Source organism: Microtus oregoni, unplaced genomic scaffold, assembly GCF_018167655.1.
Source record: "Microtus oregoni isolate MIOR12 unplaced genomic scaffold, Mior012 000004F_ref0000308, whole genome shotgun sequence".
NCBI classification, from domain to species: Eukaryota; Metazoa; Chordata; class Mammalia; order Rodentia; family Cricetidae; genus Microtus; species Microtus oregoni.
The window spans coordinates 63,133,235-63,277,413 of NW_024543063.1; the positions used below are offsets into that span (position 1 = coordinate 63,133,235).

The following is a 144,179-nucleotide window of genomic DNA, read 5'->3' on the forward strand; positions in this document are numbered from 1 at the left end:
CTGAATTGTCCGGCCCCTCCCCAGGTTCCAGGTACTGGGTATCTGGAAGTAATCTGTGCCTTTGTGTAGACAGCAAGTGCCTCAGGTAGGAAAAAGGCCTTGAGTTGGTCTGGGGTTGGCTTCTGGGGACAAGTGTCTGGACAAGTTTGCCTACTGAAGTCTCTCCGTTCTCCTGTGTCTATGGTTGAAAGATCCTTCTCGTCCAATCACCATCAATTGTTCAAAACCACAAAGAACATTTGACTAAATTGTCACTGGTTCTGGGGGAGGCAGGAACCAACCAATCAACCAACCAGAAAAAAACAAAGACAACATAGTAATGGTTTGTTTCTTTTTAAATAAACTAAATTATTGCTTTTGCTGTGTTGTTTTATTGGCTTTTTGTTGTTGCTGTTGTTCTAGAGGGAAAAACCAAGGCCAAACATAAGCTATGCAAGAGCTCTAGCACTGAGCTACATCTTAAGTATGTTTTTCAAAACAAAGTCAAAAGATAGCAATGCCGTTGCTATGCACACTTTTATCCCTAGGACACCATCAGGAGGATGCTATGATTGACATGAGGCCATAAACTTCCCTGTTGTCTTGCAGCGGGTGCCTTATTTCTTTCACCAACATGCTCTCTCTCCTATTCACTAACCACCTACAGACACACGGGGGGCCCCCGAAGAACCCCACTTGGGGGTTGCAGACAAGACAGAAACTCGGGACCAGGTTTGAAGGCACGCATTGCTTGCTGCCCTCTGCTGGACTTGCTAAGGCTCCAGGAAGAACAGCCTGGTTGGAAAAGGATGAACAGATTTTGTGGTCTGCTTTGATGAATGCGTCCAGAATTTTGTTTTCAGAAATATCGAGCAGAGAAACACTAGTTAACATAGGGCATCAAAACGCCGGTGGAGGTGAGGAATAACCCTGTCAACCTGGGAACCTTTAAGATCTTTGGCCGTCTCTGCTTCTCACTCTGAGAGCTAAGCCCCAAATGGTTTCTCCATCCACCTTTCTACCTGGGGAGAGGGGTCTGCCAAAGCTGGCTCTCACAGTAACCAGGCACCTTGTAAACAAAGTGGTGGTCACACCGAGTTCGACGTTGCCAAGTCAACCTGGGCCCAGGGCTCCAAGGCCAAGTGCAGGAATCAGGAAAAGGGGTTTAAAAATGTGAATGCCTATCTCATCAGTGCCAGATCTCCTCTTAAGTGGAGGGTGAAGTCTGTATCCATGTCAGTGCCACGTGGACCACTCCAGCTGGGGCCACTAGATCTCAGTAAGTAAGGTTTGTGGCTTTGTGGCAATGGTGTAGACGGGCTCATCAGAGCCAATGGCAGCACAGCTAGGAGAGAAACTTTACCCATACAAATAGAGGTACTGAGCCCTCCAGCCTGGTCCTTTGCCTAGGTTATGGTCACTTATTCCAAGTTCTGTGGAGTTTTTGGGTCCCTACTACAGCACAGGAGGGGGTGTCTCTCCTTATCTCCCTCCTATCTCAATACACATACTCCTTGAGGCAGGGCCAAAACACAGGCTCTCAGAATTTTCAGGATGGCCTGTGGGCCAGATACACCACTTCTAGGGGTGGGAGCTTGTTAAAAACCACTGTCCCTGTACCTTAACCCTAATTCACCTATCCCCGCTAATCCAGAGGATTGGGCCTGGGAGTCTATATTTAACATGCTTCTTCAGTCCTGGGATTCAAATATTTCTCTCAAAAGACCGTCAGAAGTTATCTAGGGGACGTTGCAAGACTCTAGAGTATCACCTCGGCTGTATAGGATACTATCTGGGATCCTGAGCTCTTAATGGTCAGGCTACATCCCATACTTCTAAAATCAGCATCGTCACAGATGGGACCAAGAGACTGGCCTCTGTAACTTCCTCCAGGTGGTTCTGAATGCAGCTTCCATCCACTGACGGGCTGGCCTGTTCTCAAGTCACACCAGGAGGGGCTTGGGCCTCAATGAGTTAATTCTTAGCTGCCAGGTTGATGGGCTCCATGTAGCAGGATTGCTTGGAAGGCTGGGAGAAAGCAAAGGGCCGACTGCGTCAGCTTGAAGCTGGGTGTTTAAGTTAAACCCTGTCACTCCCTGGGACCACATACTGGGCACTGGGATCCCTCCAAAAGAAAATATATTGGGAAAAACGGGGGTTGGCTTCAAGATTCTGCTGCCTCAGAGCAGATCAGAGCCCCAAATGAAGGGGAAATCTGGGGTGAGGCGGGGGGAGTTTAATGATGGGAAGGGTGGCCTGTGCCTGCATCTAGTATCAGTAAGGCAGGTAACTGATGCATCTCCACCGTCTCTACAGACACAGCCCTGCTGCCGCACTGGGAATGGTAGGAAACCAAGGCCAACACCAGGAAATTGGTTGCTAGAGTGAACCTGGGTAAAGGGCAAGGTTGCTTTGGAGAATTTGGAGTGTGCAATCCCCGAGGGTGTGGCTGGCAGCCCGCACCTTCACACAGAGCTGAGGCTGCTGGGTGGCATCTATAGCCCAGGTCAGGGGACACAGGAGCTGCTCGTTAGAATGACTTTTGACAGGTAGCTCCTCTCTTCTCCTCTCTGGCTTTTGATCCTCAGGCCCAGCAGCAACCTGAGAAATCTGAGATGTGAATGCAGGGCAAAGGAGAAGGTCAAACAGGTCCTGGCTATGCCCTTTGCCAAAATGCCTAATTGGCATGGCCGGATGTGCGGTGTTCCCGAGAAGGGGAGGTGAGAGCACAGTGGCTATCCACCCTCCCACCAAGCAGCTAGTGCAGTCTGCTCGAAGCTTCAAGGCCATGATGCCTTGAATCAATCAAACAAACAAACAAACCGAGATACTTCTCTAGGCTCCAGGGATGCTGGGTGCTCAGAGCTCAGGGGCCAGAGAAGCAGCAGCTGCGCCCGGGAACTGGGTCACATCTACACAAAGGATCCAACTTCATCTCCTCTACCTTCCTCCCTCTCTCCTTTCTCCTTCTGGCTCCTCCTAATTATTTGCTATAACCACCTTTAAGGGGTCACCTACAATAGCTTCAAAACGGACACCACACTTGCTATTGAAACCAGCAGCTCTGTATTGACACCTTCTGCCACTTTCTGTCTCAAGAGTAGACAGCGAGACAAGTTACGTACAAGGACCCTCTGTGCAGTATGTCATGGCGAAGGATGAGAGACAACCCACAGGCCTGTCGGGAGGTGACAGTGCCCCTGAGCAAGAGAGGGCTGAGCAGCTGTTAGGGGGAGAGAGTTCAGTGACACGGGAGGAGGTCCCCAAGCACACTGGGCTGCAGAGAAAAGAGCCTAAGAATGAACGCTATGATGGTCCTTGGATAAAAATAAAAGAACAAGGTGGGGAGGGGACTGAACATAACTGCTGGGTTTTCTCTCATAAAAATAGATCAGAAAGAAATAGTGCAAAATGTCAGTATTTGAAACTTCTGGGTGGGGAGTTCAAGGTTACCGTTACACAACTGCTTCAAACTTTTTTTTTAAATTAACAAAATTTAAATTTGATATATTCTATAGAATGCATTTATTCTAGTAATGAAGACAGCCAGCATCTGGATTGTGCTCACGAGGGAGCAGCATTTCACTTACAATGCGTGCTGAGGAAAGGGAGTCGGGCCTTGAGTCCCTGCAGCCTGGCCAGTCTCTGTCCCAGTCACCATACTGCACCCACGGTCCTACAGGGCATCTGGACCTGGATGCTGGCATGGAGCCTGGTGAGTTCCCTTTTACTCTAAGCTTCTATGGGCTTTTACATGTGAACACGGTACTATTTTTCTAAGATGACTTTTAAGTTAGTAGGAAGGGGGGCCCTCCCTCCCTAGGCTGAGGATCCATGTTCTAAAGCCAGCAGCTCCCACTCCCTAGGCAGAGTTGCTCATGGTAACTTTGGACCTGGAGTCCACTGGGTTTTTATTTTTTCCTTGTTTTGTTTTCTGGCTGTTTCTCCCTCCTCCCTGCCCCAGCTGTTATCAGTGCTGACCCTGCCTCCTGTGGCAAGTGGTCACATACCAGGTGGGGCATGGTGATTGGTCCAGGGGTGACTACCTGATCTAAACCCAGCCTTTCACAACTCCTCATCAGGCTTTTGTTTCCTAGAAATTCTTTTCTCCTGGTCCTGGACCCAGAATGTCAGTAGCTCAGGCCTGCTGACACGGAGTAACTCAGGAACAAAAACCCTGGTTCATTCATATTGGAGCCTGTCATCTCAAAGCCAGCTCCCACAATGCCTTGCCCATTTGGTTTGGCTACAGTCACTTCCTGTGAGTTGGATTCTAATCAAACAGAAACTCACAACTACATGTGAGCAAAAGCCAGGGCTCACACCCTTCACGGTGTTAGGGATGCTGACGACTAGGACACAACGCTGCCACCTACCATGTGACTTCCGCAGATTCTCGACCTCTCTGAGCCTCAGATGCAGGCCCTGGACTTCTATTTCCTGTTTCCTCAGAGTGATGTCTTGAGGATTGCATCAACCAGTCCCAAGCAGACCAGCAACCAGGAAAATGAACACCATAAAAACAACTAATGCTGACTACCCCCAGAAGTCCATGCTTACCAACCATGCTAAACTCGGGAGACGAAGGGGCAGGGCAGACAGCTGCGATCATTTCCTTCTGAGGTCAGACTCTCTCGGGGACCATACCCAGATTCCTCCCTGCTCCCAAGACGGTCACCAGATGCCACTACAGAAGGATGTGGAAGAGGCAGGGGAGAGAGTCAGGACTTCCACCCCTGGGGGTTCCACACATTCCCTTACATTCCCTGAACGAAGGTCACAGCTTCCAGGTGCCTTTCAACCCTCACCTTTCAGGTGTAGGGGTAGCTTAGTGCCATTCTGGGTTCCACTGCCCCTCAGCCTTTGCTCTAGTGTTGACAGTGGTCCTTTCCTGGTTTCTCTAGCTCTTGGCTGATAAAATCCTGCTCTGTGAAGGACGCTGCCCCTACGGTCTCATCTGATATCCCTATTCTACTCTAAGCTTCTACACCCAAGCAGGATTCTCCAAAACTGCAGACTTCAAACCCAAAGAAATGACCTCTTATAAGAGGGAGGCGGTTGCCTGCGTCTGATGGACGAGCGACCTTACACGAAGCACACAGGGCACATCTGGGTTGCAGGAGCTTCCACAGAGCAGCGCAGTGATTTCTGCACACCAGCAAAGATACCTGAGAGTGTATTTATAGAAAGATACAGAGACACGGACAGGCAGCATCTACCTATAGTTACAAAGGTTGCCAGAGAGCCACAAAGTGTATCTGCTGATGGCAAACTCAGGTTTCATACCCTCCGACATACAATGGTGCCATCTTGGGAAACCATGCTTCTTTATGTGGCTGCTTCTCTCTGTAGCAGTTTCCAAAAGGAGAAGGCTGGCTCCAAGGACAATCCTTAAATACAGGTGCATCCTTTAAAAGCAAAGGGGGGCGCACGAGGGGAGAGGGGCACTTCCACATTGTGCATGGCAGATAAAAAAAAGGATGGGGCTGGCGTGGGCCAAGGTGAGGCAGCAACTCCAGAAAGCACAGCTAAGGGTCTGGGCTGAGGTGTGGAAACACGAGGGCAGGGAGGGCACTGCGATGCAGTCCACCAAAAGCCCCTGGAGCACGTGACAGTCGGTTAAGGGTGAAGTCAGACCGGAATAACACTGAGAGGTAGCAGCTGTTGTCCTCCGGAGCTCTTGAGGGTCTCTGAAGCTTGGCCAGGCAAGGGTGCGCTCCCAGAAGAGCAGAAGTGGGGCAGCTGGGCCGAGGGCTCCTGTGGTTTGGGAAGATCTGCGTGGACCCTGCAGCTGGGGTAGCCCAAGGACCCTTCCAAACCCAGAGTCACTTCTTGGGTGAGCTATATAATCCCCACAACATATAAATAAAAGTTTAGTTCTGTGTTTCCATATATCTTCTACATGAAGGCTAGCTAAATATTAGTGGAGTAACAATAATTATTAATAACAATAATTGTCATAATAACAATAATTAATAGAATAATAATGCCTCGAGGCGTGGGGGTGGGTCCTTCATGTGGTGGCCTGCTGGGGCTTAGGGCTGGTAGAAGTGGTGGTAGTGGTGGTGATGTTCGTGATGGTGGTGGTGCTCATGTCTCTGGACGGCCTGCCCAGCCTGGCTCTCATACACCACCACAGCAGGTAGCTCCCTGACCTGCTCCCGACCCATGACCGTGGTGCCTCCTGCAGCCAGTGGGGCCTGCAGGCCCCGGCAGCTGGCCTGGTTCTCCTTGGGTCGATGCTTGTGCTTCTTGTGCCCCAGGGGTGCCAGGGTGGGGAGGAGGGCTGGGCTGGTGGCCAAGTGGGCAGAGGGGGACACAGTGTGGGTGGTGGGCACAAGTGGGGGCTTGCTTCTTGCACCTCTGGCCCCGTGGCCCATTCCCATGTTCTTGCCCTGGGCCTTGGGGGACCTCACAAAGTGCTTGCTCCCATCCTGAGTACCCCGAAGCCGTTGCTGGAGCTCTGATGCCTTGGCAAATGGGGTATCAAGGAGGTGAAAAGAGCCGGGGTCCACACCTTGAGGCCTCCGGTGTGGGATGTGGGCAGCTTCTGGCTCGTGGGAGCGAGAGCGAGTGGGGTTGGAGATTCGAGGGGGCAGCTCTGACTTCTGGGCCACCGAAGGGGAGCCTAGGAACCAATCCAACAGATACTTCATGAGTGCCCACTGTGTGCACTGAGCTGCCCCGGGGTCCCCAGGTGCCACCACCTCTCTGTCTGAGCTATCGACACTCCTCCACAGGACAGGGAACCCTCCCATCTGCTGAGGAGAGGCCAGATGATTACGGATGGGACAAATGCATTCTATGTGTATAAAGGGAAGTGCATAGGGAACGGAGAAAGCACTCCACACAGAGGGAACAGGGGTGAAACAAGGTCCAGGGGCACAGAGGCTGGCAGTGCAGCACTGTCGTGGACCAAGTGGGTACCAGAGCTGTGGCTGATGCGGGGCCAGAGCGGGGATGGCCTACGTGGGACTACTGCTTTGGCTGGATTTGAAGCCCCCTCATTCTCCTAGGTTTAGCCCAACTTTGTCCAAGTACTACTTTCATTTTGGAAACATCTTTAATGCAACTGTCTCTGAGAAGAGCCTCTGATATGTCCAGTAAAAAGTTCCACATCTCCCCAGTCCTCAGGGAACAAAGGCCGCTACCCAGCACTGTGTTTTCGGTGGACACCCCGCCCAGCGGTCCCTTACCAGGCCCAAACTGAGACGCGTAGTTCTCTATCCCCGCCAGGTCTAGGTAGTGGTTTCTCCTCTCAATGTTCTCATCCACGCAATGGTGGTAGCAGCCCGGCTGCTCCAGGTGGCTGTCACCCTGGAACCTGTGACAAAAAGTATGTTGATTGGGAAGGCACAGGTCCAACACACAGCTCATTCCGCCCTGTGACTTGGGAGAAGGGGTCCGAGACAGAAACCCCCTGGTCTATGCCTTCGTTTCCCTGATGCCCACCACCTGTCCCATCTGTACCCCAGTCCCACCCATCTCAAGCCAGCCTTCCACTCAGTCCACTGCCCATCCAACAGCATCCTAGAATGTTCTGTCTGTTCCAAGTTCACATCAAGGACCGGTCCTTCTCCAACTACATCCTTTAGTGCCAGATGTGAACGATCCTCACACTTGCCTGAACAGCCTGCCTTCCCTCTGTTCATGCAGACACGACAAAAGGACAGATAGCTGCAGATCTATAAGCCCTTACCTACGATTCTGAAAGAAGCCTGCAAATGAAGGTTTTCTGAGCCCACTGAAGAGCCAGGCCATCCTAAGGGATGGGAGGTTTTTGTCTCACTGTTGTGAAGGAATGTGTACATAGTACCTGGTAGAAACACCAGTTGTGCTAGGCCCGAGGTGCTGTCCTAACCCCATCTAGAGTACATAACATGTCAGGAACAGCCAATATATGCTAATCCAAATCACATGCAGAAAATCTGAAGGATTTTTATATGGAATACAGTGAAGGACTATAGCTAGGGGTTTGTTTGTTGTTGTTGTTAGTTTTCCTGTGTTTCGTTTTTAAATTAGAGTCTTATTTGTAAATCTGTGCTTCTGAAATAGATCCAGGGCCCCTGCAAAAGACACAAAATAGAGCCTGCTGCTCAAAGTCCTTCAGATGTATGTATCCAGATGGTGCTCAATATATGTTCATGGGCCTGAGGTTGCCGCTTCTGCCTGTGCAAGTCGTACCTGAGAGGGGCTCGCTGCTTCTTCTCCCAGCCACGAAGTTCCTCAGCAGGCTTGGTGTCTGCTCGGGGCCTCGTGCTCTGCAGGTCTGAATCCCAGAAGCCCAAGAAATACTAGTCAGTACCTACTCCTTCTCTGCCTGGGACTGCCTGGCACCATGCCCTCAAACAAACAAACAAAACAACAACAACAAATACCCATCATGCTTCACCATAGCTTTGTGGTGAACTTTGGGTGGGCTTGCCCAGTGAAGATCAAGCTAGGTGCCTGTCCCACTGACCTCTCCAGATTCATAAGCTGCCCTCCAAGGCCTGGACTGCCATCTTCTGTACAACATGTCCCTGTAGCTTCTTGCTACAGTCTCATCTCTATGCCTTTGCTTACACAGGGCCTTCCATCTGCAACCCTCCCACCCCAGTCCGGGGCCTTCTCCTTCAAGGGCCCACCGAAGCCTTAACTACACTAAGCAACTGTCCAGGGAAGCTGGGACTCCTCCCACCCTCTCCTCCCACCCTTCCAGGCTGACTTGGGTCCTTCCTGTCTTTCCCAAAGTGGGTACCCACTCTGTCACCTCTCACCAGTATGGTTGAAAAGGACACTCCTCTTGCTCTGGCTCCCATCAGGGGCCACAGTGAGCTTCACCCGCAGTGTCTTGCTTGATGTGGGGGAATGGTTCACAGAGGAGTCAACCACCTCATAGATGGTGTGCAGCAAGCTGGTGATGTCCTGTTTGAGAGGAAGCAGACACCCCATGTACTTCAGCCGCAATGTACAGCCACCAGCAACCTGAGAGTTGGTGGCCGCCCCTATGCTGAAGGCCCCCAGCTCCTTCCCACAGAGCTGGAGGCAGAATGGTGGATTCAGGGAGAGAATAAGAAGTAAGAGAGCAAATGGAAGGGAGTTCAGAGCTCAGAGTGACTGTGAGCCACTGCGGTCCTCAGCAGGATGTGAAACCTCTCAGAGTAGCCTCATCCGGGAGGAGGAGAGTTTAAAAACCAGATCTCAACCCTCCTAGGTGACAGGCACCTAGTGATGCTACACACCCCTGTTCTTAGAGGGAAAACCAGAAATGTGATTCTGTCCATACACTGGACTGGATTATGGCCCCACCATTCCTCTGCCGAAGTCATCCCCATAAACATTGTGGCTGGATCAGTGAGTGATGGAGGTGATGGAAGAGAGGTGTGTGGGAACAGATGCTGCTGTTCTGTGGCTCTTGCAGCTCACTTGTCCTCTGCCTGGAAGAAGGCAGCTGTCCACAGACTAGGAAAGGAGTGTTCACCAGAACCATGGGGGCTGCTGCCTCAGCCCTAACCTCCAGCCTCCAGGATGGAGGAAGATCAGTTTCTGTTGCTGAAGCATGAGGTAAGTGTCCCTGGAGACAAACTGATCGGTGAGAAACCTAACCAAATATTTCTGGCCTGAATGGGGATCCCAGCGGTGTTCTATGAGGAGGATCTCAGAGACTTCTGACTGGAGTCCGGAAGAGTACCCCTTACTGGGACTTCTGTGCTCCGGTTATCTGTGGTCAGCTGTCTGGGGAACAGCCGCTTGCTTTAAAAACACTCTCCACCAGACACACTCAGCTACTGCCCAGCAATTCTTCATGACCCCGAGAGACTTGGCCTTCTCCTCTCTCCTCCCTTAGGCCGAGGCAGAGACGAATGACCTTAGCGATGCTGTAGCCAGGCATGAACGGTCTATCATGGCATAGGCATCCCCATGAAACATGGTGGACATGCCGCTAGGCTGACTCTGAGGCCACTCAGAGAAGCCAGAAATCCAGAATCTTCTGAGAAATATCCCAAATCGTCAACATCGACAACTAACTTAATTCTTAACAAAAGCTTCCGAAAGACCAGACCAGAATATGTTTAGGACAAACTGTGTGTGTGTGTGTGGGGGGGGGATCAGTTTGAGACTCAGATTCCAGCTGCTCCCTCCTGGCATGCTCAGCTGTCTCAGCTCCTCTGGTGAGGTCACACAGAACCCCGAACCCCTCTTCCTGTCCTTCCCATGGCTCCCTGCACAGCTCTGCTACATGCTCTAGAGCTACACCATCTTCCAAAGCCATGATGGAGGTCCTGTTTGGTGCCTTCAGCACCGAGCTGAAGAAGCTGCTTTGCTACCATCTTAAAAGCCAAGGTATGGCACACAGGAACAGGCTGCTACTATACTATATAAAGACAATACAGTAAATGTGCAGTCTCAGGGTGGCATATGGGGAGCTGGCGGAGTTTTTAGGGGATAAGACCTTGTAGAGAGCCTTCAGGCCATTGAAGACATGCTCCTAAAGGGGACCTGGTCCTTTCTTTTCTCTCTCTCTCTCTCCTCTTCCTTTCAACTGAAGTGAGCAGTTTTGTTTTTCCATGCACACCTGCCAGAATATGCTGCCTTGCCACAGGCTCAAAACAACAGAACCAACCATTGTGCACTGGAGTAAGCCTGTTGCCTTTTAAAGCTGAGTAGCTCAGTATTTGGTACAGTGGCAGAAAGCTGCTGACACAGGTGATTGAGAGCCCAAAGGTTCCCATGTTCAGCCCACACCCAGGCTCCAGGCAGCAGATGCAGCGAGGCAGGAGCCTGTTTTCCGGGACACACCAAAATCCATATGCTCACACTAGGAAGAAGAGTGGGAGAGCTTTGTGCAGCAGGTGTAAAGGGGAGCTTTGCGGCTAGAGACGGAAGAGGCGCCAGGCAGGGTTCTCGACCCAAAGTCAGCATTCTAGCTCCTCAGAAGACACAGCCCAGAGGCTTGCTTCAGGCTATGCTGGGCCACCTGCCTTTCTTGTGGCTTCTTCCTCTCATCACCAAGGACATGAGTAAGAAAGGAGAAAGGAGCATCTGCCCCTGTAGCTTCTTGCAAGGACTCTGAAGGAGGGTCTATGCACAGGAGGTGCCTCACGTGTATACAACAGGGAGAAAGGAAGACGGCAGTCACCAAGAGATGGCCACCTTCACTGTGGTGTGTATGACAAAGACGTCACAGATGGCCTAGCCATCTAGGCTGTCTGAGAAGCCAGTGAGACTTGACTCTGGGCTGGGTATGGAAATTTTGAATGGGAGAAATTCCTGAGAGGGAGGGATCCAGGCTAGAACTGGGAGCATTCAGTGCCATGGAGAGAGTGTAGAGTAAGAGAAGAACAGCTATGATATGAGTAAGGCCTGGACTATGCATACTAAGCCCCCAGAACTGAATTACAGGTGAATGAGTCAATGCATTCCTGTTGCTGTTAGCTGCAACAGGATGAGCTAGAATCCTGCATGCATAGTTAAACATTAGTTAGCCTCCTCCTCCCACCTGGTTCTCAGGCCTCCAAGGTACAGTTTGGGATAGAGGCGGGCTTTGTAAAGCCACATACCCCTCAGAGAGCTTAAAGGTGACTTCCTGCAGATGCTGTGGAGAAGCTAATACTTGTCCCAACCTGACTGGGATAAGGAGATATGGAGGCCAAGCTTTCATTACTCTGGAGACACTGCAGGCCCACACAAAGCCCACCCACCTGGTCTTACATCTCTACACAGGTGTCAAGCACCATCTCTAACAGACCCCTCCTCAAAGTGCAGGCAGGCCTGGGAGGAAGAGGGAAGGATGCTGAGCCTGAGCCCACCTTGGCTTTCCTGGCCCCTGGAATGAAATCTGGGTTGCTTGCAGGGCCTAAGACCCACTACTCTGCAAAGGGGCCAAGGGCCAATCTCCTTCAGTTCTTAATCAGAGATCAGCTAGGCAGGCACACTCCCAGGCCAGCGTGCTGCAAGGCTGAGCCAGCTTAGCACTGGGATGTCCCTCCAAGAAGCTGCTCCCTCCTGTCCCATTGGTGTTTTCTGCTTCATCGGGTTGTCAGAGCAACACATGGAGAACTGAGACTGTGTCTCCCCTGCTGAGTGCTTAGCCTGGTACACAGCTGTTGCAGAGACAGAGGCATGGAGAAGGTGAGAAGAACTTGGGAGGAGTTGTAGGAGGCTCTGAACGGTGGCAGGACTAAGACCAGTCACAGCTGCTGCTTGCTCTTGCCCTGTGTGGCCTTTGAGGCCCACTGAAGCAATCAAGGGTAGCTGCTAGAGCTTGGGGATGGCAAGAGGAAGGAAGTAGGGAAAGATTGTTGGAACCTGGGATTCCTCTCTGGGAAAGCCTTGAACTGTGCCGCTGTCTCCCACCTCTCCCCAGTGGGGTACCCCCAACCCTGGACTGTGAGGTGCTCAGCTGTACTCGTTCTGGCCCTTATCCTCACAGACACCCTTCAGGATACTCCCAGCAGCCTTCCCTAGCCCTACCCCCACCAGGCAGGAGGAGGGGGCAGCAGACTCAGGCTGAGTCCAGCTCCTATGACTGAGGGCTGCCAAGTGGCAGCAAGCACACTTACCTCACGGGTGACTTTGCCATTGTTGTCGAAGTCATACAGAGTGAAAGTCCATTCCTGTCGGCTGTCCTCCTCCACAGAAACATCACACTGAAGCTCCTACAGAAAGACAGTGGCTTGTTTACTTATCAACTACATAATCACCTTACCTTGGGACCAGTGGTTAAGGCCTTGGCACCTGGCTATTCCCTGACATTGGGAAAGGCAGAAGAACAATGGCTAAGACATGACAGGCAGGGAAAGAGGCCAGAGCCTAAGCAGGGCATACAGGTCTCAGGGCACCAACAACCTCTAATGTACAAAGACAAAGGAAACACGAGGACTCTGACAGGAGACTGTAGCCTTACAAGGCTCTAAACTTCAACCAAAGGTGAGAGAAGTTTCTGGAAGGAAATAGTGACCAATGACTAGGAAGCCAGGCAAGATCCCAGGACGGGCAACTGAACTGGGCAGCAGCAGGCTGGACGTGAAGAGGTGAAACTCTAGTCTGCCCAGACTCCTCCTGGCACGGCCCCAACAGTTGTACCATCCTGGACAGGTTGCTATGTTTCTGAGGCTTCATTTTCCTTTCATATAAAATACAGAAAATGATTGTATCTGTCCTCTGATCTGTAAGTTTGTCAGAACACTAAGTCCCTTCCCATGTGGCCCTCCATCGGCTCAGAGTTCCCAGGTCCCCTGCCGCTATGGGGACAGTTGTCATACTTCCACCTCAACTATCCTGCTTCTCTGCCAAGAGCAGCTCTACAGGGCCAGGCTTCAAAGACCCAGAGGTGACCTGATCAATAGGATGGCAGACTCCGTGCCCCAGCTCAGACAGCACGGAGACAGGCCTCACCACAGGGGAAATGCCTGCTAACTGGAGTGTGCGTGGCCTCACCACCACCAGGGGAAATGCCTGCTAACTGGAGTGTGCGTGGCCTCACCACCATCAGGGGAAATGCCTGCTAACTGGAGTGTGCGTGGCCTCACCACCATCAGGGGAAATGCTGCTCTCTGGAGTGTGCGTGGCCTCACCACCACAGGGGAAATGCCTGCTAACTGGAGTGTGCATGGCCTCACCACCATCAGGGGAAATGCCTGCTAACTGGAGTGTGCGTGGCCTCACCACCACAGGGGAAATGCCTGCTAACTGGAGTGTGCGTGGCCTCACCACCACAGGGGAAATGCCTGCTAACTGGAGTGTGCGTGGCCTCACCACCACCAGGGGAAATGCCTGCTAACTGGAGTGTGCGTGGCCTCACCACCACAGGGGAAATGCCTGCTAACTGGAGTGTGCGTGGCCTCACCACCACCAGGGGAAATGCCTGCTAACTGGAGTGTGCGTGGCCTCACCACCATCAGGGGAAATGCTGCTCTCTGGAGTGTGCGTGGCCTCACAACCACAGGGGAAATGCCTGCTAACTGGAGTGTGCGTGGCCTCACCACCACCAGGGGAAATGCCTGCTAACTGGAGTGTGCGTGGCCTCACCACCATCAGGGGAAATGCTGCTCTCTGGAGTGTGCGTGGCCTCACCACCACAGGGGAAATGCCTGCTAACTGGAGTGTGCGTGGCCTCACCACCATCAGGGGAAATGCTGCTCTCTGGAGTGTGCGTGGCCTTACCACAGGGGAAATGCCTGCTAACTGGAGTGTGCGTGGCCTCACCACCATCAGGGGAAATGCCTGCTAACTGGAGTGTGCGTGGCAGGCAAGGTGTTCTACTTGCAGCCGCTGCTGCCTGAAGCTGGCTTCCCTCTCTGGTTCTCAAGTAGGTCATGCTGAGTCCAAAGCAGGCCTTCCCTCATCTACGACATGCTAATTGGACACCTGCCAAGTGCCCATTCTACTCCTGAGGAAGTACTTGATGTGATACAACACATAGCACACATACACACCTGCACATATGTGCCACACTGGTTCGCTAGCTATGCCCCTTGTCATAGTGACTAGCATGTCACCTTGACCACACTGCTTGATCAGCAAGGGCAGGAACCAGAAACCATACCCATTTCACCGTTGGTCTCCTGGTGAGCAACAGGGCTCCATGAGCCCTAGGGTAAAGAAGGAGGCCCCAGTATTCTGAGCAAGGAACACTCTGTGGGGTGGAAGCACCGAAAGCTTCCAGAACCGTGCAGATCCTCACTAACCCCACAGTCCAGGGAGCCTGAAACGTAAAGGGTCTTGGCCTGAACTCACAGCTTCATGCCAACAGTAGAGCTGTGCCCTGTGGTCTCAGGAAGGGAAGGACAGGGAAGCAGTGAGGCATTGATGTGAGGGATGCCAGCAACCTCCACCGATTGCAGCCTCAATGTGAGCTCTCGCTCTGTGCTTGGTGCCTGGAACTCAGCTGCCCATTCTGCTGCACTGCTGGGGCCAGAGAAGGGCAGGAGGATGGGCAATATCGTGTGTGTGTGTGAGGGGGGTATCCTTTGTGTTGTCCATGTGGATTAGAAACAGAAGTCCAGATAGAATTAGGGCCCTGCCCAGAACCTCCAGTCTTAGATTCCTTCATACCACAGGAGGCCCCCATATGTCTCAAGTTAACTCTGGGGGTGAAATGGAAGGCTTGAAGAATCTGAGGATCCTGTAAGAGGGCAACAGGCCCAAGGACCAGAGCCCTGTCTCCCCATGTACATACCCACCTTGTCGTAGGGTCCTATTATTGTGTATTTGCCACCACCCACGTGGGGGAGGCCATCACTGAGATACTATGGCCCAGAGGCAGCAGCAGGGATCTCCCACAGAAGCAACTATCCACATAAGAGTTAAGAGGTCATTCCTTCTAGATGGGCCTCGGTTTACCCCTTCTAGAGCACCGCCATGACTCACAACCCTCCAAAGCAAACTTACTTCAAACTTCAGCTGCTTCTTGGAGCCGGGAACAGGGTCATTCACTTTCTCCATTCTCTTCTCATCTCCACTGCCCAGGCTGTCGGTCTTCTCGGGCGGCAGGGCCACTGTGGGGAGGCAGAGGGAAAGGGGAGGAAAATCAAGATCAGGGTGGCTATGCCCTGTCCTCAGGCCCCTCCTGCCCTGCCTCTTGGCTGTGTTCCACGTCCTTTGATTCTTTGGCCCTGATGATGCCACAGGCTGCCCCAGAGAACGCCTCTGTGGTGTAGCCACACCAGTTACTCAGGTTTCCCTGTAGCCTCTCAGACTCCTACTCCGTCCCAACTTTACAGCCCGGATAAGCAGCCCGCAGACTGAGTACCTGGTAGAGACAACTGGCCACTTAGCAGGGCTGGACCTGGAAAGGTGCTTAGGGAACTGGATAAGGTGTGGGACCTTAGCCTTCTGTATTCACTGCTTCCTATACTGACACTGTGGGATCCTCAAAGATGCTATAGTGGGCAGGGCAGAGAGATGGGAACTGAGTTAACACAGTTTGAAGAAAGGTATATGTATATGTGGTGAAGGACACCATGTACCACACAATGGCCTCTTCGGGGATTGCACTCACTCTGACCCTTGCCCTTGGCCTCTGCTCACCTGGGAACCTTCTGTCTGCAAAAGGGCATGGTCTTCTGTGCGTCTGACTCTCAGGAGCAGAGAGAGAATGTGAAATTTGTGGCCCACTGGCACTACCACCACCCTAGACCCAGAACCCAGACTACAGGTTTCACCATGTAACAGAATGCCTCTGACCCTTTCCATGTGACACAGGGGGCTTCAGTTTACTTTTCTAGAAGATGCTCCCATCTTTTCCCTCCCCAAAGTTCCCCAATGTCCTGATACAGTAACTCTGCTGTACTACTTTGAAGGGAACAAACTGAGTACGGCTCCTGACCTAAGAAGGCTAGGTTGCCGGAGGGCAGCCAAGATGGCTCAGCTTGACCAATAGTTCCAGTTGAACCTTTTGGGGATGCCATGATCATGGCAAAATGAGGTACAGGTCAGGAAATTGGGGCTCTGCCCATACCCCGCTCAATTCGCATATCCCAGTGTTGCAATGAGCACCTAAGCACAACAGCGAGAAGGAGGTGCAGTGGGGAGGGGCACACAACCCTTGCTTTGCTCCTACTTTCCAAGTCAGGGCTCTCTTCCTGGTATCTATTTGCAGCAGTCCACACGGCACCACGGAACCGGCATCAACACATGGGTGATGGACTCTCATAGTAACCGGGCCCCACCACCTTCAGCACTGGCCATTCATCGACTCTCTCTTCACTGGGACCTTGTGAGGCGGTTACTGTTATTAACTCCATTTACCAGATAGGAAAACCACGGCATAAGAATACTCCAGGCTCTCAGACACCACAGCCAACTACAAACTGGCCTGCAGCAGTGGTTGTGTCCCCTGGGAACCTCTCTTTTCTCTCTCCCTGCCTTGGCGCAGCCACTATCCACAGGGGCCTCCAGCCGTTAGTGTCCCGAGAGCCAACAACCCTCTAATGCCATCACAACTGCTGACTGTGGAGATGCTCTGTTACCGCAGAGTAAAGCCAAAGGAACACAAAACTAGAATGGCCACCTCCTCAAAGGCTCCAGGGGCCCAGCATGCTTCCTGTATGCCAGGCAGGCCACTGGCCCACTACTTTGGATTCCATCCTTAATAGTCCCATCCTGATCTTATTGGTCAGATATTCTCCTCCAGAGGGCCCTGAATCCAGGAAGACCAGGCTGGAGACTCACCAGGGACTCGGAGACAGTCAAGTACCAGCTACTCAGTCTATCCAGTGCCCACTGGACCACAGATGCTATCCTGAGTCCAGGCAGGGCATGCAGTATGGCCATGCCATTCAGGCTCCGGGACAGGTGGCCCTCTTGCTACCCCTTGAAGAAGGGAGCTCTGCTGAGCCTTAGCTTCAGGTGCTACCAAAGTCTCCAGCAGACACCGCTGGGCTGTGCAGGAGCACCTCAGGTGAGTGGCATTTGGTGCTCCTCCTTTTCCAACCCTGGCAGCTTTAAGAAAGTCTGTACAGTGGGGGAAGGGTGGTGTCTCCTCACCCTTCCTGGTGAGCCAGGGATGCTGGTCCTCAGCAGACAGCATCCTCAAGCCAGTTCCAGGAGAGAACTATGAGGACACTGTTGGTCAGACACCACGGTAGGTGCTCGGTAAGTGCTGACTGTGCCTAGTCCCAGCTGGTAGCTCAGGTCCAAACTGTCTCCTTTGCCCCAACCTGCCCCTTTGCAGGAACTATAGAGACATCACAGCCTGCAGAACCCTGCTCCTCCCCCTCCCAGAGAGAGAAGAGGAAGCAGAAAGCAAAACAAAGCCGAGTTCCATCTTCAAAGCCACTGCCTGGCTCTGCAGAGGTCCCGCTGATGCGAGCTGGCCAGGCTTATCGAAACCCGACTTCAAGTTCAAAGGGAAGTTATCAGACAAGCACCTCCAGGTTCAATGTCGCCTTTCATGTTCCACTTGATAAGCCCAAAGACAAGGAACCGCTGTTCCATTCTCTCTGGAGTGCCCTTGCTGCCATGCTAGAAAGCATGTCTTCCTTTGGGACCTCCCTGCCCCTTCCTTTTTCCCCACCTGGAGTGGAAAGCACCCCCTTTTATCCTCATGTGTCCTCCCTAGAGACCAGAGAGGCAGGCATAGGCTGTCCTCTCTTCCCCAGCAGGTCCCTCATGCTGTCCTAGCCCAACAAGCCTCCAGGGTAGCCCCAGGTGGTCATGTCAGTGAGTGTGCAGAGCCTCCCATCCTGGGCAGGGCAGAAATGAACAGCAGGCCCTGGAGACATGCTGCCCCAGGGTTGTGAGGCCAGTAAGACTCCTCGACACTCTGTGCCCTACCAAAGAAGACCTCTCACCTCTATTGTCCCCTGATCAAGTGCCAGAAGAGGAGGCAGAGAACCCACAGAAAACCATGCAGGCCCAGGGTCAGAGGGAGGGGCTAGGATTTCGACAACTGGCATGGGATTCGCAGATGACCCCTCTGAAACCAAACCAAGGCAAAGGGTATTGTGCCCAGGTAGCTAATCAGAGCATCTCTACTTGGCTACGGCCATTGCCACAAGGGCCAGGCAGCAGCAAACTCTGCTAACAGCAGGCCACCCAAGTCACATACACTGGGACGATACTAAGCTGCCAAAAAGGACTCTAGTGCCCAAGACCTCTCTCTGCCTCTTGATCCAGACACATCTCTTAGAGGCACTCTGGGCATATTCCGACTGCCAGGGAGAGTCACAGCAGGGCACACTGTCAATGCGGCAGGAGAAAGGTGGGCAAAAACAGCATGTTTGGGTGATATGGAGCAGGGTGCCAACTGTGTCTTGTGAGCCACTGGGCCTGAGCCTGGCTTTCTAGGCAAAGCTTAATGAGATAGACCACACTCACTAGTCTCTGGCTGCTTCTCTGCACACACGAGAGCTGAGTCACATCCTAAGAGTTCTCATGCTCCACACAGCTTAAGATAGGAGCTGTCTGGTCCTCTCTGAACCTTTGGGTATTACTGCTTTAGGTGAAGGCGGTTCTCCATATCTTCCAGAGCATATGCTTGTTAAATAGGACACAGCCTGGAGTAACCTGTGACTTACTGTTTGGCCAACTGGAAACCCTGTGTGGTACCCAACCTGCTCAATCATTCACTGTGGCCACAGAAGAGAAAAAAAAATGACATTTCTACTTTCTTAAAATTGCTTCTTAGCCCAGAAGGACATGGGGGCTGTTTGTAGGGCTCCTTCTCTTTGGAAGCTGCTTTCTGTCCTTCTCACATGGAGGCCATGGCCACCAGAGCTGGCTGGCTGATTCTGCAGATGATGGTTCGTTCTCTCTCCGCATCAGCTCCAGCCTGGCCGCACTCCACCCCCAGCAACTGCCAGATTAAATGCATTACTTGACCATCTTCACCCGGCTCCCTTTGAAGTTCCCTTCTCAAGCTTCAAAATACCTTTTGGAGGGAGATCAGACAGCATTAAACAGAATTACTAATTAATTAAGCAAAGTTAAATTTTAAACACTGTTTGTTGTGTTAGCCAAAAGCCTGAACAGAACAGACTTCTTTCCTCCACTGAGATCAAAGACAGCCTCTTTCCCTCTCCCCTCCCCCAGTTTAAAAGAGGGAAGGAGGAGGAAGAAGAGAAAGGGAAGAGACTTAGGAACCAGGGAAAGGTGGCAGCTGTAATTAGGGCCTTCCCCAGGGCCAACAGGAGGCACCCTTGGGATCACATGCTGGGAGAGTTCCCCATCACTTTCTGGGGACTGTTTACCCTGGCAAACAGCAGTGACCCAGAGAGCAGCCTGGCACAGCCCACCCAGCCTGAGCGCTGACAGCTGGCGCCACCCAAACAGCAGGGGGAGAAGAGGGCTAGGAAACCAAGTGGGCCCTCCTTGTGCAGTAGCTCCCTCCTAAGCTGCAAGGGGGCATGCTTACCTAGGGCTCCTGCCCTGTGGCTGGGGCTACAGGGGTCATGTGGGGTTGCTGGGAGACACTTTGAGAAGCAGGCTGTGTATTGCTCCATTCCAGAAGTGTCGTGCACATGACACCAGAGACGTGCACAGCGTACTACTTCTGACATTTCTTAAGCAAAAGGCAGGCAGGTGTGGAAGGAGGAGCACTGAGTGCTGTCTCTTAATTGGTACAAATGCATTGGAGCCGACAGGGCGTGGTCTGCTTCCATTCAATCTGGCAATTCATTCTATAGAGTCCCATATGGGGCCCTCTGACAACCTCACAGCAGGCTCTGTATCTGCACAGACAGAACACTAACTTCCTGGAGGCTGGTCCTGGTAGCTGCTGCCTCTGTATTGCCCACAGGAGCTGGTGCATCTATGCACCTTTGCAGAGGAGGGAGTTTTCATAGGCATGAGCCCAGCTGTGCCGTGCCCTATACACAGGCACAGGTAAGGACAGACAGGTGCTGTCCATCCTGGCTTGAGCAACATGGAGGCTTGGTGTGGAAAGAGATGGTTGAAAAATGGGCACAAATCCAAACTCAGGTGACAGTGCTAGTTTATTTCAACACGGTCTACAAAAGCCCAGTTAACAGCAAGCTTGGATAAAAGTGACAAATTGGAAAGCAGGTTATGAGCAAGGCAGTGCGGAGATGACCATCAAGAGTGTGGCACGCGTCTCTCCACCTGGACAGAGAACACATTTTCAGGCAGACACAACAGAAGACTGAGCACAAGCTGGAGCTTCCGTGCTGAAGTTTGGACACACGCTCTGCCATGCTCCTGACCCCCTGCGATTGTCTGCACAAAGATATCTGTGATAAATATTCTGCTCTAAGGGTGGCTTTGCCAGGATGTTTCTGGGCCTCCAAACCTCCAGCAGCAGCTGTCAGGGGGAATGCACATGGATTTTAATATTAGCCTATGCCAAAAATAATTAGGAGGGTAAATCTGCGGTCGTGAGGAGAAAGATCGTGTGTGCATTCCAGGCCAAATGGTTTCTTGGATGACTGGCACAGGCCTCATGAGGGAAAGGGCTCTAGAGATGCACAGATGTGCCAGCCTGGCACTGCTGGTCAGGTTGGCGGGTACACATGTTGTCTCATTAAGTCCTTACTAACACAATGTAGGAGTGTCCCCATTTGCATTTCACAACACTGGGAGTGAAGCTTAAAAAGCAGAACTGAAAGCTGGGCAAGGCGGCAATGCTTGTCTCAGGAGGCTATGGCAGGATTCTGAGTTTGAGCTCTCCCACCCCCACCCTGCCAGGCTACTGGAGCAGGACCCTGTACAGAAAAGAGATAGAGAAGAGAAGAGAAGAGAAGAGAAGAGAAGAGAAGAGAAGAGAAGAGAAGAGAAGAGAAGAGAGCGCTCTTGATGGCCTCTCCCTACCCCCACCACGGAACTAGAGCTAAATCTCACACACCTGGAGCTTCCCTGGGTTAGGAAAATGAGAATAGAGTTTCTACACAGGATTCTGTGACTCAGAAGCCATGACTTACTTGAGAAAGCACTGCACATTCCACAATCATAGGATAGAGAGCTTACAGATGGAGTTTTGTGTCATTGCTCAAATTTGGATAGGAGGAGAGTTGGGCCAAGTGGTCCTCTCTCTCTGAGGACCGTTTAGAAACTGAGGGAAAGAAACTGGGGGTGTCCCTAACTTACCCTTTCATGAATAGATGTTCCTGATGCTCCCCTAAAACCCATCTCAGACTTGGAGGGACAGAGAAGGGGGGTGGTGGTGGTGGTGGTGGTGGTGGTGGTGGTGGGTGTGTGTGTGTGTGTGTGTGTGTGTGTGTGTGTGTGTGTTTCCTCATGCCGGTGGTGCTGTCTGCATTCCCAAGTCCAGATTTTAGGTTTTTAGCGTTCAGATTTTTATGCAATCCTATCCTGGGAATTTTTGATTTTAAAAGCTTCAAGTTCAAGTTTGGTTGAGCTTCCCAAAGAGCCTAGGGTTCTGGATTGAGGAGCTTCACTGCGAACCTTTACTTTTCAGGGAACCACTACCACCTCCCAGCAGCAGTGATCTGCCCAGCAGAGCCCCAAGCGCTCCCTGGCTTCCCTCCAAACGTGCACACTCCCCTCCTACATGCCACCGCTGGGCCCATATGCCAGCACTGATTCCACTTTAGAGATACTTGTGACCGAGGGGGAAAAGGCAATGGGGAAAGCAGGCAACTGTCTGCAAGTACTGTCGGGTCTTCACGTTCTGAGGCCTGAACAGAACTGAGGGGCCATCACGGTACAGGCAGGACGAGAGTGGTCAGAGGCTGCTATCGTCCATTCGTGCTGCCCGTCACCCCTTCCCCCATGGGTAAGTCCATGGAGATTAGCTTTCAAACCCGGTCCCTGAAGATACAGCTAAACCTCCCTGGCACAGCAGAGGCAGACTCTCCACTTCCATGCCACACTTTCACAGAGAGCAGATGGGAAGACACCAGGTCAGGTCACTCCGTGGAAACAGCTTAGAGATGCTGGGGCTGGAGAGTGACTGCTGAGCCTACGGGGAAACTCAAGCGGGAAGAGGAGCCAGGGTGGCTGCCTGCTGCTCCCCAGAGGCCTCCTCAGACATCAGGCACTGTCAGCCAGACTTGTAGATGGACCTGCCCTGGACGGGTGAGTGGAACTGCCTCTTGAGAAGCCCTTACCCGTACTTTCTAGTACACTGTCCCTTAACTCCAGGCCCCAGCAACCAGGTGGCTTGACCACCTCAGCACCTCCACTTGGATGGCCAGTAGGGTTTTCAGTTTGGCATCCCTAACCAAATGCCTTGCACCCAATGTCTCCCCATCACCCAGGCTTCTCTTTATCTTTACCCAGATACCAAGCTCCTGTGGGTTCTGTTTTGGGGGGTCACAGACTTTAGTAGCCTTGACCACCTCACTAGGTGGTAAAGAACCAATGGACTTTCAGGTTCTGCAAGACTAATTTTCTACAGCAGATGCCAAGTGGGCACTGGGTTGGTAGAAAAACTGCTTGGAGCCCAGAGACAGAAGTGAGCCAGCAGGCTGGGATGGGTAGGGGCAGCTTCAGATGAGAAGCAACAGGAAGGTCCTGGGATAGGAGACATATGTAAATCAGGGGGAGCACAAGATGGACAGACCACCGTTGGAAGCATCATGGGCCTGCCTACCAGGCCAGCATTGACCTGCACCTGGGGCACAAGCCTGAGAGGCCATGTGGGTGCTGGAAGTGAATGAGGGGCTGCCCCTCACGTCCCAGGCTGCTGCTGGAGCCCCAGAAGGAGGGTCCCTCTCCTTTCCACACCCTGCCACACAGGCCTGCAGTCAGCTTGGAACCTCTGATGTTTACTTTGTTCTTTCCCAAGTTCAAAAGGAGCTCACAGCCCTGCACACCAAGCCAGCCTTAATCTCCTGCTTCGCTCCCAGCTGGCCAGTTAAGGCAGCTAAGACTCAGGATTAGGGGCAGCTTTACAGAACAACCCAGGAGCCAAAGCCCTCCTCTCCGGGGATGGCCAGAGACTCCTTTTCATCTTCACGCCTCACATGGCCCTTTTTCTCCCTTAAACAGCTCTCTAGCAGCCAAGAGGCAATGAGCTTGGCCAACAGAAAAACAAAGACGACATTCAGGAACCAGTTTTCTCCCCTAGCCAGGAGCACAGAGGGATACCATGGCCCCAGATCCAGCAGGTGTATGGCTGTGTGGCCAGGGCTCAGGGGCCTCTGTCCTTGACAGTGTGCCATGCCCAGTCACATCCCTGCCCTAGGGAGGGCTTGGGCCACTACAACAGGAGTAGCCAGAGAGCCCCAGTGGGCAATGGGTCCAGGATTCTTCCAAGGGTCTCAAAAACCAGACAGGGTCCTTGTTTTCCTGGGCTGCTCAACACTGGCAAGGCGCTCTTCCCATAAGGAGTGACAGGAAGAGGGAAGCCTTCTCTGCTTTTGCCTGCCATAGTCATGGGAAGTCAGCTAAGCCACGTGGGCAGTCCATAGCAACAGGCATTAGCTCCCACTCTTACAGATAGGGACACAGGCATTGCGAAATAAATAAATAAATAAAACCAGCAGGCTAGAGGCTGGGTCCATGCCACTGTCATTAGCTCAACAGCATGGCACTTCTACTGGAGGAAGGAGGGGTCTTGCATAAGGGACCAGAGGAGAGAGGCAAGAGGCCAGAGGCAGGCTGGGTATGACTATGCTAGAGCACCACATAGATGGACTTGGGGAAAGAGCTGTCATGTGCAGAATCCAAACGGACACTCACTCATTATCACTGACACCGCCATAGGCGGGTAGGCCTGCGATGGCCTGCCAGAAGCCTGGTAGCTCCTGAGTACAGGAGCTGGGTACTGGGAAGGTTTTCATATTCACTGCCCACCCCTTCTGGGTTCTGTGGGCCTTTGCCCCACCCTAGTACCACAGACAGCCTACTAAGACCCACATACCTTCTAGCTGGAAGTCGTCCTCGTCCTCCTCACCAAGTGCCTCTCTGGAAGTGTCACCCACGAGCTCCTGGGGAAGGCAAAGCAATGGGTTACCAGACAGTAGGGCCCAGCAGGAACCCACCTGGCTAGACTGGACAGGTAACACTGAGCACAAAGTACCAACCCGACTGGATAGACCTAGTCATGTGATAGCACAAGTGGCTTCTCAGTGTACAGCACCCTGGGGAAAACTGCCCAGGACCCATAGGACCCACCTTTTCTAGAGACCAAGCCCACTCTCCCACTGGAATGTCAGGTAAGGTCAGCATCCCTTGCACGGCCCCCTCCCCGTCTAGCCAGCTTCACAGCCAGAATCAGAAAGCATTCAGTCTAGATTCTTCTTCCAGACAACGTGGGACCCTCTCTGCCCTCTTCTCTGGTAAATCCCGGTTCCCCTCAAGGCCAAATCTAGTGCCAACACATTGGCTAATGCCCTGGGCTTGTATGCCATGACTCCAGCGATCCTCGCTGGGGCTTCCACATCTTGCCCATGGTCCTGTTTTCCCACTAGCCTGGCCTTGGCGCATGCCTGATCTGCCCCTTCCATAAGCTGATGATATCTGGAACCACTGTGGCAGGGGTCCTTCCTAGCAGCCTTTTCGAGCTGCCGTTTGCAGACTGTCATATTGGCAAAGGGAATTTCGCTGTCCTACAGGCTAGGAAAAGTCTGAGATGTGGAGAGACTAAAGCCCCAGATGTCTGACTCACCCCAGCAGGCGAGAGATACAGAAAGATTAAACTGTATCTTGCAAAATGGCTTCTCTATTTATTGGTACTCAGCCAGGAATTTTGAAACCTAAGATTATTTAGATAAAGTTAAACAAGAGCTTTTAATGTGAGACTTCTCAGGGCCTTCACCACAGTTATCAACATAGGAATCTCTGCTCTATATATTGCAGTGTGGGGCACACATCCCAAGGGCCCAGTCTGGAAAATACTCTTCTTGAAGAAAGAGGAGGTCAGAGAGGGGTACACCATATTCCCTCTCCTAATGTCACAATGGTTGGTCTGATGATGCCTCTAAAGTCCAGCAATGACAAACACTGGAAAAGCCCAAACACACCAGCTGCTACCGATGCCTCATTGTGACCACAAAAACCTTTGCCTTGGCAACACCAGCAGAGAATACCAACCACCCAAACTCGGCACTTCAGATGCTTAAAGAACACCCAGGCCCGCCTTGACGCGGCATAGCAAAGAATGCTGTGTACAGTGGGTGCTCACTGGATAGAGCCACAGCAGGGCTTCTAATCTTTTACTTTAGAGACAAACAGCTCTCTGTGTGCATGCAGCCTAGACCTTTCTAGGCACTCCTTCAAGGAGGCTGAAACGTGACTGTTCCTGCTCTTGTGTTCCATTTACTTCAAACCCTGGTGGCTTCCTTCACTTCCCTTCTTGCCAATTATCGTAATCACTGAACATTTCCCAGGCTTGTAACCTGGCTGTTTGTGATAACAGAGTCAGAGTTGACAGGGAGTCTGGAGGCAGTGACAGGCAAGGTACACACACAGGTGGCATCATCAGATGGCGGGGACACCCCAGCAGCCAATTAAAGCCCCACTTTCATGCGACAAAGAATGCTGCCATCTCTTCAGCCCTGAAAGGCTAGCAGGCAGTGCTTGTGACAGGAGCACCAGCAGGCTTGAAGGGGACAAAGGCCTTCAAGCTGGGTCCTCTAGGAGAGAGTGGGCTCAGCACTGACCCCAGTAGCCCTGACAGCACCACAGCAAGGATGCTGGCAATGACAAGTCTTTGAGGTCCTGTGACTTTCTACTGGTGTTACTACCATATCACCCCAACAGTGCAGCCGCGGAAGCTATCTGTTGATACTGCACATCCACCATCAGCACTGCGAATGACGGGTCCTGCACACCCGCAGAGGGTGAGCTCACACCCAGTCTATGCTCTGCAACACACTGCAGTGTTCCCTGGGCCACCCCAGGGTCTCGGCATAAACTGTTCATGGTCTTTCGACCCAGGAAATGCAACATGGGGGAGCTAGCCCTGGGTCATGCCCTGGCTTCTGGGCTCTCCTAGCATTTGGACTCGGGTGGACTTACACTATGGAGAGATAGCGAACACTCACTGGACACTTCCTTCACGACAGGCAGTGCTGCCATGTGGTAGAGAGCCTCCTCTGGCCATCACAACAGTCCTGCTCTGCCCATCTCGCAAGCAGTGAGAGTACTCGGAGTGCTTGTCCGGCATGTCCAGCCTGTGCAAGGCCCTGGGCTCCACTCATAGCAATGCAAAAGGGAAGGGGATGGAAAGGGAAGGAGAAAGGAAGGGAGTGGAACCCTCTCTACTGTAAGTTTGAGGCCAGCCTGGGCTACACCTTATCTCAAACAAACAATGCATAAAACAGGGTCTGGCCATCAGCTCTGGTGGCTCAGAGATTAAGGGTTCTGATCTACCCAGTGGGACTCAGAGCAGCGCAGCTAGCTCCTCCTTCTCTGTGGTTTGGGCTTGGTCCTGGGTCCAGCCTGGCCATAAGCTCATTCCACACGGCCACGGGCCTGAAGCCTCCTCCTGCAGGGGGCAGATAGGTGCTACGGAAGCTGCGCACTCAGACCTCACAGCTGTAGTGAGCCCCATAGGGCCTGCGGCACAGAGGGCACAGAACTGGGCTCGGGCAGTCAGGGGTGGTGCAAACACAGCTGGCTGCACAAGCTAAGTCTAGAAGGTGCAGCTCAGCCTCCCATGTGCCTTGGCTCTCCCTCCACAGATTCGACCCATAGGACAGTTTCAGAGTGACTTTGAGGAGCAAGGGAGGGTTCGCCTCCATGCTGGAAGATCAACCAGCAGTGACTGCTCATTGCTTCCTCTGTCTTCACCAACAACTATCAGTACGTGCTGGAAATGCTGGGACTGACCAGCCTCAGCTGGCCTCCCATGGCAACCACTGTGCGGTATGCTGTTAGTATACCCACTCTATAGATGAGAAAACCAAGGCAGAGCAGTCTTGACACTTGTGAAGGCTACAGCTCTTACACGCCAGAGAGAGGCCGACCCTTACCACTGCACCTCCTTGTAGGAGGCCTGTATCTGGGGCTTAGACAAAGGACTATCTAATTCCTAGGACCCAGGGCCTAGCCCCCATCTCCTCTGGTCCAGGACTGTGGGCCTCAGACTTACTCCAAGTTCTGACTAAGACTAGAGGCCTGGCTTGGTATTTTGTCAGGACACGTGGCCTTTAAAGTCCCAGTTCTGTCCCTCTGTTGCCCCTGGGAGCCCAGCCTCTACCCCTCCCTGGGCCCCAGGAAGAGCAACTTCTCCAGTCACTGGTGTATAGCCCGCCTAGTCCTGAGCTAAGAGGCACAGGCACACTGCCTTATAAGGCCTCCTGGACGGAAAACCACATCAAAGTGGGGCCTTGGGGAGTGTTGGTGCAGGCTAGGGATTTTCCTCTTTGTTGTTGGGGCTTCATGCTCCTGAACTCAGTCTCCCCCACGCAAGGCCCCAGCAGGTCTCTGTCAATCTTTCTGTTCTCTAAGAGGTAACAGATGTGGGTGCCACACATTTTTTAAGCAAACTCTTGGTGCCCACAGAACTCGGTACCATGTGGACTCAGGAATGCACAGGACTGAGACATTCCAGGAAGAAGGGCACAGCCCAGGCCACCCCAGAACCCTCAGATCCAGGCAGCCTGTCCTAGTTAGGAAAGCACAGCAAACTCTTTCTTCCACGAACTCTGCAGACACAGCCCAGCCTCACTAATAGCACACCCCACCTTCTGCTGTCAGAGGCAGGGCAGGGCTAGTCCATGCTCCAGTGCCCAGGTGGGCCCAGCTTGGGCTCAGCCCTCCCCACAGCTGAGTGGCAATAAAAAGTGTCACTGAACTTGACAGCTCCATTTTCCTACTTTGTAAAATGGGAGGGTTTTTTTTTGTTTGTTTGTTTGTTTTTTATGTCAAAGAGGAGGCAAGGAGAAGGGGTCAAAATGTCCAGGTGGCATCTGATACAAAGTTAAGAACCTGGATCTCAGTCTCTCCCATTTTTCTGCCATAGCCTCTTCTCGTGTGTGCTCTCAAATGTCCTCATGGTCCATCCTGATAATCAGTCACCTAGTTCCCAGCAGCTCTGCCCCCTCTGAGCGCCCATTTAAGTTCACTGACATCTAGGGCCAAGAGATTCCCCAATGCCACCAATATATATAGTGCGGGTCTTCACTGTGGGGTGGTGGACTCCTCTGCTTGCCACATGGAGTACAGCCCACAGAGAAGCACGGGAACACATGCAGGAGATACGATGCCACTAGTGTGCACCTACAAAACAGTGACAGTATAAGGGACCGTGTGGCACACAAGAGGCCAGAGAGGGTATGGAACGGATGGATGCCCTGGCCACTCACTGGGAGGGGAAGGAGACACAGAACCTCAGTCAAACACCTAGCCTTGAGAGAATCCTTCGAGCACTCAGAGATGAGACAGTGGTCCCTTGGGCTCCATAGGGGCTGATTCCAAAGGCATCTACATCCAGGGCTCTGAGGGCTTAGATAGAGCAGCACAGTATCTGCGGAGCCCCATACCTCCCTCGAAGTCTCTAAGCCATCTCTGGACGGCTCTCAGTTTCAACAAGTGCAGCTGTGTAAGCAGCTGTCACACGGCTCTGTTTAGAGAGTGACAGCCAAGAAGAGAGTCTGTACTTGTTCAATACAAAGGTTGTTTTTCCCATGTGTATCTTCTCCAGGATGAATGGGTGGGCGTGGAACCCACAGCCACAGAAGGCCAGCTGCACATCCACGTGTCGCCCGGGCAATGAGATCCTGACTTCACAAGACCGCAGATGATGGCCCACTTCACAGAAGAGGGACCTGGAGTTCAGACAGATGGAGAGAAGGTCCAAGAGATCACAGAGAAGAAACAGCAGAGAAGGCTGGGGTCCTCCAGGCCTAGGAGGCTATGACCTCCTGGTTACAGGACTCATGGGGCATCTAGCCGCCAACACCATCAGCAGCTGATTGCTCTTCTGTGGCACGTCCAGGGAACAAGAGATGGGGAACCAAGGCTGCTCACCACCCGGGCCTCTCTCTCTCTGTGTCTAGCACACACCACAAATCTGGACCTCTGCCCTCTCAGCTCCCCAGACTTCTCTAATCTCAACCCATCCTACTCATGAGCACCACAGGCCATAGGTGCTGGGAACTGCCCACCCAGGTCAACAATGAGCAACGCACAGGGGCCAGGATACAAAGTCAGTCGCCATCCAAGGACTGAGGGAACAGACAGGGCTCCCAGAAGCACTGACTCCAGTGACAGAAAGTTGGAGCACTCTCTCCCCAGGGGTAAGAGGAACACAAGCTCACTGGGCCCTAGAACAGTATCAGAACCAAGATCTCAGCAGGCTGCTCCCAAAGCCTGGCAGCTTCTCTCCTCAAGTAGACAAGAATGCAAGGCAGAGAGCCCTCAGCTCCTCTAGCAGTCCGCCAGACTCAGGCCTCCCGCAGTGCCTAGGTCTCTCAGGAGCTGGGAAAGACACCTGCCTCTCTGGCTGTGTCTTGCCTCAGCTCCAGCTCCCAAAGTCTACTACTTTAGCCCAAACGGAGGTCACAGAGAGAGGCCAGTGAACAAAAGGCTGTGAACCATCTCTCTGAAAGCAAACTCCACATGATGGGACCTGGCTGATTGGTCTTGGAATAGTACCTGCTACATTCATTATATATGTGTCCAACCTTTGAACATCTCGACACAGTATTAACAAAAACCCTGCGAAAAACTAGGCATTCTAGGTAAGTTTATCATTTTGTGTTAAGTTGCATTCATAGCTTCCTGGGGTGCCTACATCTTGTGGGCCATGGGCTGGACACATCCGTCAGGTGCTGAACAAATGTGATAAATGTCTTCTGGATAGACTTTAGCACCAGGAACACTGCCCCTACCTCACCTCCAGGCATCACAACCTGGGAGGGTGACCACCACCATCACATTAATCTCTTCTCTTGCAACAGCACTCAGGCTAAACTTGTCCCTTGTTATAGAATCCTTACTCTTATAGACCTAGGACCAAGCCAGAGCCTACTATAACTAGAATCCAAGATTCTGGCCAACCTCAGGAGCCGTGGGAGGCTTGCTTGTGCCACCCTTGCCCGTGCCCCTCCAGTTTCCCCAGCTAGCCCAACTGTGCTGCTCAGAGGAGGAAGGTAGCTCTGAGGCACTGGCAGGTCTGGCCTTCTGCCTAGGCTCACAAGGAACAGCCTCCGTGGCTCCAAAGACATGGAGTAGTGATTAAAATTCCTTGCATTGCTCCTATTTTTATCTGCCTAGGATGTAATCAGAGTGCTCCTTGCGGTGCCCCCAGCTGGCCCCCACAACTAAGCATGCAGCCTGGATGCCTAGTCTGCTGCTAGGGAGATGGACATCAGACATCTGGGAGGACCCCACAGGACACGAACAATCCCCAGAGATGGCTCTGCACACTTCTGGCATCAGCCAGTCATAGCTCAGATCAACAAAGTCTCCTGCCCAGGCTGTCACTCTGCAAGCTGTGGAATCTGTGTGCTTTGGAATCTATATGCCACTATCAGCACAACTTCCTTCAAGACAGTTCCTACCTAAGCCTCTTACTATTCTTCTCCTACCCAATGGAGCACTGAGGTGCTACCGATAGAACCTAGGGCTTCTACATGCTAGGCAAGCACTCTGCCACTGAGCTCCCCAGTCTTCTTTTTATATTTATACCTTTTACTTTAAGACAGAGTCTCAATTGCCAGGCTAGCCTTAAACTTGTGATCCCCCTGCCTTGGCTATTGAATAGCTGCAGTTACAGGTGTGCAGCTGGCTAATATTCAAACGTCTTGAAGTATGTTAAATATCCTCATCCTCTCCCCCTCCTCCTCTCCTCGGCCTTGCAATGAGATCAGTGAAAACATGGATGTGAGTCCTCATTATAGTTGAGGCTTTTGAGGGGCATTTCACATTGAACAGACACAGTCATTAAAATGCCAGATGTCCACTACTCTACCGTCTCCAGTCCCACCCCACAGAAGAATAACAGGCAGGCTGTGAGAGAAGAAGAATGTGAAGAGCACATGGCGCAGTCCCACCCCTATGGCAAGGCTCACTCGAACAGGAGGGGGGGGGGGGGAGAGAAGGGACGGAGCAAGGCAAACAGCAGGGACTCCCAGGCTCTTCCCATAAAATAGCAGTTACACTTAGAATATGATTTCTATGGATGGAGAAAAGAAGGCTGTGGGGAAAATAAGCCCAAACCAACAGGACTGGTAGTGTGTATGTTTTCTTGTGTTGAATCCCAGGGTTTGAAACAGGAGTCCTGGGGCAGGAGAGGCTGTGCAGAACAGCCAGGGCATGGGCATAGCCAAAGTTCAGAGACATTTCTACAGCAGAGCCCTGGAGCTCACTGGGGCATGGGGGTACAAGCACCATAAGACCAAGACCACAGTGATGCTAGGAACTAACACAAACCGAGTGTGACAGCCGTCTAGTGATATGCAGAGTCTGGTACCTCTCTAGCTAAACCCTCCACAGTGCCAGCTCTGAGACCTGATGCTGTCCCAAAATGAACCCTGTGGATACTGAGGTTTGGCCTGCTCATCCGTGTCTCCAACTGCTGTAACGGGCAAATGAGTTGTGCATAAAGCAATGAGCTCATCTGGAGCAAGGACTGTCCCTCTCAGTTCCTGGCTGGAGCCTTCACTGTCGCTCCACTGTCCTCTCCTCTCTGAGGTCTTCAGGGATCAGGCATCTGTGCTGTCCCAAAAGGCACACGGTCAGGCTGTTGCCTTCCCACATCCTAAGTTCCACTGACACTGCCAGGCCACTGCCTGTCACACTGCTCACCTGGCCAGTCACTGGCCTGCTGCTGCATGGCTGACACCTGACGACAGGAGTGGCCAAGGGCTCTTGAGCACTTCTGACCACCCCACAGCTGGAGCAAGTGCAGGCAGATCTCTATGAGTTTGATGCCAGCTTGGTCTACGTAGTGAGTTCCAGGACAGACAGCGCTATATAGAAAAACTTCGTCACAAAAGGAGAGAGAGACAGAGACGGGGGGGGGGGGGATTCTTTTTGCTTCCCCACAAGCCAATGAGCCCAATCCATCTGTGCTGGGCTACCCAGAGCTCTCTGCCCTTGGTAAGGGTCATCTCACACCCTTCCACTAGTGGGGGGCGTATACCTCAGTTTCCCACATTTGGGCAGAATCAAGAGGTTCAGCCTGAGGACTGATCTGAATCCCAGAGCCTACGCAGCCTGACATACAGGTGCACAAGGATCACGCAGAGGTGAACACGAGAGACCGGCTGCCAGGGAGCCCACGTGAGACCCAGTCTGGAGCCCTTCCTGCTATGGGACGAGTGGGCAGCGTAGCAATTGCCCATGTGTCCCAGCAGACAGGAGCACCTGGTGCCTCCATTTCCACGTTCTGTACTGTGAGAACTGTTACTACCCTCATCCCACTCTCTGATCATGCACTGCCTTTACACTAAAATGTTAATTTTTTTAGTTTCATTATTATTAACAAAGATGTGGCTTCTGTCAGACGCACCATAAGCCTATGCATTCCACACCAACCCACAGCTTCTCCAAGCCCATCTTCCCTGGTCTTCCCTGTGCTCAAATACAGCAGTCTCCACTGCTGCCCAGGTCAGACCAGGCAGTGAGCTGAGGCTTCTCCTACAGCTTTTCCTTCCTTCCATCCATCAGCACAGACTGTAGGCTCCACCCTCCAGCCACAGGCTGACACCACACACTCTCCCCTCCGTCACATCCCCAGTGTGTCCCAGCACTGACACCAGGACGACAGAGACCGTTCTCTGCACTTTGCTCCCCACCACTACTTTATCCAGGCACCACCCATGGTACATCATCCACTGATTCCCCATTCGCTGTCCGATGCAGTCATGGTAGACACCCCTCCTTGTTATTCTGGTGTGTGGCACATCGCCTACTTGGGCCTCTCTGCACCTACAGCATCCTCTTTCTGGGCTTGCTCTTTCTCTAGAAAGCCCTTCTCTCCGGTGTTTTACTATTAATTTACTATTAAATTTATTTTAAAATGCAGCCCCTCCCAAGCATGAACCCACTCGCTTCCTTAGTCTTCTCTGGGACTCACCACCATCTGCAATACTACACCAGGCCTGACAGGAGGCATGCACCAGGCACGTGCTGAGCAACCCACGCAGCTCTGTTTACAGGCTGAGAAAACATTCTTTACATTTTCTCCAAGAAGAAAGCAGTGGCCCAAGAGCCCAGAGAACATGAGTGCCTCTGCTAAAATTATCCACATGTTCCCATACATCAAGGTTACAGAGATGGCACCAAAAATGCTTTCTGAGGCTGTGCCAGTTGGCACGCAGGTCACCTGATGTACACCACCAGTGGCAGAGAAAAGGCAAGGCGCTGTGTCAGAAACCTGTATGGCTATTACCTGTGTGGCTAGTGGGGTTTACAGGAATCAACTGGAAGAGTGATGAGCTCAAGGTGACAGGGTCTCCAGCTACCACACAGTGCAGAATGCTTCTGCGCACTGGGCCACCTGGAGGTCCTGAAGACCCCGCCTGCTTAGCAATGTAGGGACTGACTGCTGGTCCATTAGCTATACTAGCGCTTGGATTCCAGAGGTTGGCAGGAGACCAATGGAGCATGTCAACTGAGCTATCACTGGGAGCATGTGAAGAAAGAGGAGGGCGTAGTCACCACCACACACCAGATTTCATTGTCACATTCTAGGCAACCCAAAGACAGAACACCCTGGGTTACAAGAGGTCACTGTTTGCCCTTGTATGGATCTCAGGGTCCCATGCCATTGGTGGCCTAAGTCTGGCAAAGGCTGTGTGGCCAGCAGAGAAGGAAGGAGGCTGCTTAGGTTCAGGGACAGAAGAGATTCGCAACTGTAGCTTCAGCCATCACCTCTTAACCTAGAGAGACCAATAAGCAAGTATGACTCCCTTTACAGGTGAAGGGCTAAGGATCTGCAAGGGGAAGCAAGAAAGAGGTGCACCTGGGAAGGACCACACCCTTCTGTGTAGGCCAGGACCCTGAGGACCAGAGTGACCTAGGGGAGACTGCAACACAGGTCCACACAGCCTCTTGTCACAGGCTGGCATCAGAGCAGGCAGAATGGGAGACCCATTAGGGACACCCCCAGACAGTGGTGTGCCGCGTACATGGGTTTTGTGACCCTCCCACTACCAGTCTATTTGTGGACTTGGATGAGAAACCTGAGGACAGATGGGAAAATAGGCCTCAAAGAGACAACTTTCCAGCAGTAGAGCCACCATCAGAACCCCAAAGACCCAAAGTAGGGGCAAGAGTTCCCCAACTTATCCACAGACATGAGCAGGTTCTGCATGCAGCCAGTTCAGACCCAACCAACAGAAAGATCATGTAAAGTATCCAGGGGTCCCCCGCGTGGAACTTCTCACACCTCTGCAGCAGGGCCTAGATAGAGAGAGCCTTTGGTAGGATGACTGGCCCCCCACCCTAGAGGGCTTGGTACATGGGACTCTCTGAGGCCTCCCAGCATTCATCCCTGCGAGGTTTCCTCAGGAGCCACCCCTGGTACCTGGTCTGAAGGCTTGGAACTGGGTGGCCCGGGAAAGGTGCAGGAGGCTGCTGCCCATGGTGAGTCTGGGCAAATTCTAGAGAGATGTCACAGTCTAGAAATCCTTACAGGACCAAGCCAGAGCCCAGAATCTACCCAGAAATGGCACGTTTGCCTCTTCCTTCCTTCATGTGACTGTCTCGGGACATCCTGAAGAAGCCAGAGACACAATCCTCACCTCAGGTTCTGCTTCTGGAATGCCTGGCCTAAGAGGAGTTCCCACTGAATTATCTATGGAGTTGAGGAGCTCTAACCCCATGTGGTGACTTCCCAGGCAGTGGACAGGCCACTGGAAGGACAGCTGCTGGGACTCATACAAACCAGACAGAATGTGTCCAGGCACAGAAGCCACAGCAAGGCCAGTCTACACAGCAAAGTGCAGGGTCTTAAACCAGGCCTCAGTCTCTGCTGACAGACGGGAAGGAACACTTCCTCCTTCATCTTTAGGGACCTCATTTAAACATGGCCAGCCCTTCCTGAGTACATCATTCCCAGGGCTTCTCTCTCAGATCATCCATCTGCAAGTCTAGGGTGGACTTCAGGCCACTCTTTGGGGGATCCCAGGCTGAAGCATAGCTTTGTCTCTCTTTTTAACTGTACGTATTGTAGCATCTGTGAGTCGGAAGCTCCTGTCCAGCCTCTCCCAGTGTCTGTACCCTGTCCCCAGAGTTACTGACGGTCTTTGGATGGCTATCCTGGGCTGTCCAGATCCCACCTGGTGTGCTGGGCATCTCAGACACAACATGTAACCGCTAGTGTGAAGCTTTCCCATGCAAGATTTGGAACAGATTTAAAACAAGAGTTCTGTGTCTCCATCTGGACACATGTAACAAGGAAATCCTAATCCCCCACCCCCACCCTGTCCACCTGGTGGTCAGGGATGACTTCTTCCCCTGATCATGATGCGGCCTAACCAATGAGAACTGTGCAGTATCCCAAGCCAGACCAAGGAGGCCCAGTGCATTCTCAGGACATCTGCAATAATGAGCTTGGAATTTTCAACTGCTGGAAACACTTGCTTCCTTACAGGAAGATCCTTACTGAGTAAAAAATGAACACAGGAAATCAGGGTTCAGTGAAGCAAGAAAAAACAGGTTCCAACACCATCTGAGCCCCTGGATCAAACCATGCCTGAAGCTAGGTCCCCTTAGACATCTCAATAATGTGAACCGCTAATCTCCCTCTTCCTGCTTAAACCAATTTGAGCTTGTTTTCCATCCTGGTTGCTGAGTTCTGTTTTTCTGTACCCTCCCAATACATTGCCAGGCCCACGATGTACTGCCCCAGAACTCCCAAGTTTTCCCTTCACTGTGGGTGGCGGGAAAGCCTCAGCTTTCCAGGCAGAAGGGCTCAGCTCCCATCCAGCCCCGGCTATCCTCACTTCAGGGCCTGAAGCCTCAGCCTCGGCCTCCACTGCTGTAAACACACACACCCATTACCTCCCATCACTGTCATAAATGCCCAGTATAACCCAGCACAAAGGCAAGATGCTTATTAGGGTTCATGGCTCATAGGTGCATCCAGCTCACTGTCGTGGACGACATTCAGCCAAGGGTAGCCACAAATGTACCTAGTAAAGTCATAAACTTTCTTAAAACATTGTCAATTTTTTATATTTTTTCGGGGAGGGGGGCATACTTGATTGAACAGTTCTTGAGCATGAACTCTGTGAATGACATCATGTAGGCAGGACGTGTCTGGTAGAGAGTCCAGACTGTGGTGAGGGGGCCACATCATTCCGAAGCTACCGATAGGTGCGGTCGGCAACAGTGGGGAACAATACATCAGCCTCGTGAGTTGGGGTGGGGGCTAAGGTCCTGAGGTTCCCTCCTAGATCATAGTTACCAATGACCTTCATGTTCTCACACTCCTGCTAGTGAACTAGGCTGCCCTGGGGATCCAGCCTCCAGCACATGGGTCTTCTTTACTCAGCCCAGCCACGGCAGGAGTCCCTATGATTATACTGCCCTAAGCAGAACACCTTTAACGGTGAAAGGTGCTATGAACAGGAATAGGAACACAAGAGCGACCAGCACGTAGGGTATCTGACCTAGGGATGTGCTGTCCGCCACTTTTGGCCCTTTCCTGGGCTGGCACCGCCACCTCATCTGCCTGTCCTTTTCACTTCCATCACCGCCCTCTGTACAAAAGCTTCCTTTCTCCTCTCACCACCTCCTGATTTATTCCTGCAGACTTCCAGAGAAGCTGTCCTGGAGTCGGGGCATGGTCCCCCTGAAGCCCTCTGTTCTGGAAAGCCCAGTCTCTTTATATACGCCCTCCCTCCCAGTGCCTAAAGCCCTCAAGACTCACAAGCCTGTCACATCATGCACAAACACACACCTAGGCACGCATACACACAGCACGCAGTGGAGACAGCACCCTTTTCTTCCTCCAGAAGACAGAATTTTCTCTATGTGTTCAGGAAACCATCCTCAGTAACTCGCCAGACAGAGGCAAAAATTGGGGACCAGGCTTCACGAGTCAGGGTGGGTATAGCAGGGGAGGGCAGCAGAGACAAGGCACTGGCCCTCCGACAGCTTTCACTAACCTGAAGCCAGGGACAGGCACCAGCTGGCTTCTGCCAGTATCTAGCCCTGGCTCCTACTCAAAACACAGGCCAGCGATGCTGGCGATGCCACCAGCCTCCAGCAGCTCAGTCCCTTGCAGCAGCCAATTCACTGCTCAGAATGCAAACAACACAGGTGCAGAGACCACTGATGGAGACCAGCATCCCAAGCCTAGGTTCCACTCCCAAGTCCTTTGAGCTAGCCTGTTTCCTGGTTTGGTAGAGCTACAGCCTGAGACCAGCTCCTTGCTCCTAGCCGAGTCAGGTGGATGCTCCCCTCTGCACTAGCAGGACCCCTGCAGTCCTCTGCAGACTGAAGAGGAGAGCAGACAAGGCTGAGAATCCTGCTTCCGAAATGCTTGAGGTCAGAGCTCCCCAGGCTAGCCCTGAACTCACAATTCTTCTGTCTCAGACTGAGAGGCTAGTTTTAGATTTCTTTTTGGCAGTGAGGTCACAGCACATGGGGACAGGCTCAAAGGTCGTAGGCATTAATAGCATCTGTCCTAAACTTTGTCATGGATACCAGAAACAGAAAACCCAGATTGCGAGCAGCTGAAAACCTCAAGTGGCTCAGCAGTGCAGTCGCACAGGGCCTTCCTGAGGCTGTGCACTGCTGCCTTGGGAACTGAGTGCTGGTATAGCTAAAGCGGCCCCAGGATCCCAGAAACAACTGGGGAGCTAGGGTCAGCACTGGGACAGGGCACCCAGGAGGTGGGATAACCCCTGATATTAGGGTGCCTTTCCCAGCCCATGCTGGAGTGCTCAGCCTAACCCACTCACAGGAATTTCTCCCCTGCAGACGTTTTCCTTCCCATCCCTGAGAAAGTGTACCACCCTTCAGGACCCTTAGGATCCCATCTGCTCTGAGTCACATGACTCATCCCAGGTCCTGCAGAAGGAAATAGTTCTAGTTAGATTCTGCCACTGTGATAAAAACACTACGGCCAAAAGCAAACTGGAAGGGAAAGGTTTATTTGGCTCACACTTACGGGTCACAATCCTCCACTGAGGTACGCCAGCCAGACACCCGAGGAAGGAGCTGAAAGCAGAGACCACGGGGAAAGGCTGCTCGCAGGCTTACTTTCTGCCTTACACTTAACTAGCATTTGCTAAGCGGCCCAGGACCACTTGCCCAGGAATGGTGCTAGTGACAGTGAGCTCCCCCCTCCAGTTAATTAAAAAATCAAGACAATCCCCCGCAGACAAGCTGAAATAGGTGACTCCTCAGCTGACCCCCTCAGATAACTAGGCTCTGTCAAGTGGCAATTAAGGCGATCCAGGGAAAGTAGTAAGATGTCTCTCCTTATAGAGACTCTCTTTCAGATCTATCAAGACATGCACACTGCAGAACAGCTGTCTATAAATGACTGCTTCCAACGTGGAAAAGGGATAAAAATTACTTTAATATCAATAATTTAGTCCCCTAAGCAATACACGCTAAGCTGTATTAAAATAAGTATAGTGAGCTCTGGGTTCAGCAAGATCCTCTATAAATAAAAAGCAATTTGGGCAAACATCCGATGTCAACTTTGGGCCTCCACATACTCATGCAAACATGTGCATGCACACCCACACACACATCCACCCACATGCATGTGACGTTGCACACATTTGCATGAGCGCGCACACACACAGAGATTATCACACCACTAGCATAGGAGGTGATTCTTCTCCTACCATGGGATTAGAGACATCACCTGGAAAGTAAAACCTCATACCAAAGAAAGGCACACTGTTCTCTCAGTGTGGTCTGAGGCCTAACAGTCTCCAGTCAAGGAACCTGTCAAGCTCCACCTGACTTACCAAGTCAGAATCTCTTTTCGGAACCCTCGTGTGACTCATAAGCACACTCCAATTTGGGAAGCCCTGATCTAGGGGAGAGCTGAGATTCTTACACCTAGCATGTGTCAATCTTAATTTAATGCATGAAAGCACTTTACATGTCTTAGCCTATTTGATGGTCACAGAAAGTGTAGAGTTGGAACTGTAGCTATCGCCATTCATTCATTCACTCATTCACTGTTGTCTGAAACACTGTTTCTTGTAGACCAGGCTGCCTTAAACTAAGGAGCAGAGGCTGGCTTCAAACTCCTGATCCTCCTGCCTCTGCCTCTCCAGTGTTGAGCTTACAAGTGTATGTCACCATGCCCAGCCGCCATCTCTATCTCACAGATGAAGAAGCAAAGACTCCGGGAGGCTAAGTAACTGCCTCCAGAGCACAGAACTGGCAGAAAGATGAAGATGGGGACCCAAGGATCATCTGGACAACCCAATGAACAGAGTGGAAACAGCCAGTAGTCTGCTTCTCCACAGGACAGGATCACTCTCTAAAGAGGGAGAAGATCAATTTTCAATGTCTCTTGAGGCAAAGGAAGATTAGTGGGAGGAGGGACCCAAACTCTCTATCCCTAGCTCTAGGGACCAGGAAAGTCCAACAAGGAAAGAATGGTCAAGTGGTGAGTTCTCTGCCACAGGAGGTATTCAAGCAAAGGCTGTTTAGGATACATGGGAAGCAATTCCTAGCTCATCAAGGAATAAGTTTAATGGGTTAGGCTTTCCTCTCCAGTCCAAAGGCAGGAAAACTCTGTATCACTGAGATGAGGCCAGAGGCAACACAAAGGTGATTAAAAGATGGCTTTGAACTTCGCCAGCTCAAGAGCATCCACGGCCTTAGAAATTTCAGCAGATGGTGGGGGTCTATCTTTAACACTTCAGCCCAAACACCATCCAGATCCCTGAGTTGGGGCCCAGTAAGTCTACAGGCCCAAGGTTCAGGGGTCTACTATTCTTAAACTGAGTGGCCAAGGCTGAGCAGCCCCACTTGCTGGCATCTTCAGCAATTCACTGCAATTCCGGTACTCCAACAGGGATCAGTCTTTGAAGAGGTCGGAAACGGGGACATTCTACACAGCTGTGGGAGGTTTGCATGGAGGTAGCAAGGCTGAGGCAGGGCCAGCCACAGATGAGTCTAGCTCCACAGGGTAGCCTGGCAGCCTCAGCATCTGTCCAGTCGAAGATGACCTGCATCACTGTAGGGATGTGGCGGGAGTGTGTGCCAGTCTGTAGGCACCTCACCTCTGCCAAGCTGGAAGGGACTAAAGGGTGGTTTCGAATAGGGGTGTGCTCCAATAAAGAAGGGTGGTTAAGGTCTGCTGCATAAGCAAGTCTCCATTGATGGCAGCTGCTACCACTGTTGTTCCTCCTCCTGTGAGTACCAGTTCTAAATGAAGGGAAGCAATACTTCCAGCATGAGAGCACACGCTAGACCCTCAGCATGTGGGGCTTACAGGCCAGCCTGGACATGGCAAACCCTGCCTCAAACACAACACACACACACACACACACACACACACAGAGAGAGAGAGAGAGAGAGAGAGAGAGAGAGAGAGAGAGAGAATGCAAAAGAAAACTTCCAGAGTCCCAGACCCCAACATCCTGGCAGGCAGAGCTGCAAAGCCAAACATCTCACATCAAGGCTGGGCTAAACCACAAAGCCCAGTGTCCGGGTCCAGCTGAGCACAGAGCCCAGGGTGTGCACTTGAGGGCAAGGGGCAGGCCTGGCTGTGTAAACGTTTGGCTGCTGGATTCTGGAGGCAGGGAGGCCTCCAGAGAGCCAGCTCCGCAGTCTCAGAAGTCAGGCCAGCTTTCCATTCCCAGCATTCCAGACCCAAGTCCCCGGGCAGGCCTGCTGGCCAGAGCTCTCAGCTCCTTCCAGGCCTGGATATACTTCCAAGGCAGCCTCCTCTCAGGCACAGGCCAGAATTCTTTGGCCAGCTATCCACGCTGACAGACCCCAGCTGCTGGGTACCACTCCTTTCTCCTCCTGCCCTCCACACAACTCCTAAGAAGACAACCTGAGAAGACCAGCCCAACCCAGCCCCTGCCCAATATTCAGTAATAGCACCTAGACTTCAGCGACTCTTATTGGTCCTTAGCGTCACTGGTGGGATCTTACTGGTGACTGGTCTCACCATCTACCCACTGGGACTCTCTCCAAGGCCTGAAAAGGAATCCCATGAAGGGAGACATCTGGACTCATCTATGTCCCGAGGCATTTGGGGCTCAGTACCAGCTCAGCCCTCAGATACTTGGCTATGACACAATGTGTTCAGAAGAGAAGGAACTGATGGTCCTTGCTGTCCAGTCCCAGAGGACTCAACAAAGTCACCTAAGACAGTACAGACCTTTGCTTATCCATGAAGGAAAAAGACACCAAGCAGCCCCAGAAGAGACCATGCATCCATGTGCCTGTGACCTACAATGGCTTCTCCGATGGCTGATGTTTGAATAATTGCTCCCATCTGCCACACGCTCATCTGGCCAGATACTGCTGCATGCCTTACCCCTGCCTTCTTATGAAACCCTTGCAACATCCCGGATTCTATGATTACACCAGTGTGGGTTTTCTGTTTTGTTTTAAATGTTATATTATAAATGTTTTGCCTTGCTTATATATCTGTGTAACATATGCATGCTTGGCATTCATGGAGACCAGAAGAGGGCACTGGATCCCTGGAACTGGAGTTACAGATGGCTGTGAGCCGCCATGCAGGTGCTGGGAATCGAACCCTGGTCCTGTGGGAGATTAACAAGAACCATCTCTCCACCTCAACTGTACCAGTTTTAGAGAGAAGAAAATGGAGAGCCAGATAAACTTTCCACAGCCACATTTGGAAAGTTGCCAAAACAAGATTCTGCCCAGCGCCAAGGCCTGGGGTGACTCCTATGTCAGTGGCCTCACTTGCTCACATTTTGACTCCACTTGCTTTGCAGGGTCCTCACATCTGGGTCTTTGCTTAAACACATGACCTGCCATTGGGACAGGAATAGAAGTAATACAAACTTGATAAAGAACCTGGGACCTTACTGCGATGAGAAATGCTTATGGAACACACAGGAAGAAGAGGGTACTTGCTAGGTCGGTTCTATTCTAACCCAGCTAGCAGGCAGCCAGCCTACCAACTGTCCTCAGAAGGGAAATAAATCCAATCTAGTTCAGCTCAGCTCAGTCCAAGCATGATCAGTTCTGCTCAGATGGGTTCAACCCAGACCTAACCAACCCAGCTCAGTCCAAACCAGATCAACGAGTACAGCCCAGGCTAGATCAGACCAACCCTAATCAATCCAAATCAGTTTAGCCCAATCCGGAGGAGCCCAGCTCAATTTAGACCAATCTACAATTGTTCTTCTAGTTTGGATCAGACCTGTGCCACCCAGACCAGCCCACATCAGCACAACCTAGATTGATGACACTGCCCCAGCCAGTCTGTACACGCGAGGGAGAACAAATGGTGGTAAAGCAGTAAATGCTGGGACAACCTATCACATAACAATTAAGAGCTGCACCAGCTACAGCGACCATTCTCTTCTGACAGAGGAGAAAAGCTCTTTCAGTTGATCTCAGCCAAAAGGCCAAGAAACAATGGAAAAACTTTCCTGAAAGCCACGGGGTAAACAGTCACTATAGAACGCGTATCCCTTACTTGAAATGAGTGGAACCAGCATGTTGGAGACCTTTTTATTCTTAAATATTTTTAACTTGTGTATGTACGTGTGTGTGTGTGTGTGTGTGTGTGTGTGTGTGTGTGTGTGTGCCCAAAGAGGACAGAAGAGGATTCCCTGGAGCTGGAGTCACAAGTGGTTTTCAGCCACTCAGTGTGGGCAACAAGCATTCTTAACTGCTGGGCCATCTCTCCAGCTCAAAGAGACTTAAAAAAAAAAAAAGATTTATGTATTTTGTATACAGTGTTCTGCATGTAAGCCTGCAGGCCAGAAGAGGGCACCAGATCTCACCACAGATGGTAGTGATGGTTGTAAGCACCATATGGTTGCTGGGAATTGAACTCAGGATCTATTGAAGAACAGCCAGGGCTCTTCACCGCTGAGCCATCTCTCCAGCTCAACTTATCATTTTTTTACTCTTTTATTTCTTTATTTTGCAATATCTACATCCACGTAGGTAGATATTTTGGGAAGGGGGTCCACATCTAAACACAAAGCTCATTTGTCTTATACATGCTCTATACATAGTCTAAAGGGATTATAATCCAGTATTCTTAGGGTACCCATGTTTTAAGTATAACTTGCCCACATGGTGTGAAATTTTCCATTGTGCCATTATGTTCGTGCTCAAAAAGTTTCAGGGATAAGGAGAAAGCTTGGTTAATAAATTACTTGCCCCACAAATATGAAAACCAAGTTCAACCCCTAAAGCCCACATTAAAAAGAAAAGCCAGGAATGGTGGTCCACACCTGGAGTCCCAGTTTTGGGGAGCAGGAGACAGAGAGAGGCCCTGGAGCTTACTGCTGGCTTGCTTGGTCAGCTCCAGGTCAATGGAATAACCTGTCTTAAAAATAAATAAACAATAGATAGGTAGACAGACAGACAGGAAATAAATAAATAAACAAATGAACCTGGACAGTACCCAAGGACTAGCACTTGAGGTCAACCTCTGGCCTATTCTCTCTCTCTTCCCTCTACCCAGTCCACAGAAACACACACACAGAGAAAGAGAGAGAGAGAGTTTTAGATTTTGAAGCATTTTTAATTTCAGATCTTCAGATTACAGATGTTAGAGCATCTCCTACTTAACAGATAAGCTCACTGAATCACAGAGACCGTTGCATCCTGCCTATGTGTATACCACAAGAAAAGGCGACCATTAACCCTGGCACACATCTGTTTGCCTGTCACATGTGGCACAGCCCTGCAGTAGAAGCATGGATCACGCTTGTCCTCTCAGTTACTCATGAGGCAATGCCGTAGCACAGGACAGGTGACAGCACACACATCTTCTCCCATGCCCTGCTGACCTAGCGCCACCCTCTCTTTGGATCTGCTGTACGATATCCACTTCAAACTCAGAGGCTTCCCCTGACCCTGTAGCCATCTCTGGGTGTTCCAGGTTACTGGGCTCTGCTGAGGAATTCTGCAGGTTACAGGAGAGCCACTGGGAGCTCAGCTTGACTGGCACCCCACAGTGGTCCACTCTGCTTCTGGCTCACTACAGGGATAGCTAAAAGGTTGAGATAATTGGGCTTTGAAACCCTGCTGCATTCAGCCTTGGAGTCCCTCCACATAGCTCTTCTAGCAAGATGCCTCAACTCCTCACACGGCCACTCAACTTCTCATATGAACTTCAGGATCATGAAAGAGAATGCTGCCAAGTCTCCCCAGGCATCCCTTTTCCACTTTCTGCTACTGGTTAAAGTAGTTCCAGGAGGCCCAGGTTCAAAGTAAGAGAGGACACTCTTCCATGGACAGCAAGCTCATCACCCACAATCTCTGGCCTAGGCATTTAGCCTAGCCTCAGGTCACTGCAGCCTGGGTCCTGAGGCACAGTAGTGGGACACTCTGTCCCCTGATCTTCACCGGGCAGCAAGCTTGCATCAAGTCCAGAGCATATTCAATTTAGAGAGTAACTGGTACATTTCCATCTGACCCAAGATGAAGGGAGTGGCCTCAGCCCCTCAGCATAGCTGCCAGAACCCTCCAGAATGAATGTGTGCACAATGAATAACAGTAAGCCCCCCACCCCGACCACACACAGGTGTCTAAAGACAATGTGCTGCTGTGCTCTTTGCCAAGACCTCAATTTGGAAATGGGCACTTCGAGGTCTGGACTCCTTAAGAACCTAGGGCAAGGCTCTCTCTACCAGAACAAAAATGGCTTGCCTATTGGCTGGGCTCCGGACACAGCTGAGAATGGCCACACTGAGCAGCCTGGAAGAGCTCACCATCAGTTAACTATAATCACAATCAAGGCATAATTAGCAGACGGCTCCAAGTGTGAGATCTGAGACCCATCGGCTCTAATGGGCTAATTAGCTGAGACGTCCTTGGGCAGGCAATGCACTCTGGCCTTCCAGAAACATATCAGGGAGCTATGCACATCAAGGCTAGGATTCGGCCAAATAGTCGGGCAGATATGTTGCATAATCACCAGGCAATCCTGTTGCCGCCGCTACCACGGCCACCCTGGGCATTGGTTCTGCAGCATCTGAGTGCTGGGAAGTGAGAGGCATGCCTCCTACCTTCTGCTCTACCCAGTCCTCTCCAAATTAATGTGGGTGGGATAAGGAGTTCACACCAACACATAATGAATCTGTCTTTCCAGGTCCCAATTCATCCCTGTAGGCTCACAGTCACAAAGAGCCATCACATCATCGTGAAGTAGAAAATGATTCATCGGACTGGAGAGATGGCTTAGTGGTTAAGAGCACTGGTTGCTCTTGAGAGGACCTGGGTTCAAATTCCCAGTACCCAAATGGAGGTTCATATCTGTCACTCCATTTCCAGGGAAGTCAACACCTTCTTCCAACTTCTGTGGGCACATAGTACACATACACACAATCAAATATTCAAACACATAAAATAAAGAAGGCTTTTTAAAAATAGAAAAGACTCAATAGCTCTGTGTAGCCCAATAGTACCCAGAGTCACAAACTCAGAGAGCAAGTGTTTGCTGTTTGCCCCGCTCTCAATCCAATTGCTCTGAGTTGGTGGCAGAGATCCCAGAAGATGAGAACTAGAAACCTCAGTTGCACGATGACAGAAGGCAAAGGGTCAGCAGAGCTGAACCTGGTGCAAAGCTCTCGGTGCATCTGGTACCACAGCAGGTGCACTCCGGAGTACACGGGTGCTTGTTGAGTAACGCAGGGCCCAAGCGAGAGTACTCTGACCCTACAGAACTACTTCAGGGGGGTCTCAGGCCAGATAAGCTTGGAAAATGAGTCGCTTAAATAGGAGCAACACTGAGTTTGAACCAAAGCCCACGTCTGAGATTCACAACACACACACTGGCACAGTACAGGCCCTGAGAAGTCCTGCAGTAGAGACTTGAGTTCATCGTTGTATCTAATCTTTCCCAACTTACTTCCACACAGAATCTGCTTTTCCACAGAGACTAATGGGATCGTGTATTCAAGACAGAGTGTCTAGGGAACAGGGCAGATGAGACAAGTTCCCCTTGAATCCTACAGGAGCCAGGTTATACAAACACACGAGGTGGGAGCTTTTCAGTGTTTGCACAGGAAGCACATGAGAGCATTCTTCAGCTCCATGGAGAAAGACATTCTCATTTCTCTGAAAACAAATAACCAGTGTGAATCATCACAATCACAAAAAAAGAGGAAGGAAAATAAAGGAAGCAGAGAGAGAGAGAGAGAGAAAGAGAGAGGAGAGAGAGAGAGAAATAGCGGAACAGCACACTGCTGGGCACTATGGCCTCTGGGGACACAGGCCTGCCCAGAGGCATAGCTGCCCTCAGCTCCAGTTAAATCTAACCAGTTTAAGGGATTAGGGTGTGTGGTGCAAACTCAGGAGGCTGAGGTAGAAGAGTCACTAATTCAAGGTCAACCTGGGCTACGTGCTGAGACACCTAAGGCTGGGGGATACAGCTCAGTGAGAGAATACTTGGCTAGCACGCACAAGCTCTGGGTTCTGTTCAAGCAAGGTAGCAGGAAGGAGAGGGTAGAGAAACCATTGTTAAGGCCAGAGACACCAGCTTTCCTGTTTTTGCACAGAAGTCCGAAATTCAGACTTCTAAGTTAAACTCCACACTTTAAAATGCGGGTCAGGGCACTGGAGAGGTGACTCTGTGGCTAAGAGCACTTGTCGCTCTTGTGGACGACCAGGCTATGATTCCCAGCACACACATGGTGACTCACAACCATCCATAACTCCAGCTCCTGGGGATCCGATACCCTCTTCTGACCTCTGTGGGTACCAGGCATGCACACAAAACACAGACATACATGTAGGCAAAACACTCACACATAAAGTAAATAAATCTAAACTGTGGAGCAAACAGAACCTTCCCAGGGACAGTAAAACCCAGCAGGTTGCAAGCTCTGCCAAACAGGACACAGTGATGCTCAGTAATGGGTGCTGTCATCAAGTCTGCTGGCCAGGGGACGCCCTGGGAAACAGTGCTGCTGAGCCAGGGCGTGCCTGCCCTCGGCTGCTACAGTGTGCCTATGCACAGCTATCCTCCTTCGATTCCGCAAACACTAGTCTGTCTCTAAGCATGTGACCCCAGTACCACGCTCTCTCCTAGCACGCATGGGAAGGGCAAGTCAGGTGAGTGGTGATACTGATGGCCAGTACATCACAGCAATGGGTCACAGTGTCACTGTCACACCTTTTCAGCAACAAGATTTGTTCCCAACTCAACACACACAAAATTCAGAGAGTCCATTGCTGGCAGCACCACCACACACAGACTGCCTGTAGTCAGGTGGTTGGAGAGCAGGGAAGACCTGGGAGGACTTCTCAGTGGCCAGTGTTCTGAATGGCCAGGGTTTAGAAGACTCTACTCCATCCCATCCCATTGGGAGACAGGGTATCACCATGTTGTTCATGTCAGCCTGAGTCAAACTCTCCATCTTTCTGGCTCAATCTTCCTACTGCTGGGATTATAGGCACGTGCTGTCGTGCCCAGCTGTTTAATCTTAAATATGAGGCCATGGATATAAAGGAATTTCCTAGGGAGTCACAGTGGTATCTACATTTCCAGACATCAACAGGGTTCCTAACAAGATGAGGCATAACCAAAGTAATGGCTCAAACTAACAGCGAGGCTCTGGCTTGCCGTGTCGCGGGCGCTGAAACACCGTGCTAATGGTGTGCCCAGTAAGGGCGTCCAAAGTGTAAGTTTGAGTCCCACAGAAAAGCATCAGCAGGCTTCAGTGGCAATGTCACCCCGTCTGGTAACCGGCAGAATCTCCTACAATGTAGAGCTAGACAGGCACCCGAGGAAGCCACAGAGGAGGTCCAGACATCTTCAAAGGAGAAAGTACCAAGCTGGATCTTGAGAAGAAATAACTGCAGCCCCAAGACCATTGCTCCCTCACGTGAGATGACAGCTCGGATGGGCCATCGTCTCCCAGCAGCTCTTGGATCAAAGTGAGGCTGGGATTAATTCCTACTAAGGGAACCTGGGTAGAAGTGAGACCTGCACCCGGCAGCCAGGAATCCCAGCAGATGGGAGAACACAGGCAGCTAAAAGCAGGCAGAACAAGCCACAAAATAAAAGTCACCGAGGCCAAAAGCTACCTTCCAATCCACACACTTGCTTAGGACTGGTGCATGATAAATTGTATTGGGCCAATGTAATGCCAAAGTTAATTTGTGCTAGTTAGTTCATCTAAACCAGGAGCAAAAGGAAAGAAACACATCACCAGTGAAGAGACAAGTCCTCAGTAGGAGAGACAACTTCAAGGCAAAAAGCAGCAAAAGAAAAATCTGCTGGATAAAATTAGCTCCCACCTCCTCCATGCAGCCTTCCCAAACCCCAGGGCTCAGTTCTGCCTGCCTTGATCAAAAGTGACTTCCAGGAGCAGCAGAGACGGCTCAGTTGTAGAGCCTTTGCTGCAGGAGCATAAGGACCAAAATTCAACCCTAAGCAGCCAAGTAAAAAGTTAGCACTGTGGCACAGGCATGCAACCCTGGTTCTCGTAAAGCAGACAGGTGGATTCCTGGGGCTCACTGGCCAGTAGCCTGGCCCTGCTTCCGGTCTTCTCCAACTCGACCTCCTCCTGCTGATGTCCCACAGCAGGTATGGGCCAGGGCCACTCTGTAGAGCAACTGATTCTGGCCCATAAGCACATGAATGTTTTGTGTGGACAGGTCTCCTTCAGGAAAACCCGTCTCCTCATCTCTAAGCTGCAGAGCCTGAATCTGGGTTACTAGCAGGGGGGCAGTGAGAGTCTGATACATCTCAGAATACGTTTCTTGGCTAAGGAACACACACACACACACACACACACACACTACTTACTGAGTGGTAGAACAGCTTGGCTAAGGAACACACACACACCCCACTTACTGAGTGGTGGAGCAGCTTGGCTAAGGAATACACACACACACACACACACACACACACACACCACTTACTGAGTGGTGGAACAGCTTGGCTAAGGAATACACACACACACACACACACACACACACACCACTTACAGAGTGGTGGAGCAGCTTGGCTAAGGAATACACACACACACACACACACACACACACCCCACTTACTGAGTGGTGGAGCAGCTTGGCTAAGGAATACACACACACACACACACACCCCACTTACTGAGTGGTGGAACAGCTTTGCAGGCCTCTGAATCACAGCCCTCAGAAGTCCTCACAGTACCCAGCTGCATTAAATCAAGCTGTGAGACACGCCGGGTTATGCTTTTCAAGTGCACCCTGAGCCGATCTGATGTTTAAAGGAAAAAGGGAAAAGTTTCCGAGGCCTCCATAAATCCAGAGGAGAGGAAGTTTCAAACTTGGGTGTTCGTAGTCCATGGCTCCCACATGGAAACAGCTTGGTTTCATGTATTTGGTTTTACAGTTCAAACTTTAGGTCTTTTAACTTTTTATTTTTACAGGGCTAAGAAGAAAAGGGAGATGGAGCCATTTGCTCACTGAGTGCCAAAGAAAACCCTAGCGCCTCCCTCCAAGGGCCTCTGCTGAGGAGGCAGAGATGGGGGGGGGGGCTCCTGGCACACCTCTTCAAGTTCCTCCTGTCCAGGGAAGGCCAGGCCTGCGAGGCCAGCTCCTAATTAGCTCTGAGAAGATCAACAGTTCTGGAGAACAGAGACCAGGCTATCACCGAGCTGTGACCAGCAGCAGCAACAGTAGCAGCAGAAACAAAATGGAGCCTCTCTAAAAACAAGACAAGGTCTGCCAGGCCCCGAGGATTCCTAAATGTAGTCTCTCAGGAAAGATGGCTGTGTGTGTCCAGCTAGGGAGGCCCAGGACACTTCTGGCCCAGCCGAGACTTGCAGGTGGCTCACACGGCTTTCCTATCCTCCGCCTTTATCTCCAGGTGCGGTCCACCCAGGCTGGGCAAGTCTACCCATTTGCCAGCTGAGGAAACGATGACCCCCAAGTAGCAGCAGTGAGACAGAAGGGGCACTGGCAGTCCAGGGTTCACACCTGACCAGGGGCTACCACTGACTCCCCGCATGACTGGGAAGGAGACCATCTGCCACAGAGAGCAGAGTGGGAGTAAGAATGCCTACTTCAGAACAGCGTGAAAAAACACGTTTTTGTGTAATAAATGTATACACAAAATAAAGGGTGGGTGACCATAAATGCCTTTCGCTTCTCTGTTCGTGTGGTATGTGGATGCTTTTTGTGGGGATGGTACACATGTGAACACACGCATGTGCAGGCCTGAGTTCCAGTCTCTTCCTCTATTGCTCCCCATTTTATTTTCAGACACACCTCAGCAATTCAGCAAGACTCCTGAGGTCTCTCTAGCCTTTTGTTGTTTTACATGGATGCTGAGGATTCAAATGCAGGTCTTCATGCTGGCTTAGAAAGCACAGTAGTGACCCAGCCATCACCCAGCCACACACACACTTTGTACACATGTGTCTGTGCACTGTGTCTCTGTTTTAAGGCTGTCTCCCAGGACCTCTCCAGACATACAGCACATATACCCATTGTTTGTGTCTGCTCACCCTACCCTGCTGGTGGCAACAGTGCCCTGCTGTTCCTTTGGATGGTCCCCCTTTCCCGCGAACCCCCTCAGAGCAGCAGAGGATAGGAAGGGCCCTGGACCATTGCCTCCACCAGGAGGGGTGTCATAACTTGAATCTGAAGTGTTCCCCTACAGCTCATGTTTCAAACACTTGTTCCTCAGCTGGGAGCACTTTAGAAGAGGCTGTGGAACCTTTAGGAGTGGAGCCTGGATAGAGAAAGTAGGTCACTGGGCCAGGCCTTCGCAGATTACACCATTCTGGTTCCCGACTAGTTCCTCCTCCTTGTCTATGCTGATGTGAGTAGTTTCCTCCACCCCCTCCAGCTACCATGAACTGAACCCCACCATGAATGCCCAGGAGACTGCCGATCTGTAAAGCCCTCAGGATGGCCATGTGGAGCTGTCAAGGAGGGCTTGGGGCAGAGACCAGCAGAGTTCTGGTGTGACCCGACAAAGCTCAGAATAATGCCATGGAGCAGAATCAATCTTTCTGCGCCAACAACACGGTTTATAGGGCAAAGGCACATTGCTGAGCACCTGGGGCTTACATGACCATCTGAGTAACTTTACATTATCAGTGTCCACAGTAAGAGGTCCACTGACAGCCCCATTTCACAAATGGGAAAACTGAGACCTCAAGACAGTAAAGCTGCCTAAGCTTGCACTATTAGTAGGCAGCAAGCTCTGGGTTTAAATACATGCAAGTGTAGAGTCTTCTCTGCTTATTCCGTGTGGGCAGGTCAGCATCTTCCCCACTTCTTCCCCAGTATCCTAGCATGGTTCTAATACATCCAAGCTATCAAAGCATGGTTTTAATTCATCCATGTCAGTGAAGATCCAGGGGCTTTCTTGAGGGTGGACTCATTGGTGCCCGCCAAATGTCTCCATTCTCCTAGATCAACCAACTGACCCTTGACACCCATCTTCTACTCAGCTAGAACACAAAAGATGGGGTGTGGGAAACAATTCCCCATTGAGCTACAGCCAGCCCCAAGAGCATTCCATAGAAATATCAAAAGCTACTTCCATCATATTTCACAGTCAGGAACACAGAGAGGGAATGGCGCTTAAGTAAGACAACAAAGCAACTTCATTCCCTAAGTTCAAAGCCATGCCTGTTACACACCCAGCATTCTCCTGCCCCTTGTGGCAATAATCTGTCAGCACCACAGTGGACAGTCCTTCAGGTGAGCAGTAACTGAGCTGTCCCATGGAGAAGCCACCCGTGGCTAGTGGTGATGATCACACAGAAGCAGAGAAACGGGTGTGGCAAGGATCTAGTGAGGAGGAATTTCTCTCGGGCTTTGGGGGTGCTGCTCTTCCTAAACCCCAGGATGATTAAGAAAAGGCCAGGGCAAGTAAATCAGGAGGCATCTCAAGAAGACAAGAGCGTGTGCAAAGGCGCACAGGTGGAACCAGCATGGCTGGGGCAGAGCTGCGGGGGAGGGGCAGGACAGCAGCAGGCCCTGTTGGATCTCTTCACTCAAGTCAATGGAGAGATCCAAGACACAGGAGGACCTGATGCCTTTCTGTACTGTAAACATGGCCTGGCTGGAACGCAGACAGGCAGAGAGGAGCCCTCCAGGGGACAGAGGTTGGTGGCTGGCACAGTGGTGAGCAGTGCTTTTCCCTGCCCACACTCCCCCACACAAGGATCATTCAGCCCCTGGCCCCCAACAAAACGTCAATGCCGCAGACAATAGCCTATCTGTTTACTGATGGCATGGAGAGCCGTGTTGTACAGTTTAAGAGAGTAAGAGTTTTAAAGTCTAAAGAAGCAACCTCCACTGCCCCTTGCAGTGTCATTTATAGTAGAGAGCAGTCCTGTCCAGTAGAGCACAGGGGATGTAAGTTCAAATCCCTAGAAGCTACATTTTTTAAAGTGAAATTAATGGTGATGTCATTAAAGCCAGTGTATCCAGATATTTGCATTTAAAAAGTATCACTCTATAGAAAAAGTGATTTTAAAAAATGTTACTACAGGAGAGGGGCTAGAGAGAAGGCTCGGTGGTTAAGGACACATAGCATACAACTCTTACTTACAGAGGACATGAGTTCAGTAACCCAGCATCCTCTGAAGCCACTGGGTCTCCAGGAACATCTGCCTTCATATGAATACACACACAATTAAAACAGTAAAAGTCAATCTTTTTATTTATTTTTTTAAATATTTATTTATTTATTATGTATACAATATTCTGTCTGTGTGTCTGCCTGCAGGACAGAAGAGAGCACCAGACCCCATTACAGATGGTTGTGAGCCACCATATGGTTGCTGGGAATTGAACTCAGGACCTCTGGAAGAGCAGGCAATGCTCTTAACCACTGAGCCATCTCTCCAGCCCAAAATCAATCTTTTTAAAATTGTTACCAGGAATTCTCATCTTTCCTTTCTCAAAAAAAAAAAAAAAAAAGCTTTGGGACACCTCTGCACCCCATGCCAGTCATATATCCATGCCTGTCAGCCCCTAGGAGACAGAGGAGGCCTCTGTGGTGAGCAGGGCCCACAGGTTCCAGCCACTCTACTGAAGCTAGGCTGTGTGTCTACCCCAGAACTCTCTATAGACAAATTCTAAGGGACCTTTGCCACCCAAGAGCCTTGGACAGAGTCTCCATCAACCCCAACTGGCATGTCCTGGAGGGACGTGAGGAGCATCCTGGGGGATGCAGGGAATGCAGGGCACCTCTGCAGTGCACAGCATCACTCTGCAGGGAAGAGAGAAACTGAAACGCAGCCAGACCCCATCCCAGGAAGACGCTGGGGAAACTGCTTCCCAGAGAGCGTGTACAGGCTGCTTTTTATCATTATTCCCTAAACACAGTGCAACAACTGCTTCAGGCATTTCCTTTGTCTCGAGTATAACAAACCATCAGAGCTGGCTAAAGAATAGGAGGGTGTGCCTAAGTTACAGGTACATCTTGTCATTTTGCATAAGGGACTTGAGGAGACGCCCAGGGACCAATGCCACAGGAAGGCTGTGTTTACTAAAAGCTACTGATCCCCAGGCCCTGAGGTTCCCTACTTCCCTTTTCTTTTTTTATCCTCACTATTAAGAGATGAGTTCTGATGACTCTTCGTTTTCCTGATGGGGAAACTGAGGGCTGGGAGGGCATGTATCTCACACATATCCCTTTGACTTGGACAACCCACGAACACATGAGCAGAGCATTCAGAAAGCTCCCTGGAGTGGAGAGGGCAGCTGAGGGAACGCTTCCAGAAGGGGGAGAACATGGCATGTCAGTGGCCTAGGAAGGAAGAAGGAAGCAGGTCCCAGGATAAGGCAGGGCACACATGCTCAGAAAACACGGACCAGGCGTGTCCTGTACAGTGCAGGGTTCTTGGAGCCAGACAGAAGCAGGCATGGTGGAGCCAAGACAGATGCCTATGCACAGGCACTGTGAGAAGGGTCCAAATTCAACCACCTCGTCCTGAACAGCACCCACTGCCCACTCCTCAGCCATGATGCCAGTTGAATCCAACTTCCCAAAATATTTACCAGAAGGCTCTGGGCACAGACTCCACTCTGTAAACTTGGATGAGATTCCAGAGCTGAAGACACAGATCACCCGGAAAAGCAGATAAACTCTCGCTCACATTCTAACTAACGAGGAGGAGGTGGGGAGGAGAAAGAAAGAAATCAAGCCTCTCCACCGCCCAACTTGAAAGGCATTATGGTCCAGGGCAAGGAGGGAGCAAAGATGCCGTGTCCTTATCAGGCACAAGGCTGCTCCAGACACAAACAAAACTCTTGGCAGGCACCCTTCTTCCGCATCGGAAGGGGAGCAAGCAGTCTTCATGCACGGGCTCAAAGCCATCCTGAGTACATGGCAGGATGATCTTCCCCCAAATTTCTGACAGAGAAAGCCCCTTCTGGGAACCAGGACACTAACTAGCTTGAGCAACAGAATGAGGACTGTGAGCCTCCACATCTGAAGGGTGGCTAGCCCAGAGTTCAAATCTCCCACTGCTTGGGCCCTGGCAATGAAAAGAGGAGGGGTGAGCTGGCTCAGTAGTGTGGGTAGTTGAAGTCAGCCCCTGCCTTCCAACCACTGCCCTCAGCATCATGGGTGGAATAAAGAAGAAAGCAACACACAAAGATGGCCACACTCAGCCCTGCGGACACACCACAAGGCAGGTACTGCTGCTGTCTTCAGATGACAGATAAGTCAGAGTCCATGGCCAACAAAGGCAGCACCAGCTCTGACCAGGCCTCCAGATCTCAATCTGGGGCCTCCCTGCCGCTACACCCTCCCCAGGTTTCTGGTTCTACCTGCCAGCTCTGCCTATCTCCATCCTTGCCCAACACCCTTGCGTTGCATAGCCCTAAAGCCCCAGAAGGGAGAAGAGAACACGGGTGTATGTTCACCCTCCTTCTCCCTCCACAACCCATGCCATCTCCTGGCACTCACTCCCACTCTAGAAATGCGGCCCATCCAAGAAGCAAGCTCTCCAACATAATATTTTCCTCCCACAGAACGTGAGAATAAAGGGCTCTTTGCTCGTCTCCTGAAATAACTGGCTCTCACCATAAAGCAATCCTCTGCCCAGTACAAATATTTCTGTAAAACTTGGTAACTCTATCTGCGGCTCCTTTTCTGAAAGTCAGAAACCTTGGAGAATGAAATACGGCCAAGGCAGACGTTATGACAAGCTCATGAAGTCATGTCTACCCCAGGCAGTCCTCCTGGGCACGGTGATTAATTTGCTGTTAACCACAGGGACTTTGTGTCTTAATACACCCAAAGCAAAACACCAGTTCACATTTCTGCTGGAACAATACCCGCCACCCTAGTACAGAGGGCAGCCAAGTGGGCAGCAGAACCGTGGCTGGGCTCAGGAGCCTGGAAGGATTCTGGAGAGCAGAGAACCCCTGAGGTGGAAATAATACACAGGCAAGTTGCCCTCTGTGGCCTGGCCTTTGTCATAGAGGCGGCGAACCTTATAAAATAAGTTAGGGGTTCTTAGGTCAGTGTAAAAGCAGTTAACCTAACTCAAGCTAAGACACTAGGTAAGGCATGGAGCACAATGTGGAAGACACACGCTAGAGAAACAGAGCCCAGACAACAGGTTCCTCTCAGTCTCTGAGCCTATATCACACACTAGTCAAGACCCTTGCAAGTGTTGTTTCAGACCCAAGGGATAGAGGTGAGCTTACTGGAAATTTTCCAGTATATGTGGACATAGATATTACCTAACTAAATCCTAGAAACAAAATGGAGGCTGCCCCCACTACCCAAAAGAAACAGTGTAAACCCCAGCCCAAAGTTGCAGGCACCTGAAGCTCTGTATCCCCTTGAACTGGCAGATCCACACACAGGGAGGCAAGAGTTAAATGACATAATGGGGGGGGGGGGGTGTCCAGAGAGGGTAATGAAGGGAATACTCAAAGCATTATTTTATTATTAATATTTTATTTTCTATTTATTTATTTAGATAGGGTCTCACTATGTAGCCTTGGCTAGTCTAGAACTTGCTATGTGGACCAGATTGGCCTCCAACTCATAAATCCACCTTCCTTGGCCTCCCAAGTATGGGAATTAAAGGCATGTGCTACCATGCCTGGCTCAAAAAATTATAAATGCATATATGAAAATGTCATGATTAAAATCACTTCTTGCTCGGGTGTGTTGCTGGCAGTGCCGGGAATCAAATCCAGGACTAGCACATGCCAGGCAAGCCCTCCACCACTAAGATGCATCCTTGGCCTTTTCTATCCCATGGAAACCAAGGTGGAGTTTCTGACCTGAGAACTCTGGCTACACTGGCATTACAGTAAAGATGAAGAGCACATATCCAAGGAGGAGGACACATGGACCTCAGAGTGCTGCTATCAGTACTCAGGGTGGGAGGAACTCCCTGGGAACCCATGCAGAGGCAGGGAGCTGGGAAAGAAGGAGGCTCCTGTGGGCTGTGTAGAGGAAACGGCAAACCACTCAGGCTTTTCTGAAACCCAATGGCCAGCCATATTTCTTCTCAAAGCTCAGCTACTTTACCTGATAGCCCTGACCCCAGCTGCTAGCCATCTCTTTGCTTGATAAGGCTTCTGCCCATCCACCAGTATGTGCAGCCCTTCCCATGGGTGACTTCTCTTATGGACACACCCTAGGGGTTCAGCTGAGACAAAGGGTTGGAGTGACTCAACTCTGTAGGAAAGTAGATGGCCCAGGTCAAAAAAGTAGAATCTAGCCTGGAATTTCCTAGACCTTTCAGTTGAAGATAGAAGGTTGAACTGCTGGGGAAGGAAACCTGCACTGACCAGAGGGAGACAATCTAAAAACGAAGACAACCCAAAGTAGGCAGAGATAGATGCTGCCACCCTTCACTGGGGTGGGCGATCTGAACTCGAGATGAGTCACTTTCCGGGAGTTTGCCTCTTCTTTCTCCTTATTTTTTTATTTATATTTTCTTTAGTTACAGAAATGGTTTAGGCGAACGGTGAGGCCTGTTCACAGCACAAGGGAGAAGCAAGCAAAAGCTCTCTACAAAGACCCAGAGCAGCAGCTGACACTGAAGGGCACAGAGCCTGAGTCCTAGCCCCCTGCACATCTGACCTCCTCTCCCAGCTACAGGGATCCTCCAAGCCCCAGGAGTTCTTGAGTATCCACCACCTGCCACGCAGTGCCCAGCCCCCAGAGAACTGCCCATGGAATCTGAAGTATGAGCTTAGTTTCCCCATGCAAATAATCCTGGCCAATTAACGGTGAGCAATATCACTGTGAGCAAGGCTTTGGGAATCTGAAAGCCCCTGGCTAACCTTCGGTAAATGCCCGCCCAGTTAGGGGGGCTGCTGCTCCAGCCCAGACAGGGGCTTGTCATCCAGCACCCCACAGCAAAATCTGTGCCAGGTGCCCACCCAGTCCACACTTGGAAGAAGCCTCACTTCAGAGCTGCACAAGAAGTAGCATGCAGGAGCTCCAGAGTTAGGTGTTTATACGTAAGGCACAGTGTTCCCTTCTACCCTTCTAGAAAGAAGCCCAGGATCACTGAAAACCATGACGATGGCTGCCATTGGCCAATGAAGCTGGCTTCTTCTGCTACAGCACACCCATGCCTCTCATGTCTGTGATGGTCCACAGAAGAGTGGACCAGGGCTCCCTTTCGATGGTGCATAGAACGTTCCTTCCACCACCTTCTGCTGTGAATATATCTTACAGGGGGGAGAGGGGAAGATGGGGCAGGGAGATGCAAGGTGAAGTTCAGCCAGATGCACCACAGCGTAGGTCTTGCCCCTTAGATCAGAGCTGAGCAATGCAGGCAGCAGCATTAGCTTCTGGGGGCTCTATAACTTTGCATGTCAGTTCTCTCAAATCAAGCACATCTTATTAGAGCTCAGGAGCTGGACAATACTCGCACACAGCACACATAACCTAGAGCATGCTAAGCACAAGGAAAGCCATCAGAATAAATGGCACTGTCGACTCGCCCTTTTAACATTCCCTTCATCCCAGTTCAGAGACCTGGCTGCCCTTCAGAGTAGCCAAGTATCAAAACTGAAGAGGCTGCCACAGGAGCAGGGAGAGGAAGATGGACCCATCAACAGAGACCCATAGGACCACCCACTGGGTCCCCTACGCTCAGCACCGACCTCTCTCCTCATTTGGTCTTGCCCAGGCTAGCTCTGGACTCACGCTTCTCCTGCCTCAGTCTCCCAAGTGCACATATGTGTGCCATAGCAGCTGGACTCTGTGCTTTAGTCAGCACCCAGGATGCTCAGAAGCAAGTGAACCATCCTCACAGAGAGTAACCCCCACTACACCTCACGGACACTGCTCACTGCTCCATGAACACTGACCCCCACTACACCTCACACACGCTGATCCCCCTACATCTCACAGACACTGTTCCACAAACACTGCCCCACTCCACTGCACCTCATGGCCACTGCCCCCACCATCTCATGGACATTACCCACCACACACAAGCTTCTTTAAAAAGTTGCCTATCCGCAGCTTTCCCTCTCACACACTCTTCTATGGTAGACCATAATGCACCCTGACAGAGATCTCATTTCCAGCGTTAAGGTCCCCATGGTCCCTTCCCTTAAATCTGAGGTAGAGCATCAGCTCTAGACCTGAGCTATTACCCTGGCAGGGCACTCTCAGGGAAGTCAAATAATTGCCAATGGATACCTGAGGCTGCTAAGCAACAGGAGGCTGGCTTCCTCGGGCAGACATGTCTTCAAGCTCAGACAGTGACCTCTCAAACACAGGTCCATGGGATCCCTCATTGTCTCCATCTCCAGTGAAAAGGGAGTGGGTCAGCATGAAGGCTCTCACTCAATCCTGAGGAGCTCAGACAAAAAGAACCCATCTAATCAAAGGCTCTGAAGCCAAGAAAGAAACTAGAAGCACAAAGAGGGGTCAAGGAACTCACCCAAGGCCACACAGTTTGTAAGAGCTGAGCTGAGGCTTGAACCTAGGTATCCACGTTTAGAATCTAGAGCAATGACCAAACACCAGTGTTTTTCCAACACTTAGGTCACGATCTACAGTAAGAATTACATTATAACAGGCTTATGTATATATGGGCATAAATATATTTATCTAAACCAATACAAAAAGTAACACAAAACAGCAGTCTTACTATAAGTGGTATGTTTTTTTATTTTTATAATTTTCTATTTCATTTTCTGGCCACCAGTTGATTTCGGGAATGGAGTTGTAACACAGCTTTGAACCCACTGACACTTCTCTAAGACAACTCTACAGTTTACCAGCCTGATTCTGAGTTTTGTTCCAGTCGAGGTCCTACTTTCCTGACAGGTGGGTGGAAGCAAGTCAGCAAAGTGGCCCAGCTCTTTCAGCTTCAGTCTTTCCAGCAGATCAGTGCTGTGACCCTCTAACACAGTTCCTCATGCTGTAGCGACCCCCAACCATAAAGTGATTTCATTGCTGCTTCATAACTGTAATTTTGCTACTGTTATGAATTGTATTGTTAATATCTGATATGCAAGATGTCTGATATACGACCCCCACCTGATATCGTGACCCACCGGTGAAAACAGCGGCACTAGATGAAGAGGGAATGCAACTGTTCAAATATGAGATGCTGTCTCCAGTGGCTCAATTTCTACAGTCGCAGTCCCTAGGAAGTGGCTCTATCTTGGGAAGGCACTGAAACCTTAAGAAAGAAGGGTCTAGCAAGGACTAGGTCCTGAAGGGGAAGGTGTTTGGGGATATCTTGCCTGCTTCCTGTCCAACATGAGCTACTCTGCCCCTCAGTCTCCAGCCCTGAGGACCTGCACCCTATGAAACTGCAAAAGAAATAAACCTTCCTCCCTTGTTAGTCTCCTCTAGCATTCTGTCACAGCGACCAGAAAAGTGACCAAGGCAGAGGACACAGCAGCACCTACCTCATCAGGGTGCACAAACTAAGCAGTGGGGACATGGGTGGCATGGCCCAAGGCCTGACATCCTCGGCTCTGTAGGCAGAAGTTAAGCTGCAACCACCTCCTCTTGGTGGGCACCTGAGCTGACCACGAGGCTATGCATGTAGGCAGCAGCCATGGAACATCAGAAGAGGCATTGCTCAGGACTATCCCAGACACACACAACCACAGATGGTGCAAGAAGCTGGCCCCAGCACCCCCTAGACATGGCAACTGTGCTCCCAGGCAACCCAAGGTTTCCTTTAGTCCTCTTTTCACCCTCGCGACTGTCTAACCCACAGGGAGAAAGAGGGCAAATCAACAAAAATTCAAGGTCAAAAACAGGCCTATAACAAGACACCCTGTGGAGGACAGCTGTGGGACACAGGTATGGACCCTAACCAACACCTCAAATCCACTTGTTGGCGCCCCTATAAGACAGGCCTCTGAATGAGGCATTCTGCCCAACCTTCTGAAGTTAGTCAAAGGAGAGCCCTTCCACAGCCTGCGGGCTGACTAACCCAACTCCACAGTTAAGAGTGGATGCTCACACAGCCTCAGAAAGAGGAGACAGGAGGGATGCAGTGAGAGTCTTCCCCCTGATCTTCCACGTGGCCGGAACAGGCAGATGCTGGAGTCAGGAAGGTCTGGCAGCAGAAGCCTGATTGTCCCACAGAACCAACTGTAGGTTCACACTCCTGACCTAACATCTAGGAGACCAGAATCAGACTCGAGGAGGAGGCTAAGGACTTTGTGTGACACCCCCACCAATCCCCCCCCACGCACCTGGAAAGACGGTTTGCACCAAGCCCTCATCCATCACCTGGCCACCTCCTACTTGTTCCTTGGAGCTCTGTAGCTTCAGTAACACCCCCTAACCTGAAGAATTAGCCCCCGACTTTCCTTTCCTGTTCTGCAACACACTCCAATACCCACGCGCTTGGCATGTATCTGTTTGATCATGAGTGATCATTCTAGAAAGCTTTGAGAGGAGGGGGGTATCTGCTCCACTTTCTACTTGCTGACACGATCTTACTTCCCCCTCAGAGAACTCCACGTGGTGGGAACAGTTATTTAGACAGCCCACAGATGTGAAGACAGAGGAGCTGAGATGAGCCATTGCTGGCCCTCAGCAACAACAGCCAATCTACATCTCCACTGCACTCACTGTCTGCCATCCCGCGGTCCTGCCACAGAAACAAGCCGTGGCTTCCCAGTTAAGAGGGTTACCTGCTCTGTTCTGTTTGTATCCAAACCCAGCTTTTCCTGTCAGGCCAGCATTTTCAGCTTAGGAATGGGTCCCTTGTCCACATGATGAAAGTGTCTTCAGGGTGTAAGCACAAAGACCTCACAAGGGGCTGCAAGCAATGAGCTCAACTCCAAGTTTCATCCAGCCTGTGCAGCATCTTATCCTCTACTCCCTGTACCCACAGGGCCGATTCGGAAGTCATCACAAGCACGGTACACAGGCCAAATCCAGCTACCTGCTCATCCACAGGAAGGGTTCCCAAAAATTTTCTCTAGTTGACTGGCTTTTTAGAAACAAGCTCTCATATGTAACCAAGATGACCTCAAGCTTACAATCCTCTCTGCCTCAGCCTCCTTGGTGCTGGCATCACAAATGTGTGCCACCATGCCCACAATGTTTTAAATTCAGAAGGTTCTGCATAAAAATCCAGATACTAAATTCTCTAAACCACCAGATGACAGCCTCAGGACCGAGTTCCCCAGAGGCTAAGTGTTGGTTGGCCCTAAGTGGCACTGCCCTCTTCAGGCAGGGTGTGTGTTCATTCAATCACCAAGGCCTTCTACCAAGGCCTGCTGTGTGACCTACTCCTGTGATTTCTCCGGCTCCGTGGGTCCCTGAGAGCTTAGTATCAACATTCCACAAAGCCCCCTTCATGCGCCTCCTCCTCCAATCACACTTCTAGTCAGACCCCTGCCCTTAAAGAGACCCGTATACAACGGGATTCTTCCCAACCATGCTAGGGGGCACACAGCACTACTGCCCCAGACCCTATTGTGGAAAATGAGGCCCAGAGATGCTTCCTCTACTGCTACAGCATGTTCACATACTCCCCGCCTTCTCTGTGGCATACTAGGGAAGCCAACCTCTAGGCACCAGTTCCCTAGGGCTCCCCTGCCTGGTGGCCTCTGAATTCAGCCAAGAGAAGGACCTGGAAGGTAGAGAGGAAGTGAAGTAGCTCCTCCCACCCTTCACCACCCCATACTATGACTCTGACCTCAGTTAATTACCATGCCTACAACCTTTACCATTACCTGTGCCTTAGCAGCAGGGGGTGCCAGACCCCATTTGTTTCGACAGCCAACAGGTCTCTCCCGTCCTTGCTTGTAACTCTGGGACCTCAGGAATTCTTACTTAAACTATCTACACCGCACCTGTTCCCACCACATTCACTGGTTGGCCTGGAGGCCTGGCTTAGAACCCGAAGTCTCAAGGACAAAGCGTGCAGGCAGAATCAGAACCCAGACTGTGGGCCTCCACAGCCCCTGCTCACCCTGCATCCTATTCTGTTTCTCCTGGCCCCTTGCCTGCCTGCAGCCTCTTCAAGAGTCTCCTGGACGGCCCCCAGAGAACCAAGTGCTGTACCAATCCCCATGTGGACCTGTGGATCCTCACAGAGCCCGTGAAATGTTCTGTTACTTGATTCCTCTTCACCTTCAAAGTATTTTTACAGCGGGGATTCACATCCTTCCCCCTCCACCGCATACATCACAGACTCCTTTCATCACGCTGATCTCACACAGGCTCCCCCTCTGCACAAAGACCTTATCCATAATACAAGCGAGAAGGTAGCCAGGGCTGGTTATGATGGCTCGTGCTTTAAATCTAGCACACACAGAAGGTGACCAGGGCAGCACTGACCTCCATCAACAGCTCCAACAAACGGTCCACTGCTCTGTGGCTTCCTACCTGACACTTAGCAAGCGTGCAACCACTCTGACATTCCTTCTCTGCTCCTATCCCCAACTCACCTCTGGTGCTTAGCTCACACCCCGATAGTTCCTGTTCTAGACTCAGAGCCTCCAGGCTGCCCCTAACCTTCCTTGAATATCCTCACTGCTCAACATCTACTTTCTAAGCGTGAGCCAATCTAACTTAGAAACACCCGTGCAAAAGACCCAGAACACAGCATCTGCATAGAAAACCCAGCTGCATTTTCAAAAGCTCACAGTACAACATCTGCATAGCAAATACAACTGCATTTAAAAAGAATACAGTTGTGATGGAGGAAGGTCATTGGTTAAATAAAAAGAAACTGCTTGGCCCTCATTGGTTAGAAGATAGGTGGGAGGAGTAAACAGAACAGAACGCTGGGAGGAAGAGGAAGTGAGCTCAGACTCCACAGCTCTCCTCTCGGGAGCAGACGCCTCAGAGAGATGCCATGCTCCGCTCTCCCGGGCAGATGCACGCACGCAATGAAGCAAGCCGCCAGGTTAGACATGCTGAACCTTTCCCGGTAAGACCGGTGGCTCACAGATTATTAGAGATGGGTTGATCGGGATGTGAGAATTAGCCTGTAAGAGCTAGAGCTAAAGGGCCAAGCAGTGTTTAAATGAATACATTTTGTGTGTTGTTATTTCGGAGCATAAGCTAGCCAGGCTGCCAGGGTGCTGGGGATGCAGCCCCGCCACTCCAATTACTACACAGTTGTATCTCTTGGTATTATAGGGAACAGTACAGGGCACTCCTATACTTACCCATGAACACCAAAATTTACAGTGCTCAAGTCCCTTATATAACAAAGGACTATACATATATGGTAGATACATGCATGGTATACTTCTACTCTAGTTCATATTGTTTATAATTCCTAACTGATGGTTTGAAAGAGAATGGCTCCTACGTTTGAATGCTTGGTCCCCAGTTGGTAGGGCTGTTTGGGAAGGATTAGGAGGTGTGGCCTTTTTGGAAGAGATGTGCCACTGGGAGCAGGCTTTGAGATTTCAAATGCCCATGCCATTTTGAGTTAGTTCTCTCTGCCTCCTACTTGTGGATCAAGGTGTGAGCTCTCAGCTGATTCTGCTGACACGCCCTTGCTCTGCCACCATGGATTCTAATCCTCTGAAGTCGTAAGCCCGAATCACAAGTTGCCTTGGTGAGGGTATCCTATCAGAGCAACAGAAAAGTAGCTAACAGACCTAATATAATAAAAGGCTATGCAGTCATCAGGGTGTCGTGTTTAAAAGGATGGTGACAAGAAACGAAGCCTCATCAGCTTGGATGCATTGTTTTCAAATACTTTCCATTTTCAGTTGGCTGACTCCATAGATGCAGAGCCCACATTGATAATATGCTCACTTGATAAACGGACTTACTTCAGAAGTACAAAGAAGTTGAACACTAGGGAGTTTAGTAATATGGATTACTATACAAATAATAATACACCAGTCAGGTGTGGTGGCGTTCACTGTAATCTCAGTAATCAAGAAGCTGAGGCAGGAGGATGGTGATTTCTAGACCAGTCTAACCTACACAGAAAGATCCTGTCACAGAACACCACCAAAAACCCAAATTGTATATCACACCAGTAAGTGATGCATCCCATCAACATTCCAACCTTTGATAAAACTGAACGATCACTCCTACTCAATATTAGAGAACCAGGAGTCAAAGCAAGTTACATCAGCCAAAAGAAACAACACACAACACCTCACTCTTACCCAACAGAACTCAGGAAACATTCTCTGAGGGAAGGCCAATCTGTTCCTCGGTTTCCACAGCAGCCTAAGCAGAAGGAACTGCCAGTGTGGAATGAAGAACCACCCACACGAGCTCCGGGCTTCGTTTGCCTTCTCCCAGGCTGGAAGCCTCATGACAATGACTTATGGCCAGTGCATGGAGCAGTTGATGTGCATCCCACATCCACCGCAAATACACGGACAGTGGGACAGAAGGCACTGGACGCACACTAAATTAGAATGATGTCATCTCACTTCTCAGCAGGAGAAGTCAAAGTTCAAAAGAGGGAAAGGCCTTTCCATTGATGTCATGCTCCAGCAAAGCCCACCCTGCCCTGAGGCCCTCAAATAACCATCAGCCGCACACAGGGTCACGTGCCATAGCCAATATGGCTCAGTAAGCCAGAACAGTGTCGCCCAAACTAATTCCTCAAGGCTACTAAGCAAACATGGCCCTGGCCAGGCCCCTCGGACAGAGTCACACTGGCTGGGCAGGGTTCCTGCATGCCCTGCTGAAGCTGAGGATGACTTCAGCCGAGGGGCCTACAGCTTTCCTCCTGAGCCTTGTGGCTGGTGCCCACATGGATAAACATCCCTCTCGGCTTGCCCAGGCATCTATCAAAGAATTACTTATGTCTCTGGAAGTGCGTGTTTAGAAAAGGCTCCCCACCCACCTGGGCTTGGCAGGGTGCGGCCTGGCTGGACTCTTGGGCTACCCTTTGGAGAGGGCTACCCTTCATGGAGAGGGCATGCCTCTCTTCTACTCCAACCTGAGAGCTTGCCCCTGTCCAGCAGAGAGGCTGAGGCCACAAGGAGGCAGGCAGCATCCCAGGATAAACGGAGCAGAGTGACATCAAAGCCCAGCTTCGAGATCCAACAAGTGAAGCCTTCAGCTCTCTCTGGCCCTTCGTCCAGGGTGTTCTGGGCTCCTGCCTCACTTCCCTCTGACAGGGCAGATATTTCGTTTATGAGGAACTGGATTCTTTCCTTTCTCAGGAAGAGAGGGCTAAGGGAGAAAACAAGGGGAAGAAAACAGGAGGAGAATGTGAGAGCGGGGAGCTGCAGGAGGAATGTAGGAACCAGAAAGAGAGAGCCTGGAGGCAGCTACAGGAAGTGCCTGGGTCCAACAAGCAGCCAGATAGTCTCCCCAAAGTTTGTACAGCGTGTGAGTTTATAGCCCTGAGCACTTGACTCTTCAACATTATAGACCTCCCCAAGGGTTCCATCCCTGAGCCCAGGGTCCCTTTGCCTTTTGGAAAGCCTGGGCATCACTGCACCTCATGGCACCGTGCACTAGCTCTGGGGTTGGCTGTCAGCAGCTTCTTTCCCCAAAGCCCTTGAGTTGACATTCTCTGCCTCTCAGCAACCAATATCATCCATCCCTCAGTTCCCTAACCACACAGCTCAGCTTCTGACTCTTACACGGATCTCCACCTATGACCTGGCTCCAGAGGCCACCAACCCATTTGACCGCAGGGCAATGTCCCATCCTCAAACTACAGATCAACTCCAAGGAAAAAGTAGTAGCCTCATACACCTGTCCCTGGACAGGTGTTCAAGCATGCCACACTCTAACCCATCTTACAGCGACAGCAGTGAAGTCCTGCCCAGGGTGCCGGCCATCCCTTCCGGGACACATCCCGGCAGTCCTCCAGTCCTCCGCCTGCTCGCTCAGAGGCTTTTGCTTCCTTCATTACTCTGACGTTACCCAAGGGCGAAGACCATGCCTCTTCCCACCATTTCCCAATGTGTGATACAATGTATATTAATAATACATTGTCAATAGTGATTAGTCTACTAAGCGCCTATAAGAAAGGCTTGGCTCTACAAGTTCACTAAGAACAGTGGACTAGGAAAGATGGTCTGAGAAGTTGACTGGAGGAAGGAGGCAGCAAGGACAAAACAGTGAGCAAACTTTCTTTCTGTATTCATCCACAGTGAGTGCCTGCTATGTACCTCAAGAAAGAAGTCACATTTTGCAGTGACTTCTTTGTTGCTGACAGTTCAACTTTGACCAAGTGTCCAAGAAGACAGGTGGTCACTGATGGGGGAAGTGAGCTTCCTGGAACAAACAGGGGTGCACGCGCTCACCAGCCCATCTCCTCTCCTCCTCCCACTAAGCAAGGAAGTAGCAGCCCCCGGTTCTACTCCTACCACGTGCAGGCAAGGTTGCCTAGCTTGTGAATGGAGACGGGTTCCCCTGGCTTCTAGGGAACAGACAGCACATATGGCCTGGCTCAAGGAAACCCAGGCTCCTTCTTAAAGACTTTGAAAGGGAGAAAAGGTGCTAGTTAAAGGGCCTCCAAGAATTCCCATCTCACAGATGACACCGCTTGGCAAGACCGGGAGCAACCAGCAGTGATGTCTGGCACCTGGGACAGCTCAGGCTTTCCAGGCTACTCCTTGCTGGCTCTCCCAGGTCCAGGTAGTTCTCAGGGCCGTGAAGTGGGGTCAGGTAAGGAGACCCTCCCTTAGGCCACTCCAAGAAGCCTGTGCATGAAGAAGGCACAATGCTGCCTCCCTGAAACCCTGACCAGCCTCAAAGCAAATCATCTTTTAATTCTTAAACACCAAGTATTTAATTTATGCTGTACCTCAAATGTCAAGTCCACCTCCCAACACATAGCTTTGAAACCACGTAAGGAGGCCTAACACTTTCCATATGGTGAAGACATGGAGCCTTTTAATTGTGCCAACTGGTATCATTCAAGGGTAATTCCCCTGGAATCCAGAATTCAGGCAGCAGCTGGATCAGCCCCCAATCTCATCACCCAACCCCACCAGGGCCCCATGCAGCATGCCTGCACCCTCCTAATCTTCCCTAAATATCAAAATGTGCTAGGTGCCCCCTAATCAAATTACCAAAGTGCCTGGCAGCCGCCTTTGATCTACAGGGGGGCTGGCTTGGCCCCAAGCCCCCAACCTATTTCTGCAAGCAGTTTTGCTGTAAAAGAACAAAAGGATCATAGTGCACGGAGTAAAGGTTGTTTTGAATCTAGTTACACACATGCACACACGCATGTGTGCCCACGCTCACAGTATGGACAGAGGTACCTAGGGAGCTTCATCGTCCAGCCACCGCTCACCTAGGATTTCCACTGGTTGGTCTCTTACTGCCTGCTGTCTCTTGGAGATGAATGTGCTTTAGCCTCTAATTCTGCTCAGTACATGCGTCTCAGGCATGCACTGGCTCCGTCTACTGTTCTTCGTTAACAGTGCCTTTATGTTTCCTGTCATTCACCACCTCTCTCCTTTGAGTTTATAGTCCCTTGTACCTCATCAAACATCCCCAGAGAGGCAAAAGCCCAGACCTTAACCTGGGTCTCACCAAGTGAGCCGAGAGTGGAAGGATGTAGGGGGAAGAGCACAAACATCAGGGCTCCTCCATAATTATCACCCTCTCAGCCTGGGCTTTATGCTTTTCCAAGATTTGTCTACCTCCACTGACATGGAGGAGAACATGACTAGGCCCATTTTACAGATGTGCTTATCAAGATAAAGAGAGTTAAAGTGACTTGCACAAGGTGACGAGCTACAGTGCAGAGCCTGACCTCAGATATTTCGATATGTTGGGGGGTAGGCTGAGCTGGGCACTTGCGTGGCTACCCTCACATCCTAGGGCGATGCATGCAACCCGGATCCTGCCCCAGATATGGGGCAGGTAGGGAGGGCTCTTGCTTCTTCCTCCCCTGCAACTGGTTCATGTGGACATGGTAGCAACTGTCTGTGCCCCTCACTGGGAATCAGGCAATGCTAGGCTTCACATATATTGACTTTAGAAAGGGAGACAACTTAGTCTACCCCAGCTGGCTGCAACTCCAGAGGGTTATGGGGAGATTAAGGTAATAGAAGCAATGTGCTTGGCACATACAGGCACTCAGGCAACAGTAGACTTCACAGCAATAATAATGTTGTCAGTTGGATAAGTCAGTAATGTGTCCCCAGCCACTTTGGTGGCAGGACAAGTAGAGAAGCGGACACAGAGGCCTTCACCAAGATAGGCCTGGTACTGACTATAGGAAGCTGCCAGCCCTGGAAGCCTGCAGACTGCTGGAGTCCACACCCATCAACATCCTGATGATATCATGGAAGGACCTGCCAGCCACCCCTCCCATGCCAGTGGGACTCAGGGAAGAGAGAGAACTGAAATGGACTCACCACTGGCCTGCCCAGCACCCTCACTGTCCCCGCCATTTCAGCACTCATTCTTACCCCCCCCCCAACTACGACCACTTGAACCCAGTATTTTTCCCTGTATTGGCTTTGAACTCACCTCCCTCTTTCAACTCTGATTCATCTTAAGTGATAACATCCATGAAATCATGTGTTTGATGTCCTAGTTATTTTTTCTCTGATTAAAAAAGATAGATACCTATAAAGATTAAAGACATTCCCCCTAAAGACCACCTGAAGTGCTTCACAGGCCACCACCAGCGCGACCCCACACTCTAGCTCGGCCCGCTCCTTTTCTAGGGCTGATGCCTGGCCCCACTACGGTGACCACCACAGGTTGGAACCCAGGCATCCAGATCTGTTATTAAGATCCACTCTCAAGGAAGCAGAGACCTCCCCTCCCCCCCCCCACTCAACATCTTTGATGGCTGGGCCCACCCTCTTAACTATCCAACACATGTCACACTGATGGCTCTATGCCCCACATCTTCAAAAGGACTTTGAACAAATATTAATGACCCCTCCTTTTCAGAGAGGGGGGTGAGCCAGGAAGGCGAGCAAGCACCATCCATCCCATGCTGTCCTCAGCTGGGGGAAGAAACCAGGCAACGAAATTCCGTGACTTCAGCAAAGCCACAGGCTTAAGCAGGGGCCCCCTCCCCCTTCTTCATTTCCCCCAATGGCAACTTTTACTGGCTTGCATTCCTCTTGCTGGGAACACTACTATTTAATTAAAAACGACAGACTTTTGTTTTCCTCTCCTTCTTCCCCCTCCCTCCCATCCTCCCAGCCTGGATGCCAAGGAGACCCACCAAAAACATGCGGGTAACATTTGTTATGGCTTTGAAGATAAAAGTCAATTGAAGCAAGCCCTCGCTGTATTTCAAGTTTCCCCTCTAGCATGGAGTAAAAGCTGCCTGGCAGTTTAGGAAAAAAAAAAAAGAGAGAGAGAGAGAGGAGAGAGAGAAAGAGGAGAGCGACAGAGCCTAAATAAATGTCATTCTGCAAGAATACTTTATGAAAATAAACAGGCTGAAAAAAAAAACACAAAACCTGATTAATGGAAATCCTCTCTGTTGGTCTGTATTGAGCTGCAAATGCATCTGCTCATATGTCTAAATTGGATTGTTTTCATTGGTCCTTAGATAAATAAGTACATCAAAAACTAGGAATGGTGGGGGAAGGAGAAGTTTGTGGTTCTGTTAAAAGGCTCTAAATGCAGTGCCTCCACCCCCTGGGCCCAGTTCTGACCTTTCTACTAGGGTAGCAGCCCCAGTCCCAGTCAGCCAGCAAACTGGAGGGCCAGGAAGAGAAAGCCTGAGCTACAGAGTAGAGAGGGAGCTTATCCCAGAGAGAGAGGGCATTTAACACACCACATACACATGCATGAACACGCACACGCACGCACACACGCTAGCACACGCACATGGTGACAAGCATGCCACCTCCTTGCAATGGTGCTGCCAGGTGCCACCACCCAACCACACACACACACGCCATCTCCCTGCAATGATGCTGCCAGATGCCACCACCCAAACACACACACACACACACACACACACACACACACACGCACAAAGACTCCACCAGCCTCACCCAAAGAACAAGACCAAAGAACTAACCAGACCTGAGGCTCGATCTGTTCCCTCTCCAAGTTTAAAAAAAAAAAAATTAAATGTCACATCAAAAAGTTGATTCATCCTTTGATCCTCGGCTTGCAAGAGTTCCACGCAGACCATCTGAAAGCACTGTGCAGAGTGCTGGAGCTCACAGGACATCTGTGAACACCAGTCCCAGGCCAGACACAGGGGCTGGACTCACTCACTCCCCCATCCCACTTGCTCCCACAGAACAACTCTAGAAAGAGGTGTACCCAGACCACCATACGAAATCCCCCACCCTCCGCCCCTCCTGCCTCTAAGGGCCACACTAAGGGAACAGCCAGGTCTCAGTGCCTCCAAACTCTACACTCGGATGGCAGATGGCACTGATGAATGCCACAGACACAGTTGGAGGTGGCCACAGATCCTGGGCCAGCACAGCTCTGCCCTCTACCCAGACACTCCTGCCTGACTCCAGTCCTAACCCCTCCCTGTGGAAAAGCTGGCCATAAAAGCAAAGCAGAGGAGGCCTCCCCCCACACGCACACACAACAAAGCACAGCTTCCCCACCCACTGGACCTGTATCACCTCCTCCCTGGCACTTCCTCCCCAAGCAACTCTCTGTGCCCAACTGGGTGGGAGATGGGTACCAGATTGATCGACAAGAATCCTCCAAAGTATGGGGTACAAATAGGGCTGGTGGGACACACTGAGAAGGGATTTGGGGAGCTAGACAATGTGCCAACAGGATGCTGAAAGTTGTGGGGGGGAAGCGGTTCGCAGACCCTCTCCAAAACTGAAAGGGTGGACCAAAGTGGGGGCCATACCCGAGTGCCTCGACCAACAGTGCCTGCCAATCTCAGTTGTCGGGGTCCTGAGACGCTGCCTGGACAGCGCTGCCTCCCGATCCACTCCTCGATGCCTTTCCTTGCCCAAGCAGCGCTCACAGCAAAGCTGTCACCTGAGGCGGGAAGAACACGAAGACCTTGAGTCTGGGCCCCCCCGCAGCTGGCAAAAAGTTACCTGAGAATGAAGGGAAGGAGACAGAGAGGCACAACCCGGAGAGTAAAGACTTGGCAGGAGGGTCAAGCGCCGGACGGAGCAGAATCTAAAAGAGGAAGGTAGCCAAGAAAGGGGGCTCGGCGAGATCCTAAGTGCAAGGATTCAGAGGGTGAAAAGGAGTACGCAGTATCCTGAGTGAAGGAGTTAGGGGATCGGAGGAAGGAGCGCGGGAGTCGGGACTGTGGAGAAATGAGCTGAGGGTCAGGAGAGGGGGTGTAGTGGGCGCAGAGGCCAAGTTCTCCAGAGAAGGGGCTGGCGGCCAGAAGGAAGGTGCAAGATATTGGGGGTCTGAAGAGAAGACGCCACCAAAGTGGATGGGGTTAGGGTCAGTAGTGAGAGCACTGGGCTATGGGGAACGAGTAAAGGGACAGAGGGGCCCCAAAGAGCGTTCCCGGGGCGGGGCTGGGGGCTGGGGCAGTCCTGGTAATGAGATCCAGCGGCTGGGCCGGCCGCGCCACCTCCCTCGAGCCCCCCCCCCCCCCCCGCCCCCGGGCCGGTGGCCCGCGCTCCTACCTTCCGGGCTCTCCCTGCGCTTGCACACGGCGGCTGCGGGAACATCGCGCGCGGCGGCGGCGGCGGGAGCCGGAAAGAAAGGAGAGGGAGAGTTAGCACCGGCGGGAGGACGCGGGGCCGCGGCCGGCGAGCGGGCGGGGGACACTGACCCGGCTTCGAGTGAAGTTTCCCCATGCTGGGGCGCGGCGGCGGGGCGTCCTAAGCCATGCGTCCGGCCGCCGACCCCGCGCCAGCCTCGCTCGCCTCCTCCTCACAGTCCCCGCGCCGAGCGCAGCCCCTGGCGGCGCCGGGACACCCTCCTGCCGCCGTCGCCGCGGCCGGACTGACGCCCGGGCGCGCCGAGCCCCCTGCCCGCCGCCGCGGCCCCGCGCCTCCCCAAGCGCCCATTGGCCGGCCGCGGCCCATCAAAGGCGAGGCGGACGCTGCGGGGCGGGTAGAGGCGGGGCCTGCGAGTAGGGGCCTGCCGAGGGGCGGGCCCATAGAGGGCGTGGTCTGTGGGTGGGGCGGGGCCTTGGTGGGGAGGGGCTTTGGATGTGCTGAGCCCCAAGCCCCCTACGCGGACCCAGGGGCGGGAATGGGGACCGGGCGGAGGCTCTGCCTGCTGGGTGGTGGAGCAGCGCTGCCCTCGCTGGTGGTACTGCGACTTCCCTCGTCTCTGCGTTTCCTCGGAGCCGTTAGAGTGAGACTAGATAGCTCGAGTTCACAGTTGGGGAAACTGAGGTCGCGATCGGTGACCTTAGCTGCACGGGCGCACGCCTCTGCTGCTCTCCCACGGTGTCTCTTCCCAGACTTCCCGTGCCTGGCCTTCTACAGAAAGTGGTCCGTATTTCCAGCCGCGTACCCCCCCCCTTTTTTTTTTGACTCCTCTAGGTTTTAAGGTTATTGTTTTTCTTTCATTTGGGAGTCAGGTAGAAATCACCAAGACACTTCGCAGGCCAGTGCGGGTTCAATCCACTCCTGTTAACGACAAGTGTCCAGATGCCCCGAGCTGTCCTCCAGTCGCTAGCAACTCCTCGCCCATGGGCTCGTGAGTGCCCAACTGGAGTCGAGGCGAGCTGCCAAGCTGTGAGGCCGGGAGCGGTGAACCGCCTGGTCTTTGATCTTTCCAAGTTTCCGTTCCCCCCCTCCCCCCTGCAGTTCTCCAGACCCCAAGGGCCTGTTTGTTTTGTCTGGGGAGGTCTCTGCAAAGGGGAGGGCGACTTGAAGGCTTCCATCCTACCTTTGTGGTCCTGAGAATGCTGTCTCTGCTGGCCACACCGGGGCCCTGCGCTAAGGCTCATCCTGGTATCTGGCGTGTGAGCGTGGGAAAGAACCAGTTCTGCTATTAAAGCTAGACTAGGCTGCTGGCCTCAGTTTTATGATCTGTACAATGGATACTTAGTTCTACCCTTTTTTGCTTGTTCCCTGTGCAGCGCTACTCAATAGAAACAGGTGAGCTACGTTTGTCATTTTAGACTTACAAGTAGTCACCTCGTAGAAGGAGCTCTGGGACTCAAACCCAAAATTTTGGTCATGCTTGATGTGCAAGCACTCAGCTATTGGGCTATGTCTTCAGCCCTAGGCACCACAATTTTTGAAAAGTTAAAAGAAACAGGTGTTTCAGCCAGATGGTTCAGCTGGTAAAGGTGCTTGCCACCAAGCCTGGGGATCTGTCCCATCCCCAGAGATCATGTGGTCACAGGAGAGACCCAACTGCTGCAAAATTGTCCTCTGACCTCCACATGAGTGCTGTGGCACTTAAGTGTCCACATACATACTCACATACTAAATAAATCAGTGTGATTTAAAAATTAAAAAAAGAAACAAGTGAAATTAGTTTGACCCACTATAGCCAAAATAGCATCAATACTTAATAAGTTGTCACATTCTTTTTTTTTTCACTGTCTTTAGAGTCTGGTTTGCATTTTACACTTATACACATCTCAAGCTGAAGAGTCACACTGCTGCAAGTGGCTTTGCATGTAGCTCATGCCTACTGTAACTGTGAAATACAACTCTTAGCATCTACCTGTCTCAAGAGAACCCAGAGTGGTGTGACCCTCCAGAATCTTCATTCCTCTACATGCTTTCACACCCTGTTTGGAGGAAATGAAAGCTCCTCTAAGCGCACACCTAAATCTCTTGCAGGATGTGCTCCTTCAAGCATGGCTGGGACCTCATAAAACAGCAAACTAGTACAGTTGATTTTTTTTTGGTTTTTAGCTAGTTTTGAGTCAAGGGCTCACACTGTAGCCCAGGCTGGTCTTGAAATAGCAACAATGTTCTTGCTTTAGCCTCCTGTGCGCTGGGATTGCAGCAGATGTAAGCCACCACACTTGGCCGGCTGTCGGTTGTATGTTGTCATATCTTTAGTGCCTATCGTATTTCTGTGCCCATCACCCTCACAATCACATGTTTTGTTTTTGGGGTTGGGTTTTGTTTGTTTGAGACAGGGTTTCTCTGTAGCTTTGGAAGCCTGTCCTGGGCCTCTCTTTAGACCAGGCTGGCCTCGAACTCACAGAGATCCGCCAGTCTCTGCCTCCCGAGTGCTGAGATTAAAGGTGTGAACCACCACCACCCTGCTCTCACAGTCACTCTTGATGCAGACTTTTGTACTTGTGGAAATGACAGACCCTGTTGGGTAGGCTCAGAGAGGTGGGGTTACTTGCCCAAGGAGTTACCCATCACACAGCTGATTAGTGACCTCATTAAGAACCAACCTCAAACTGCTCCTTCAATGGCACACATTTTTCACTACCCCAGGTTTCCAGCACATTCCAAGCCTGAGATCTGGAAAGAAACAGTAAGTACCAGCTATGTGGTAAACCTTGCTCTAACACTTTAAATATGCATCTGAGTAAAATGGATAGTGCCCCTTTCATGGGCCTGCCCCTGCCCCATGTCCCAGGTGGAGGAAGAGAGACATGAAACAACTGCCATGGTAAATGGCACACGGCAGCATGCATCCAGGAAAGGGTTAATATTGTCCAAGCCAGTCAGAGAGACTGCCAAAGGCCTATTATGCCCAGGACACCCCCAGAACCACCTGGCCCAGATGTCTAGGGAGAGGCATGTGAGCTGTGAGGAAATAGAAGAGCAGACCCAGGAACTAGGAGAGAGCGCCCAGGTCCTAAGTCCTGAGCTGACAGAGAACATCCTGCAGAGCCCTTGCTCCAGACTTGAAGTTCCTGTGGGGTCCCTGCCTGTCTTTCTCACCCACACCCACACCAGTGCCAGGGGCTCCGAAATCAAAGCGAAGCTCTTTCTCACAGAGCTTAGAATGATGGTGACTTCCTTAAACCTGTCATGGCTTTCTTCTTTCATGAGAAAACAGTATCCCCTCTGCCCCTTGGGAATGTCTCTTTGCAGTTCAAAAAGAGATAAAAGCAAGGACTAAAACTCTGTAGTTACCAGCTTGATTCTTAGGGGAAGTAAATCCCAAGTGTCTGGCCAGACACAGGGCCCCGCCAGGCGCCTGGGACTTTGCTGCTGCCGGACCCTCACCACTTCCACCTACGCCCTCCCCTGACCCTGGCATGAGAAGCCAGAAAGTGGACCAGGTGGGGCCAGGACCACTTGTCTAGGATTCTCAGGATGAATTCCCTAGCTGCCACCGGGGCACCACCTGCCTCGAGTGGCTCTTTGCCCTCTGCGGGCTCCCCCACCCCATCACTTGCTGTCTTTTTCTGTTTTAATAATTTATCTAGCCCATTTTCTTGGGCTGTATACTTACAGTGACACATCTCTTTCTTTGAAGATTTCCCTTCCTTTGGGGGAGGAGAGTAGGAGAGGAAGGCCATGAAGAGATAAGAGAAAGAGGTTAGAACCACCGTCTGCATGGGGCTGCAGATCGCATGAGGCTGATTCGAGGAAATCTGTCAGATGAAGGGCAGGATTTTTTTTTTCTTTTCAAAAACCCCATAACCCTGGTTGGCTGTCCATATCCCAAGTTAAGCTATCTGATCTGGCTCCTGTCAAATGCCACTTCCTAGGATAAAAACCCTCCTTGGCCTTCCATACTCAAGGCACAGTCTCTAAACAGCCAGGCACCTACCCCTCTGCATCTAGTTGGTACTCCATTTTTAATAAATAGGCTGTTTTTCCTCCTGTGACTCCCACTGGGCTCTCACCTCTTACCCCTCCTGGTGCAGTCCCTAACACAGTTCCATCTGCGATATGGAGCCTCAGCCCTGGGGTGAGTTATAATCTATAAGAGGTAAAAACATGATCTGGGGCCAGGCGTGCTGGCTCAGGCTTGAAATCCCAGCAATTAGGAGACTAAGGCGTTGTGAGTTGGAGGCCAACCTGGGCTATACAAGGAGACTAGGATCAGGGGAAAGAACTAACTCCCAGCACCCCGGGTTCCTTGCAAGCCCCTGCCTTGTGGCAATTCTATGTTCCCTGCTGGGTCTGGGAGACCTGGTTGTGAGGTGAGGGATGTGGGTGTAACCCAGGAGGAAGGATGGAGGTCTCAAGACTAAGAGCCTGAAACAAGAATGGTAATTGGAGACCAGTAAAGGTGCACATCCGGGTAAGTGAGGAAGTAGCTAGTCTGGTGTGGAGGGCAGATGGCAGCTGTCACTTGCTTGGACCTGGGCTCTAGCCTTCCCACTGCTCTAAAGCCTAGGTGAACTCTCTCCACATCCCTGAGCCAGCGACACAGCTCAGCCATGGGACACCACCACCGCTATAATCCAGGAAGCCAGTTGGCTGACAGAAGGATTGGGAAAGAGGCAGCGAGGAGCTTCACAGCCCCAGCGCTGATTCTGGGAAATGCAACAGGATAAAATGGGCTCCCCAGAACTGTATTTGGACTTTAAAATAAAGAGGCCAGAAGGTAGGCACCCATCTCCTGCAAATGCTGGCTGAATGCAACATTTGTGGCAGGAACTCCTCCTGGTCTAGAACATTGTCCCAAGTTCAGGGCATGGACCCCTGTGTCCCAGGCAGAAGCTCTCCCGTCTTTTCTTTCACAAGAGAGAGAAAGTCTTTGGGTTTTGTTCATTTTCCGTCAAATGCAGCCAACATGGGCTCAACCCCCCACACCTGTTCTCCCTGCCCATGAGCCGGAAGGAAGCACAGGCCAGCTCAACAGTTCTCTTTTGTGTACTTATGCACACGTGGTGGGTGTGATTGGTAGGGGTGTGCATGTGTACTCATGGATGCGGATGGGCAGCGACCAGTGTAGGTGTCTTCCTCCATCACTCTCCACTTTATTGAGAAAGGATCCCTCAGTGAACCTGGTGCTCATCAATTCTCCTAGACTCTTGTGTGGTCTGCAAGCCCCAGGGCTCCACCTGCCTCCTCTTTCTCAGCTTTGGTGTTACAGGAGTGCATACCTTTGCACCTGTTTTGGTGGCTGCAGTGGTGGTGGTGGTGGTGGTGGTGGTGGTGGTTGATGTTTGTTTTGTTGTTGTTTTGTTTGCTTGGTTTTTGCTTTTGCATTTTTGTTTTTGTTTTTTAAGCATAGTTTCTGGAGCGAAAACAGGTCCTCATTCTTACATAGGAAGCACTTTATGAATTGTGCTCTCTCCCCAGTTCCACAGGTTTTTGTTTTTGTTGTTGTTGTTGTTACTTTTTTCCTGCCGGGCTTATGGGGGGGCGGGGCCTTCAATGAGCACTCAAGTTTTGCAGTTCTCTAAGAGAAAGGCCTCATAAACAGAGTCTCCTGAACTTGCCAGACCAAGACCAAGGACCCCTTTGAGAAGTATCAGTGTAAAATAGTATTTCTGGGTCATGCTGGACACCGTAAGTTCTAATTCTCCATCCAGGCTCCACATCCCAAGGTAAACTGAGAGTGTGGGGGTAGGTTACTGGAGACAGCCAGTACAGAAAGGGTTCCTGGGGTCAGGAATCCACGCATATTGAGTCAGTGTTATCTTGGGACATTCTTGATCATGCACACACAGCCTCTGAAAGCCTGGACACTGTCTGAAGCTCTATGTTGGCACATGGGCATCTTAAGGACTCAGCTTGAGGAGGGTAGGGTTTTTTTTTTTTTTTTCCCTTGCTGTGATAAAATACCATGACCAAGGCGACCTACGAAAGGAAGTTTGGGGCTTATCACTCCAGAGGGATGGAAATTCATGACCATCATGGTGGGGAGCATGGCAGCAGGCATGGTGTTGGAGTAGCAGCTGAGGGCTAAAATCTTGATCCACAAGCAGCAGGCAGAGAAAGCATCCTGGAAATGGTGGGAGGCTTTTGAAGCCTCGAGTCCACTCCTAGGGACACACCTCCGCCAACAACACACCTCCTACTCCTTCTCAGACAGTTTCTCCAACTCAGGACCAAGTATTCAAACTTATGAGCCTATGCGGGGGGGGGGGGGGTGAGGGCATTCTTATTCAAACCATAATGAACAATAATAATAATAATAGACTCTCACTGCAGAGATCACCAGCAATTGGCCTGAACCACCAGCTCTCCTTCCTGGCTCAGTTTCTTCCTCCTTCCATTTCACAGTCAGGGGTTTGGATGACCCCTTCCCCCATGTTGACTCCATCTAACTCTTCAGTCCTTGGACATAGCTGATTGGACGCCTCACCCATGAGCCTGACCAATGGAGATCTTTTTACGGTATCTGCATAGAAAGGCCCAGGGACAGCAACAGCAGTCTGGGTACCATGTAGGCTGACAGGGGAGGGGGGGCACAGCATAGAGAGGAAGCAGGGATAGGAACAGAGATGATATTGGGGTTTAGCTATGATGTGGCCCCCTAAAAGATGCTCACATGTCAAAGACATGGTCTCTGGTGGTGCTCTTGAGAAGTGATTAGGTACATAGTTGCACTCATGACTGGAGGGGAAGGAGGGCCTAGTTGGAAAACATAGGATGTGAGGGATGGTTACTGGGGTTGTGCCTCTAAAGGGACCAGCTCTTCCTGTCTGCTTCTGCATGCCCCATGGTAAGCAGCTTCCCCTACCATACCCTCTGGCCCTCATAAGCCCAGAAACTTAGAGTCAAATAATCATGGAAATAAAATCTCAGAAACCATGAGACAAAATAAATCTTTTTTTGTTTTAAGTTGCTTCTGTCCAATATTCTGTCACGGTGACTGAAGGCTGACTAACATAGGTGGAGACATGTGGAGACAGACGCACAGATGGGCCCCCATCTTGCCTGTGTTCTGATCTTAAACCCCTACAAGCCTGTCAGTCATTCTTCGTTAGACTGACGTCAAAAACTGAGGTTTCTTGTATGGGACATGTGCCCCATGTCCTGAGGCCTTATTAAGATCTTGTACTAGTGGGGTCCCTTCCTGCCTCCGTCACACTCCTGGCTGCCAGTCCTGCTTCCACTCACATAGAGGCATGGTCTGAGGCCCCTGTAGATGGTTCACCTTTCTGGAACCTCACATTCATCTGGGATCTTATAACAGACCAAGAGACACATGCGCTTCTCTTTCCCTAATTCCATTGTGCAGTGAGGATAACTGGATGCCTCAGTTCTACAGGAATTGCGTATGTATGGCGTGGTTGGAATTGTCTGTCTTCACGAAGCTCACTGGCTCATGAGGAAGGCATCATGACCAGGTAACTCAGTGAAATATAAAGTAGGGGGAAAAATCAGGTGAGAAAAAAGAAGTCATGCCAGGACATGCCTCATGAGTCTATGTAGACAGGTCAAAGTGGACAAAAAAAAATCAGACCCTTAGGCCAGTGGGATATCTTGGTGAGTAAAACAGTAGTCACACAACCCTGATGATCCCACAGAATAATGATGGATGAATACATATTTATAAAGCTTCCGTGCTCAAAGAGGACAACATCCTCTATCCCATGGCATCCCCTGGTTTCCCCTGAGCCTCCCTATATGCATCTCATTGTCTCCTCTAATTCTGTACCCAACAGAGGACAAGAGATTGAGAAACCAGATTTCAACACATACAAAGGCCCTGAAGTCACAACAGACTGGGAACACTTGGGGATAACTAACAAAGAGGGGGCATAGGCTCTGAAGTCAGGAATACAAAATTGAAGGGGACAGAGGAAGATCACAAGACATTTACGGGCCACAGCAAGGACGTTAGCTTTACTCCAACAAGACAGCAGCCACTTGAGAGGAGTTAGATTGAGGGGTGACAGCAAGAGGTCAGGCCCAAAGGCGATGGTAGCTTAGACCAAAGCAATAGCCATGGAGATAGAAGAAATGGGATGCTAAACATTCTGGGAAGTTAGAGGCCACAAGATCAACTAACGTAAAAGACCTGGGGAGAGAGAAAGAGGAGAAACGTATTAAGGAAGATTCAAAAGTTAGAGACTGAGCAACTGGATGAATGGGGTTGCCAGTGAGTGATGGATGGGATGTGCACAGTGGAGCTGGTAGCAGGCTCAGACTGAGGAAGGGTCTGTTAGGAGCAAACTATTCTGAGAGAACTAGGAGGTGTCTGAGTCCAGGGATCGACAGACAGACAGCTGGGACTACAGAGTTCAGGTGCAAGCCACCTTGCCTTCTGCTAGCAGGTGTCATAAAGCAAGACCCTAGCCTGTAGAGATCCCTGGGGAGTGAGTGGACAGGGACAGAGAAAAGACAGCCAGGAACAGAACCTGGGGCTGCAAGTCACTGCTCACCCTCTCATCCATTCTTCCCATCTCCTAGCCTTGGCACACATGGCAGCTTCTCAGCCCTCCCTCGGTCCTTACGGAGTCCAATCCTGGTGACCCTTCCCAAACCTGCTCTCCACACACACCCCTGGCCTCCTCAGCATCCTTGGCAGACAAGCTCTAAGAAGAGCTGAGCTCTCAAAGCAATGCTTTGTTCTGTCCTCCATAGAAATAGATGAGAACCTGTGTGTGACCTCAGCATTTGGCAAGGGACAGATGGGGAGGAGGGCAGCTCCCTGTGATACCCAGCATCCTACTGCCATGGGGGTCCTGATCCAACCTCATCCCCTCTGCGCCCACCTCACACCATGTCTGGCCTGGCACAGAGTGAGTTTGCCATGGAATGAATGGCAGAAAGGAAAAGCCCACCTGGCCAGAGGGGATGCCAGGCACTCTTGCCCCTCAGCATCTCCAGACTCCTCCACCATCGCTTTGCTTCATCTGACTGTGCCATCCTGGACTGCTGTCACAGCGGCTCAGCAAGGGCAGGAGAGCAGATGGAGGCTGACGCTCCTGCTCCAGAGCACGGTCATCTCTCGCCTGGGAAACCCTAAGGGACCAGAGGCAAGGACTGTCCATCTGCACCTCCCAGCAGCAAGCCGCCCGGCCTCCACCTGGCGCCTTTTTAACATCATCTTCCGAAGACTTCGCCGAGTGACAAGTATCTTTGTGCAGAGCCCCTCCACCCCTCCCTGTCTCCTTGGATCCTAACACTCACTGGCTTCCTTCTGCACAAAGGGTCCATTGAGAGGCAGGCAGTGGGGTGCCGCCTTTGATCTGGGCTTCTAATAACGTGTATGTTTGCGTCCCAAAGCAGGGCAGCAGCCTGGCTGGCTCAGGGAAGCAAGAAAGAGAAAGTCTGGAGATGGTACTCCAGTGTGCACATGGAGGGGGCACTCTGTAGACTGGTGACGGACGCCCATTGCTGAGGCAAAGCCTGCCTGACACAGTTATTAACTGCCCAGCCAGTGAGGCAGCCATCAGCAGGTCTAGCCTGGGTTCACCCTAGGAGAGGAACCAAGTAGACTTGGGGGCAAATAAGAGTCATGCCCAGCATAAGGAGATGGCACTGCCACACTTTACAGGTACAATTTGCAAATTAAAAAACTTTTGGTGACTACATTTCTTTAAAATGTGACCAGATATGGTGATGCCTGTAATTTAGCACTTGGAAGACTAAGTTAGGAGAATCATAAAGTCAAGACCAGCCCGGGCTATAAGGTAAAAAACCCTGTCTTAAAAGAAAAGGAATCAGTGGTGAGAGACAATGATCCCTATGGCCTGCTGCATGGTCCGTGGTCACCAGCTCCTCCCTGAGCTCATCCCAATGGAAAAACATGAGGACCAGGAGGGATGGAGCAGAAAGCCAGAGGAAAGAAACAACTGCCTGCTTACCCATCTCCCAGGAGTCCTTGCTGTCCTCAGAATGACCCTACCAGGCCCTTGGCAGATGGCACCTGGTCCCATGTGCCAGGAAGAGCCGGACACGGAGGGTAATGAATCTGATATGGAGATGGAAGCATGGGAAGCTGCCTTTCCAGGCATGGAGGTCCTGTCCAGTGGTCTGCACGTGGATGGTGATCAAGGAAACCCCAGGAGAGATGAGATGATAGTACCCCTCTGCTTTGTGGATGAGGAAATGGGTGAGGGGTAAATGATGGGATGTCTGAGGAAACTAGCCAAGAGCAGACTTCAACCCCACTGTTAGCTGGCCAAGCCTGTGGTTGGCTGCCACTGTCTACTGTCCTGGGCTGAAAGGCCAGGTACCCTGTGTTCTGGTAGCATATGGGGTGCTCCCAAGGTTCAAATCTTAAAGGCAAGGTACTCAACTGTTGGAGGGCAGTAGGTCACCAACAATGTGCTCTTGGGGGATCTCTCTACTGTGCATCCTTCCTGGCCACCAGGACTGCAGTTCCTCTTCCACACCCTCTGCACCATGGTGTCCTGTTTCACAGCAGATTCGGAGACAACAGAGCCAAGTCATCATAGATCCAAGCCTTTTGAATCATGAGCCAAATGAATCTCCTGCTTTAATTCTTATTTATTTTATTCTCAAGTATGATGTAAGAGCTAATTAGCACAGCCAGGTTTGTGGCATCTAACTCCTGGAATTTATACGATATGTGCTCTACAGAACCAGAGCTGCCAACCCTGTGGCAGAACAGACAGATTACAACAAATTGAGCATTTATCAAGGTAAGCACAAAGCCTGGGCTTAGTCCAGAAAGGAGAGGTGCCCCGGCCATCCCTCTTCCTAACACAGAAAATGTATTCCTCACTTGCCCAGACCTTCCTGCCATGGATGTTAGGTGCAGAGAAGGTGAGAGATAGTAGCGCTTGCCGCTCATTCATTGGCCCTCAGTCTCCTCAGCTGTGAGTGGAACTCTACAGTCATCTTCCCAGACTTACTGCTAGGCTATGAACTGAGCATCCCCGGGACTATTGCACAGAGGGCTGCTGCCCGTGTGCCTGTCCTCACTCCCAAGCTGTGCGGTACACTCACTTTATCTGAAGCATCCCCCACGACCTGCTCAGCAGGCCACAGTAGGAGCTAGCAACCTTACCGTTGGCACATCATTATACTTCCATGACTTGCAATAGAGCCAAGCCCATCTCTCCCATACATGCCCATCCCCGACCCTCAGCAGCTCTGTCTTTCTTCGGGTATCAGACCAGCTTCTTCCAGAGCTCACTGGCAGCATAACCGACTTTTCTGGTAGCATTTGTGACACAGAAGCGAAGTGGCACACTCCCAGACACCATGACATGAGATGGGTAGGAACTGCCTGCTGGCTGCTAGACCTTAAGCAGGTTGAAGTGGCTTAAGGTTAAAGGCCAAGGCTCCTTCATCTACTGCCTGGTTTCCAACCAGGGAGGTTGCTGAGGTAAAGATGGCCTTGTCGCATGCATCACCCAAGGCTGTCAGTGCCACGCAAACTGAGTGTGGTAGCATACACCTGTTGTCTCAGCACGCAGGAAGTAGATGCAGGGGAATCTGATGTCCAAGGTCATCTTCATCTACAGAGTAAGTTTAAGGTAGCCTGGGCTGCTCAAGACACTGAAATAAACAAACAATAAAATGTCAGAACTGAAATTCTCTCCTCCTGGACTAGAGATCACTGATGGGCATACTGTCTCAGGACTCAAAGCCCCTGAGCTGACCACTGGAGCATGGGTGTTTCTGGACCACAGGTGTTCTGTGAGGCCAGGGACCTTTGCTGAGCTCTACTGTCCCCAGAGCCTCCTGTGCTCCTGAGATCCTAGAGCATCCAGTAGCATCTTTGACTACTCTGAGGGGCGAGTGGCAAGAGTGTTTGGCCCAACCCCCACTCCATCTCTTCTCTTCCCTTTGCTTTCTGAAGCCAGTCCCCTTATCCACGAAGCCGAACTGACTACCTTGAATGATGCATGGGACGAGGCCACTTCTTCCTCACCAACTTCCCTGGTCAGAAACCAGGCAGTAGGCAAAGGAGCCTCAACTTTATCTTAATCCACTTCCACCTGTTTGTAGCTGGCTTAGGCAGGCACTCGTCCAACTGAGCTACTCTCAGCCCCTCAATCCCCACTTTCCTTAATCATCAATAAAAGTACTCATTTTTCTATTTTCCCTCTTATTTTTATTTATTTATTTTGAGATAATAGAATCTCCCTGAGGTCAGTGCCTAACTCCCGAGTCTGAGTTCTTTCTCCGCCATTCTTCCTTAGCTACTCCAGCTCCTGGCTCCTGACCACCCTCAGACACACCTGTCCCTTCTTTCTGCACCAGCCAGTGGGATCCCAGAGGAGGCCTCACCGCCACTCCAGGTGTCTCAGCAGAAGCAGAAAGCTCCCCACCACTCCCTCCCTCCCTCCACACACAGGAAGAGACTCTGGAGCTAGCTATAACAATAGCAATAGGTGAGACGGCTCAGTGGATAAAGGTGCTTGAGTAAGCACGACCACCCAAATTCAGTCACCAGGACCTACGTGGTAGAAAAAGAAAACTGATTCCATAAAATTGTCCTCTGACCTCCATAAGCACTAAGGCATGCCCATGCCCCACCCTACCCCCCACACCAAGTAGTAAAAATGTAATGTAAAAAAAAAAAATGTTAAGATCACATCAGGGACTGGAGAGATGGCTCGGCAGTTAAGAGCACTGGCTGCTCTTCCCAAAGATCCGAGTTCAATTCCTACCATCTACAAGGCAGTTCACAACCATCTGTAACTCCACTTCCAGGATCTCCTACATTCTCTTCTGCCTTTACAGGCACTGCACACATGTGGTGCACAGACAGACATACAATCAAAATGCTCATGCACATAAATATATATATTTTAATTTAAAGAATAACAGGTGCAAGGGGGAGGGGGATAGTCCTGCACTGACCCCCCACTCAGTTCCCAGTGGATGCCACACGCTTCACTGTAAGGTGTCTCATTGAGGGGCTGTCGTTGGGCATCCATGCATCTTCTGCAGGTACCCAGAGATTCACCAGACAATGCCGAGACAAATCCTACCTGAAGGAGATAGGGTATAACGGGAGTGCCCCTATGCACACACATGAAAGATGGATTGATATCAGGAGCCGATGTCTGCCGGCACTTGGCACGGAGCCAGGCAAACAGCAGGCCTGCAGCAAAAGTGACTCTTATTCCTTTATTATCATATTTAGCATCAAAAAATAATGTTTTCTTTGAGAGCTGTTGGTTGTAAGGTAAAGAGATTTGAGCGAAGCGAGACAAGCTCAAGCAAAAAGGAACTTCATGGGATCACATGACCAAGTGTTGGGTGACAGGTGATGGAGAGCTTCAGACTAACAACCTGGAGAAGAGTGTAAACAGAGATCTTTTGGGGCTTGTTTATTTGTTTGTTTTTGAGGTGGGGGTCTCATGTAGCCCAGGCTTGCCTTGAATTACAAACCCTCCTGCCTCTGTCCCCTGAGAGTTGGAATTCCAGGCCTGCACCAACACACTGAGCATAAGAGAACTCTTCTGCCCCAGCATCTGTGAGAGAAACCCTGGGAAAGAACTCTGACTGGTCCAGTTTGAATTGTATGCTCATCCCTAAACCAATCACCATAGTAATTTAATTGGTCCAGCTTGAGCCAGATATACCCAGCCCTATGACCAGACTGATAGGCAGTCTCACCTCAGCCAAGTATGAGTTGGGAAGGAGAAAGTGACCTAAGCAAAGGGGTAGCATGGGGAGTGTGGTGGGATAGCCCCACAACTTGACTCAGCCCACTTTACACATAGGGAAAATGAGTCTTGAAGCTTCCAAGTAGCTTGTGACATCATGTGACATAATGGTGACCTTGGAACTCAGTCTAGAAGTGTTGACTTCCACCTATGCCCGAGAGCTACCCTTCTGAGAAGAGAAGAATAGCCTGAACTGGATGCAGACTTTCCTACACATGCCACTGACTGCCTCTGCCAGTCCCTGACCTGGTGAAACCAGGCGTTAGCCATCCTTAGGTAATGGTGACAACACAACTGAGATCTGAAGGGATGCCAGCTTAGTAAGACTGTGGTCACTTTAACCCCAAAGCTGGTACCATTTGTATGACACTGTGACTGCCTTCCAAGGCCAGGTCAGTGGACTTCAGAATGGTGACTTGGGATTCTGTCCCTGTGAACAGAACATGTGAGTTCATGGCCCAGAGTCTCTCAAAACCAAAGGAAACCTTGAAGGGGTGGTACTATCAAGGCATGTCCTACCTGTACAAAATCCACTGTTCCAGAGAGATTCAGTCTTTGATAGCAAATGGTCTGGGGATGATGGAAGCCATCCCTACACATTCCCCTGACTATTCACATCCCATTTCACCCTGGCTTAGTCTGTAGCTCAGTTTGTAAATGGAGACTGCTCATTCATTTCCCGACTGCTCGGACCCGAATAATCACACAGAAACTATATCAATTTTAACACTGTGTGGCCAATGACTCTAGCGTATTCCTAGCTAGCTCTTGCATCTTAAATTAACCCATTTCTTTCGATTTGTGTATCACCACAAGGTTGTGACCTACCAGGAAGGTTCCTAAGGTTCTGGCAGGTCCATCTCCTTCAGCAGCTACTTGGTGTCTCCCTTGCTCCACCTTCTCTCTTTCTTTACCTCTATTCTGATTTCTCACCTGGCTTCACTCTGCTGACATTGGCCAAAACAGCTTTTTTCATCAACCAACAAAGCAACATATACAGAAGGATGTCCCACATCATCTGTTCTCTGTTCTCTCAGGAGAAGTCTTCCTCCTCTGTCTCCTTATCTATCCTTCGTCTCCTCATGGGTGTTGAGTGAGGGACACAGCTCCTCTGCTGACCTGATGCCCCTGGAGTCACTGTAACCCACCTTTCCCTCCAAAGGTTCACACAGACACCAGACAGAAGTCACAGTCCTGGAAACTGAAGAGTGAACTTTCCCTTGGTGTAACAAAATATGTACCTGAGAAAATCAACTTCTGAGAAGAAAAGACGTATTAGAGCCTGCTCTTCCAGGGGCTTTAGTCACTTAGTTCTGTTGTCTTTGGGCCTATGATGAGGCAGAGCACCCTGGTAGAAGCCTATGTGAAGGAAACTGTTTGCTCACCTCATAGTGGCCCGGAAGCAAAAAGAAAGGAGGAGCCAGTATCCCAATATCCCCCTTTTGGGGAAGTTTCCGAGATAGGGGTCCAGGTCGAGGAAGTAGGTCACTGGAGCATGTTGCCAGATATTGGATCACACTGTGCGAAAATGTGTCTCTGTCCTTCCTTGCCTGCCTAAGGCATCTTCTGATGGGCTTAATAAAGAGACAAACAGGAGGATAAGTGGGACTTCTGGGCAGAGCTAGGAACTCTGGGAAGAAATGGAGGTGCCAGGGATTCGCCAATAAGATGCAGAGGAAGTCAGGCGTACAGTACAGAGGAGAGGTAATGAACCACATGGCAGAACGCAGATTAACATAAACAGGTTAATTTAAGTTTTAAAAGCTACTTGGGAATAAGCCTGAGCTAAGGCTAAACTTTCATAATTAATAAAAAGTCTCCGTCATTATTCAGGAGCTGATGGTCCCAAGAAAGCACCATTACAGGAACGTGAGTTGGAAGAATGCATCTAGTGGCCCAGTTCCTCCCAAAAGGAGTCAGTTCCTGAAGGTTCACCTCTTTCCTGTAGCACTATATGTTAGGATCAAGACTTTAATGCATATGCTCTAGGGAAGTGGGTTGAGACCCCTTTGGGGGCTGCATATCAGACATCCTACATATCAGATATTTATATTATGACTTATAACAGCGGCAAAGTTAGTTATGAAGTAGCAACAAAATAATTTTATGGTTGGGGGTCACCACAGCGTGCGGAACTGTATTAAAGCATCTTAGAATTAGGAAGGTTGAGAACCACTGGTCCAGGGAGATATTAAAGATCCAAGTATAATGACTACGTCCGCTCTGACTAAATCTCCCCTGAGGCTGCAGCCCCTCCCACTGCACTGCCTTGCCCAGCTGTGGCTGATTAAAACAGCTAAAGCAAATTACCCACCACTGCCCAGGAATCCCTTGGGTCAGTGATGACCCTGTGAGCACAGAATTCAGGAAGTAAGACCTGGGGGACAGCAGATGTCACACGAACAGTTTGAAGATTCTCACTCATCTCAAAAACAAACAAACAAAGGGAAAACAGAAAAATGAGTACCTTTATTGGTGATTAAACGAAGTTGGGATTGAGGGACTGAGAGCAGCCCAGCTGGATGAGTGCCCGCCGAAACAGGCGTAAAGCAGGTGGAAGTGGATTAAGGATAAAGTCAAGGTTCCTTCATCTACCGCCTTGTCTCTGACCAGGAAAGGGGCTGAGGGAGAGGAGGTAGGAGTGAGGCTGGGCAAAAGCCTGGGTCCAGCCTGCAGGAGGATGCACCGCTCTTGTTTTCTCCTTCAGTGAACGCTCACTTACTGTGCATCCCCTCTGAGAACCCAGCTGCCATGCTGCACACCCAAGCTAGGTTTGGTCTTGTGTGGCTGCCATCCACTAGATCCAGCTGAGCCCCCTCTGCCAGCCAGCAGCTGCTGCTCTTCATGGGCACCTGTCACCTCGGATTTTGAGCACCAGCAAGTCTCGAGGTGGCTGCATCTGAGAGACTATCACACGGTACACAGCTGCCCTGCTGAATGACTCCTGCCTGAGGTCAGCAGAGATGACAATCAGTTGGTGTCTTAAGCCACTAAATTTTATGGAAGTTTGTCACATAGCTGGAGATAAAGGTTCAAGTTCCCAGGCTCCACAGACACCTACTTCCCAGCCATCCTGCAAGTCCAGTACTGGTCATGTTATTCTTCTGCCCGAAGCCTCCAGTCCCACTGTCCTACCACAGTCTTTTGTGTGTGGGAATACACACATTAGGGCAGCTTGTAGAATGCGGGCAACTGCTCAGAGGCTTGGACGCGGGCATCCCTGCAGTAAACACCCCAGTGTGGCAGATGAGGGCATTTCTCCTCTACCTGTTTCATGACTCCCTGTGGGCAGAGGGACTCCTCTACGCCCGTGTGTTTGACTCACGCACGTGATTCATTTGCTCAGATAAGTGCAATCAGAAACGACACGGTGCCAGTTCCAAGTCGAGGACTTAAGAGACAACGCACACTTCCACACCTTCCTCTTGCATTTTTGCTATTTCTCATGAAAGGCTTTGCTCAGGCAGCCTGGCTCCCAAAATGAGAAACATACAGAACAACTCCAAACCCAGCCCCCACCCTAGGCCCGCGCTCCACCAATTCTAGTCAGGTTCATTACTTAGCTCAGCTGTTTGAAAAGAGAAAAATTAAAAAAACAAAACCCTTCTCACTGTATGTCCTGAGAAGGGTCACTTGGTAGGGACCAAGTTTATTATACAGTTTCAGGGAGACTACTTAGGAAAGAGCCAACTCCCTGGGACTAGTTTTGGGTCTTGGAGAACCTGCCACCATCCCTTACTAAACCCGCACAATCCCTAAGTACATTCCAAATATTTGCCCTAGCACCACTGACAGGTGTAGTTCTCATCCCTCATCTAAGAAATGTCTCTTTGCAACACATGGAGACCACTGCAGAAACCACAGCAGATTAATAATACAGAGAGCAAGTGACCTTGCAGAGCCCAGCCCCAACTGATACATCTACAACACATCTCCTGCATCTAATAGGCTCAGGGATCACAGCCGAAGGACGGAAAGAGTTAAGAACCAGAGAGGAACAGGAAGTTTGTTCTGAGATTGTGTCTCCTAGAAATGTCAGAAGCTATACCCATGAAGTCTCATCAACATGGCTGCCTAAGCAAGACCTGAACAAGATGGTGCCAACAGGCATGCTAACATGGAAAGGGGAGATTTCAGGGGACCTAAACCAGACAAAGGACAACTAAGGAATGCTGATGTGGAGGAATATTCTTCCCCAGGAAAAGGCTCCCGCTGGTTGTTCTCTTTCTTTTAAAAATATCAGATGGAGCCCTGGGTGACCTGGAACTCACAATCCTCCCGCCTCACCTTCTGAGTGCTGGGATTACAGGCATGCACTACCACGCCAGCTTTGGACTGGGATTTCTTTCTCTTCTTTTGGAGGGGTGGGGGATGAGACAGGGTTTCTCTGTATAGCCTTGGCTGTCCTGGAACTCTACTAGTAGACTAGGCTGGCTTCGAACTCACAGAGATTCATCTACCTCTGCCTCCCAAGTGCTGGGATTAAAGGTGTGTGCACCTCTGACTTGTCTTGGGCTGGGATTTCAAAAAACATTCCTGTTTTTGAGCTTCAGCCTTTAGCACCTGGATTTCCAGCCCTCCCTCCAAGGAGGGCACCCTGGAGCCCCAGTGGGTGAGCTCTGGCCGCAGGGGCGAGACTGCCTAACTGCGATTCTGTTCCTGCTTAGCCCAAACTCTGTCACAAAAGTCTTTCCCTTCACCTCAGATCTGTAGAGGTGATAGAGCCGGGTGCTGCAGGCATGTCTCCAGAGTGCCTTTCTCTCACTCTTGATAGGCCTTGTCTCCCATCGTCCACATTCCAGGGACCTCAGCCAAAGGCTAACGTGGGGGGCTACCAATACCTCAGGTCATTTGTTCCTTGCTCTTGAACCCCCAAACTGTGAGTTTTCCCCTCAGTGGGACTCCGCCTGGCCTCTTCCCATCACACTTTCTCACCCGCAGTACATCTCCTCCTCGCGGGGGCTTAACCTAAGAGAGAGAAAGGGAAGAAAACAGATGCTTAACAATCCCCATGCTTGCTGGGCGGTGATGCCACATGCTTTTAATCCCAGCACGTAGGAGACAGAGGCAGGGGGATCTCTGTGAGTTCAAGGCCAGCCCGGTCTACAGAGCAAGTTCCAGGACATGCTTCAAAGTTACACAGAGAAACCCTGTCTTGAAAAAGAAAAAAAAAATTCCATGCTTACTAATGCAGAGCTCACTCGGCTCCTAGACCCTTCACATGCTTGCTGTTTTAACTAACTCATCCACCCTATAAGGAGTCTTGATCCCAGCTTCAAAGATGAGGAAACAGTCTCTGAGAAGCTGTGTAGCTTGCTTGAGGCAATGCAGTTAACGGCTACTGGGGTGAGACTGTATGCACGACCTCCCCTTTAGAAACACATTGCCCATAAGGCCTATACACATTTTTTTCCTGAGTTTAAACTTGGGTTAAGAAGCACAATCCAGGGCCAACACGGTAAGCTTAGCGATGTGTGAGTTCAATCCTCAGTCCCCAGTGCCGCAGATAGAAAAGACAACCCCAAGCCTGATCAACTAAACAGGCCTCAATAACAGCCTGGGGACCCCAGGCATGGGTGCTGACTTCACTTGTTGTACCCCCAACCCCACCTCACTCAGAACTGATTTTCTTTTCCAATCCAACAGGCTAAGCATGCAGTCAGACTTTTTCCCCCACGCCCAGTCCTGGCACAGAGACTTAGAGACTGATTGTGACTTCTCTGGGATCCTCAGAGCGGGAGGCAGAACACTCTGCCTCTGGCTCTGGCAGGAACCTCAGATCTGACCCTCGGCCCTTTCCTCCATTCCTGGGATTCCCTCCAACAAAAGCCTAAAGGACTCAGATTTTCCCCAGCCTGTACTCCTCGCTGTTGAGAAGACACCACCAACGGTGGAGAAGTTAGTACCAGAAGTGGCCAAAAGGTTCACCAGTGACATGTGAATGAAGAAGGCCGGGTAACCTTCTGGAAGTCACAGTCTTCTGTTGCTTCTGGTGCCGCGAGCACAGCCGTTGTCAAGGCGAACACCCTACCCAGCGTCACCTGATTCTTCCAGATAGAAACTGACCTGCTACATCATCATAGAGACAACTAGATAGTGCCGTGGGAAGCTGGAGCCTGGGCGGGGGGGGGGGGGGACCTTGGCTTTAGCTGTACCCCGACTCTGATTCTATTGTGTCCACTGGATAGGAGAGAAGACTCACTAAGGTCAGCTAGATCTCATGGGTTTGGTTGTTTGAAAGACCCTGAGGACACCTGCCTGGCCTAGATGGCTGAACACTGGCTGGATGGGAAGTGTCCAAGTGACTGTCAGCCTGTGAACACTGCTGAGAATTGAGAGCCCATGGGTGCCGTATTCCTGTTCTTCCAGTTCCTTAAGCTCCTACACCTCTCCTGGAGGACGATGTTGCCAACACCCAGTCGTGTCTTGTTCTTGTCTGGTAATGGTCGGCCCCATGGTGAGGTTACACCTTTTGGTCTCACTAGCAGGGATGAGTGAATGAGAACGTCCCCTAGTGTCCCCTCATATGGGAATACCTGGTCCCTATCTGGTGAGACTGCTTAAGGAGGTTTAGGAGGTGCAACTTTGCTGAAAGGAGTGTGTTGCTGGAGGTGGGCTTTTGGAGCCAAAATCCTCCTGCCACTCTCGATCCACCAAATCTGTTCTGTGTTTGTGGTTCACACTGCTGGCTGTCTACTTCCTGATCCTTCTGCCCTGCCACCACCAGCCACCACGCGCTGTCCCCACCATCACAAACGCTAATCCTCTGGAACTGGCTGTAAGTCCAAATAAACTATTCTACAAGTGGCCTTGGTCATGCTGTTTCATTTAGCACAACAACAGAAAAATAGCCAAGGCACTGCGCGAATGGCCCTAAGCAGTGTGAGCTGTGCTGCCTTCTATGTCTTCCACCGTATTGTACAGAGTAAACCCCAGCTCTACCCTGGGCTGGGCAGAGAGCAAGGTCAGGAAGCTCTTAAAAGTCTTTGTTCTGAAATATGAACTCCTATGACCCTCCTGGCTCCTCACTTGGAACTTCATACAAAATTTAGAACTGCCGGGCAATAGTGGCATGCACCTTTAATCCCAGCATTTGGGAGGCAGAGGCAGGTGGATCTCTGTGAGTTCAAGACCAGCCTGGTCTACAAAGCAAGTCTAGGACAGGCTCCCAAAGGCTACAGAGAAAGCTTGTCTCAAAAAACAACAACAACAAAAAAGGGAAGAACCCCCTCTTTTGTCTATGTCACTTGCAGGGCACTTTGCCACAGTAGCTTACCCGTCCCCAGCAGCTGCTTTCTCTCCCACCTCATGCCTAGTTCTCAAATGCCTTCCCTACCAAACCAAAAAGCCAACCTGCACCAAGTAGACAGTAGGGGGAGAAAGGAGAGAACCGGAAAGACAGCACTGCACTTGGTGGACGCGCCTCTCCACTTTAGTCATTTGGAAGTGCTATATTAAAAGCTATCGTGCCATTATCAAAAGCAAACATTGTTTTTCTGGAAGTGACAGGCACTTTGTTCATTTTTGAGAAAGCATCTGCTCAGGTCTGAAAACCAGGATTCCTCTCGAACCCTCCCCTTCACCTGAGGTAAATGGTGTTGGGGGTGTCAGCTCCCATCGCAGCCGCACAAATGATTTGCTTATGACAATCGGCTTCAGAGGCAGGCAGAGCACTGGGAGAGCACTCCTGCTCAGAGGCAGGCAAAGCACTGGGGGAGCATTCCTGCTCAGAGGCAGGCAGAGCACTGGGGGAGCACTCCTGCTTAGAGGCAGGCAGAGCACTGGGGGAGCACTTCTGCTCAGTTGCATTGAATGTTAAAACAGATTGTCCTCGAGGGCAGAGGAAAAAACATTAACAAAATTTCCTACCCTGGGGACCTTGTGAGTGATTCTGTCTCCTCAGCTGGTTTTTGTGTGACCACAAATGCATCTCCACCTGGCAGGCATTGCACACAACGCTGGCAGGTGTGCCCACCATTGTCCATGCACCATCTGTGCAAATGTCAACTGCCGAGGAGGACCAATGACATCTTACTATTATAGGAAAATACTTTGACTTTAGAGAGCGCTGGAAGGGTTTCAGGGTCCTCCGGGCCACACTTTAGTAAGTGTGGCAGGCTCTGTGCTGCCTCTTGTCACCAGCACACGCACACATGCACACGCACACACACAGAACTCACTCATTTGATATTTAAAGTGATATTTGAATATCAAACAGCAGAAGGACGTCATCTCCGAAGAAAGGATGCCCTTTAAAATAAGCTCGTTTAGAGTCCCAAACAACTCCACATTGTCCGCGGGCTGCTCGTTTGCCAAGGCCAGGGGCAGATGTTGGCGTGGAAGGCCAGTGTTTGGAAACAGCCTCCAGCCAGCCAGCCATGCCTCTCCTTGTGCAGAGAGAAAAAGCTTTGCCTGTGGGCTTGAGCGCCAGCAGGACACATAGCTGGAAATGGCTGAGTTCAGCCTGCTGACCCCTCTAGCCAGAGTACTAACTCACAGGAGGACATTAACTCCCCTCCCCAGTCTCTCAGGAGTGATGGGGCTGACCCACCATGAGTGTGTGAGGTCTGCAAGGTACAGGCTGAAGCTGAAGCATGTGGGGCCACGCCAAGAGCCTGGGAATGGATTCATTCAACTATCACCTGTGTGGCTCCTCACCAGCCCAGTGCAGACTCTGTGACCTGAGTCACCTTAGAGGAACCACACACCCAAATGTCACCCTCACACACTGTGCCCCTCACCAGTGCCTACCTTCCTCAGTCCTCTGCTCACTGTCTCACACATCCATTGTCCTTGGGGACAGTCACAGAGACCAAACTCAGAACTGGTCAAAAAGCTAGCCATCACGGCTTTTAGAAGTCCGTGAGCAGTACAAAGAAAAAGGTGTGTGTGTGTGTGTGTGTGTGTGTGTGTGTGTGTGTGTTTGCCTCCGGGATGGCCTCCTAGATTTACGTGCCTTTGCTCAGAGAAGAACTGAGCTGACTTCCCAGTGTGTGATGAGTGTGACCAGTGTTTGTTTGAAAGGGTTGAATGAGAGAGCCCCAGGACCAGAACCACCTCCCAGAAACCCCACCTTCCCCAGATGCTCAGAGAGGGCAACATGGTTGAGCTGGCTAGTTCTGTCGGCTTGACACAAAGTATGTCATCTGAAAGGAGGGGACCTCAATGAGAAGAGAGGCATCCAAACGTTCCAGCTGTAGGGCATTTTCTTAATTAGTGATCGATGGAGGAGGGCCCAATCCACTGTGGCTGGTACCACCTTGACTGGTGGCCCTGGGTTCTATAAGAAAGCAGGTTGAGCAAGCCAGTAAGCATCACCGCTCCGTGGTGTCTGCATCAGCTCCTGCCTCCAGGTTCCTGCCCTGTTTGAGTTCCTGTCCTGACTTCCTTATTGATGAACAGCAATGTGGAAGTGTGAGCTGAATGAACCATTTCTTCCCCAGCTTGCTTTTTGGTCATGGTGTTTTCATCACAGCAATAGAAACCCCAAGACAATGACTGTTAGATGTCTTTCCTGCTTAAAAAAAAAATAAGTTATTCACTGGGCGGGGATGGTGCACGCCTTTAATCCTAGCACTGGAGAGGCAGAAGCAGGCAGAGCTCTATGAGTTCGAGACTGCCTGGTCTACAGAGAGAGTTCCAGGACAGCCAAGACCACACAAAGAAACCCTGTCTTGAAAAATAAATAAATAAAAAATAAACATTATCTCAGCTAGCTGTTGTGGTGTGTGCTTGTAATCCTAGCACTTAGGAAGCTGAGGCAAGAGGATCAGGTGTTCAAGGCCATTCTGGGCTTATTAATGAGACTCCATCTCAAAATAATGAGTTATTTCTCACATAAAGGAGCAAAGAGAAACAAGGCTAGCGCATCAAATAGTTCTGGTCAGCACAAATCAGAAGAAACGGGTGGAGAAACATAAGAAACAGGTGGAAACTCACCCTTAGGAAAACTTAGACGAAAGAATCCCTGCCAAAGAAAGAGCAGCCTTGATTCCTACGTCACCAGTACACCCACAGTACTCATGGGCAGGTGCCCCAGAAGCAGGGCTCCTTGAAGGAAGAAAGAGAAAGTGGAAGGGTACCTGTTGTCCCTAGAACCAAGTCTCCCAACACACACACTGCAGATGGCCCCCAAGAGCAGACATGCCAGACAATGGCAATACCAGGAGGAAGGACCTACTGTCCCGCAAGTTCCTACTGAGAGGTCCCTGTCTGCTTAGGTAGGTCTAACATGACCTGAAACAGCATAAACTGTTTTTGCAGGCCTTCTCAGGTGAGTAGAGTCACCAGTTTATGGATAGGAAGAATGTCAGACCAGGTAGTGGAGGTGAGGCAGGGGATGATGGCAGATGCATGGTTGACATGGTGTACTTTGGGGAACAGCTTAACTCAAGCTCAGAGATGTACAGCTCTGCCTTCCAAGTGTGCCTGGGCCTCATTGACTCCACATCAAGCAGGTTATGCTACCTGGAACGGCACCCACAGGATGCGCAAAGACTGGACTGCAAACCCCACAAAGCCCCCACAGGGTTGCTGGATCCTCCCTTAGTCCTAAAGACCTTGGCAGTGCTATGTCCTGAGCTGGTGACACAGAGTAAAGTGCCCAGGAAGCTTCACTTCCCGGGTGCAAGCAGCTTGTTTGGGTGATGACATCTAATCCTCCTAGAGCCCAAGATTGCTCATTTGGAAGCTGAAATGCTCGTCTTATAGTTTTATCGTGAAGAAAAATGGAAGTATGGGAAAAACCATCCCCAAGGCTGTCTATGATGCTTCCTGTGGTCATTCAATACACAATCTGAACAGCCCTGAAGAAGATCATAAAGCAGCCAGCATGCGGAAGATACCTGCTCATTCTCCTAACGGTTCTAGCAGGAAGTAGGCCAGGTCTTCTATTCTGCAGTCCTGGACTCCAACAGGCAGACTGCAAAGGTCACAGTAGTTCTCGGAACAGAAGGCAGAGAAGTGCAGAGACATCTTCCAAGGGAAGATCTTTGAGGAAAACCCTGCACCAGATCAAGAAGGGCCACTGTGGTGCAGGTGGCTACATCCGCAAAAGTGAGGGAGGGGTCGCGCTGCAGCAAATGGCATTGCCGCCTTTTCCGGTGGCCCCTCTGTGTGTACACAGGGCAGCATGTCACCCCAGAGTGGGGAACGAGGAGGAGTCTGGATACTGGCCCTGTCCCTTCTCCCACACCAATTGATTAATCCACTTCAAATGGAGCAACTCAGAGGGAATCCAGAATGACACTGTTTTTCTATTACCCTTCATTACGACCACTTAGATCTTTTATTTTATTGCAAACATTCTTTAGCCCAGTCACGGGCTGATCTCCTAATTGGAGCGGCCGCCTCCACCCCCACTCAGATCAAAGCCGCCCTGTTTGTTTGTGGAGAAGGGAGGATGAACGTCTTGCCGGCCTTTGAACATGAAGGCCCCTTTGTCTCTCAGCTGAAGTCATCCCTGGCACCAGGCAGGGGGACAGGGGGGTGCGGGGAAAGGAATTCTGTGGCCTGGTCTGAGGCTTGGACCAGCCTGAGAGTGGGCAACAGCTTTCAGAGTTAAGCCCTTAAGGTTAAGGGGGTCAGGTCTTAGCCTCGTGGCCCCAGGGAACATATATTATTTGACCCTATAATAATTTTTATTTAAATAATAATTCACATATTAAAACATTTTTGAAAGGTTAAGAAAATGTATCAGATACTTGACTATTTCTTAAAGAAATGGAACATTTCCTTTTTAATTTCTCTTTTGAGTCAACTCTTTAAAGTATTTAACTTCAACATGGAGGAGGGATTATTGACTTGCTTTTGACTATAACTGTAAACTATTGATTCTCTGGAAGGTCCTTCTTTGGTACCCCCCCACCCCACTGCACAGCCCCCACCCCCGCCAACTTTACTCCTCCATGATGGAGATGATGAATGAGCCCTTCTGCAGAGAGGAAAACTGAAGCCCTGTAACATTCAGATAATTGACCTTAGATCACACGGAGGTTAATGATGGACTTGGAACAAGAAGTGCAAGACAGAAGTCATTAGGGTTTGTTTATCTTCTGTGGTTTGATAAAAACGGTCAATCACACTAGCTTGGAAAAGGAAAGCTCAGTACTGCTTCTGGGACCTCAGGAACCGTGGTGTTCACACTGGAGATACTAAATGTAAGGGGCTGGATAGACATAGACGGTGCCCCTTAATTTACATTATACAATGGAGACACTCAAGGCTTTAGAGACTGAAGGACCAACAAAGGGTAACACAGTAGCCAGTTCTGTTCAGCTCAAAACCCTCACTAGTGACTCTATACTGGGTTTACAATGAGCTGACAGACCTTGCATAGAGGGCTCCTCAGAGCCTCCGGGGTTATGACACGAGTCCTTCAGCCTATGTGTCACCCCTTCTCCTATCCCTTGGACTGGCGGTAGACTCACAGGCCAAGTGTGAGAGTTTGGTGTCCAACTACGGGAAGCCACAGCAGAGGGGGCAGACCTGTCCCAGGCCAATGGGATGATAAAGCTTTGAGGATGAAGAGCAGAGAGAAAAGCACGCTCTAGTGTTGTCAAGGATGGAGGTCTCCGCTCTTCCAGTCGGTTCTTCCTGAATGACAGACAAGCGGTTAGACTCCCCCATTATGTAGACAGACAGGGAGGGTCACCTCTAAGTAATAAAGATGGCGGATTTCTAAGATGGCTGGCTTCTTCCTCACCCTCTTGACTTGAGACAAATCCTGGCAGCTTTTGTCTCCCATTAGTGGACTGGCTCCACGAGCTCAAGGCCAGTTCAGGATACGTCACACAACAGTTGTGGGCTGGTCAGCCAGCCATCCTACTAGTAGGGGAGGAAGACTCTTCGGAGGCTTCAAAACCCTCAGCTCTCAGGAAGAGACTTGCCTCTTTCAGCCCCTAAGTCCTGTTCTGCTTTGCAGAGGGTCTTTTTCTCTGTGGTGTCTATTGTGTGTGTGTGTTTCCTCAACCCCAGTCAACACCTTTCTCCACTGCTGATTCTGTCCGCGATGCCTGAGATCTCTCTGCGGCCACCTGTTGTGCTTCAGGTTTTCCCTGCCTTCTAATCCTTTAGCGGACAGAGAAAATAAACCTGATCAGGATTCCTAGACTGCATCAAATGTCCCCTCCAGCTCTTGCCTTTGACACCCTTGTGGTGGTTTGAATAGGAATGGCCCCCAAAGGCTCATCTATCTGAATGCTTGGTCATTAGGATGTGGGTACTACTTGACAGGAAGTAGGAGGTGTGTCCTTGATGGAGGAAGTGTGTCACTGGAGGTGGGCTTTCGGGTTCAAGTGCTCAAACCAGGCCCAGAGGCTCTCTTTCTCTTCCTGCTGACTGTGGATTCAGATGTAGGACTCTCAGTTACCTCTCCAGCACCATGTCTGCCTGCATGCCACCATGCTTCCTACCATGACAATAAAGAACTAAACCTCTGAACTGTAGCCAGCCTCAACAAAATGCTTTCCTTTATAAGAGTTGCCGTGGTCATGGTGTCTCTTCACAGAAAAAAAAAATTGCCTAAGATGCCCCCTGTACTGCCAATGAAGTAGGGTTGTTTGAGGAACCTTGTGCTCCTGGCATTGCACTAGGCTCCGTGAGAACACCCCAGACAGACCTGGGTTCAAAACCTGATTTTGCCTTGGCAGCACACTCTTAGGCAAGTCATTTAACCTCAGTTTCTCTTATGTCCAAAGCAAGAGTATAAATTCCCACCCCAGAGGCCTTTTGGGAAAACCAAAATCTGTGTATAACCAAAGACCTCTGGGTACAGGGTGCCACACAACCAATAGGGCCTCAGCATCGGCCACAGTTTCTACCACTCAGATCACCGTTACAATGTAAAAGCTTTCTTGGGGCCTGGAGATGGTTCAGCCTTTAAGGGCATTTGTTAAACAGGTCCAGAATCAACGTGGTGGCTACAACCATCTGTAACTCTGGTTCCAGGACATCTGATTCCCTCTTCTGACCACCTCAGACACCAGACACCCAGGCGACCCACATACATGCATGTAGGTAAAACTCTCATGCACACAAAGTAAATACGAATAAAAAAGAAAACTTTTAAAAAAAAAAAAAAAAAAACAACAAACTTTTGATGGTAGCCAGAGCTGGCGGTGAGTTTGAGTCACCCCTGTCTGCCCATTGCAGATTATCACAAGCCAGCTGTCATCCTCAGACACCGCTGGCCACTTCTGAAGCTGTGCAGACTGTTTTGGTAGCGGGTCAAACTTCTGCAACTGTGAACCTGCTCACGGCTGAAACCTGCTAAAGGACTTTGGCACCTCAGTCAAGGATCTTCGGTTATTCTCATATTCTGGATTCCCCAAAAGGCCTCTGAGGTGGGGATTTATAGTCTTGCTTTGGGCATGGGGAAACTAAGGCGAAAAGGCTTACCAAAGAGTGCATTGGGAAGAGACGCCTAAGTCACCCCGGTTTTGTCAGAAAGAGGGGGGAGCTTCAGGAGCCCTTGCCTCACAGGACCAAAGGGCCAACAACAGTCCCCACGTGAAAATGTCCTCACTGGCACCACGGAACACAGGCAACAGAGCGCAGAACTTAGGTGGCACACGGAAGAGGCTGGCTTAGACCTGTTTGTGTTACCCAGTCACACTTCTCCAAGCCTGGGATTCATTCTTACTCTGATCTGATACTTCCTTGCTGTGCCCCCAGTCTTTTCTGTTGAAATGGAAGTGTTTCTTCTGGGTCACTGTATACTATAAGTATGTAACTTGCTTTATTTTATTTTATTTTATGTTAGATTTTATAGACACTCACTCAGAAGACTGGGACTTTTCAAACCGTGTCTGACCTGTAAAACACTCTGAGGACTTACGAAGTTCCAATAAATGAACTTGCATTTTGAGATGGCTATGAGCCTCTGGGGACAAGAGGTGGAAGGTTATGCTTAAAAGTAATATATTTGGGGAACTGGAGAGATGGTTCAGTGGTTACGAGTGTATACTGTTCTTGCAAAGGACTCAGAACCCATGTTGTATGGCTCACAATGGTCTCCAGTTCCAGGGATCCAGCGCCCTCTTCTGGACTCCAAACACACCTGCATGCACACATGCACAAACCCACACACAGACATACACATATATGCACAGTTGAAAATTTTTAAGTAATTTTAAAAAGTGCTGTTTGGGTATCACATTGACTAGGGGTAGGCTTGTGAGGGTTAATACTGCTTGTCAATTCAACAGAATCTAGATTCACCTAGGAGGCAAACCTTGGGCTTGTCTGCAGGAGAGTTTCTAGACTGGGTTAGTTAAGGGTTACACCAATCTGGAATCAGAAACTGAATAAAAGGAAAAAGAAATAAGCAGAGGCAGTCCTCCATCTCTCTCTCTCTCTCTCTCTCTCTCTCTCTCTCTCTCACACACACACACACACACACACACACACACACACACACACAGAGTTAGTGTGAATGAAGTTGCCCCCCTAAGCTCATAGGGAGTGGCACTATTGGGAGATGTGGCCTTGTTGGAGGAAGTGTGTCACTGTGGAGGCGGGGTTTGATGTCTCATGTATACTCAAGCCACACCTAGTGTCTCAGACCACTTCCTGTTGCCTTTGAGACAGATGCAGGACTCTCAGATCCTTCTCCAGCACCATGTCTGCCTGCATGTCAGCCATGTTGTACCATGATGATAATAGACTAAACCTCTGAACTGTAAGCCACCCAATTAAATGTTTCCTTTAGAAGAGTTGCCGTGGTCATGGTGTCTCTTCACAGCAATAGGAACCCTAACTAAAACACTATGACAAGCTACCTCTGGTTCCTGTCCCCATGCCTTCCCTGTCATGACCTTTATACTCTGGGTCAAAATAAATCTTCCTTCTTAAGCTGTTTTTGTCAGGCATTTTTCACAATTTGAAACAAGAAAAGTAACTACTCCAGCACCTGCACTTCCATCAGACAAACCAGACTTCCAGCTAAAAGTATCATAAGAAGCTGAGCCCACTGTGTCTCCTTCACTATATAGCTCCATCAGCAGGACATAGCAGTTACAGATCTGCATGGACCTAGTGGAGGAGCACCTAAATAGATGCAGCAAACATTAACAAAACTTAAAGAGCAAGTTTTTTCTTTTCTTTTCTTTTTGTTCATGACAGGGTTTCCTTGTGTAACCCTGGCTGTCCTGAAACTCTCTCTCTAGACCAGGCTGGCCTCGAACTCAGCGATCTGCCTGCCTCTGCCTCCTGAGTGCTGGAATTAAAGGTGTGTGCCACCACACCCAGCTAATACCCCCGTTTTCACCAATATCTTTGAGCTAGAAAACCATCATGGAACCACAGACTCGAAAAGTCCTGGCAAGCAATAAATTCCAGCTGACAGTTTCAGAGGACACATTCTTTTCATGCATGCAAAACAATGATAGGTCATGTTCACCCATAAAAGAAATCTTCAGACATTTAGCAGCTTAAAATCATATCAAATATCCTTTCAAACCACAATGCTATGAAACTATAAATGAATAAATAAAAAAAACAACTTGGAAAAGTCATACAAACATGGAAATTAACAAACACATTTCTAACCAGTAAGTCAAAGAAAAATAATCAAACTACAAAAAAAGAAAAAAAATCTTGAGATAAACTAAAATATAAGCGCTAAGTACCCTCTAGAACGGAGGGAGAATTTAAAGAGGGCTATTTACAGCAACAAACGCTTCCACTAAGGAAAGGAAAGGCAGCTGGCGGTGGTGGCACACGCCTTTAATCCCAGTGCTCAGGAGGCAGAAGCAGGCGGATCTCTATGAGTTTGAGGTCAGCCTGGTCTTCAGAGTGAGCTCCAGGACAGCCAGGGCAACACAGAAACCCTGTCTCAAAAATCAAGAAGAGAAAAAGAAAAAAGAAAGTCCTCAAATAACCTATTTTTTTCCTTAAAGAGCTTTTTAAAGAAGAAACCAAGGTTATCAGAGAAAGAAAATACGAACAGAAATGACCCAGCTAGAACAGAAAGCAATAGAAGCTATCAATGAAAAGTTTCATAGCATTTAATGCATGTGATGCTCTAGCAGCCCCCACTTCTGCATCTTACAGAGATCTCTAGACTGCTGCATTCCTAAACGCAACTTTCACCACATCTGAGATACAGGGTCAATCTCAATGCCCACCAGCACATTAAGAAAGGCTGTATTCAGCCCAGAAAACAGGATGGTATCATGTTCTAACAAGCAGGCTAGAACCCTCTCAGTGGTAGTGAGAGTGTAAAAATGGTTTCCCTAAATTTTTAGGTTTTGTTTTTATTGTAATTTATTTTTAAAAGTTTTCCCTAATATACAAAACAACGCTTGGGTATCATTGCAATTAGCTCATACATACTTCTCTCCTCTTGTCCCCCTCCTCTTCTCTCTCTCTTTTTTTTTTTTTTTTTTTTTTTTTTTTGGTTTTTCGAGACAGGGTTTCTCTGTGGTTTTGGAGCCTATCCTGGAACTAGCTCTTGTAGACCAGTCTGGTCTCGAACTCACAGAGATCCGCCTGCCTCTGCCTCCCGAGTGCTGGGATTAAAGGCGTGCGCCACCACCGCCCGGCCCCCCTCCTCTTCTCAGGGGACCCCATCCTCCCCCCAAACATTCCTTCTTCCTCTTTCTTATCCTCCATATCTGTGATAAAAATATGTATTGACATCCCCATATGTTCAGACCTGGGGTCTGCGCAGGAGACCATACACAATGTCTGGGCTTCCTTTTCCGCTCCAGCCTCATTTCTGCTTTAATACATGCCATTCTGCATACGAGAGGAAAACAGTATCTGGTCATTTCCCTCCAGCCAGAGGGTGACTTCAAGTCTGAGGCCGTGTAAGGTGTCTGAGGGGAGCAGTGTATGCCAGCAGTAAAACAAATAAAACCTCCCGAATCTTCTCTCCAAATCCCTCATGTGTAAAATATCCAGCCCTCCAGGACCTCCTGTGGCCTCGGTGAGGCTACAGACCAGAAGCAGTATGTAAATGTAAATGCTCAGCCCCGTGGGAGAGGGCATCCAGGCGCTGCTCCTGAGGCGCACAGTCTAGGGCAGTCCCTAGGCATGGAACACTCAAGTTAGGCTAATGCAGTAGCTCCTAAAGGAGGCAGGCGCTGCAACTTGGGCACCAAATTCCTCCTGTGAAATGGGAACAAATGCCATCAGTATTGTCGGGCTTTCTGAGGCTTACATAACTGTCATGTGCCAGGCTTGGAGGCAGAACCTAGTCTCAGGGGTCAGCTGTACACATGCTAACAAGGCCTTTACTGCGTTAGATCGAGCCTACCTCCAATATCAGCTCCGTAGGCCGTTTCTTCTCCGTGCTATCCTTGTTCTTACCCATCCTCCCAAAAGCCTTGCAGAAGCCTATTCCCACAGTTTTATCTTAATGGATTAAGAGGGTAGAAACTTAATCCCCACGCTGTTTAGAGATGGGACCTTTACAGAGTGATTAGATTAGATTAGGCCACTAAGGGAGAGGCCTTTGATTGAGCCCAGGTGACTTCATCAGGAGAGGGAGAGACACCACCTGGAGAGAAACACACACACACATGCTCCTGCCACCGACGCCACTCAGACAAAAGGGACCCTCACCAGGAACTGCCTTTCAGTCTCCGAAATTGTGTGCTAAGTAAACTTCCTCTCGTACAGGGTGGCCTGGCTCTGGCATCTCCCTATAGTAACCAGACAATGACAAATGCACTCCGTTTTGGGTTTTGTTGTTGTTTCAGTTAGAGAAGCTGTGGTCCCCTCTGTTCTCAAAGACGGCTACCAAAGGCTAATTCTGACTCAAACCCTGTGTCTCCACAGTCACCTGCATTAAGGTCCCAACTCTGCCACTCGCTCACTAAAGGAGCTCAGGAAAGTGCGTGGTCCTCTCTGGTCCTCTGTCTCCCCATCTTGATGATCACTGGGCCAGCCTCCTATGCCTTAAACCCTGAGCTGTGCTCTGGCACTGTCCCCAGGCCACCAGCCCGAGGGAGGTACCCCGGATCTGAGCACTCAGCTTTCTGGAAGAATAACCCAATTCTATCTGTTCATCTCTGTCCCTCTTCCTCCTCCCTGCCCCTACAGACAATACCCCGGGCCAGGAGGGCCCCTTGCTTCCTGCCCAGCCCTCCCCCACACTGACACACATTCGCTCCCCCCAGCTCTCAGCATCGGGCGCCTGCTGCCCTTCTGGAATCTGTGACAGCCAGGCCAAGGAAGACAGGCCTCCAGCCCCAGAGGCCCAGGGCCTCTGAATACCCTGTGGACCCTGGGGGCTGCCCAGGTTGCTTAGGAAACCATTTCAGGTCATTGGAGACAGTGAGGAGTCTCATCTCTGTTTAGAGGCAAACAGCATGAAGAGAGAAGCGGTCCAGAAGGACTCAGCAGCATCCTCCAGGCCTGGTGCACACCTCGTGTCCAAGGGGCTGGCTCTCCACACTACTGCCACTCACCCCACAAGCTCTCATTCAGGAAACAGCCACTGGGCTAGGCCACTGGGAAGGGAGGAAAGGGGAGCCCTGAGCATGCAGATTTAGTCCCTAATGCAAAAACTGTTTTCTCAAAGCCACGGGCATCTGACATCTGTGCTGTGAAAAGCTCATCCTTACCACAGCAACTGTGCCTCAGAGTGACCTGAATACTGAAGGGAAAGATCCTACTTGCCCTTTCCTTCTGGGAAGGAGTCTGTCTTAGTTAGGGTTCTGCTGCTATGATAAAACACCACGAGCAGAAGCATCTTGGGAAGGAAAGGGTTTATCTCAGGTCATACGCACCATGGAGAGAAATCGGGGCAGGAACCTGGAGGCAAGAACTGAAGCAGAGGCCATAGAGGCACTCTGCTTACTAGCTTGCTCGCTCCCCAGGGCTTCCTCAACCAGCTTTCTGAGACAATCCAGGACCAGTGGTGGCACTATCCAAAGTGAGCTGTACCATGCCATGCCAACCATCGACCAAGAAAATGCTTGACTGGCTTGCCTATGGGCTGATCTCACACAGACCTTCTTTTCCCAATCGTGAGTCTCTTCCCAAAGGAGTCCAGCTTGTGTCAGACTGACGCAACACTAGAGGCATCCCTGCTCTTCCCTAGGTGTCCCTCTTTACCTGACGAGCAATTGCCGAGCAATTTGTCTGCTAAGGAGATATTTATTGGAGGAAGTCATAAGAGTTATTCTCATCATAAAAGAAAAAAAACAAACAATACCCAAGTGCAGTGGTGCACGCCTTTAATCCCAGCATTCAGGAGGTGGAGGCTGGAGGATCTCTGTAAGACAGAAGCCAGCCTAGTCCACATGGCAAGTTCCAGAACAAACAGGGCTACTTGGAGAGACTCTTTTTCAAAAACAAAACCAGCAGAAACCAGACAATAGCAAAAGAAGAATTAAAAGTTAGTGGCAAAGGTGAGAATCTGCCCTTAGTCACTGGTCAGGTGGAGGAACCAGGGTGGGAGGAGGGCAGGTGGGTCTAAGCAGAGAGGAGAGGTCGGAGGCTGGTCCTGGCTGGGGGAGAGTTCTGTGATGGCCTAGAACGAGCAAGAGGTAGTAAGTGGTAGCGCAACACATGGTTTCTGGGTGGTTCTTCTGGGCACAGAAGTAGTCTCCTGTTATCACTCAGGACTTCCCAGTTGGGAGGCCCAGACGGGGGGAATCAGAGTTCTGTGACACCCCTCTGATCTGTTGTGCTTCTGCTTCTGCCCTGTGGCCCTCGGGGACTCTAGGAGTTGTCTGTTCCCTCCGCCACTGACCTGTTCCAGTAGCTGTATGTCAGAAGCCAAGGGGGTTCTGGCACCGACGTCTGCCTCTCACCTCCTCTCCTCAGCACCCTTTGACCCCCACCTAGTCTGGACCCCTACACCGTCTCATAAGTCCCACCCTGCAAGCTAAGGCGGATCTAGGAGCCAGGACCAAAAACAGTTGGATCATATGAATAAATCATCCTTCTCTTTGCAGTTGGGAAAACTGAGACCTAAGGGAAGCTAGCTGCCTTCCCACATCAACAAATCCATGGCTGGGTGAAAACAGCAATAATCCTAATGACTGTAGTGTCGGATTTCAGTCTTCATCTCTCCGTCTTGATGATGTCAGCTGAAGCCTCGGATGCTGGGGCACACACTTTCAGCCCCACCTGGACCTTTGAGGTGCATGAGGGTCCTCTACAGAGATACCATTAGGTGCACAGGAAGTTGTCCGGGCTCTGGAAGCAGCGCCTGATGGGGACTGTTGAAGCAGTAAGATCTGTTCCTCCCAGTACCTCACCCAGGCCCTGCCCCCCAGCAAATGGATAACAGGAAACAGCCAAAGCTTCTTAACTTTCTTTAATCTTCCAGCAAACTGAAAAATCAAACGATAATTGTCTGGGTGATCTCATTATTGTCAACAAAATCCAAGCCTTGAAGTCCAAATCCACTGAAACGCTGACACATTAAACACAAGAGGAAACTGTGCTCGTATGTTGTTCAATAAATAAATAAGGCTGCGGGAGCTTGGAGCGGGCCGGGCATGCAGAGGGAACAGGCTGGTGGCCGCACCAGGACAGTCAGGCATCCGCCAGAGATTCCGGAATCCTGGCATCTTGGAAAGGGGAGATCCAGGAAGTCAACGACCCAGCTTTCCTCTTTGTGTGAGTTCAGCCAGGGAAGAAATGGAGGGTCCCAAAGGTGGCTGAGGAGAGCTTAATGCAGGCTAGTCACAGGACGGAGGACACAAGGGATCCACACTGCTTGGAAAACTGTCAGCATCTCAAGCCCTGAGAGACAAAAAGCAGAGCCAGGCAGGTACTGGACCCAGAGCAGGTGGCCTTTGGAGAACAGAGACTTAGGGAAGCAGGGGGGTGGGCTCAGCAGCCAGCTATGGTCTGGCTTTGAAAGGGACTTTGTCTTCTACTACCTGGCCTTCCATTGGTGCCCCCTGTTGGTCAAATCCAAGCAGAAGATGGAGGTCATGGAAGTCAAGCCAGTGAAAAGGATGCAGATGTGGGACTCAAGTTAGTCTACTCACAGAGCAGGTTCCCGAGGAGCAAAGAGAGCAGTGGGCATGATGAGACACCCCACAGCATCTCTGCCTGTACCACCCATGGTGTGTACATCCAGAGTTAGACGTTTGTCCCTGCCTCCACTTGCACCTGCCCATTGGGGTTTGAAATTACAAACCTCAGTTTCTGCAGAAACAAGGGCTGGGCTTGGGTAGCAGGTCACCCCCACGCTGTGGAGAAGGAGGACCAATGTGGATGTCAGGAGAGGGTTAAAGAGGAGCTGCATACAAAAGGACCCCTGTTTGTGTACCTTGTTTAGGTGAGGGTCGGTCCTGATTTTTTTTTTTAATCTTACAATCTTAGTAAATGCTATGACAACATATTCACCATCCCCTTTATGGAAATGAGACGCTTTGGGAAACTGAAGCGCTGTGGATTCACTTCCCCTCTTCCTTCATTGCCGGCCCAGGCCGTTAGGATGGGGACAGTATGCCCACCGATACAAAGCCACCACCTAACACCTAGAGCTCATAGAAGCTGCTGTTGACTTCAAGCACACAGACCTCCAAAGGCAACAGTGGGATGACTAAGGGTGTGTGTGAGGGGGATGGCTCTGTCCTACATGGACTGTTCTCTCTCTCTCTCTCTCTCTCTCTCTCTCTCTCTCCTACACGGACTGCTCTCTGGGACTGTCTGTGGCTCTCTCTCCTACACGGACTGCTCTCTCTCTCTCTGTGGCTCTCTCTCCTACACGGACCTCTCTCTGGGGCTCTTTCCTACACGGACCACTCTCTGTAATGGGACCCTGAATAAACTTTTCCCCTTTTCCAGATCTCAACGTCCCACCGTACAAGGACTTTGGTCCTGACCCTGGTTGACTTAAGATGCCCACCTGGAGGACTTATCCTCTCTCCTCCCCACTTCCCAACTCTCCTAGGTTCAGGAGGCAAGCCTGGGAGTAAATTTGCGTAGCAACTGGGACTGGGACCCCAAGTATCATCCTCAGTACAGCATAGGAGGGAAGAAAGTGATCATCCTCAGTACAGCATAGGAGGGAAAAAAGAGAAAACAAAGCACAAAACAAAATAGCAGTTCTCACTTTGGAAGTGAGGTTTTTTTCATTCTTGAGAAATTGCTACAGGCACCACGGATTTTGCAAAGGCCCACGGTACACTGTCCCATGTGGTGTTTTGCCAGTAGTCCACTCTGCTTTCCTTTCCAACTGTAATACGAGGGAAGACCCCGTACTTCGGACTCATTCTTAGAGACAGAAATGGTGCTTCTCCTTTCCTCGTCGTCGCCCACAACTTCGTGGGTTATCTCATCTCTGAATCAGCGTCCTCACTGGTAAAGCTGGGTGTCGACGGCAGCTACATAGCTGACAGCACAAAGGACTCAGCCAATGCCTGGTGCTTAAGAAGCAGTCCACAGACAGGAGGCTACCGCTGTCTGTCTATCGCTAAAGGACCGCTAAGGGACATTCTCCTCAGAGGCTGCGTGCCGTTAGCTTTCTACGGAGGTTCACATGTGTGTGCCAGCTGTCTCCCAGGCCCACTTATGAATTTCCTACTGCCATCCTGGGTTTAAACAGGAGAAGCATTCACCAGAGAGCCGCCGAAACGGGACCAAAGGATCTCCGCTGGGTGCAGAGGATGCCTGCTTCTAAGGAGTCGACAAACATGCTGACTATTTTATCTGTGGACGTCGCATCGCCTTGAATAGCTTCCCAGTTCTTTGAGCGCAGTAAACAAAAGCAGAAAGTGACTGTTTGCTGAAGTTTGTGGCATATATTATGTGGGCTCCCCAATACCCGGGCCCTTCTGTCCCTCCCAGAACATCGAGACTCACCCTTCGTCTTTTGTTCGGATGTGGGTCTGGAGTGGGCCAGTTAATCGAGCAGAAGTGTTCTGAAGAGTTCTGGTAAATTCCTTAGTTTATTTCACCTGCCACAGCGAGTATAAAGGCTTTCTGTTGAAATGAAGCCAGAATACAATCCTCTGGACCATTATCATTCACGAAGAAAAGCTACCTGAGGAGAGCTATGGTTTCGCAGCAAATGAGAAGAAAAATTAAATGTTTGTTGTGTTAAGCACTGAGGGATATTTGCTGCTGTGGTATATATACAGCCTTAGTTGGACTGGCTGGTACAAACACTGTTTTTTGCAAGAACTTTTTTTATGGTTGTTGAATCAATTCATTCTTATCTTCCCATTTAAACATATTTTCATGATCATATATTAATCATATATAATCATACATGACAATAGGTTTCATTATGACATTTCATAGTATATTTTGATCATATTACCCTATCTTGTGTCCTCCCCTCCCACTAATTTCTTTTCAACTAACCACCTTCCCTTCTATTTTCTTGTTTTTTTAATAAATTTTTTATTGTATTTTATGTGCATCTTTTGCCTGTGTATTGCGTATGTGCCTGGGCCCTATGGAGGCTGGAAGTCGGATCAGATGTCCTGGGGCTGAAGTTACAGATAGTTGTGAAAAGCAACACTCTGATCAATCATTCCAGCTCTCTCCCTTTTACTTCCATGTTCTTCCTTTCCTTTCTTTCTTATTTTTGGGGGGGGGGCACTGAGTTTCATTAGGGTTACATACATGAGCATTGGTGAAGGTTTGTTGATGTGAGCATGATCGTTTTACCAGTAGCTAGACCTTTCTCTCTCTCTCTCTCTCTCTCTCTCTCCCTCTCCCTCTCCCTCTCCCTCTCCCTCTCCTTCTCTCCCTCTCCCTCTCTCTCTCTGTCTCTCTCTCCCTCCCCCCCCCCCCTCTCTCTCTCTCTCTCTCTCTCTCTCTCTCACACACACACACACACACACACACACATGCAGGTGTGTGTGTGACCTCTCCCCATTAACCATTAGGAGCCTGAAAATCTTCAGAGTTGGGACAGGGTCCCATGAGCCCCTGCTCCTTTCCTGACTGACTGTTAAAGGGACCAGTCTCATGCTGGGACTCACAGCTGCCATGAGCTCAAGGGTGCAGCAACCACGTCATGACCACTGTTCCACACCACCTCCCCACTTCTTCCGGCTCATTCTTTTAAAGCTTCTTTTTAAAAAAAAATACAATTATTTGTTTATTTTTGGATGCATGTGGCGGTTAGAGGACAGAGAATTTTTTGGAGTCAGTTCTTCCCTTCACTGTGTGGGTTCCCGGGCGCAAACTCGGGCTGCCAGGTGTGCCGGCTAATTTGACAGAGGCTAGAGTCATCTGAGAGTAGGGAACCCACAATGAGAAAACACCTCCATACGATAGGTTGTCCTAGAGCATTTTCTTAATTAGTGATTGATGGGGGAGGGCCCAGCCCTTATGGGTGGGGTCATCCCTAGGTCCTGGGTTCTATAAAAAAAGAGCCACAAGAAACAAGCTAGTAAGCAGCACCTCTCCATGGCCTCTAAATCAGCTCCTGCCTCCAGTACCTGCCCTATCTGAGTTCCTATCTTTCTTCAATGATGGTGTGCAGTGTGGAAGTATAAGCCAAATAAGCATATGGTAGTTTGAATGTAATTGGTCCCCACCAGCTCATAAGCAGTAGCCCTATTAGAAGGTGTGGCTTTGATGGAGTGGATATGGCCTTGCTGAGGAAGTGTGAAGTTTCCTACACTTAGGATACTGCCCAGTATTACAGGCAACTTCCTGTTACCCGCAAGATGTAGGATTCGTAGCCTCGGCACCATATCTGCCTGCATGTAACCATGCTCCCCTTCATGGTGATAATGGACTGAACCTCTGAAACTGTAAATGAACCACCCCGATTAAATGCTTTCTGTATAAGAGTTGCTCATCTTGAAATTTGCAGGCAAATGGATGGATCTAGGAAAAAAAAACATATTGAATGAGATAACCCAGACCCAGAAAGACAAATATAATAGATGCTCACTCCTAAGTGACTTTTAGACATAAAGCAAAGAAAAACCAGCATACAATTCACAACCCCGGAGAACCTAGACAACAAAGAGGACCGACCTAAGAGAGACATCCATGAATCTACATAGGAAGGTGAAAAAGACAAGATTTTCTGAGTAAATTGGGAACATGGGGGTCACAATAGATAGAAGGGGAGAGGGGAGGAAGGCAGAGGAGTGGAGAAAAATGTAGAGCTCACTAAAAACAATAAAAAAAAGAATTGCTATGATCATGTTGTCTCTTCACAGCAATAAAAAACCCTAACTGAGGACAAAAAAAAAATCCTCCTCAACTTGTTTTTGGTTATGTGTTTCATTGCAGCAGTAGAAATCCTAGCAAAGAATCCAGGCTTTATGGTACGTACCCTTTATCCAATGAGCTATCTAGCCAGCCCTCACTCCTGATTTTGTAATGTTTCTCTGAGACTTGGAGGGGATAATAGAGACATCACATAGATAGCTGGGTGTTCATCTGTCACTTATTCTCAGTGCTTTGACAAATTATGAGTCTCTGTTGTACAAGGACTTTTATTTAAAGTTCATCATAACCTAAGAGGTGGGTGTTACTATTTTCTCCATGTTACAGATGAGAAACTGAAAGGCCATTCATTGGTCTAAGTCAATAGGGACTCTGTATTTACAGGTAGGCAGGTTCTAGAGCCCCAGGAAAAGAAGAGAAGCAGACATGTGACCGATCAGCCAACTCAATACAGACATGCCCCTGGGCAGTGTGGGGCTCTCCTTCCACCCTGTGAAAATATGTCCCTAGCTAAAAGTAGCTCCACTGAGTGCCCAGCTAAAGACCAACTGTAGGTTGGCAGAATTCTGAGATGGCCTGGAATTCCTGCTGGCCAGGGCTCTGCTGGCATGGAAGTGTTTACACTATCCCCAGACTCCTTCTCCCATGCTACCCAGAACACCAGCCCATATTTGGGATGGAAAAGGGAAAATACTTCTCAGTGGGGATTCAAAAGCATCAGAAAAATTCCACGGGGGCTGCAGCCTCTTCACACAGGCCAGCCTCTAAGTGGTGATATTTCCCGGGCCCTTGCACCTGAATGCTGTGTCCATGAGGGCAGTCGGGCCAGAGGGCATGAAGCCCCTCCACATTGATCCAAACCAAAGGTGTTTCTGGAAGCAGTTAGAAGGGCTAGGACAACTCCACAAAGTGAGCCCAAGAACTGAGCAAAAAGGAAAGGGTTAACGTACATTTCTTGTCTGTTAAAAGCGACCTCCCTTCCTCCATTCAAGAATGCACTGCGAGATCGCATTGCCTTCATGTGTGAGGACCAGGGAACCTGAAAAGTGTGTGTGCACAAAGGAACTTCCCAGAAGCCCATGCAGCACGTGTGCTTTTCATAAAGCTCAAAGGAAGGCAAAGCAAAGCAGTATGTTGTTCAGATGAACATTTATATGTGATAATGCATACCCGCACATGGTAATGATAAACAGACTGAGGACCATGCAGAGGAAGGGCTTGGCCAGGTTAGTCTTGGCTATTGACAACAGTTCAACTAAGCAACAGGCTCACAGGCGTTTGTTATCTTAACTAACGGAGAAGTGGTATGTCACATGCCAAAGCTTATGTTTAATTCAATCCCATCTCCCTAAGGTCCATTTTTAAAGGGGAACTAAATAACCACCAACACCTGCCCATCAGTTCCTGAGTGCTGTGTCATGTAGATAGCAGGTATTTGCCTCACTGAAGCCTTATGAAGTCAGTCTATTTTATGTCCATTCTATAGAGGAGTTAAATACCACGAAGCTAGGAAAATGTTAGTCACCTGTCATTCTACCACTGTGACAAGTCCCTGAGATAGCCCACGTCAAAGGAGGGAAGAGTTCACTTGGCTCACAGTTGAAGAGCATTCAGTCCGTGGTCACCTAGTCACTTTTCTCAGGGCCAGTGGTGGCCCAGGACATCACAGTGGAATCTCACAGAGGAAAGAGTTGCTCACTTCACGGTACCAAGAAGAGAGAAAGAGGGAGGGGCCAGGGTCCCGACATCCCCTTCAAGGGTACACTCCCAATAACCTTTCTTACTCCCACAAGGCTCCCCTCCTCAAGTTCCCATTACTCACCAGTAGAGTCAGAAGTGATAAGTACCCCATAGCAAGTGAGCCTTTGGAGTTACGAAGGTCCAAATCATAACATAAGGCTTTCAGAGACCCATTTTTTCCTAGGTTCCATCAAATAAGGCTGCTAAGTACTTCAGACAAAGCTAACATGGGTAGACCAGTTCTCCGGGCCTGTGACAACAATGTCACACTACAGGTGCAGGATTTTCAGATGACCACGTATAGCTCAGCAGGAGCCGTTTCCTCTGGGGATCTTTCCCCGGTCTGACAATGAGGCTTCTATTTAAGATGAAGGAACAAACTGTATCCTGTGCCCAGACTCAATTGTTAGCCACCATAATGCCCTTAGAACATCCAAAATTCACTCTCTGAGAACGTAAGGGTTAACAGGAATGACTGGGTTGGGAAGCCACTGAGAGCGTTTGCCTCCACTAATGGTGGAATTCCCTGCAAAGCCATAAAAAGAGATGGGGCCTCACTGGATAGACAACTTGACCCAATCCTGCTCCTATGCTTAGTGTCTTAGTCTGTTTTCTGTTGCTATAACAACATACCTAGTCCTGGGTAATGTATGTAGTAAAAGGGTTTACTTAGCTCATTTGGGGGGAGGCATCTGCTTGGCTCTGGTGGCACCATTTGGGGAATGGTATTACTGTAGGGGTACATGGAAGAGAGAGGGGCCATATGTCCACCAAAGAGCATTACGGTGAGCCAGGAAAGCCAAGATTGCTTAATTCTTGCAGGAGCTAACCTTCTTCAAGATATCAGCATTAATCAAGAGACAGTCAGAGGGTAATGGTGTCCCATGCCTTTAATCTCAGCACTCAAGAGGCAGAGGCAAGCAGATCTCTGTGAGTTCCAGGCTAACCTGGTCTACAGAGTGAGTTCCAGGACAGTCAGGGCTACACAGAGAAATCCTGTCTTGAAAAACCAAAAAAAGAACAAAGAAAAAGAAAAGAAAAGGGGGGAAAAAGTAATTCCAACCTGTACTCCCTTTATGAGGCCCCACCTCCTGAAGGTGCTGTCATGTCAATCAACACTACAACACTGCCATATGGGACCAAGCCTCCAGCACAAGAATATTGGGGAGTAAGCCATACAAACCACAGTACTTAATGGATGTCCATCAAAGAGTAGGCCCCCCAGTGACACTGGAAGATCCAGTCCTGAGAGGTCAATTCCCTGCTGAAGGAAGAGGTGACAGTGTGTCCGTGAAGCCTAGGTGGTTAACGTCTGTCCCATCTTATCTCTGGACAATCAAGCATCAGTCACCCAACCAGGTGTGGTGCACATCTGTAAGGCCAGTACTTGGGAAGCTGAGACAGAAAAGTGGCAACTTCAAGGCCAGCCTGTGATACACAGTGGAACACTGTCTCAGAGAACAAAATCAAAGAGCCAGTCACCTGATAGAAGGAACTATACCATAGGCTAGCCAGGCATCCATAATATCATGGTTCAAAGATCTCCTGCCAGCTTAGGGGTGCTTTAGTCTGGAGTCCCCAGAAAGTAGAGCCTGCATGTGAGCTTACACGGGAACATGGAAGGTCTTTCCATCTTCTAATGTCTTCCTCAATCTCTCTCTCTTTTTTTTTTTTACAGTGTTTTGTAATTTTCATTAAAGAGATTTTTCACATTCTTCATTAAGTTTATTCCAAGGGGTGGTGTGTGTGTGTGTGTGTAGATCATTTATAGATCTCTATAAAGAAACACTAGAAACATCTTTATAGAAACATTAGAGTTTCTTTATAGAAGTAGAAAAAAATCTTAAAATCCATAGGGAAGCACAAGAGACCCCAGAAGCCAAAGCAATCCCGAGTGAACGGAACACTTCCAAAGGTGTCCGCATGCCTGGTTTCAGGTTATACCACAGAACCACAATAACGAAAATAGCACAATTGGCACAAAAATGGACACAAAGATCAGTCAGTGGAACAGAATAGGGGACCCAGATCAAAAGCCATCCAATTACAGCTACTTGATTTTTGACAAAGATACCAAAAATACACATTGGAGAAAAGACAGCAGCATCAATAAACACCGCTGGGCACACTGGACATCTACATTTAGAAAAGCTAAACTTGATCCTTGTCTGTTGCCCTTTGTAAGTCAACTCCGAATAGATCAAAGGCTCCAGCATGAGACCCTAAACTCTGAAGCTGCTAGAGGGGAAAGTATGAGAACACTTCAAGGTATAGATATCAGTGGGGCTGGAGAGATGGCTCAGCGGTTAGGAGGACTTACTGCTCATCAGAGGATAGGAACTCAGATCCCAGCGCCCTCGTTGGGAATCACAGATGCCTGTAACTCCAACTTCAAGGGATCCAATGCCTCCTTCTGGGTTTTGTGAGTAACTGCATTCAGTTTTGACTTTTAGAATTTGGTGTTTACGGACTTGCTGAACATAGCGGAAAATGAGGACTACTGAGAACTCAAGAACAATGGCAATGGGTTTTTGATCCTACTGCATGTACTGGCTTTGGGGGAGCCTAGGCAGTTTGGATGCTCACCTTACTAGACCTGGATGGAGGTGGGTGGTCCTTGGACTTCCCACAGGTCAGGGAACCCTGATTGCTCTTCGAGGGGGACTTGATCGGGGGAGGGGGAGGGAAATGGGAGGCGGTGGCGGGGAGGAGGCAGAAATCTTTAATAAATAAATAAATTTAAAAATAAATAAATAAATAAATTCAACCCACTATAAAAAAAAAGAATTTGGTGTTTAATTTGGAGTGTCTGTAGAGGCTAAGAAGCTAAAAAGGGCTGACCCATGAGAGGGGGAGTGGAAGAAGCCTTAATGGTGTGAGGGAAAAGTAAAATACATGATATAGAAGTAGAGATGGGGGGATATTAGGGGCTAAAGGTCTGAGTAAGGGTGAGGACACGGAAAGAAACCAGAGGAGGAAGTGGTGGCAGGTCAGTGAAAACTAAGATGTAAGCTAATTTTAAAGAGTGTAATTGATAAAACAAAGAAGGAAATTTGAGCACAGGTACCCTGAGTTTGTTAATGATGCCTCAGAAGCCAGGGTTATTAAATCAAACTCCAAGTGTCGGTATGGGATACCTCCCTGTGGGTTATTGGTCACAGAGACCCCAGGCCCTTCCCAAATAATACAAGTTCTTGCCACTGCTCTTGGTTGCTCAGCAGGACTAGATGGTAAAACCCTTTTGCTGAAGACACAACACACCGTGGTTGCAGGACATAGAGAAGAGATTAAGCTGGAGTTGACCTGAAAATTCCCTGCTTGTGAGTTCTCATAGTATCAGTAGGTACTGTACAGATGTCTGGGAGAGAAAATGACCAGGGATCTTACTCAGAGGTGAACCTTGCATGCAATAATCACCTGCCAGGTAAGACATGCCCACTGGTACGATAGTGGCATGAAGGTTATGGGAGTAACCACCCCTTTGTGAGGCTATGAGGCCTGCTCCATGGGCGGGAATTCAAACTTAATACTAAACACTTGGTCAAAAGTTCAGCAGGTCATAAGCCCTAAAGGGGAATGCACTACTTCTATCATGCTAAATGGACGTGTTGAAAGACTGTCTTCTAAATATTTATGTTTGTACTATGGATTACTGCTGTTTTCAGCCTGGGCCAGACAAGCTTCTTCTGCAGTGGGCAGTAGTTAATGCAAAGACCCACAACCAGTCAAAATCACGAGAATAAGTGACTGTTGAGTGCTCAGCCATAAACCAGACATTTATATTAACAACCCAATCCCAAGACTCAGGGAACATCTCAACAGTGGAGGTAAGGGAATGGAAGACCTGGATATGCAAAGGAATGCTGGGAAATGCCATCTTCAAGCCATGATGTGGCTACTGTACTCATGAACTCACAGTAGCCACTATCCCCACCTCCGCCCCCCCCCCCCCCGCACAATATCAAGCCGATACAAATCAGTGAACACTCCAGCAGGCAACTGGACTCCAGAAGTGGGTAGCAGGGTAGGTATGATCAAGGCGCATGCATTGTATACAAGTGCGAAATTGTCAAGAAAGAAATGAAAGATAGTCTTAAAATGGACAAAGACTCCAGACAATATACACATGTTCAAAAGATACATGGAAAGAGGTCACTGTCGATCACCTTGGGCAAAATGCAAACTGGAACTATGAGAATCACATCACCCTCGTGAAAGTGGCTCTTGTCAGACACCAGACTCCAAGGCTGGTGAAGAGCCGTTGTCACTGAGAGCACAGTCGGGCAGGGGCTTGGAAAGACACCGCAGAGATTCATCAGAGGTGGCACAGATTCATGAAGTGACGCCGCCATTCCACGTTTGCACCCAGACATCTGAAGAAATGAAAGCAGAGATTAAAGCAGAAATGGACACGCCATGCTCACAGTATCAGTCTCCATGGGGACAAGGGCTGGAGATGGCTGTGGCCCACCTACCATGAGTGAGAAAACCCTTGGGGTCTCACTCATGGGAGGAAGCCCTGGTTGCCCTGTCATTCTCCACTAGGTAGCAAGTTAAATGCTAGTCTGAGCAAGAGCTTGCCTTGAAATCCCAACACAAGCTACAAGCGGGTGAATTTTGAGGACATTATGTTGAGTGAATTATGCCAGACACGAAGGCACAAATGTCGTAGGATTCCATTTACATATGGTACCCAGAGTGACCACTCTAAGTGATAGAAAGTCAAATACTCTGTAAAAAAAAAAATTAATAAATAAATAAAAAATAAAAAACCTTTAATACCTTGTATTCAATATCCCCAACCCTAGGCAGTAAGCATCTCCCCTAGATGGCCAGGTACACAGTGTGGTCTGACCAGGACCTAGTGGCATTCTCTCAAGCCCTTTGTTAGTGTCTCCTCCTTGAGCCTCACAAAGTCCTTGCCCAGGAGCTCTCTCTCTCTCTCTCTCTCTCTCTCTCTCTCTCTCTCTCTCTCCTCATTGCCTACCCGCCCATGCACCTGTTGTTTAGTTGTACCAGCTTCATCACCTCTACAGTACACCCCCAAAGAGGAGCGCCACCCTTCACTCTTGAGAACCAGTAAGTACAGTAGACACCTTTTCACCATAGGCCTCTCTGACTGTAGTTTCTGTGGTCATGTTGGAGGGACCACTTAAAGATCCCCCAGGAGGGGACGGGGGTAACTCCCCATTTATACCACAGCAGTGGTCACCTGGGGCCTGGAGTGGTCATTGTTTAGTAGGTGAAGAGTTTCCATTAGGGAAGAACTGTTCTGGACTGGAGAGGCAAGATTGCACCTCAGTGTGAAGTCATTTATACCACAGTGGCGGTCTTTAGAACGGCTAAGTGGGAGCTGGGCTGTGTTTCAGGTCACAGAGAGCTTCCCTACAATGCGCCACACCTGGGTCAGATCCCTAGCACCACAGACGTGATGGTGCACATCTGTAAGCCCAGCACTCGTGAGGTTCAAAGTCACCCGTGGATATGTAGGGAGTTGAAGGCTAGCTTGGGCTGGAGACCCCGTCTTGAAAAGATTTTTAAAAATGGTTAAATTATGATTATGTTTATGTGTTTGTTTGTTTGTTTGTTGAAACAGGATTTCTCTGTGTAACAGCCCTAACTGTCCTGGACCTAGTTCTATAGACCAGAGTGGCCTGGAACTCACAGAGATCCTCCTGCTTCTGCCTCCCAAGTGCTGGGAGTGCTAAAGGCGTGCGCCACCACTGCCCGGGGATTATGTTTATGTTCGTTGGTTTTGCTACATACCTCTGACTAGCCTTCAATTCTTGTGCCTCAAGAGTGCTAGGATTACAGGCTAGACCACCATACCTGCCTGAACTATTAATTTTTATAAAAAGTATAATTTACCACGATTTTTTAAAAACTGAATCAAGAGGCTAAGTGAGGAAACTTGTAGGCCCTGAGACCATATGTGATGGGACTCACTGAAGGAGGAACCATGTTGGCAGTGACCAGAACTAGATGCCCTCACACTCAGGCTTCTGAGTGTGACCTTTTATCTCAGGCACTTGAGACCCCATAGTCATAACTTCTGCTCACATATCCAGTTCTTGCCAGGGTTATCAGATCTATCACCAAGACCATTAGCCCCAGCCCCAAGGAAGATGGGTTTGGGACCTCACAGATCTAAGGGATAGGAAAAAGCAACAGAGACACAACCCTAGTGTCTTAGTTAGGATTTCTGTTGCTGTGTTGAGAACACCATGACCGACAAGCAAGTTGGGGAGGAAAGGGTTTATTTGGCTTACACTTCAGCATTGGTGTTCATCACTAAAGGAAGTCAGGACAGGAACTCAGACAGGATAGGAACCTCAAGGCAGGAGCTGATGCAGAGGCCATGGAGGAGCGCTGCTTACTGGCTTGCTTCCCCTGGCTTAGTTCAGCCTGCTTTTTTATAGAACCTAGGACTAACAGCCCAGGAATGGCATCACCCACAACGGCCTGGGCCCTCCCCCATCAATCACTAATTTAAAAAATGCCTTACAACTGGAACGTGTGGAGGCATTTTCTCAATGAACTGTTTCTTTCCAATGACTCTAGTTTGTGTCAGTTCGGCACAATCCTAGCCAGCGCGTCAGGAAAGGGCTTAACATGAACGCCAGCAGGAATTCCCCTTCTGTCTGTCACCCTGCAGGGACCCCACAGCAGTTCACTGAGGAACTTCTAGATTTCTTCCCTCTCTCCAAAAGCTTGCTCTGACTTTTATCTCTTCGGCCATCCCAAACCTCCTCAAATCACCTGCTTCCCAAGGCTCCTCTGACGTCTATTTGTGGATAACAACAGTCTTGGCACATGCACCACCCTGTGCCCTCCAGTACCCTGGCAAACACTGCCGACCCATGGAGTGCCCGTTCCCCTCTGAGCATGATAAAGACCTCAGAACCACTTTCCATTCCATCTGAGCGCTCTACTCACTCGGCACTGACACTCCGGGGCAGAGCCCCTCGCCAGTTTATAATCACATTGATCTAACACACTCTGGGATCTTAGGGATTCTCTCCTGGCCTCAACTTCTTTTACCTGTAATATGAAATGATTTTTTATGTCCCCGCAGCTCTGATCCATTGAACCTTTAACGTCACTATAGGATACAGAAGTGGACAAGTCCACATTGCAGACCAATAATCTCAAGGGAAATTCTCTGGCCATTAAATATGTTTTTCAGCTGTAAATAAGTCTTCCATGTCCTATGTGTGTCAGCATAGACCAAGCCGTGGTGTGTCCCAAGGATACCAGGAACATGGCTGAAGATACAAGGTTTTCAGTCCCTCAGAACATTAGACCAGTTAGGTCACTTGTGTCTCTCTGAGGGCCACTTCTCACTCTCTGAAAGGTCCCAAGTCGAGATAATCCCAACCCTTCCATTATAGTGAGACCCTACAGCCCTATACTTCCAGTAAGAAGAGCCAGGGCTGACATTTCCATCTTCAAACTGCCCTATTCCCAGCCCTGGAAGGGTGGCTACATTCCTCCAAAGGGACAATGACAGCCTTCCTCAAGTGCTTCCTGCCACTCACCCTCCAAACTGAAGGAGATAGAGCAGAGGGAGGGGACCCTGTCAAACACTGTAAGAAAGAGAACTTTAAATCTTGGCTTCTATGGGGACCAGCCTTAATTAGGGTGGCGCCAAGTGTGCTGCTGTAATTACCTGTGTGTGTCTGTGTGTGCACTCCACGCCTAGCTCTTCTGATTCAGCCTTCTAGAGGAGGCTCCAGCAGAGCTGGGTCCCCACAGCCCTGGAGGGAGGAGGGCAGCCACTCTCTCCTCTCCTCCCGTCTTCAGAAGCCAGAGCCACGGGCCTGCTAAATGAAACCACTGGAGGAAAACATTGCGGACACACTTCAGGACACCGGCTGGGAAAAGAAGCACTGGAGAGGCTCACAGACAACAAACCAAAATGTGACAAACAGGGATGCAGCCAGTGAACGTGCTTCTGCACAGCAGAAGAAAAATCCACAGAAGGCGGAGGCAGCCACCACGCGGCAAGCAGTGTTGCCAGCCGAGCATGTGGCAAGGAAGTCGGCTCCAGAATACATAAGGAATTAAAGTTAATAGCAAAGAGGCAAAAGAGAAATGACTGGCGAGATACTTTTCAAAAAGAGGACACACGGAAGGTCAGGAGATGTGTAGGGAAGGGCCCAGCATTGTCAATCATAAGGGCAACACGAGTCAAAACCATGGAACCTGGTATCGAATCCCAAAGAGAATGACTGCTGCCAAGGAGGTGGAGAAAAGAACTTGGGTATTACTGGTCGGAATGTAAACTAGTACAACCACTACTGAAAACAGCAAGGACCCTCCTCAGACAACTTGGTAAAGAACTACCATACAACCCCAAAATCTTGCTATAGGAAATAGATCCACGTTTACTGAATGGTAGCCAGATGCAGAACCCACCTACGCATCCAGGGTTGGCAAGCAGATTTGTTTAATGTGGCATGTATACATAATAGAATATTATGGATCCATGAAAAGAATTGAAAAGAATGAAGTTCTGAGCAGTGTGGAGAGAACCAGAGGACGGTGTGTTAAGTAAGATAAGTCAGGGACAGAGGACAAACGCCACAAGTTCTCACCTTTGTGTGAAAACAAAAGTGTGACCCCAGAGAAATGGAGCAGAATAGTAGCAGCCAGAGAGGGGGAGAGGGGGCGGCTGGTGAATACAGGGACCATGACTTCAGCTGGCTGTGCCATAGAAAGATAATGGCAAATGACAACAATTCACTGACGAATTCAGAACAGCCTACAGTGAAGTAATGGAATATCCCCTACACAAAGAAATAACGTATCGGAGGTGACAGCCAGGGACCCTGACCTGACATTGCACATTGTACATAGACATTGAAGGATCACACTCCACCCAATAACAATGTTGGTTCAAAATAAAAATACAGGTTACATATAAACCACTTGTACTGAGAGCTCTCCCTGGCCCCTGTCGTCAAGGAAACCCCGCGATCTGGCACCAACCCCAGGCCCAACACACACCTGTGGCAGTACTACCATCCATTTTCCATCATTCCACTCACTGTTACCTTCCCTGAGGAGTGAGTGGCAGCCTGGTGGCCCACTAGGGAAGGGTTAGTACATACAGCGATTGGTCTAACCTGGGTCATGGGACTGACAAGGCTAATTAGATTCTGTTACAGGACTTTGAACTGAACCTGCTCCTCAGCCTCGGGAGTCTTTCAACCTTTGTGCATGCTGTGAGATTTTTCTGCTTGTTTGTTGCTTGTTTGTGACACTCTGTAGCCCAGTCAGGACTTGAGCTTGCAGCAAGCCCCTGCCTCAGCCTCCCGAGTGCCGGGATTCAAGGGTTCACCACTATGGAGTGTGGACATAGTTCCCAACCAATTCTTCTCACTTTCCCACAGCGTAGCAGGCTCCCAGTCTTTGCTTCTCCAACACCAAGCTCTGGTGACTCTCGAAGACTCCCCTCTGACTTTACCCATCTCTGAGCTGACATCTCAACCCCCCTCCCACCCCCACTTGTGTTATTTTATATGAATGAGCACCCTTGTATTTCAAAAACTATTTGCATTGGATCAAATATTGAATAAATGAAGAGACACAGCATTAACAATCAAAGGTTGGAGCGATACATAGTTAATGGCAGCTGATAGCCAAGGAAGAGGAGGGTGTGCTCACCACTAAGGGGCTTTGGATAGATGTGGAGGTGATGCTGTATTAACAGAGGGATGTGAGGCCCCAGGAATTAGTCTCCTCCTCTCTGGGTGAGCGGTCAGCTGCTCCCCTATTCTGCTATTGCAGAGAGCATTCCCTGTACCCGGCCATTTGACACGCAGGTGGTTCTGTGGCAGTAGCCATCCTGACCTCTCCTGACCTCTCTAGCCCTCCGCCAGGCACTGAGAGTGGAGGCTGTCATGGATTAGTTCATTTGAGCCTTTCAGAAGCCTGTGGAAACAGGGACTCTTATTGTCCTCACTTTACGAAGTTGGGCCGCTGGGGCAAAGGGCGGGCACATCTTGCGTCTTCAGTCCTTGCTGCCCTCTGTATGACCAATGCTAATTTACCACCAACAGAACAGAGGGTCACGTTCTGGTCCATGCTTGCTGACGTTGAAGTCAGTTATTCCAACTGTCAGGCACGGCAAGCTAAAATGTGAATTTATGGCTCTTTCCTCTGATCCCCATCCCCAGTCTCTGTCTCGTGTAACCAAGGCTGGGTTCAAACTCTTCGTAGCTGAGAGTGGCCTTGAACTTCTGGTCTTTCTACCTTCACCTCCATCTGAGTGCCGGGATTACGGGTGTGTTCCAGCATGATGGGTTTTATGCAGTGTTGAATGGTAAATTCAGAACCAGGCAAGCACACTCCTAACTGAGCCCCATCTCCTGCAGCAGTCTGGGGTATCTCACTAAATAAGAGTTCAATAAAACTAGACATCTCCAGGGTTTCGCTGGAGCTTTGGAGCCTGTCCTGGAACTAGCTCTCATAGACCAGGCTGGCCTCAAACTCACAGAGATCTGCCTGCCTCTGCCTCCCAAGTGCTGGGGTTAAAGGCATGTGCCACCATGGCCGGCTCAAGATTTTTTATAACTACCTTAGTCTCCCTAGGGTGATACAATACCGAAGGTTGGGTGATTTATAAACATCAGAAGTTTATTGCTCACCATTCTGGAAGGCCGGTGAGGCTGCAATCAGCACGCTAAGAAGTTTGGTGTCTGTGAGGCTCATATCCGGGGCATAGACAGCATCTCCTCCCCATATCCTCACAGACTAGAAGGTCAAAGACACTTCCTAATGCTGTAATAAAGATCGTGACCAAAAGCAACTTTAGGACCAAAGGATATTTGGTTTACATATTTCAGGTCACAGTCCGTGGAGGAAAGCGGGTCCCCAAGGCAGGAACCTGGAGGCAGGAATGGAAAGAGAAGTCATGGAGGAACTCTGCTTACCGGCTTGCTCTCCAGGCTCATGTTCAGTTTCTTTTCTTTTCCTTTCTTTTCTTTTCTTTAAAGCTTATTTTATTATTATATGTATATGAGTGTTTTGCCTACTCTTGGATGTCTTGTACCACGTATGGGCCTGATGCCTATGGGGCTGGAAGGGGGCATCTGATCCCCTGGAACTGGAGTTACAGACAATTGTGAGTCACCCCATGTGTTCTGGGACTCAAACTCATGCCCTTTGGAAGAGCAACCAGTACTCTTACCCACTAAACCCTCTCTCCAGCCCCTCAGCTTCTTTTCTTATGCCTCCCAGGACTTCCTGTCAGCAATGACTGGGCCCTCCTACATACATCATTAATCAAGAAAATACGCTCCCCTTTGGGGGCTGGAGAGATAGTTCAGTGGTTAAGAGCACTGACTGCTCTTCTAGAGGACCTGGGTTCAATTCCCAGCACCCACATGGCAGCTCACAACTGTCTGAAGATCCAGTTCTAGGGGATCTGACACCTTCACACCAATGCACATAAAATAAAAAGTTAAATAAACCATAAAGAATATTTGAAAGAGAGAGAGAGAGAGAGAGAGAGAGAGAGAGAGAGAGAGAGAGAATACCCCCACAGACTTTCCTACAGGCCAATCTGATGGAGACATTTTCTCAATTGAGTTTCCTCTTCCCAGATAACTCTGACACTAGAGTTATCTAGTGTCAAATTGACCAGAAAGAAAGAAACAAACAAAAAACCTAAACAGCCCAAATTCTGTGCACAGGATGCCGCCTCTTAGACTCCACTTAGTAACATCTCCCACATCCGGCAGCATCTGATGCCACCTCTGGCCTCCGGTCAGCATATTAGTGATACAAATTTGGTTTGGTTTGGTGCTGAGGACAGAGTCTATGGCATCACACATGCTAAATGTTCTCCACCGGCCTCTCACACAGAGCTTGTGAACATCAGCTTTGGGCACTCTCAAGGGCTAAGGGGGAATCACATACCAAATGGCAAACCCCAGATGTGTGCACACACACTACACTGCCTCCATGGCCCAGCCCTGAGGCCCCCACTTTTTCTTGGTCCCCACTCAGGCATTGGTTATCTCTCCCCTTTCCCTGGACTCCTTCCCAAGGGCTTCCCCTGGAGTCATGCTTTTTCCAGTGTGTTAGGCGAGGCACATTGTATCAGCTACTTTTCTATTGCTATAAACACCATGACTGAGGCTACATATAAATTTAATTTGGGGCTCATGGTTTCAGGGGTTAGAGCTCATGACTATCACAGTGGGGAGCATGATAGCAGGGAATCAGGCACGGGGATGGAGAAATAGCTGAGAGCTTACATCTGACCCACTAGCATGAGGCAGGGAGACAGAGCTTACTGGGAGTGGTGTCGGTTTTTGCAACCTCAAAACCCACCCCTAGTAACACATTCTCTAACAAGGCCACACTTCCTTATCCTTCCCAAACAGTTCCACCAACTGTGGCCCAGGTATTCAAATATATGAGCCTATGGGGGGGGGGCACTCTCATCCAAACCACCTCTCACACATCCGGCCTTCCCCCATCCTTTGCCTTGGGACCTACTTCTGCCTGGCTGGGGGACCAAGTGGCTGTGTTTCCAGGTAAATGTACTTCTCCCCATCATGCCAGTCATCCTTAACTAGCAAAACCAATGTACACAACAATGTCATTTTCTTGGGAAGGAAAGGACCCATGATGCAATTCTGCACAGTGAGAGCCGTCTGAAAGGGTCACCTTCTTGGGACTTTGTCAGCCAGGAAAGAGGAAGAACTGTGAGGAAAGCAGGCACAATGCCTGCCCCAGCCCTTGCTGGCTTTGAGTCTGTGAAAGCGGTGTTGTATGATGACCAAGCTGTCCACCTACCAGGAGCCTAGGCCCCAGCCCAGTGTGAGCCTAATCCTGTTCCTCTTCCTCAAGGCCACCACGGTCATGCCAGCTACTTGACTGGAAGTTATGAGGGGCCACGTTGTTACCATATTGTTACCATGACTCCATGTCTGTTTAGGGTTCCCTTCTCAAGTACCAGATGCTTCCACAATTTCCCAGTGCTCCAGGAAGTTGGCAGGGCCAGTCACTCCCCATTGCTTCAGATGTGGCAGCTGAGGACAAAGAGGACAAACAGTTCAACCAAGGTCCCACGAGTGGCTCGAAGCCAGAGCCACTTCCCAGGTATCAGCTGCCAAGTCAGGAGCAGAGATCCTGTGTAGCCATAGAAAAGACAGTCTCACGCAACACACACACACACACACACACACACACACACACACACCACAAAAATCCAGTCTTGCGTAAAGCAGCAGATACCACCGGCAAAAGCTGCAGACAAGAAGTAAATCTAGGAAGGAATCTTTGTCATTCAGAGAGCAAAGGGTTAAGATCGGTAATCTACAAAAAGCTCTTTCAAATTGGAAAGAAAAGGACAAACACCCGGTGGGAATTTTAGCAAAGAACATGAAGAGGTGATCCATAAAGCAGAAAGCTAAATGCCCCCGGGCAAAGGAAAAGGTGCCCTAGCGACAGCCAGGGCCATCAGAGGAAGGCATTTAGGGACAGGATCACGATGGCTGGTGGGCACCAAAGAAGCTCCATTCAACTTAAGAGCCATCACTATAATTAAGTTCCTTCAGACCAAAAAGCAGTCCAGCAACTTCAATTAAAGAGTTCCTTTAATTTCTGCATTTAAAATATAAGTTTCGCAAGGTGGACATGATGCTATGTGACTGCAAATCCTGCACTTAGTAGGTTCAGGCTGGAAAGTCACTAGTTCAAGACCAGCCTGAGCAGCTTAACAGGAATCTGAACAGTATATTTATGTATATTTATATATATTTTTATATATTGCACTTAAAATATTTTGGACCCACTAATTCTAGTCCTGGAAATCTCTGTGAAAGAAACTAAACCACTGCACCCTGAGGGTACATTATAAGGGATCTGATTATATCAGTTTTCCTCGTGACAAAAGAAACTTACAAGGAAATATGACAGAAGCAGGCTTCCTGGTTGTTTGATGAGGACCGCAAGACTGTAAGAAGTGACAAGTGTCCGGGACACACAGTGCCTTTTCTCCCTCTTCCCCTTCACTTGGAAATGAAAGACCAGCTTCAAGTCAGACCCAAAGAGACCAGCCCAGGACCCCACTCAGTACACTGGACAGGGGCAGACAGACATCCCATCATGCCTTCCTGTGCCATAATGTCAAAGCCTCCCCACAGGCCAATGTAACCTTCGCTCCTTTAATTAGTGAAAAGAGTGGATGTCAGTCAGCAGGAAGTGACTGACCAAGCAGTGTCCCTGAGAACACCCATCAGGCAGCATGGAGAAAGGACAGAGGGGGCAGAAGGAGGAAATGGTGTACAGGCAAGCATCCAGAGATGCCACTTGGGAAGCCTCTATGATGATGAAAAGACCCTACAAAAGTGCAGCATGCAGGAAACTGGATGGCGCATGAATCTAACTTGCTGGGAGGGTGCAAGGGCTGCATCTGTCAGTGTTCAGGGGCTAACAGGAAATCTTCACCCTAGAAAATAAAAGCTGGAGAGCAAATCCACTCCACCCCGTTCTCCTGAAGCGAGGGCATCCAGCCCTAAAGAACCAGGAGCAGAAGAGAAAATCCAGTCCTGACTTGAACCGGGACAGCCTTTGTGTCCCCAGGGACTCCAGCATTGGAAGGTGGCTAGAAACATGGAGGACAGAAGATTCTTGGGATTATACCTGGAGCCACTGCTCAGGGTGAAGGCATTCTGCAGAGGGTCTGTGGGATAAGAAGGACCCCTAGAAGCCTCCAAAGTCAAAGGTCAGAAGCTAAGAACCGGGAAAAGCCACAGGTAAGGATTTGTTTGGCTTGCGTGTAATAGATAGAAACTTAACTGCTAACGTTTTCAAGTGGCAGATTTTACACACACATGCACGTGCGTGCACACACGCGTGTGCGTAAACACACACCAGATTCACAGTCACTAGCAATAATGAAAAATAAATTGTCCAGCTCTCTGTTCACACTGTGCCCATGTTCCCAAGGGGCAATAATAACTAGAGTTGGAGGGGGTGCCCCTCTCAGGCAGCTCTGTTTGCCACAGACTCCACCTCACACAATTTATTTTACCTGACGAGCTTGAAGTCACTGTGTGTGCTACCATATGCCTGCTTCTCCCCCTTCCTACCTACTCTGACCCAACTGTGAGGCCAACTCCTTGACCATAGCCTGAGTTCCACTTTACCTTCCAGTGTCTCGGTAGTTTTAGCACGGCACAACTTAGCTGAGCTAGAACCACATCCTCCCAGAACTTCTGTGTGCTTCTGAGCTCAGGTAAGATGGCCAAAATCAACATCTTGTACGAGACTAAGAAGGCAGAGGTTAAACGGCATTGGAGAATGTTATTCTGGGAGTGAGCTCAGGGCACCAGGCTCCCAGGCAGCGCTACACCAAACTGCTGGTTGCCCTCAAAGCTGGGAACAGAACACAGCTTCTCTGGCCCTTTCTGAATCTCTCCACCAGCTCAAGACCCTGGGCCAAGGTCAGAAAGCTCACCAGCTTCTCCCACTGCAGCCCACATCCAGGATGCATGCAGGGTGGGCAGCCCTACCAACATAGGCCTGTGCTTTGGTCCCAGAAGACTTACTTCCCTATTGACTGCCTCCTAGGGACTCAGAAACAGCCCCATAGACAAGCAATAGCCTGCAGGTCCAATGCCCATGATGAAAGCCAGGTTTGATGGCCCATGCCTAATCCCAGCACTCAGGAGGCTGAGGCAGGAGGATCATGAGTTTGAAGCTAGCCTGGGCTACATAGCAAGTCCCGGCCTACATAGCGAGTTCCAACAGCTTCACTGTTGACTAAATAGTGAAACTCTATCTCAGGGGGACAAAAATAAACAATCACAATAAGTGGTTAATAATAAAGTAATAATACATAATGCCCATGCAAGTGTGCTCCCCAAAAGTCCTGACCCTGTCTCTGCCGTGACTTTGGACAAGCTTCTTAACCTCTCTGAGCATGGCTTCCCTGTCTTAAGATGCTGATGCCTTTAATTCCAGTATTTGGGAGACAGAGTGTGGTGGTTTGAATAAAAATGGCCCCTTTGGCCCATAGAGAGTGCTGCTATTAGGGGATGTGGCCTTGTTGGAGAAAGTATGGCTTTGTTGGAGGAGGTATGTCACAAGGTGGTGGACTCTGAGGTTTCAGAGGCTCAAGGCTGGCCAGTGTATCACTGTGGCTTCTTGCTGCCTGTGGATCCAGATGCAGAACTCTCAGCTACCTCTCCAGCACCATGTCTGCCTGTGTGCTACCATACTTCCCACCATGACAATGGACTAAACTTCTGAACTATAAGCCAGCTCCTACTAAATGTTTTTCTTTATAAGAATTGCTGTGCTCAGGCTTGCGAGTTGGCTCAGAGTTTAAGATTACTGGCTGCTCTTCCAGAAGTCCTGAGTTCAATTCCCAGCAACCATATGGTGGCTCAGAACCATCTGTAATGAGATCTGCTGCCCTCTTCTGGTGTGCAAACATACGTGCAGGCAGAACACTGTATACATAATAAATATATAAATTAAAAAAAAAAAAGAGTTTCTGTGGTCATGGTGTCTCTTCACAACAATAACAGCCCTAAATAAGACACAGAGGCAGGCAGATCTCTGAGTCTGAGGTCAGCCTGGTCCTGGTCTACAGAGTAGGTTCCAAGATAGCCAGGGCTACACAGAGAAATCCTGTCTCAAAACACCAAAATAAATAGAAAGATAGAAGATAGATAGATAAATACACAGATAGATAGATAGATAGATAGATAGAAGATAGATACATAGATACATAGATAGGTAGATACACAGATAGCTACATAGATAGATATATAGATAGATACATACATAGATAGATAGATAATAGATAGATAGATGGATAGATAGATAGATAAAGAGATATGGAGGTATACCATGTCCATGGAGGAAACATAAATAATGTTATAAAACAGGCAAGTCTTCCTGAACAAATCTATAATGCTACAGAATCCCAACCAAGACCCCCTAACAGAATTAGAAAACAAAAACACAAAACTACAGAGGCTATAACACAAGGGGAGCAGAACGTAAGATGTTGAACTTTCAGGTGAGTTTGTTTTACGCAGTCAAGAGGTGCACAGGACAGATGCTCAGGACAAGTACTCCTTACAAGGGGGTATACTCAAAGAATCCTAAAGCAGAGTTAGACAGAGAATGCTGCCCGCAGAGTCCCCCTGACCCCTTGCAGCCACTTCCCTCTTTAGCCTCAGTCATTCTTTAGGCCTCCATCTTACTTGACATCTCCTCACTGACCCTTACATATTTTTTGTGCCTAACGTCTATTCCTCAACCCATCCACACTACTGCCTGAACCACTAGTAGCTCACACCCACCGCAGTGTGCTACCCCAAAACATGGGCTACCTCGTGAATTTACTTGTTTCCTGACCCTAAGCACTGTGTAGCTCCAATTTAGGGATGTTCCCTTGGGTCCACGTTTAGACCCGAATTTTGTTGGGCATGTGTATTCCTAAGCATGAATCTTCTGAATCCTCGGAAAACTGTTGAACAGGAACAGAGGATGTTTGTGTAGGGGGTGTGAAGGGCTCAGTCTTGTCCTACTAAGGATCTAAATAAATCAGAAAGCTACGGTAGTTATAAGGTAGTTATATTGGCATGTCCCTAACTCCACAAGAGCGGGTGTGTGTGTGGCTGCTCACTCAGGCGCACAGCCGTCTGTCCACTCAGCCAGTCAGCACAGATAACTCTCAGACCGGACTTCCCTGGCCAGATAACTGAGTGTCGCGGTCCTTTCAAGTACCATCACAGCCTAGGCCTGCAAGTACCGAGGAGACTGAGGGAGAAGGGGAAGAGAAGAGAGACGGCCCCTCCCCCACCAGCCCACTGGCTTTAAAGAGAGAACAAAGTGACCGGGATCAGAGTGTGCAGGCAGCGGCTGCGACGCGGCCGATTCATCCCCGCCGGATGTGTGAGGGGTCAGGCTGCGGGGAGCGGCGGTGGGGGCGCCTGGCCTGAGCGCACCGCGACAAGTAACCTGCCTGGTCTCTGGGCAGAGGGAGACTTGCCAGGACCGTGCCCTTAACACAACCACAATGACCTGGGGCTTCAGGTCAGAGCCCGCAAACTACTGCCTCTCCTGATCCCTCCAGGGACATCCTGTGGCCATAGCGCCGGAATGACACACAGGGACAAATGTCTGCCCCATACTCGTTCCTGCAGGACCCTTGTAGGCTCACTGGGGCCAGAAAGAATCTCACCCCCTCCCACCCCAACCCCGCTTCTGCATCACCCAAGTGACATCCTGATGGTGACCCAGGCTCCCACTGGCTAGGAGAAGCTGGACGTGAGCCTCTGTTCCGAAGTAGGATGATAGGGTATGTTGCCACACTCCCTGGCCGTTGTGACCCACAGGGGTACTGGTGAGGGTCCTAGGCTCCTGAGGAAACATGGCCCTTCACGCACAGGACCCTAGTCTGATGAGATAGAAAAGGCTGAGGCCTGAGTTGCTCCCAGGCTGTCAGGGAGGCGCAGTCGCAAAAGAGTAGGCTTTTAGCTAAACGTCCTCCAGATTCTGTCTAAGCCTTAGGATGTTTGAAAACAGGTCTCTTCTGGAGGTCAGGAGACAGGCCCGAAAGAAAATCTTCAAACCGGATGCTGGGATCCCTGGGTGCAAATGCAAGAGACCCCTGAGCTCCCTGGTACTACCTGTTCATGGGAAAGCCTTGAGCAGGTGGGGTGGGGGTGGCCTGGAGAGCTCTTCAGCGAGGGTGGGGCAGAATCATGCCTGCCCAGCGGAAACTCTGGCCTCAACTGGCCCTGCCTGGCTTCAATTTTTGGCTCTAGCTTTACCAGCTGTGGCCTTGGACAAGCTTTTTGTCTTCTCTAAGCGAGGACAGCGATGGGCACACTTATGGCACAGGGCCCTGTGCAGACTGAGCGCTGCTCGGGCAGAGACAGCCTCACGTAATAAACCTCAGACATGAACTGTCCTTGTCCAGCGGCGCAGGGGGAAGTGCCAGGTGCCTTAACCGGAGTGGGGGGAGGGCGGGAGATGCCAGCGTCAAGGGAAACAGGCCCAGCAGGAGGGGCAACGCAGACAGCAGAGCAGTCCTGGGCCAGGTGGCCCGCGAGCCTTCGATTAGACAAGCCTTGGCCTCTCTGGGCCTGAGTTCCTAAGCGTATGAGCGGGCGCTGCAGCGGGAGACCGGGTGGCACCGGCGGAGCTGCGGCTTGCTTGGTGGCTCTGCAGCCCAGCTGCCCCACGCCGACCGGCCGAGGAGCACCTGGGTAAACATGCGCAGCCTCGGCCGGCGGGGCTCCGGCGGCCGAGGGCGGCAGCGGCCACTTCAAAGAGCGGCGCGGCGGCTGGAGGCGTGCGGTCCGCTGGCCATCTGCTCCGCGTTAGAGCGCCGGCGGCGGGCGGGGGACCGCGGTGCCCTAGCGACGCCACTTGCAGACTTCGCTCTCGCCGCGGCGGCCCCCGAACTGCGCACGCTGGTACCGAGTGCTAGTGCGTGCCTAGCGTCCTGCTAGGCTCGGGAAGCCTGGCTCTTTCGGTTCACAAGCCTTTGCCTGCTGCGTCCGCATACTCCCAGAAGGCCTCCATTCCTCTGCAAACCATCCTGAGCAGCATCCTGCCCACCAATTCATTTCCCTCGGTCTCCATCCCCAATCATTGTCACCCCCTGACAAGTTTCTCCTCTCTTAAGTTTCATCTCCAAGACGTAGCTCTTTTCTTTGCCTGAATCCCCTCCCTCTGACCTGGACAAACTCCTGCTCATTCTACATCAACCCAGTTCAAAAGGTTCCACCTTAAATGGTAGCGACTTATTTCTTAAGAAGGTCGTCGTGTTCCCACAGATTGGTAGCTCTGCCTGGAGCCTATCAGCACCGTGTGACTCTTGAAGCTTCTGTGAGCCTCCATTTTCTCATCTCAAAAATCTGTCCTGTTGGGTTGTGAAGAAATAACAGTTTATAGTGAGGGGACAGATGGCTCAGTGCTTTAGAACACTTGTTGCTCTTGGAGAAAACCTGGGTTTGATTCCCAGCATCCACACGATGGCTCACAACCATCTATAATGCCAGTGGATGCTCCGCTCTCTGTGGAGCCCTACGCCGGTAGAAACCAAAGCCTCAGGAACTGGCCTGGGCTGCCCTCCTGGCTTTCCTCCTTCTGCTGGTTTTTACCCAACTCAGTAAACTAGCCATGGGCTTCCACCTGCTGAGGCAGACCACAGCTACAGCCTGGGTCGTTGTTCCAGGTGTAGGGAACTGGGTAGGGCTCTTCCTCCTCCTGTAGTGACATCTCCATAGCCAGGGACACACCTGCTGGTCCTTGCTGCACCCAATGCAAGCTGAGGCTGGGTAGGCCAGTTATGCCAGCTGCAGACCACAGGTTGAAAGAGGTTCCTGAGGATAGAGCTTTTGACTCAAGCAACATGAGGGACAAGAGGTTGGGTCACCTGTCCAGAGCTCCAACCTTGAGCACCCACGGGAACTTCTTAGAGCCCTGGAGCTCTAAGGGACCACCCTAGGGAGTGAGGCTAGGACATCTCTCTGGGAGGTGGGCAGGCATGTGGCCAGACTGAGCAGGAATATGAAAAGGGCTGGTTGCCCACAAGTGTGGCAGACAGCCAGCTAAATAAGCACAGGACCCTAGGGCCACTTCCTCTCTGTCCACTGCTTCCTGTCAGCTTACAGAGTCCCTGATGTGGCCCGTGTCCCTTGGTTCCTTGGTCAACCTGTGAGATGGCAGGAAGGAACCTGGGAGATGAGGTGCTAGGGAGTGGGTTATGGATAGTAAGGGTTGTGGAGGGTAAGAAGGAGGCCCCTGATTTGGGATCAGGTACTTCCTGAATGAGCCACCTAGTAGCTAAGCCCAATAGTAGGGCTCCCTACAGGAAGGGACCATGGGAAGGCAGAGTAAGTATACCTCTTCCTGCTTGTTCTCAACCACACTGGGCACTTACTCCTCCAACTGCATAGCCAGAAGCCACACCAGATAGAGCCAAGCCTCTTTAGAACAGGATGTTCATCTGGATGCAGTTGCCTTAGGTCTGGACCCCCAGGCTCACAAGATGAAGTGAGAGCCCGAAGGCCCTGCTGGCTTGTGCTCCCAGGAGAGATTGGCTATGACAGAGAAGGTCCGGAGTAAGGCAGGGCCATTCTGATGTGAGCCTAGACCCGGAAGATGTGTGGCAGACCCTGATGACCCTTCAGACTCTCTGGAGAGCCACTTGTCCCATACTGGATGAAGGAGAGAGGTTGGGCTTGTGCTAGGAAGGCCCTCAGACTGTAGTGTGGACAAATGGGACTGCAAGATCTCAGGAAATCCAGCTACGACTGGCCTGTGCTGACCCTCAGCCCCATATTCAGAAAGCAGAACTGGGTGTTCAGTAATGGAGGGTGTGGGGGAACCCGTGGTGACCGCATGCACCTGCCATCCCAGCACTGAGGAGGTCGAGGCAGGAGGCTCACCAACTGGAGGCCAGCCAGGAATGTGCAACAAGATCTCTTTCAAGAAGGCAAAACAAGAGGGGCAGGGAGTCTGGACTAGGAGCGGTATTGCCACGCCCATGGCCAATCTAAAAGCCTCTCTTTTGTTGGGCAGTGGTGTCTCACACCTTTAATCCCAGCACTAGGGAGGCAGAGGCAGGCAGATTTCTGAGTTCGAGGCCAGCCTGGTCTACAGAGTGAGTTTTCAGGACAGCCAGAGCTACATAGAGAAAGAAGCAAAAAGCTCTCCTTTGACCCCCATTTCTCGGAACAGTCTGAAAAGCGCCCCCTTGGGCGGTCCAGGGTATAGCATTTTAAGGAGAGTTCGGGTTAGTTCTAAAAGGCTGCCTGGGCCCACATGGCCCCTTTTCCTCTCTAAACCAAGACAGACCATGTTTTGAAAGCCCCCAAATCACTTCGAAATCTGACCTCACCACTTGCCAACTCTGTGGGGAGGCGGCGGTGATGCCCCTTTTCTGAGCCACGACCTCCTTAGCAGAAGAATGGAGCATGTAATGGCGTTTGCATGCTCATATTCTTTTCACGCCAGTGAAAGACTCTCAACTCCCCACTCGGCCACTACTGGAACCAGCACAGCGCCCCACCCCTGGCACCAAACTCTGTAAACAGTAGTTATTTTGATTCTGCCTCCAGCATTTTTCTGCCCAAACACTAGCACTGGAGTGGACTTTGACTTCGGAGTCGTCACGTCCCGCTCCCCCCCCCCCCCGCCCCTTCCCTCTTTGGTGTCCCTCCTGGGAGACCCCAGCAGGCCATGATTTCCCCTTCTGGCTTCCAGGCTTCTGCACCCTCTTCTCCCCTCCCCCAAGCTGGTCACTTCCCCAGGGAGAGAAAGGGTTGGATCACAGAGTGTCCCTTCTACCGGTGGTTCAAAGCTGCCGCCAGCCCCCGCATGGCCGGCTTGATTTGTTTCTTATCTTTAATTTTGTTTTAATCGGGCAGATCCCCTCCGGTTACTTTTCCCCAGAATCTTACGGCATCTTTGGAGCGGGCAACAAAAGCATTCTTTTTGGAGCCCGCAGGGGGCCAGGGCAGAACCACTTCAAAGAGAACGCAAAGCAGCGAGTCCCGTCATTGTCCTCCCCTGCGTGCCTGCCCCCCAGCGTCCTGAGGCTGCCCTGAATAGGCAGGTACAAAGGCCACACGTTCAAAGTGGGCACCACACGCTCCATCAGAAGGCCAGCTTTGCCAGTCGCCACTTTGCCTTCATCCTCCAATACACAGGTCTCCCGCCAGGGAGGGAGCAGGCCTTGAAGTGGGGGCTCTCTCGTCCTCCCACCCTCCCTGCCTCTCTCTCCCTCTCTCCCTCACTTTCACCCTCCCTCCCCGGCTCTTTTTCTCCCTCCCTGGCCACAATTTACGATGCATTTTGAAGTGGCCCCTTGCGTTCAGCACCTCAGCTGGGCCGGCAGGTGCAGCCTGCTGGGAGCCCAGGCAGGTCTGCCCTCTGAGTAGCTGATGAGTATCTCAGCTCTGAGAGGCAAGTTCTCCTGGCACCGGACCTCTGAGACTGGGTTAAGTAGGAAGCTACCTAGGCCGTCAGCTCAGGATCTTTCTAGATTTTGTTGTTGTTGTATGTAGGAGTGTTTTGCCTGCATTTGCATATGTGCACCACCTGTGAGCCTGGTGCCCAAGGAGGTTAAAAAAAAAAAGGAGTGGGGGAGAGGGTGGATCCCCTGGAACTGGATGAGGATGTTGGAGGTATGGCGCTGGTCCTCTGCAAAAGCAGCCAGTGTTGAGTCACTAAATCACCTTTCTAACCCCAGCCCAACTCAGTTCTACAGGAAAGGAAACTGAGGCCCAGGGATAGGTAGCTACTTGCTTTGGGCCCCACAACAAGACTGGGCAGGGCTGAGTATGTATTTTTCTAATTCCTGCATTTCATTTCTGGGAAGACCTGGAGGCGTTACTCAGTCCTCAGGAGAAAATGCCCCAAAGTAGGGGGAGTACACAAGGCTGGCATGCATAGGCTGTCTCTGAGCCCAGGGTTGGAGCAGTGGGCCAGAAGTATAAAAGTCGGCCCATTTGCAGAGATAACTGCAGGGTGGTCATAACGCTGTCCTTCATAAGAATTAGGTCTCCATGCCCTACGCTGAACCCGGTATCTGACTTCACCCAGTGTTCTCCATTTGAGGGAGGAGATGGAGGCTCAGGGAAGGTAAGTAACCTGCCCAGAGTCACACCGCCAGTTAGTGATAGAAGACATTTAGTGAGATATTACATGCAATTTGCCTTGTGTCCCGGTCCTCCCTGTAGGCACAGAACAGTGTCTCGGGATCAGATCCCTTGGGGTGAGAAATGTGGAGTAAAGCCAACCTTCTCATACAAGTAGGAGAGTCTGCGCTGCGGAACCGAGGGCCCTTGGCCTTGTACTCAAAGGCTGCAGGGGAAGGGAGCTAGCAGGACTGTCTCTGCCCTCAGCAGACTCAAAGACCAGGCAAGACTGGGAGGTGTCAGCATCGATGTCACTTGGTGATGTCACTGCTGCAGTTCAGCCTGAACCAGATTCAAATTCTACCCTACTGCCTCCTCATGGCCTTGTCTGGCATCTGCACAACGAAGGACTGGTGTTCAACTTGCAGGAATAGCCTCAGGAGTCCCCGCAGTCCGGAACTTGCTCCAGAGACAGGACAGCTACCGCTACCTGATAACCGTCAAGGATACAGGACAAGGAGTGAGGGACCCTGCCAAGTCCAGAGAGTGTGTTACAGGGATGGGAGCTGCCATCTCAGGCAGGGTTCTGAGCCTGCAGCACAGGAGAAAGGTGAAGGGCAAACAGCCAACAATTGAGTAGGGCTGACCCTGAAGAGAGTTCTGGGAAAAAAAAAAACCCACCCAGCCTCCAAGAAGGGCAAGAGAGGCAGGGCCACAGTAGAGTAGCAGGATAAGCTTGGGTCTAGGAGACCATCTGGATGGCCAAGAGAGTGCAGCATCATTTGCCTGGACCCAAGTGACTAAGAGGCAGGCGAAGCTCAAATTCCCTCACCTGTGAAATGGACGGAGGAAGGAGGGTGAGCTAGTTTGCCAGAGTCTTTGTCCTGTTCTTCAAAAGGCCTGGAAAGCAGGGCCTGCCAGGGTACTCTGGACACCTGTCCCTGGCGTTGGCACCGATTCGATCCTTGCTTAAAGGTGTGTTGGAAAACAGGTGCGGTTGCTTTGAAAACCCAGCTTGAGAAACAGAATTTAATGGACTGAGCAATCTGTGGAGTGTGTGTTCTGACGGGGATGGCTTGTTCATCTCTTCTGGCAAAGAGAACTCCAGGGACAAGGAGTGAGAGATATGCTCACCTGGTGGTTAAGCAGGAACCCTGGTCTTTGGGTGTTTATGTTGTTGAACACTCCTGTCTCCCTTTTTCCCCCATACAAAGTGAAGCAGCCACTGGGACCCCCACCCACTCCTAAGCCCACTCCATCCACAAAGAAAGTGTCCTCAGGCACAGAGACAGAAACATCCACAGTGCCCCAAACCAGCAGTGTCCTGACCTCTTGAGAACTCTGGTTAAGTTCTGTAGGCAAATGCCAAGAAAGGGCTAGAGAGATGGCTCAGCAGTTAAGAACACCGGCTGCTCATGCAGAAGACCTGGGTTCAATTCCCAGCACGCACAACCATCCCAGGGAATCCAGGGGTGTCCTCTTCTGACCTCTACAGGCACCAGGCATACACAAGATACAGGCGTATATAAGCAGGCAAAACTCTCATACACATAAAATAAAAATATAAATAAATCATTCAAAAAGCTTTATACTATCAAGAAAATAGTCCAATCGATACATTGTGCACTTGCAATGTGCCGGGCATCACGGGAAACCCTTCCGTCTATATCCTGTGCAGTGCTCCTGCCCACCACCAGGAGATGCTGGCAGGCATGGTCATGTGTCCACTACATGTACATGGGGTCTCAGGGAAGTGGCAAATTTGGAGCAGAATCCCAACCCCTGTGGCAGGGTGGGTGCTGGTGCTGCACTGGACACCTGAGCAGGGCCAGGTGAACACCTGCCTGAAGGAGTCAGGGCACAGCTAACAGCTCTGAAACCGAGAGGATTTGGGAGCTCAGGGCTTCTCCACTTGAGCATGGCCTGCTGATTGCTGGCTCATCTCCGATAGGAATTCCATGTCTGCGATTCACCTAGCTCTGCTAGTGGCACCCACCACCACCATCAGCCCAATGGGGCTTCTTCTTTCCCACATGACGAGAGAGAGAGAGAGAGAGAGAGAGAGAGAGAGAGAGAGAGAGAGAGCAGGTGCAAGCACCAGGCCATTTGGACTCCACCGCTTCCAGATCAGCTTGCTTCCTGGGCGCTGGCACAAACAGTGGCATGCAAATGTGGCCCAGAGGGCTGTAATAAACACTCGCTCGACGCTTTTTTTCCTTTTCAAATCATCTCTTAGAGCCCTTTCATGCTAACGTCTAGGAGATGTGACATTAGAAAAATCGCTTTGACATGCTAAGGGGCTCCAAGATTAACAACAAAAAAGAGAGAGAGAGAAAGGACAAGATAAAGCTTTCGGAAGACCTATTGCAGAGGAATTACCCGCCTTTGAAAGTGTTCCAAGGTTGGTGCCCGCTTCTGCTTGTTGGCATACATGGAAATGAGCACTACAAAAGCCCGCACTCAGTTCCACTTGAATGAAAGATCTAGCCGCCAGCATGGGGACAGGGAGGGTGGCCAGGCTTTGAGAAAAGTGAAGATAGGCCTGGAGGGGGCTTCCTGCCCTAAAAGCAAAAGGGAGCAGACTCTGGCACGCGTCCAGGATGAATATGTCAAGGTCAGGCGTGACCAGTGCCCCTTGTCACATGACCCACCCAGCCTGCTCCAGCTGCTGGCCCCACCCACTGTTCTATTCTTTTTGGTTGGGGGACAGTGGAGGGGGATCTGCTTTGTTGCTTAGGCTGGCCTTGAATTCTTAAACTCACAGACTCAGGTAGCCAGTTCTCCCTCCTCAATCTCAGAAGCAGCTAGAACTGGGGGTATATATCAGCACCACACCCCGTTTTTATTAGCCTCTTCCTTGTGGGGCCTTAATTAACCTCTCCAGGGTTCTCTTTGAAATGGCAGTCACGAGAGAACTCGGAGGGGACTTTGTGGGGTGAGCCTGGCAAATGCTTGGTTCTCACTGACGCTTAGAGACCCGCTGGAGAGCTCCGGGCTGAAGTGGGGGATTCTGTGGTTCCCTGGAGTCTTGCTGAAGTCTTCAATGGAGGCCAGAGTTTGACAAAGAAGTACCACGTCAGGAGAGGCAGAAATGTCAGCCAGGAAGTGGCTCAGGCCCAGGCCAGCTCTCAGATTCCAGTGTACCTCAGCTGAAGGCATGTATGGAGTCACAGACATTCCTGCCGAATGGCCTGTGTCCCTTCCTTTTGAATTAGGGACCACCTGACGTTTCCGGATCTGTGGCAGGATTCTCTTGTGGAGAAAATCCTGAAGAATGTATACGTACTGTAAAAGGTTTAAGGATGGAGACTGGGCTGTCTAGCAAGGGCCATCTTCGTGCCGGAGAGACTGAAAACTAGGGAGCTAGGCAGTCCATGCAGCTGGATATCCCAAAAGGCTTGGGGCTTCCTGAACACTTGCTGCTACCAAATTCATAGCAGAAGGCCGGTGAGACTGGAATCTGATGTCAGATGGAGGGTGGTAGTGGCAGCAGCGGCAGCAGCAACAGACATACTTGCTCAGGAAGAAGGGAAAGCAGGCTTCATATCCAGGTCACTCACTGGAAAGCACAGCCCCTCACAGATATGCTCAGATGTCTGTCTCCTAGGTGATTCTAAATTTCATCAAGCTGGCAATCAAGACCAGCTATCGCACATGGCATATTGTAGACATTATTCCTTACTACAGGAATGTGTTGGCGTCTCCTACGAAGAACGAGGAGCCATTCACCGAGCATCTTCTAAACAGGTTCTGTCCCGAGGGTAGGCACAGTCCACTATACTGGCATTCTCATTGTAAAGATTAACACTGCTCACTTTGGGCAGAATGCTCTGGCACCCTAAGACTTCAGCTCAACACACTAAAGACAGCCCAGTGAAGAGACCTCTGGGTAGACTCCCGGCACAGCTGACTGTGGTTTCTTTCGGGTCCCTTCCCCTTTTTTCACCCAAAGATTTAAAAACTTGAAACTTTTGGAGTCTATTGAATTCTTCCAAGAGTGTCTTAGTTAAATAAAGTCTCCATTGATGTGATAAAATACCATGACCAAAAGCAACCTGTGGCGGGGGGGGGGGGGGTGTGATATTTGACATCACAGTTCATTATCAAGGGAAGAAGTCAGGGAAAGAACTCAAGCGGGCAGGAGCCTGGAGACAGGAACTAAAGCAGAGGCCATGGAGGATCATAGCTCACCAGACTTGCAGGACCACCAGCCCAGGGCTGGCAACTCCTACATTGAGCCTGCCTCTCCCGAGTCAACCATCAATCAAGAAAGTGCACCAGAGCCTTGCCCACGGGCCAGTTCACAGGGAGCATTTTCTCAATCAAGGTTCCTTCTTCCCAAATGACTCTAGCTCGAGTCAGACTGGTGTAAGGTCAGCAGCACAACTGGACGGGGCAGGAGGAAAGTCTCCTGACATTCTGTGAAGTCTAATTCCCATGACGGCACATTACCACAAAGGAGGTGGGAAAGCCCTGTAGCTGAGGTCTGAGTGGGGAAAGGAAGATTTATCAATGAAAACAGGGATTGTTGGGGCTGGAGAGATGGCTCAGCAGTTAAGAGCACTGACTGCTCTTCCAGGGGACTCGGGTTCAATTCCCAGCACCCACATGGCAGCTCACAACTGTCTGAAAATGCAGTTCCACGAGATCTGACACCTTCACACCAATGCACATAAAGTTAAATAAATCTTTAAAAAATTAAAAGAAGAAAAAGAAAACAAGGATTGTGTGAGCTGTGGAAAGAGACAGCCATTGAGCCGCAAGCAGCAAGAAGGCCGGAGAGGGGGGTTGGTTGGGTGGGGTGGGGTAACTTTCCACGCAGCACGGTCAGCATGTGTTGGGTTCCATGAGCTGTCACCTTCTATACCCATAGGGCTCCTTCCAGGACCTGTCTGGATACCAAAATCTGCTGATGCCCAGGTTCCATCGTACCGTGCAGACCCTACACCCATCCCCTAGAGATGTGCACTCATCCGGACAACTTGTGACATCTGGTGTAACATAAGCACTAAGAAAATAGCTGCATTGTTTAGAGTTGGCTTCTTAAACCGGGCGCTGAGACCGATACACGGTCACAAAGCTAAATGTAGGGGCTACAAGAAAAAATCCTAGCAACAGTAAAAGGTTGATAAATGACCCAAAAATTAATGCTGAATCAAATGTTCAGGCAAGGGACGTGGCTGGGTAGGTAAAGTTCCTGCACATGAGGACCTGAGTTCAGATCCCTAGCACCCAGGTAAAAAGCTAGGCATGAGAGCGTGCATTGGTCACTCCAGAGCTAGTGGTCAAAATGGGTCAATCCAGGGGGCTTGCTGACCAGCAAGCTGTAGAGTCAGTGAGAACCCCTGCCTCAAAAAGTAAGGTGGAGAGTAATTGAAAAAGACACCCTGATGACTTCCACACGTGCTGGTGTGGATGGGCACACCTGCACACACATGTGTATACAGCACATAGCTGAGTCTTTCAAAAGTACAACGAACAATCTGAGGTGTTTCTTGCAGCATGCGATCTCACTACGACCTTGGTTCTTAACCCACGAAAGGCATAATCTGTCTTGCGTGGGTCATCATGCCACATATACCGACACACACTGCCTGAAACACCTTGGTTCGGATCTGCCATGACTGTGTGCCACTAACGGAAGTGTTTTTACTATACATACGGAGTTTTCTGCTTTCGTAGAAATAGAATGGTTTTTTATTGTGGAGAACAAAGAATATCTCCCACTGTTATTCCTCAGCATGCATCAGATTAGCCTATCTTTGGATTGTATTATGTCGGAATGTTTGATTTTTTTAAATTGCTATTGAAGGTGCTTAGTTGAGCTTCATTTTAAAAAAAAAAATCACTAAATGGGGCCCAAAGGAAGAGACACTCAGTGGTTAAAAATGTTTCTTGTTGAAACATGAGGACCCCAGCACCCTTGTAATAAACAAAACAACAAAAAAAAATTTAGGTGTCTTTGCTACTTTTCTATTGCTTTGAAAAGAGACCATAACCATGTTGCTTGGAGAAGTAAGCATTGTTTGGGCAGTGGTGGTGCACGCCTTCAATCCCAGCACTTGGGAAGCATAGGCAGGTGGATCTTTGTGAGTTTAAGGCCAGCCTGGTCTACAGAGTGAGTTCCAGGACGTCCAGGGTCACACAGAGAAACCCTGTTTGAAAAGCAAAACCAAACAACAAACAACTTCCCTGAGAAGTAAGTGTCTACAGTTTCAGAGGGGAAGCCCATGATCATCAGAGTGAGGAACATGGAAGCAGGCAGGCATGGCCCTGGAGCAGGTGCAAAGAGCTTACATTCTGATCTGCAGGCAGCAGGCAGAGAAAGAGAGAGATACTGGGCCTGGCATGGGCTTTTGGACCTCATGTGACACACCTACTCCAACAAGGCCACTCCTCCTAATCCTTTCTAAACAGTCTGCCAACTGGGAAACACATGCACATATCTGAGCCTCTGGGGCCATTCTAGTTCAACCCCCCCCCCACTAGGCGTGACAACATGCATCTGTTATTTAGTGCTGGGATGGAGACAAGAGGATCCTGGGAATCTGATGGCCACCAGTCTAACTGACCAGTAAAATCCAGGTTCAGGGAGAGACCCTAGCCC

General features: G+C 50.3%; 1 protein-coding gene across 1 annotated transcript; it reads right to left on the bottom strand.

Moving 5' to 3' along the window:
• Positions 1-333: 333 nt before the first annotated feature.
• On the bottom strand, positions 334-72,714 carry Nkd1 (NKD inhibitor of WNT signaling pathway 1). The gene is made up of 10 exons (XM_041650187.1): positions 72,468-72,714; positions 72,319-72,351; positions 71,571-71,704; positions 24,248-24,314; positions 15,355-15,461; positions 12,525-12,620; positions 8,739-8,886; positions 8,164-8,248; positions 7,176-7,303; positions 334-6,607 (listed from the first exon to the last, which is right to left on the bottom strand). Exons 1-10 carry the CDS (start codon positions 72,490-72,492, stop codon positions 6,015-6,017), a joined length of 1,416 nt encoding a protein of 471 aa, XP_041506121.1. The 5' UTR covers positions 72,493-72,714; the 3' UTR covers positions 334-6,014.
• Positions 72,715-144,179: the final 71,465 nt, after the last annotated feature.

What these genes read in the sequence shown, in the direction of transcription:
- Nkd1 (XM_041650187.1), bottom strand. Translation starts at nt 72,492, where the DNA reads ATGGGGAAACTTCACTCGAAGCCGG. An exon ending in AGAAGCAGCTGAAGTTTGAA is followed by an intron (nt 12,621 to 15,354) that starts GTAAGTTTGCTT and finishes GTCTTTCTGTAG; the next exon opens with GAGCTTCAGTGTGATGTTTC. An exon ending in AAGCAGCGAGCCCCTCTCAG is followed by an intron (nt 7,304 to 8,163) that starts GTACGACTTGCA and finishes TTTTTGTCACAG; the next exon opens with GTTCCAGGGTGACAGCCACC.